General features: G+C 43.1%; 4 protein-coding genes and 3 long non-coding RNA genes across 12 annotated transcripts; 5 read left to right on the top strand and 2 right to left on the bottom strand.

Moving 5' to 3' along the window:
• Positions 1 to 29,254: 29,254 nt before the first annotated feature.
• Positions 29,255 to 30,439, top strand: LOC133886844 (uncharacterized). Its single transcript, XM_062326734.1, has one exon. The coding sequence runs from the start codon at positions 29,428 to 29,430 to the stop codon at positions 30,079 to 30,081; it is 654 nt and encodes a 217-aa protein (XP_062182718.1). The 5' UTR covers positions 29,255 to 29,427; the 3' UTR covers positions 30,082 to 30,439.
• A 1,837-nt stretch (positions 30,440 to 32,276) lies between these two features.
• LOC133886842 (uncharacterized) lies at positions 32,277 to 33,249 on the bottom strand. The gene is made up of 2 exons (XR_009903457.1): positions 32,876 to 33,249; positions 32,277 to 32,577 (listed from the first exon to the last, which is right to left on the bottom strand). It is a non-coding gene; the product is annotated as an uncharacterized LOC133886842 (long non-coding RNA).
• A 12,358-nt stretch (positions 33,250 to 45,607) lies between these two features.
• Positions 45,608 to 53,377, top strand: LOC133915782 (casein kinase 1-like protein HD16). Of its 2 annotated transcripts, XM_062359208.1 has the most exons (17): positions 45,608 to 46,069; positions 47,843 to 47,977; positions 48,065 to 48,138; positions 48,268 to 48,337; positions 48,561 to 48,616; positions 48,700 to 48,771; positions 48,860 to 48,954; positions 49,045 to 49,111; positions 49,201 to 49,330; positions 49,412 to 49,630; positions 50,061 to 50,203; positions 50,290 to 50,464; positions 50,628 to 50,718; positions 51,021 to 51,178; positions 51,361 to 51,549; positions 51,642 to 51,688; positions 52,868 to 53,377. In XM_062359208.1, the coding sequence occupies exons 1-17, from the start codon at positions 45,992 to 45,994 to the stop codon at positions 52,869 to 52,871; spliced, it is 1,803 nt and encodes a 600-aa protein (XP_062215192.1). In that variant the 5' UTR covers positions 45,608 to 45,991; the 3' UTR covers positions 52,872 to 53,377. The 2 variants fall into 2 exon arrangements, with proteins under 2 accessions (XP_062215192.1, XP_062215109.1); XM_062359125.1 differs by lacking the exon at positions 52,868 to 53,377 and having other exon boundaries at positions 45,609 to 46,069; positions 51,642 to 51,985.
• A 385-nt stretch (positions 53,378 to 53,762) lies between these two features.
• On the top strand, positions 53,763 to 57,518 carry LOC133915654 (uncharacterized). Of its 4 annotated transcripts, XR_009909372.1 has the most exons (5): positions 53,763 to 54,071; positions 54,943 to 55,174; positions 55,272 to 55,366; positions 55,456 to 55,678; positions 55,782 to 57,518. It is a non-coding gene; the product is annotated as an uncharacterized LOC133915654 (long non-coding RNA). The 4 variants fall into 4 exon arrangements; XR_009909369.1 differs by having other exon boundaries at positions 55,456 to 57,518; XR_009909387.1 differs by having other exon boundaries at positions 54,938 to 55,174; positions 55,456 to 57,518.
• Positions 57,519 to 60,714: 3,196 nt separating this feature from the next.
• Positions 60,715 to 88,683, top strand: LOC133915488 (probable RNA-dependent RNA polymerase 3). Its single transcript, XM_062358700.1, is given in 19 exon segments — positions 60,715 to 61,218; positions 61,920 to 62,451; positions 62,805 to 62,937; positions 63,911 to 63,994; positions 69,712 to 69,901; positions 70,998 to 71,211; positions 71,579 to 71,666; positions 71,740 to 71,880; positions 72,702 to 72,746; positions 72,845 to 72,916; positions 73,243 to 73,349; positions 74,067 to 74,215; positions 75,011 to 75,236; positions 76,325 to 76,550; positions 77,432 to 77,577; positions 84,862 to 85,021; positions 87,346 to 87,484; positions 87,920 to 88,089; positions 88,171 to 88,683. Coding segments are annotated over 19 exon segments (3,372 nt in total). The 5' UTR covers positions 60,715 to 60,917; the 3' UTR covers positions 88,420 to 88,683.
• On the bottom strand, positions 68,501 to 87,265 carry LOC133915568 (uncharacterized). 2 transcript variants are annotated; one of them, XR_009909360.1, is made up of 8 exons: positions 87,040 to 87,265; positions 86,544 to 86,726; positions 86,398 to 86,454; positions 80,328 to 82,191; positions 80,130 to 80,248; positions 79,156 to 80,040; positions 78,923 to 79,050; positions 68,501 to 68,871 (listed from the first exon to the last, which is right to left on the bottom strand). It is a non-coding gene; the product is annotated as an uncharacterized LOC133915568 (long non-coding RNA). The 2 variants fall into 2 exon arrangements; XR_009909356.1 differs by having other exon boundaries at positions 78,923 to 80,040.
• A 1,929-nt stretch (positions 88,684 to 90,612) lies between the features above and the next one.
• Positions 90,613 to 102,904, top strand: LOC133915405 (replication factor A protein 1-like). Its single transcript, XM_062358587.1, has 17 exons — positions 90,613 to 90,696; positions 91,944 to 92,015; positions 92,164 to 92,259; positions 92,366 to 92,443; positions 95,760 to 95,951; positions 99,587 to 99,730; positions 99,804 to 100,077; positions 100,173 to 100,269; positions 100,361 to 100,488; positions 100,591 to 100,672; positions 100,775 to 100,889; positions 100,991 to 101,142; positions 101,228 to 101,544; positions 102,154 to 102,203; positions 102,276 to 102,341; positions 102,425 to 102,510; positions 102,796 to 102,904. Exons 6-17 carry the CDS (start codon positions 99,587 to 99,589, stop codon positions 102,863 to 102,865), a joined length of 1,581 nt encoding a protein of 526 aa, XP_062214571.1. The 5' UTR covers positions 90,613 to 90,696; positions 91,944 to 92,015; positions 92,164 to 92,259; positions 92,366 to 92,443; positions 95,760 to 95,951; the 3' UTR covers positions 102,866 to 102,904.
• Positions 102,905 to 144,179: the final 41,275 nt, after the last annotated feature.

Below are 144,179 nucleotides of genomic sequence, written 5' to 3'. Positions count from 1 at the left end.
TCGAGACAGAATTTCGGCAGCACCTCCCCGCTGTTCTCCAAATACACGTCCTGCTAGGGAGAGTGTGTATCCGGAGAACAACAGGGAGATGATGCCGAAACTCTGTCTCGGATCGGAGCAGACCATGGAAACTAACCCCACCTACGCATCCGCGGGCTGTCCAAAAAACGTGGACAATTCGAAACAGATACGGTTTTAGATATGGAAATATCTGCATATTTCCAACCGTATCTCTTTCGAACGGGAGACGCCTAACTGGGTTACGTGATCTACGACCATGATACGGAAAGAGGGGTTATACCTAGGGTGGCGGTGGAGTCAGGCTAGCGGGGCCGTGGCGGGTCGGTGCAGTGGCGAGGCGACGCGGTGCAGGCAGACCCGCAGCGGCAAGGAAGGCGATCGGGGTCGCCGAGGTACTCCGGCGCCGCTCCGACTGGCTCTTCTCTGCAAAAAAAGAAACATAAAACTGTTAATACAAAATTTCGGCAGCACCTCCCCTGCACGGTGAGGTTTCCAAAACCTGCAAGAAAACCAACGGCACGATGGCCGACATGCACATATATATGAACGGCACGATGGCCGACATGCACAAGATTATATCCAACCACATATATATAACAATGTCACAACCACTCCTACGACTACTTAGACTACCACCACTGCTACTCTACCACTACTACTACCGCAACTACTAGTAATACTACGACGACGACGGTATGGCATACCTAGTGGGCGTCGTAGGGCGGCGGTGGTGAAGGGGCCATGACTAGCAGTTATAATTTGAATTATCCAAGAAAAATCAATTAATTGAAATAAATTAAAGAAATATAGAAAAAGTCCGAGAAATGTGCCACATTGGAACATGGAGTACCAGGTATTGTATGAGGACTGCAGAAAAAGTTTGGAGGTCAAAAGTGAAAAAAATAGGGTTTGCCGAGTGTCAAAAAATGACACTCGGGAAATGAGCCTCTTTGCCGAGTGCCACATGTTTGCCGAGTTCTTTCTCTCTGGCACTCGGCAAATAACCTCCACGAACTTGGGCAAAAGTGAAAAAAATAGGGTTTGCCGAGTGTCAAAAAATGACACTCGGGAAAGGAGCCTCTTTGCCGAGTGCCAGATGTTTGCCGAGTTCTTCCTCTCTGGCACTCGGCAAATAGCCTCTTTGCTGAGTTCTTTCTCTCTGTCACTCGGCAAATAGCCTCTTTGCCGAGTGCCAGATGTTTGCCGAGTTCTTTCTCTCTGGCACTCGGCAAATAGCCTCTTTGCCGAGTGCCCGATAGAAAGCACGCGGCAAAGTCTGGGACACTCGGCAAAGAAGCCGTCTCCGGTAGTGGGTAGTGTATGCATGTACAAAACAGTACAACTAATACGTGCGTGCCTTACCTCGTGCCGTCCTCTACAGATTGCATTGCGATGTTCTGCTCAAATTTGGCAAACGACATATGCATGATACCTATAGACTGAGAAGAAAGACGAGCGTATGGTCCATACCCTGGCCTAGCACATAGCTGTTACTATTTGGCAAATGGCATGCTCCAAGTTGCGCTGCTCCAATTCGGCAAATGACATGACACCTGACCTGACCTCGCGCGCACAGAGGGGCGAGGGCGAGAGAGAGAGAGCTTCGTTTGTACACCACGCCTGCCCTCTCGGGAGGGCGAGCAAGCCAAGCAGGCTTCGTGTCTGCACGGGGCCGCCGATCGACAGACCGAGCCCACGGGGCGCTGCGCTGAGCGCAACAGAGCGCACACAGTTGCAGCGCCGAACAGTGGTCCTGGCCCGCGTCGACGCACGCAGCGACGACACCGGGGGGGCCGCCCGCCCGGCACGGCGACATGGCCACGACGCGCCCGCCCGACGGCAACAAGGGCAGAGATCGGCAGGCGCGCCCGTTCCGCTTGTCGCTGTCGCTTTACGCGCGGCGCAGGCTTTAGCTGGGGCACCAACCAGTACCAGCTAGGGCCCGCATCGATCGCTGTCATCATCGCGTCGCTGTCATCATCGCGAGCGAGCGAGCTTGGATGGGCAGTTGATTAATCAGGGCCTGCCCGGAGCGAGCGATGATAGAGCCAGCTCGGTAGGTAGCTCCGGCGCTGGAGAAATTATTGGCCTTCACCCCCACCAGCGCCCCGCCCGTCCGCGTCTGCATTTACGCCTCCCTCTCTTCTCTCCCCGGAGCTTGAATTCGGAAATGGCCTGCCTGCGCTAGCTACCTCGCCTCGGTCTCGGTGGTGTATCATCGGTACGGACTCCGGAGCACCCCTGCACTGCAGATGAATCATCTGCAGACCTGCTCGCTGCGTCACCGGAGCTGCTGTCTGCTCCTGGGATGCCCCCTTGCTATACACGCACCGACCAACTCGCATAAAAGGCTAAGCTTCTACTTCGACAATGGGAATGCGGTGCTGCCGTGCTGCTGGCATTGGCAATTAACAGCGCGCGGTGAAGGTGAAACTTTCCTTTTTTTCCCCAGTGGAAACAAAGCAATCGAAAATTATAGCTTGCGATGTCACGCACGACGACGACGTCTTTGCCGTAGACACTGGAGACATTTAGTTAGTTGTGCTTCCCTTTCAGCACAGGTAATTGGCTACGTTCACATCACAGGCTCGCGCCCATACAGAGGTTCCTTATTTTTTGTTTGATTTGACAGTATAGAGATCACTGTGCTGAAATTTCCTTGTTATGTATCTAAGCTGTACTATGTAGATGACACCAAGTAGCCAGTTATCTCGTTGCAACATCCCTTTCGATCTACTGAAAATAAGCGCCGTGTTGATGAATTCAGACAAGGTCATATGTCAAATTCGCTCGCTTGACCAAATCAGACGAGACTGCGTCGGCGAGGTACATACACTTGCACACATCCTGTCGAGGAAATGCGTCGATTGCGATGCATTTCGCCTTCGACGTCCAAGTCGAGGAGCGAACGTCAGGTTACTGTCGATCTGTTGCTGATTTTTTGCCCCTCTCCCGCTCCCATTTGAACCACTTGTTGTACTGGTGCACATGCTGCATGGATTCCTGCCTTAATGGCCTGTGTACTGCCTGTCTGCAGTTGCTTATTACACACAATAAATTGCCTCTCTTTGTGCGCACTGCAGGTGTTCTCACCCTGCTTGGTCGCAGTGTAAGCTCGTCTTAAAGCAGTTTGACCCACGGAGCCTGCACTGCATCGTCATGCATTGGGAACAAGACTGTCGGTTTCGATTCTTCGTCGTTGTACCTGGCATAGATACAGTGGAACCAGGTAGGATTGCAGAGGAGCCGAGGAAGAACGGGGGAGGATGAGAGGGGTTAGATGGTTCGAGGTAGAAGGAGATGAGCGAGCAAGAGGAAGACGAACATGGGAGCCGAGAGAAGTTGTCTGCAGGTTGGTGGTTTCTCCGATGCCGTCCGGTGTTGCCGCCTCTTCTTTTGTACTGCGCTCTTGGGCCAGTTGCAGCCCAATGACAGCCACGGCCCACGAGACGTCGCACATTCCAGCCCAATTGATGCAATATGTCCAAAATAAAACGAACATGGCCGAGATGGATGCTGAACATAGGCGCTCTTTTGTACTTCGTTTCTTTTCGGTCCACGTCCTCATCCAACGTCGTGCATGTCTTCTTGAACCTCCCACCTTCACTCTCTCACATGATATTTCTCTCTCGATCGATAGCCTCCCCTCGCTCCTCCCGGCTCACCTGCCTCCGACGTGGTGTTCATGCTGCCAGATCTACGCCGACCAGCCCCATACCGTCCACTTGCCTCTCTCGCTCTGGCAATGGCCCATCCGATGATCCTTCCTCCACCCATAACCACGAGTGTCCCCATAGCCCCGCACCCACCTCCTCTGCTAGACCGGCCTACCGTCTGCCATCCTTCCTCTAAGGCAAGCCACAGATAGAGAAATCCCACAGAGAAAAACACTATGCAAGTTCACACCTGTTGGACTAAATCCTTATCATGGGCCTCAGGGACTCGTTTCACGCCAGTGCGGAAGCAAGCTATAGTGTCATTCGTATGTGTACAAAGTTCGAGTCGGAGTCGGATCGTGGGATGGTATGATTCGTGTTAGGATTCAGAGTTAGCAGGCCGCTATAAATATGAGTTGTAATCTCTATTTTTTGTAAGTAAGACACAGAGTCGTGCAAGTCACAAGTTAATAGAGTCAAAAATTCCTTCGGAGAGCCTCACGTGTTTTTTGTTCCTGTGATTTTCGTTCTCGCCGAGTAATACGCAACTCAGGAGTTGCTAGATGTTGCTGGTCGATCGGCGTGATCGAGAGCAGCACGTTCACAGCGGATAGCCAGACTAGTCGTGGTCGAGCATGTACGACTGGTCGCTTAAGCTGGTCGTGAGTTGGCATGCTCCATACTTCTGGTCGCTCGGGTGGTCGAGGAACCTGGTTGCTTGCGTTGTCGCGAATTCGGAGTGGTCGCGCTCGTGATCCAATGGTCGGACCCAACATCTGGTATCAGAGCTAGTAGTGCGTAGCACTAATTCGTGAAGATGTCGATCGTACCTCAAGGCGAGGTGGCGTGGGAGAGCGGTGGTGGGCTGTTCTTGTACCCGCAGTTGACGACGACGGACTACACGAGCTAGGTGATTCGCGTATAGGCGATGATGGAAGATCAAGGCATCTGGGAGGCAGTCGAGCCAGTGGCTGGTGCGGCCGTCGACGAGAAGAAGGACAAGAAGGCGAGGTCGCATCTCTTCCAAGCGCTCTCGAAGGATATCTTGATGCTGGTGGCAAGGAAGAAAACTGCGAATGAGGTCTGGGATTGTCTCAAGACAAGGTTCGTCGGCGCGGATCGTGTCAAGAACCCGCGGCTTCTAACGTTGAAGAGCGACTTCAACTCCATGCGCATGCAGGAGGGAGAGAGCCTGGACCAGTACGCCGGAAGGCTCAACAACATGTCTATCGATGACATGGGAACTAGTGGTCCCCGAGTCACGAGGCCGGGACAGCAGAATGCCACGTGGCGTTTTCCCTCGGGGAATATCCCCCCGAGGTCCTAGAAGACCCAGTTCCGGGAGAGGGCGCTCGGGGTCATGAACAGTGGTCCCCGAGTGCCCGAGTTCCCCGAGGACCTGAGAAGGCAGTTTTAGGAGAGGGCGCTCGGGGCCATGAACAGTGGTCCCCGAGTGCCCGAGTTCCCCGAGGACCAGAGAAGGTAGTTCCGGGAGAGGGCGCTCGAGGCCATGAACAGTGACCCCCGAGTACCCGAGTTCTCCGAGGACCGAGAAGAGACATATCCGGGAGAGGGCGCCCGGGGCTATGAACAGTTGTCCCCGAGCGCCCAGAGTTCCCCGAGGACTTGAGAAGCCCCTTGCCGGTGGACCCCGCAAGGGCTTAGCGGTGAGGTGTCAGTTAGTGAGAGGTCCGATGCTGCATTTAAGAGGGAGCACGGCCTGTCACTTCTAACTACTCCCTCACGTCTGTTGTCAGTCCCTGCCAACTCCCGTCAGGGGGGCGTGGGGGCATTTAATGCGAGGGGTCCCATCGTGCATCATCCGGTGCGGCTCGAAGATATCGTCGCTGGGCTCGAGGCGTATCGCCTGCCTCCCTGCTGTGTCAGGCGCGCTCTGACCGAGCGGGGACGCGGGGTTTCGGCGGCTGCCCGGTGGCCCCCGCTCCTGCGAACGGCTAAAGCCTTGCGTAATGGGCGACACGACCGGACGGGGGCGCATTTTCAACCCCCCGTAACATCAAGCTACAGCCCATGATGGTTGCTTTCCATTTATGACGCCTAGAGACTCGTGCCCTCCTTTCTGGGCACGCCGAGCCGCCCCGACGGGGTATAAGAAGGGGTGGGCACCCCGGAGAAGAACAGGATGAAGTTAAGGTTCAAGTGAAGTGGTAGAAGAGACAAGTTGAAGAAGTTCAACGGACAACAGACAAACTAACGAAGCCGAGCAGAGGCTCACGAAGACCGAAGCTCTAGACTTAGACAGAAATCCTTGTAACACAAGAGATCCAGATAAAGGCATTCCCAGAGCATTTAATAGCATACACACAGGAGTAGGGTATTACGCTCCGTGCGGCCCGAACCTGTCTAAATCCCTCGAGCATTTTTTTTCTCTAGCATTCGATCACCTGTTCCGCCTGCATCTCATTTACTCTCATTTAATTCACGTCCGAGGTAGATTGAGAACCACCCCCCCGGTCGAATCTCAAAGGGGGTCCCTTCGGATCCCCGCTTGAGGAGTTCATCCTCCGATAATGTCCGTCAGATACGCAAACCTAGGGGAGACGCTCGACGACGCTGCATTGGTAAAAAAGTTTTTCGACACTGTGCCGGATCAATTCCTGAGTGTGATCACCGGAATCGAGCAGTTCTACGACCTCGACAAGATGTCGTTCGAGGAAGCCGTGGGGCGGCTTAAGGCGTTTGAAGAACATACTCGCTCGTGTGCATCCGGTGGCAATAGCATCGGCGACAGTTAGCTCCTGTTCACTCAGACCAAGTGGCAGACGCGGTAGAAGAAGGATGGTGGCAACTCCTCATCAAGTAACAAGGGCAAATCCCACATTGCTGCAGATAGCAGCAACCGCGACCGGGTGGTCGTGGACGCGGCAGAGGCTATGGCAGAGGTGGTCGCTGCGGGATGTCGTTCAATGAAGAGGAGAGCGGCTCGGGTGACGATCGCTGCAACAAGAACCACATCAAGTGTTTCAACTGCTACAAGATGGGGCACTACGCGAACGAGTGCAAGGCACCGAAGAAGGAGGAAGAGAAAGGAGAGATACATCTCACCCATACTGATGACACCGAGCCAGCCTTACTGCTCGCAGTGTTAGAGGAGACGGTACCGGGACAGCAGCACCAACGGGGAGCTGTGATGCTGAATGAGGAGAAGTTGAAGCTGGAACTGTGCGACACTAGGGGTGGAAATGATCCGAGCCGAGCCAGGCTCGGCTCGGCTCGCTCGAGCTTGCAGAATGACGAGCCGAGCCGGGCTCGGCTCAGTAAATGAAACGAGCTAGAAAGGGGGCTCGGCTGGGCTCGGTCCAGGCTCGAGCTGGCTCGGTGAAGCTCGCGAGCTAGGGTTTCCTCATCACAAAAACCACCATCGCCTGTTGTTCACTGCGCAGTCACCATCCACCTCTCCACCGCCCAACGTCAGCCCCCTCGTCCACCGCATCGCCACCCGACGCCGGCATCCGTCGTCCACCACGCCACTGAACGCCGCCATCCAGAGAGGAGGAGACAGCGCTGGCAGCGGAGCAAGCACGAATCGCGAGAGCTGCACTGCCTGCACACGCGACCGACGGCGTGGGTAACCGCGAGCATCACGAAGGAGGAGGCGCTGCGCCATCACATAGGTCGGAGGAGGAGGCGTTGCGCTGTCGCGCCGCTGCGCTCGAGGAGGAGCTCCGAAACCACGGCTCGCGGCAGGCGGCGGCCATGGGTGGAGAGATGGCAGGTGGGCGGCGCTGCCGGGTGGAGAGGTGCGGGGCGGGCAGCGGCCATGGGCGGGTGGTGGCGCCGGGAGGAGAAGTGGCGGGCGGAGAGGCCACAAGCGGGCGGCACGGGCGGTAGAAGAGGCGGCGGCGCTGCAGCACCGGGCGGGCGGGGGCTCTAAGCGAAGAGGCAATGAAATGGTGGAAGACGTGCTGTGCTGGGCCAAAGGGGGCTCCTTTGTGGCTCTTGTGTGCGCTGGGCTCCTGTGTGGGCTGGGCTGGCTCGCGAGCCAATAAGCTGCTCGTGAGCCAGCTCGGGCTCGGCTCGATTTGTGACCGAGTTGGCGAGGCGGCTCGGGCTCGGCTCGTTTGGCCTCCGAGCGGAACTGAGCCGAGTCGAGCCTTTACGAGCTCGAGCTGGCTCGCGAGCCTCGAGCTTTATTTCCAGCCCTATGCGACACAATGAAGGGAGGCTCCAGCTCTGATGTCTGGTACCTGGACAATGGGGCTAGTAATCACATGACCGGTGACAAAGAGAAGTTCAAAGAACCGGACGAAGGTGTCACTGACAAGGTGAAGTTCGGGGATGGCTCTGCGGTACAGATCATGGGCTTAGGGTCTGTCGTGTTCAGCTGCAAGAATGACGACCAGTGGTTGTTGCAGGAGGTCTACTACATTCCAAAACTGTGCAGCAATATCATCAGCCTTGGACAACTTACCGAAGTTGGACATAAAGTGATATGGATGCTGAATATCTACGTGTGTATGATAAGAGTCCTGCACAGTTGCTGATGAAAGTGAGGCGAACTCCAAATCGCTTCTACAAGATCGAGCTGCATCAAGCAACGCCGGTGTGTCTCTTAGCAAGTCTTCAAGATCCGGCGTGGATCTAGCATGCGAGACTCGGACATATCAACTTCATTGGTATGAAGCTGCTCGTCGACAAGGGGATGGCGGCAAGAGTGCCACCGATCACACACCCGAATGAGTTATATCACGGGTGTTTGCTGGCAAAGCAGGCGAGACAGCCGTTCCCAACAGCGGCAAATTTCAGGGCGGAGAAGCCACTGGAGCTGCTACATGCTGACCTCTGCGGGCCGATCACACCTTCGACACTCGTCGGTAATAGTTACTTTATGCTATTTATTGATGATTACTCACGATAGATGTGGGTGTTCGTGATCAAGTTGAAGGACCAAGCTTTCTCCATGTTCAGAAAGTTCAAGTTGCAAGTCAAAAACACGAGCGGGCAACGCATCAAGACGTTGAGGACTTATCGCGGCGGCGAATTCCTCTCAGTTGAGTTCACTCAGTTATGCGAGGAGGTCAGGATCAAATGGCACCTCACTGCACGATACATGCCACAACAAAACAGCATGGTAGAGCGGAGGAATAGGACAATGATGGCGATGGTGAGGTCCCTCCTCAAGAGCGTGAACATGCCTGGAAGGTTTTGGGGGGAGGCGGTGCGGCACACGGTGTATCCGTTGAACCATTTACCGACAAAGGCGCTGGACGAACGCACCCCGTTCGAGGCTTGGAACGGAAGGAAGCCGCATTTGGCACACCTTCGTGTGTTCGGATGCACTACACACGCGAAGGTAACAACGCCATTTTTTAAGAAGCTCAACGACCGATGCCAGCCGATGGTGTATCTTGGCGTCGAGGACGGCTGCAAGGCTCATCATCTCTTTGATCCAAGCCGCCTCTCCAACAACCCCCACCAATCTAGTGGTGCTGCCGACACCTGAATTGCCAGTGGATGATCAGGCCACATCGCTATCGAGCGGGAGCAGCCGAGTAGCAGCACTGATGAGGGCCCTGTGCGCTACATGCACATCGACGACATCATGAGAGATGCTCCAAAAGTGGATCTCGATAGGGACGTCGAAGAAGAGGCCACGCTCGTGGAGATGGAGGAGCCATCTTGCTACCTTGAGGCTGTTGGGCAGCAGATCTAGGAGGACACCATGGCCAAGGAGATCGAGTCCATAAAGAAGAATGACACGTGGACTTTCACGGTGTTGCCAACTGGTCACAAGTCAATTGGACTCAAATGGGTTTACAAACTGAAAAATAACTCAGATGGAGATGTGATCAAGCACAAGGCAAGGCTGGTCGCGAAGGGATATGTGCAGTGGCAAGGAATCGATTTCGAAGAAGTGTTTGCACCAGTGGCTAGGCTGGACACCATACGCGTCATCCTTGCTCTTGCAGCCAACCGTTGTTGGCAAGTTCATCATCTGGATGTCAAGTCGGCATTCTTAAATGGTGAACTCGAAGAAGAAGTATATGTGGCCCAGCCGGCGGGATTTGTAGTAAAGAACAAAGAGCAACTTGTGCTCAAACTCAGCAAGACGTTGTATGGACTCTGGCAAGCGCCACATGCCTGGAATATCCTGCTTGATCGAAGCTTAAAGCAACTTGTATTTGTGAAGTGTGCTCAAGATCACACCGTATACACAAGAGGAACAGGCCGGCATGGAGTTATTGTTGGAGTATATGTTGATGATCTCATTGTGATAGGAGAAAGTTCAGAGGAGATCATAGGATTCAAGCAGGAGATGATGAGTGATTTCAAGATGACCAATATCGGATTGCTCAATTACTATCTCGGGATTGAGGTAACGCAAGAAGATGGGCGAATTATAATCAAGCAAACAGCGTATGCGAAGAAGGTCATTGGTCAATTCGGTATGCTGGATTGCAATCCCACAAAATTCCACATGGAACAAAGGGCACAACTGCATAAGGATCTAGATGGACAGTCAGTGGATGCAACCGAGTATCGATGCATCATTGGTTGCCTGAGGTATTTACTCCATACAAGACATGATCTTTCTTTTGTTGTTGGGGTGGCAAATAGATTTATGGAGATGCCCACGGTGATGCATTACAAGGCAGTAAAGCAAATTCTTCGGTATTTGAAGGGCACCGTGCATTATGGTATTGTGTATACCAGAGGATGAGAAACAGAAGTAATCACCGGCTACACGGATAGTGATTTGGCTGGTGACATGGATGACAAAAAGAGTATTGAAGGTATGACTTTCTATATTAATGATAGCTTGGTGTCATGAAACTCACAGAAGCAGAAAACAGTGGCTTCGTCTTCCTGCGAAGCTGAGTTTATGGCGGCGACAGCGGCGGCATGCCAAGCACTGTGGCTTAGAAGTCTATTGGGGGAGCTGACAGGAGAAGAGCCCAAAGCAGTCAAATTATTTGTTGATAACAAATCAATGATTGCTTTGATGAAGAATCCAGTGTTTCATGGCCGCAATAAACACATTGACACCAAGTTTCATTTCATCCGTGAGTGCGTTGAAGATGGTTAATTAGATTGAGATAGATTTCATCTGCACGGAAGAGCATCGAGCTGACGCTCTAACGAAGGCATTGCCGGCGGTGAAGCTGACGGCCATGCGACATCTTTTGGTAGTTCATGATCTTGACCCACGACAAGATTAAGAGGGAGTATGATGGACTTAATCCTTGTCATGGGTCTCGGGGACTCGTTTCACGCCAGTGCGGAAGCAAGGAGTTCGTATATGGCTATAGCGTCATTCGTATGTGTACAGAGTTCGAGTCGGAGTCGGATCGTGGGATGGCATGATTCATGTTAGGATTCGGAGTTAGCAGGTCGCTATAAATATGAGTTGTAATCTCTATTTTTTTAAGCAAAATACAGAGTCGTGCAAGTCATAAGTTAATAGAGTCGAAAATTCCTCTAGAGAGCCTCACATGTTTTTTGTTCCTGTGATTTTCGTTCTCGCCGAGTAATATACGACTCGGGAGTTGCTGGACGTTGCTAGTCGATTGGTGTGATCGAGAGCAGCACGTTCATGACGGATAGCCAAACTAATCATGGTCGAGCACGTACGACTGGTCGCTCAAGCTGATCGTGAGTTAGCGTGCCCCATACTTCTGATCGCTTAGATGATTGAGAAGCCTAATCGTTTGCGTTGTCGCGAATCCAGAGTGATCGCACTCGCGATCAAGTGCTAGGACCCAACAACACCCGTTCATACATCAACTCAGAAGTGTCTCGTTTCCGGTCGCCTGAAATTTAGGACTGGGACCATAAACATCGGACGACTTTGATGAGTTGGCCCCGGAAAAGACCATGGAGGTTTGAATGGCCCACAAAAGGCCATCGTGATTGTTGAGCCACGAGCTTAATTATGTTTGTTCCAGCTAATGTTACGTGGTTGTCTAAAAAAAGGAAGCTAATGTTATGTGGTTAGTGCAGTGGAACACGGAATGACCTCGTCCAAGCGCCTGTGGCGACGAGGGGATATTCCTCGGGATCAAGCACCCCACCATTCTTTGTTTTTTAAAGCAAGCCCCGCCATTGTTGTGACTTGACTTGTGAGCCGCCATGCCAACCGCCATGGCCCTCCGGAGATACAAAGACGAAGATATTTTCCTTTTTCTCTTTCTTTTCCGGAGCCAAACACACACGTGAAGACGGAGGAGGGGCTGCGAGATCTGAAACCGTCTGCATTATTGGAACTGCAAAGCTGCCCAGCCATGGCAATGGCAAATGGCGACCTTTGAACGTACGTGGCTTTCCACCCCTTTTCGGTTTTCTGGACAGTCTTGATGGTGTCGCCTTGCTCTTTTCCACTTGCCCCCAGCAGCACCCTTTCACTTCCTTGGATGTATTTCTGCAGGAAAATTAAGTTTTTTTTTTGTTATTCTTAAGAACGGATACTCTTCAAATGCCATCAACTTCGCTTCGCTGTCCTTACTTTTTTGCTATTGGAGAGAGGAATTTTTTTACTCGTGTGCCACCTAGCCATGCCGACATTAGCGTGGAGGTGGCGTCAAGGTCAGCACGAAGGAGGAAGAACAATGGCGAGAGGAAGAAGATGACTCGAGCAAGCTGGCGACCAAGGGCAAGGGAGTCAATTCCCGTCGTGTGCCACGCCGGAACGGCCAGGTGGCCGCCAAAAGTGTCCAAAATGGCACAGGAGGAAGAAAATTGGCAAAAACGTAAGAACAACAAATTCAATAGCATTTGAAGAGTGACCATCTTGAGGATGGCAAAAATTAATTCCCCCGATTTCTGCAAGGACTACGGACCATCGCCGATCGGTTACGAGAGATTAGTGAAATGTAATTCAAAAAAAATGTGAACAATCTTTTGTCTGAACAAGCAGTTGCTTTTGCTCTGTTAGTCAATCTGCTGGGTTTTATTTGTAGCTACATGAACAAGAGGGAGTGGAAATGGAACCAGATAATCAATCTCTTCTTGCTGCCGGCGAGCGGCGAGGAAGGAATCCTGCCTTCCACGAACGTGTCTAGCTCAACGACGCTGTCGCAGGTCGCCGGAGGCTGCTGCACCGGCGCCCAGGGGGTTCTCCGTGTTCTATCGGTAGCTGACGTTGTCGGTGTCCATGGCGTACGTCCACGGTACGGTGTATGGTGGGGCTCCCATGGTCGGAGTTTCAGGCGCCCACCACCCTGGTCGGTGTTTTGTTCTGCAATTCCCACTGTAGTTAACTTGTTCTCTCTCTCTAAAAAATTGCCACTGTATTGCGATCATCCTTTCTTAAGATACACTAAATGGAGTTGTCAGGGATGTGAATTACCTGTTCATAGCAAAGCATCAGAAAGATTTTACATTTGAACAAATGTTTAACGATTTGGTTTCCAACTGCACAGTGCACTTGCTGTAATTAGAAGTCTGAAACATCTACAGCTTATCCTTGAGGAATTTTAACTGACAAATCATTAGTTGCCAGCCAAACAAACACTGAAGCATAATCTTAACGGCTGGGCTAGATCTACCAGTTACTTGTTCAATCGAAAATCCTGCAGATATAGTATGATAGGTTAGGAGATAGATCAAAGAAAACACAGGAGATGGATTCATGGAGCTGGTTTACTCTCAAAAGCGAGGCAGAGCGCATTAGAATATTCACACTTGCATACATTAAGAGCAAAGCTAGTTAGCCATGCTCTTTACAACATAATTCTATTACCAAAGAGGTAGCAAAGCTATTGAGCGTATTGGATAGACTTGATTGCACATCCACGCTAGCGTATCACTCTTCTTTCTCGGTTCTGCTACTTAATTCTAAAAGGAAGTGAGATAAGTTTGATTGGCGCATGCATAGTTTCAGTTTCAACAGCAACCTTCGACTCGCGTGGTATGTTATATGCTCATCGGCCTAACTCGCAGAAGCACCAGACTACTAAGCATTCTTAGCAGTGAAGCTACCTGTTTCAGCATGCTACCTGTTTCTTAGCAGTTTCAGTTTCAGTGAAACCACTCTTCGTTGTTTCTTATTTTTGAGAGAGAGAGAGAGAGAGAGAGAGAGAGAGAGAGAGAGAGAGAGAGAGAGAGAGAGAGAGAGAGAGAGAGAGAGAGAGAGAGGCTGTTTCTTGGCCCGGCTTTTAGAAATGGCTTACAGTTTGACAATTCAAGCTTTTCAATAGTTGTAGCAAGACTGTGGCTGGCTGATACTTTTTTACCAAACCATGTGCCACTAAAGTCAGGGCACGAACCTAATTATTTAAGAAAAGAGAGTTTTAAGTATATATAAAAATATAATTTTCAAGACAAACAAAAACTAAGTGCATAAACATAATTAACTATTCCCTCCGATTGTAAATATAGGTCGTTTTAGACTTATGCATAAGAATTAATAAAGTGGATCAAATGACCTTATTATCCTTCATTTATTCTACATTAGAAAAGATAACTCATTCATTTGTGAGAGTGATAGCATTTATTAAATAAGAGCAAGATGAGAACAAAAGAGAAAAAAATACATAAAAGTTCGAGAATAACTTATATTTAGAGAATAGTTGAGGAGGCTAAAACGATCTATATTTGCAACCAGAGGGAGTATTTTATTAGCACTAATATAAGTAGTGGTGCTTAAGAAATCATCTTACCATCTGTCTAAATATATGTGTCAGTGCAGTTAAGAAAAAAACCCTATTTTTTTTCTCCATGAGCACCTCATTGTACATGTTCTTAAGAGAAAAATGGTTAAACAAAGGGGTAAAACATCTGGTGCTCTCGAAATCTGGTAGGTTATCAAGTTATGACATGGTCTCGCTAAAGAAGTGAGTTACCATAATTTTTCATACCATTTCCTGCTGTTTTAACATTTTCAATGGAGTAACAGATTTCCAGAGTTTCTGCACATACAAGTGCATTCTTTAAGTCTTAAAAAAAACGGAAGTTGGTGTATGCAATGTAGCAATCTCTGTGAGATCTTAATTCTCATATAATTGATATGATGCTAGCCTTAGGATTAAACACGAAATATTAGAGCGGAAGCATGATTGGTTACTCGAATTCGGTGATGCCATCTTGATGGGTGTTGACGGTGAGGTGCAGTGCCAACGTGATGGAGATGACCAGGATAGGCGATGTAGTGGTAGCCGAGCCTGGTGAAGCGTGTTGATGCAGTCGTCAGCGTGGTGGTGAGGATGACGATGGAGGCGGCGGCCTTCACCCCGCTGCTGCGCACGTCAAGATCGGTTTTTGGATGCGAATATGGGGGGTATCAAAACCTAGCATGAACACACTTATTGGCCAAGCGTTGTCACCCCCTCTCTATTTATATTGTGTAGCACAGTATGGGACCTCAAACAAGAGTAGGTTGCGTTCCCGATCAGAGCGCGTGAGAGAACGAGACTCCCCTTCTTTTGTCGGTCGTCAGTTAGGAGTCATGAGGGAGAGGGGCCCGAGATCAATTTCAACATTCTCTCCCTTAATTGTAAGGCTAACATCATAAGCCCACTCTCAATAAAAAAGCACACCAAGACAAAGTGTTACAACAGCTAGTGAAATACCATTAGAACCCAAAAACTTATAGCACACCACTCCATCTCAAAATGAAAATTCATTATGCTTAATGGGAGTTGGTTTGTTTTATGCTCCTTTTAATCCAGAATAGTAGGCTTTTCAATAACCCCATGCCAATAACATAATCACAAAAAATATGGGGTGATAATCCTTTAGTGAGCGACGCCACAAGCATTAATTCAGTATTTATATGCTTGACACTGATGATTTAATTTGGGATTTTATCTTTCACAACACAGTACTTCATGTTGATATGTTTGGTAGTACCACTTGACTTTGTTGTTACTCGTATAGAAAACTAAGCATAACATAAGTGGTTTCATAATACTGTCTTATATTCTTAATTACGGGATAACATAAGTTCTTTAATCATACAGCCTGCCTAGTAGCCTTATAACATGCTACAAACTCAGTTTGCATCGTTGACGATACCGTAAGTGTCTGTTTGTAGTTTTTTTTTTCATGAGATAGCTCCTCTAGCGAGGGTGAGGATATAACATGTTATAGATTTCTTAGTATCCACATACCTCGCAAACCAAAATTTAAACATGAGTATGTAGTGTTTAGTGCCTTGCACATAGGGAAGGACTTTCTCAACGGCTTTCTAGTGATTCAGTCCTGGATTTGACTGATATCTGCCACGTATCCCAGTTATGAAAACTAAATTAGAGCATGTACATAATGCTTAACATAAGGAACCGACTTCATCTGATCAGTTTTATAATGGTTCCTCAGGCATCGCATATTAAAATTTCCCAAATTTATTGCCCTTAACAATAGGAGCAGGCGAGGCAGAGCACTTATGCATATTGTATTTCTTTAGTACTATGTCAATGTATATCTTTGGACCTATCTCGGTGAATATCATTACAAAGAACGTAAGAAGCTTCACCGAAATCCTTCTTATGACTAAAATGATGAATTTTCCCCTTCTAAACTTTACTTAAATGCAATTGTCAATTTTCTTTTGATTTGAATCAAAATGAAAGGAATCATTAGTTGAGATTATCATTATTAATCCCTTCTTATTAAGCGTTGCTTTGAACCTTTTGATGTTTTTCTTTAGAGTCACGCTTTGTGTGTAGACCTATTTATAACCTACTGTTTTGGCTATGTCGGGAGTTTCTACTAAGTCTTATTCATCATTATCGCTCGTAGACTTTAATTGATCCTTCATAGCATTGAGCCACTCAGGCAAACGTTATTTATATGAGTTGGGTTTTCCTAGGACTGATGAGGCCCATCATTAGATGTTTTATTAGGAAATTCAGAAACCCCAACTGCTCCCCCTCAATTATGCAATGGTTAAAGTCAGAGGACTCTAAAAGGGTGGAGAAACAGTTTCTTAATGTGACGCTCTATTCTCCCCCTTGAAACGTGGCAAAAAAAAGGCAACACCATGATTTCTAATAAGTATCGTTATTCACATTATAGACATTCAGAGATATCAAGAACCTATTCAGAGGAAGCAAAAAATTACTAAATTTAAACTTAATGATACAATTATTATCTCTGAAATTATATTAATAACCATAATTGTTTAAGGGAAAAGCTAAAGAAAGATCCCTCCTGATGAAAGGAACATGAAAATATTATTAAATTGTAGAATGAAGCCGCTATCTAATATTAATGGAAATGATCTGACAGCTTCAACATCATCTTTCTTATGTTGACAATTCTAAGACTTTGCTCCCCTCTTTTATGGTTCTCATGGTATGGAATGCATGTAATGAGTTGGCAACGTATACAATGGCATCTGAGTCAATTCACCATGAGATAAGGGAGAAATTAACATAAGAAGATTCATTAATAAATATTATTATATTATTATCCTTTCTCGTAAGCCACTTCAAGAAACCAAGACAACCTTTCCGGTAATGTCCTATCTTGTTATAGAAGTGGTAGCCATCATCCTCAGTTTCTTCATTGTCAAGTGCAAAAGGAGTAGGTGTCTGGGGAGCCCTCTGTGCTGTCTTGTCATGCTTAGCGACGAAAATAACCTTCTTCTTAGATCTATAATCTGTTTGAAATTTTCTTTTGTTTCTAGGGCTGCTTACTTGATTAACAGAATCTTTATTTTCAATCTTCAGCCCCTCTTCCTCTTGGACACATATCGCGATCAAGTTGCTCATGATCCATTTCACCTTCTGGGTATTGTAGTTCATCTTGAAGGGAGAAAACTCAGGAGGGAGAGAGGTCATAATGAAGTGGACAAGAAAACTATCAGAAATTTTCATATCCATGCCCTTAAGTTTGGCAGCCATGTCAGTCATCATCATAATATGTTTTCTTATACTGCCATACCTATTATACTTAGTGTTGAGGAGTTTCTAAATAAGTGTACTAGCATAAAGCTTGGAGGTGCATTTGAATTGCTCTTCCACGGATACTAAGTATGTCTTAGCTTTCTCTAAGATAGGGATTGCTCCCCTTATAGCATCTAAGATCGAGTTCCTCATTATCATAAGTGACATGTGGTTAAACCGCTCACATTTTTCAGAAAGTGTATCGTAATTTTTCTTTAATTCATCTGTCGGAGGGTTAATTCCTGTCGCAGGGATCCTGAGGGACCCCTTTTTAGAGATTCGGCCGGGGGGATGATCCTGAATATGTTCGCTGGGAAAATAAATGGGTATAAATGCGATGGCCGGCAGGGTGGAATGATCTAGTGCGGAACGGAGTAAATGCGCTGGTGTTTAGACAGGTTCGGGCCGCACGGAAGCGTAACACCCTACTCCTGTATGGATACTATAAATTCCATGAGAATGTCCCTCAAGAATGTTACTGGTTATAAGAATATTTATCTATCTTAGAGCCTGAGGCTCCTTGTTCTTCGGTCTGCGTGATTCTGTTGGCTTTATGTGCTCTCGATATTCTCTTCTCTTCGCTACTTACTTCCTCTGGGATTTTCCAACCTTTTAGAGATTGTCTAACTTGTCGAGCTTGCTCAGAGATTTCAAAGCTTGTGTTTGTCCGTGCTGTCGGTTGCTTTAAATACCCGCTTGCAGCAGCGTGCCCCGAATGGGAGGGCAAGAGTTCCAAGGCACCATAAATGGAAAGGGCGTCATCATAGCCTCTGTGCGAAGTGACCGGGGGTGGAAAAGGCGCCCTGCGCCCGGTCATCCATCACCATAAATGCACTGGCAACGGGCGCCGTGGAGAGGGCCCACCGGGCAGCCACAGAGCGGCCCGGCGTACCCGCCCTGTCTTATTCTCCTACCATAGCAGCGCGGCAGATGGAACGCCTCGGCCCTTACGACGTTATCCCGAGACGGGCCGGATGGCACAAGATGGGACCCGTGCATTTAATGACCCCACGCCCTTCTGCCAGAATGTGGCAGGAACTGACACCGAGCGTGGTGGGAGCAGTTGGAGGTGATAGGCCACGTGCGCTCTTTAAATGCGGCCTTGGGCCTTTGACTGGCTGACACTTCATCAGTGGGCCCCTGCGGGGGCCACTGTCAGGGGGCTTTCTGAGTCGTCGGGGAACCGAGTGCTCGGGGGTCACTGTTCACCTCCCCGAGCACTCTCTCCCGAGAATGCCCTTTCTTGATCCTCGGGGAACCGAGTGCTCGGGGGCTACTGTTCACCTCCCCGAGCACTCTCTCCGGGGCACGCTTGTACGGATCCTCGGGGGACCGAGTGCTCGGGGGCCGCTGCACGCAGTCCCGAGCACTCTCTCCTGGAACTTCCTTCAGTGGGTCCTCGAAATACTTGGGTGCCCAGGGGGCCGCCGCTCGCGGCCTCGGGTAAACTTCTCCCAATACTTAACTTTCCTGGTCGTCGGGGGACTCGGGTGCTCGGGGGTCACCGTATACCTCCCCAAGCACTTTCTTTTCAACACTTAGACTTCGCAGATCATCGGGGAACTTGGGTACTCAGGGACCACTGACTATGGCCCCAAGTGCCCTCTCCCGGGACTTAATTTTTTTTTACCTCGCGGGGGAAACTCCGCGGGATGGCGCCACGTGGCGGATTGCTGGCCTGGCCTCGGGGTTCGGGGACCCCCGGTTCCTGATTCAAACATAATCTTTATTTTCAATCTTCAGCCCCTCTTACTCTTGGACACATATCACGATCAAGTTGCTCATGGTCCATTTCACCTTCTGGGTATTGTAGTTCATCTTGAAGGGAGAAAACTCAGGAGGGAGAGAGGTCATAATGAAGTGGACAAGAAAACTATCAGAAATTTTCATATCCATGCCCTTAAGTTTGGCAGCCATGTCAGTCATCATCATAATATGTTTTCTTATACTGCAATACCTATTATACTTAGTGTTGAGGAGTTTCTAAATAAGTGTACTGGCATAAAGCTTGGAGGTGCATTTGAATTTCTCCTCCACGGATACTAAGTATGTCTTAGCTTTCTCTAAGATAGGGATTGCTCCCCTTATAGCATCTAAGATCGAGTTCCTCATTATCATAAGTGACACGCGGTTAAACCGCTCACATTTTTCAGAAAGTGTATCGTAATTTTTCTTTAATTCATCATAATTCTCCACACCAACGGTAGGAGCATCAACCCTGAGTGCATAGTCAAGGTCCAAAACACCAAGGGCAACTATAATTTTAGCTTTCCAAGCAGGGAAGTTGTTCTCTGTAAGTTGATCTATGCCGTCAATTATGGTGACAACAGATGAAGCGTTAAGAGTTGAAGCAAAGATTTGGAAAAATTAGAGAATCATCATGAAATCATATTTGCACGAAATTAATCCTAGATTGGTTTGATTAAAAACATGTAAAGCTCGATTCCATTCCGTATCACCATTGGGCAGAAAACAGAAAAGAAATTAATAATATATAAATGGCACATAATTACAATCAATGTTGGTCAGAAAGGAATTATGGACCTTTGTAAAAAATTTAACACATGATCGCAAATAACGTTGGTTAGTATGCAGTCATGCCCAAAAATAACATCAAACTTTTCTAAATAAATTTTCCTGTTGGTTCCAATTCACACAGAGAAATGTTCGTAAATTTTGGTGCATAAAATGTCATTATTTGAGCCATATTGGTCAATTAAACTAGTGCATAAAAGGAAAATATTAAGTTCACTAGGAAAAATTGAATGCATTAAATATTATTTATTTGGGACATCGTGAATTTTTGTACATTATACATCATTTATTTGGGCGATAATCATTAATAAATCAAGTGCATAAATATAAAACCTTAAAATTTACTAGAAAAACTCATTAAAAGAAAAGCCTAATATTCTTTTAAAAACAGCCCATCTGGCATTTTCAGCCACTCGACCTATAACTTGCACGTGACAGCGTGTGGCCCAGAGAAAGCGTGGCCTAGAGGCGTGTCAACACGTGTGCTAGCCGGAGACCGCGTCGCCAGCCTAATCAACTAGCACGAGTGATCTTGACCGCCTGATTTGATCTGACGGTTGTCCGGTGGATTTGGTCAGAACAAAACCACGTCGAACGCCAGTTCCCAAACCCTAACTCCATTTCTTCCCTCGATCCCCAATTTCTCCACCCGCAACCGAGAGAGAGAGAGAGAGAGAGAGAGAGAGAGAGAGAGAGAGAGAGAGAGAGAGAGAGAGAGAGGCGGTCCGTGAATACTCCAGCGACGTCAAGCTGTCAACACAAGAGAGAGAGAGAGAGAGAGAGAGAGCGGAAAGCAGGGACAAGATGTAGCCCTCATGGGTCGGTTCATCGGAGCACGCATGCAGTGGTGTGTGGCTTCGTCGACCCGATCCTCAGTGGTTTCGTGAGGGCGGTGAGCGCGTGCGGCGAAAAAAGGGACGTGCTCCCGTGGATCTGCAATGCGCGCAAGAAGACGACGTGGCTCTGGTATCAAATGCTAGACCTTAATTCTCATCTAATTGACATGATGCTAGCCCTAGGATCAAACACGAAACAATAGAGCGGAAGCATGATTGGTTACCTGAATTCGGTGACGCCATCTTGATGGGTGTTGACGGTGAGGTGCAGTGCTGCGTGATGGAGACGATCGGGGTAGGCGATGTAGTGATAGTCGAGCTTGGTGAAGCGCGTTGATACAATTGTCGGCGTGGTGGTGAGGATGCGATGGAGGCAGTGGTCTTCACCCCGCTGCTACGCACGTGAAGATCGGTTTTTGGATGCGAATATGGGGGTGTCAAAACCTAGCACGAACACACTTACCGGCTAAGCGCCATCACCCCCTCTCTATTTATACTATGCATCACGAGATGGGATCGCAAACAAGAGTTGGTTGCACTCTCGATCAAAGCACATGAGAGAACAGAAGTCCCTCCTCTTTTGTTGGTCGTCAGTTAGGAGTCGTGAGGCAGAGAGCCCAAAATCAATTCCAACAATCTCCAGTGGTCAGATTGATCAAACTAGTAATAATAAAAAAAGCAGATCAGGAAAGAAAAGGCAAATGAGCCTGGTTTGGTGAAAGGGACCAAAGTCCCTAATGTTCTAAACTACTAGGGTCGCTTTGGTTTGTGTCCTTGATGGAGCTGCTTTTTCGACTTCTCTTCCAGCACAAGACGACACATGTTGGGGAGCACCAGCCCACTTGCCCACCAGGCCTGCTAACCCCACATCTAATTTGGTCACTAATATTCTCTTAATCTTTTTGCATCACACCCAAAAATGGTACTTGTCTAGACAAAATTGGATTATTGTATATGACTTAATGAATTCTTTGTCTGAGTTGGACTCAAGCTTGAACCAACAGTTCAATATTGCTGATGCTGATTATAGTGCACCTGGGTATATCGCAGAAATTTCAGATCGTTTTCTGTAGGAGCCTAGAAAAATTCATGTGTTCTAAACGGGTTATACACATTGTTCAATTTTCGTTCTTTACTAAGCATAATGTTCTGGTTCTGGCATAGTATGTATTAGTATCCTTTGCGGTTGAAACCTGGCATGATTAACGAGTTACCACCCTTGTATCATGTATATATTTTACTAAAATTAACAGAGATTGTCTCTCATAATTTTTTACCTCGGTATTAGAGGGGTTTTCCACATTAAATTCTCGTGTTTCTCAGATCTAATCATTCAATTCCCAACAGAAGTAACTCAGGAGCCACACATTCCTTAGCATCCACTCCGATTAAGTAGTGGGCTCGTTTAATTAGCCAGAAAAGTCGGTACATGAATTCCCTAAGTCCTAACAGAAAAGGGAAAAAAAACACAGCAGAAGCAGTGCACTAATTCCGTAGCTCTTCGAGCTCCGAGCTCATGAATGCCAGCTTTACCCAAAGCTAGCTGTATGCATGCAAGCAAGGAAAGAAGAACACGACCAAAGAAAAGAAAAGAAATTCATCACTTGCACACCACGGAATTTATAGCTAGATTTTTCAGCTTTCTCCTTTTCTTACGGCTGGAAACGAGAAAGAAAAGGGTGTGCTGGATCTTGTGCCGGTTGCATTTTGCTTCGATGAGATGTCGAAGCAATGCGTGTTTTTGTTCCTCTGTGGTTTGATCGTGAGAATTTCCAAGGCATGTTCGATGCTTCTCAAAAGAAAACCCAAGGCACGTATTTGTTCCGCGGAAGCTTAAAAAAACCGGGTTCCGCTGTGCCGCAGAACGGCAATTTTTTTTTAAATAATAGTATTTTAATATAATATCGTAAAAATAATATCTATTTTAAAAAATTGTAGAAAAAATATCATGTCAACAGGTGATGAGCACAAACACTATTACAAATATTATTTTCAGAACACTTAGAGTGATTTTTCACATAGGACTCAGTATGACAAACCGCTTAAATAGCCTTGAAATTTTTGGTCCACCTCTGAAAATTTTTTCACAAACGGTTGCTTACGATAACTACGTCTATAAATAGGATGATTATCACAGACGATTTTTTATATGAATCGTTTGTGTAAAAGATCATTTTCAGAGACTGTTCCTTATATGAATCACTTCTGAAAATAGGATAATTATCAGAGACGGTTTTTTATATGAACTGTCTATGTAAAAGATTATTTTAAGAGGCGGTCTCTTATATGAACTGCTTCTGAAAATAGGTTGATTTTCACAGGCGATTTCTTATATGAACCGCCTCTCGTAATGGATACCAGTTTATCTTAAAAAAATTATAAAATTTTCAAACAAAGTAGGATTGGAACAAATTTTATATGAAAATTATAGCCCCTAATGAGATCTATAACTTTGTAATTGAATTTTTTTTCATTTGAGATTATTTAGATGTTTTGAAATTTTAGACAGAAAAGGTCAAAAGAATTACATATGCTATTAGTGTTACTAGTACTTTATGGTGGAATGTTAAGTACTTATCATGTGAACTGAGAGATCCTAGGTTTAAGTCCCACGAACCATATATGTATGAAATATTATGTGACTTGCGACTTACGTTGAGCCAAAAACAATTTGGTTTTGTCGAAAAAAAAGTTGATTTGGGAACCGATTACCGGATGCGGTCCACTCAAAGAACCGTATGTAAAAATATATTAGCACAGACGGTTCCTTAATAGTGAGATGTTGAGTCTATCGGTATGCCAATTGCCGACATGTCTCTTGTCAGTATTTCGCTCGTCGATAGGTACTAATTTTGTAATTTTTTGAAACACATAATATGTTTGTAATTTTTCATTAAATTAATATTATTTTAAAAAATTCCAGAGCGTTATACCTCCTCTGGGAACAGGACGTGGCAAACATTGCTCTCTTTTCCACCAACCAGAAGGCAAGCTTCTTTCTGTTTGCCAGATAGGAGTACATTGTATTTCTCTCTCTTTTTTTCTTGCTTGTGCCTTTTCCTTTCCTGAATCCTAACCAAAGTAATCAAACACATGCATGGAAGCTCCCGTATACGTACGCTTTTGTTTTGTACGACCCAAAGCTTGGTCTTATCGGCGTGTACAGTTGTACACTACACTAGTCTGCTCCTAACTACATACGCAGTATTGTTATTTGCTATCGATCAGTTTGCACGTACTTTGTACACGCATCCGCAGCATGCACACGCTCTTTCCTGACCAAGACGTGACGCGCCTTCTTTACAATTCTCCAATGCTTGCCATGTGCGGCAAGGGATCACCGGTCGAAATGCCGTATCCGGGAGGTAATTTCGCGGCGTATCAAAGCGCCTTTTGATCTGGGTGCTGTTTCGAGCTGGCCACGCTGGTGCGTGCTTTAGGTCTTGGTTCAGTTCCGCCGCTTCTACTCCATCGCTGTATTAACCTTTTCTAATGCCTGTTCCGTTCGACCAGTTGATGACATCTCACCACTTGGATCGCCATTGTCTAGTAGTAGGAGTGCTGCCTTTTCTTCTTCAATCTTCATCCCTTCCACTTTGAGCAGCAGCTTTCTGTTTTCCTCACGCATTGACCTTTTCTCGATAATGGAAGCTGTACCGACTTTTATCGTTGTATTATATTTATACGTATTTGTTTGATAACTTAAGTGTAAACATGTTTCAAAAATACTTAAAAGTAGTTTAGAGCTTTTTAGAAAAATCCTAAATGCCCCGTAGATGAAGAAAAATAGAAAAGGGAGAATAGAATCAAGTTTTCAATGTGAGACCGCTCTCGTAGTCTGACTGGGATTCCCCGCGATCTGACCAACAGAGGGCAACCACGTAGGCTTGCCACGTGAGCTTCCTACAGTCTAACCGACCCTACGCGCGATCTGACCGCCACAGCTTAGAGGCTCTACTTAGGAAAATCGATCAACTCTCTCACACTCTCACTCACTCCTTCACCCACACCAAGAGAGTGAGAGACCACCTCGACATCCGTGACGATCGGAGATCGACGGAGGTAACTTTCTCGAGCTCATCTACTTCATCCTCTTCGTCGGGAGAGTTCCTATACGCGTTTCTTTCACCTCAAGCTCCAAACCACTCTGGAGTCCGATCTCCAAATTGGAGTTTCTCTTGAGTGATCCTTTCCAATAGAAAACTTCTCTACGTTAAGGTGGGGCATCTTCTACTATTTTCCCATCGTTCCTAAGCCCCTAATCGGTTCCCATTCCATTTAGATCTAAACTTAACCCTAGCCTAGGGTTTATCCATAAGGTATTTTGAGTTTAGCTCAAGGAATATTGTCCAAATCACTTTAGAAACACTCTATTAGTCTTATAGAGTATTTTGATACTCTTCATGATCGAATGTTTCGTCAGAGCCTTCGTTGGCAACCTCACAAAGTGGCACCAACAAGGTCTCTCGATCTGACCGCTACTAGGACCAGTTTGACTGCCATGCATCAAAACCTTCTGCAGGTCGACGGTTAGATTGTCACTTTCACTTCGGTCTGACCGCCAACCCTTCAAAGCTATATGTACTTAGGTTACCTTGTTTGGAGTTTCAACCTTCGGAACCCAAATCATTTGGTGGTGGTCTTTTGTAAATGTTTTTCGAAACACAACGCTCTATTAATATTCAAGAATTAATCATATACATACTTTTCCATCATTTAATTATTTATACAATGCATTCTTGATTTGTTTAAAGAGCGTTACGTCAGCGATCCAAACGAGTGAAGACAACGCCAATCTAACATAGTTTTGTGAGTGTTGCGTCGGGAGTATCAGGCAACCGTTAGAGCAGCAAGACAAACATGTAAGCATATTGCACCATTTTGTTTGAATTAAATGGAGTCTAAATTGATAAGTCATTGCTTATGTAGGTTTGTATGTTTAGCTATGTCGATGTCGGGTTTAGATGGGTAGAACCTATATTGATTTACATTACCTCTATCTTAAGTTGTTGATGATCTATATCCTTTAGCCTTAATAACATTATTGATATCTAACTTAAGAGTTATTCGAAATGCTTAGTAATACATAGATCTTCGATAAAAGTTGAGCGATGGTGCAACCATTGTTCGTGAGTTTATGACTTACTTATTGTTTAAAAATACAATAATAATGATATGGGTTGTATTACATGTGAGGATAAGAAGAGATGTAGACACTGCTAGAGGTATCTTCTTCACTAGAGGGGTTTCTCGGTGTTATTTGGGAGGGGAGTTCGGATGCCATAGACCGTTTGTATTGTTTAAGCACTGTTCGTCGATGTAGTTGTGGCCTTTATCGCATATAGGAATGATAAGCTGAATACATATCGTACTTACTACATATCGCATATTATCACATATGGGTGTCGTGGGCATAATAGGCTTGTAGGGGTATCCAATATGCTCTGGAATTAGTTTTAGATGAGCACGTACCTATCGACGCATGATCAAATAGCCGTGATTTATTGAAAAATATTGACATGAGTATCCCTTACTTGGGCCTATGTGGATACATGAGCTGAAAGATCATCGAGTTGTGTAGGTACATAAGTACCCATGCAGGATGTAAAAACAATTTGAATTGTCGCGCTTTCGGTCATGAGCATGCTTCTGTCTATTTACATCGGTTATAGAGTTTCTGAATTTAGGATGTATAATATGGTATGGTATGTTGAGATAGCTGTTTATGTTTATTGCTTACATGAGATGGTTCCAGTTACATTTATGTTTAAGTTGTTGGTCATATGATAGAAATGTACTTTTGGTTAAGTATAGATGCTCACACATAGGTATCTAGGTTACTTACGTTTATAAATTTACTTAACCTTATGACTATTCTTGCTAATGACTTAACTGCATAATCCTTAGAGTCGGGTTATTATATGTACCAATTATGGATTAAGTCTTGCGAGTACTTTAGTACTTACGCTGCTCTTTCAGGTTCTACCGGTGAGAAGGAACTCGTGTTTGACTACTTTACGTCCGCCGATGTAGATAGCGGGAATGAGTAGTGCAAACTACTCGTTTGACAAGGCTTTTGGGTGGAGTCCAAGGACATATGTCTTCACCTAGGTTTGTTGGTTTATAGATATTAATCTTTCGCTGTATAGTTCCAGTTTTGGTTAGAAAGTGATCTGTTCTTTATATTTTTAACTTTTTTATGTAAATTATTGTAAATAGTTGAATACTTAAGAACTTACAATATAATATAATTAGTTGTTCTTTCTTAAACTTTGTGGTGATGTTATATATTATAAAGGTACGTGTTTTGATCTTATGTACAAAATACGTGCCGAGACTATCAAAATAGTATTCCGATTAATCATCATAATCATGATTAAACAAATAATAATATTAATGATTAATTAAAATATTATTTAAACGCTTCCTAACATCAGCATATCTCGGATACACACAGTAAAACAAGAGCAACAAACATCGACAACGCATTGACCCGTGCTAGCTGTGTGTTTGAGTGCTGGACTGTGGGGTTGGCGGTTTGGCTCTTGTTAATTTTGCAGCCGCTGACCGCAGTTGGCCCTAGACATCTTCTCTCCAATCCAGCTTTCGTGACATGACCTAACCACCTGCACTACAGTTGTTAAATCTGTAGAAGGACATTCACCAGCTGAAATTAACTGTGTGCTTATTGGTTTTCACCTGATGAAAAGGAATGCATGTACTTTGAATCACACGCACATAGGCCTACCTGGCATGCATATCGCTCCGATCCAGTTGCTGTATGAATGATCTCAGTTGCTGCATGAGTGAGGATGCACCGAATATGCTGCGTGCTCATGTGGAGTCCATGTAACCACAGGACCGAAGTTCTGTTTTTGTTTAGCCACCGCCCACATCGATAGTTCACGCATGCATGCATGCAAGGAAAGGCCGGCACGTTGCCTGCAAAAACTTGCAACTTGCAAATCCTTTGGAAGCTTCCTCGAAGGCGACCTGAACACTAAGTTGATCGTAAGATGATCAATCTTCTTTTAACACTTGCCCCATCATGTAAATAATTGGCGCAAGTAGCTATAGCTAGCCACCTTTCCAATTCCTAATGGTGCAAAAATTAAGCACTTTTTAACCACACCTTTTTCACGCGTAAAACGAGAAGAAAAAACTTCTAACACGACAAAACTCGATCGTGGAGAGTACCAGTACTAATTACTTCCAACACGCGTAAAACGAGAAGAAAAACTTCTAACACGACAATTCAGCTCAAAAAATTATTTCTTTTTAAGTCACGAAGAAGATACTGGAGTATTAGGTAAAAGGCGAAAGAATAGTTCGCTTTGTGCTCACCGCGCAGCTGCGTATACTGGAGTATTAGGTAGCCCGGTCTAACAGTGGTTCAAGCGTGAACGGAGTATATCTCCATTGATTAGGATTTTTTTTTTATGAAACTTGTCTATCTGGGTTCGAGTTCTAAACCCGATATGAATGTTTGTATTTTTTGGATTAAATCACTGTTTAATGGTCAAAACGTATGTCCACGCTACGTGAGGTTATATCTTTAATCTTATTTAGATGTGTGCCAGAATTCACCCATATGAGATATGTGGATGTAAGTGTGATATACGTACGCGAGTGTGTGTGCATGTTCGACTTGTACTCTCAAGAAAAAATAAAGGAGATAGTAGCCTTCTCTCAGTTGATGGAGGAGATTAGTCCGATCTAAATCGTATGTGCATCGTGCCTTCTTTAACCTTCCAGCCTTCTTAAACCTCCCAATACCTACTTCTTCAATGCTCTCGTCTACCGCCTGCCTCCATTGTCTCCAATGGCATCCTCGTTGCTAGATCCACACCTACCACCCGTCGTAATACTAACCACTCTATTTTTCTTGCTCCTAACGCCAACCCCTCCAACTATCCGCCTTGTCACACAACCACCCACCACCGATCCAGCTACCTTCCTAGGTCTTCCTCTAACCCTAGGTCACCGGTGAACTCCGAAATCCCAAACTCTAATAACCTTCCCTAAACTCACCGATGGCTAATTCTAATCACCGGTGAACTTCAAAATCTCAAACCCTAATCTCTTCCTTCGCCGACAACTAATGTTCACACAGTCACATGAAATCTCTCCCGCCTGTACCCAGGCGTGAAAAAATAATGGTGGTTCAAGAACCATGGTAGCGTAGTGTCCTCCAAATCCCAAAACCACAACTAACTACCACCTGCCAAACAAGCGCTCACTTCTCTCTCCCTTTCCTTTCCTTAATTCTTAAGTCCCGTCTGCCCGTGGGCCCCACCCCATCGCCTTCGCCTTTAAATACCGCCCCGCCCTCCTCATCCCATTCGTTCCATCTACCACCTAGCTAATCAAGCACGCCTTGCACTGAGCGCTCAGCAGAGCGAAGCTCAGATCACGGAAGGAGGTTACTGATTCGATAGTAAATCTGTTGTGCATTTGCGTATAATCCAGTTCGCCACCACGGATCTTGCCGTCGAACCCGACAGGAGGATCTAGCCGGCCGGCTGCGGCGGCATGGAGCCAGGGTTCGGGAAGCGCCTGGTGCACGTGCTGCGCGCCGTCTACCACATGCTGCGCCGCGGCCTCTGCTGCAAGCGCCTCATGATGGACCTCCACCTGCTGCTCGGCCGCGGAAAGCTCGCCGGGAAGGCGCTCCGCAACCTCGTCGCCGCGGTGAACCACCCGCATGCCGCCCACACCGCTGCTGCCGGCGCCGAGGCGTCGCCGTCCTCGGCGCTGTCGTTTAGCCACGACCCCAGGGACGTGGAGTTCAGCTGCACCACCACGCCGTCGTACGCGCCGAGGGCCCTGTTCCCCTTCAGGATCCGCGGCGGCCGCGGGGCCAGCCGGGGCGGCGGCGGCGGCCTCAACGTCGCCGAGGTATCGCGCGTCTTCGAGAGGATGAACGCCGAGGAGGCAGGCGCCGGCGCGGAGACGCCGTCGGCGGCTGGGGCCACGCCCTCGCCCATGCTTGCCCTCAGCCTCGGCCGCAGCCCCGCGGGGGTCCGGCACCTGCGCGTCACCGACTCGCCATTCCCCGTCGAGCCGGAGGGCGTCGACGAGCGCGTGGACGCCCACGCCGACGACTTCATAAAGAGGTTCTACGAGCAGCTCCAGCTGCAGCAGGCGTTCGCCACGCCGGACAACTGCGTCCGCCGCCGTGGCTAGGCACCCGGCCAATCGTGCGTGCTTGCGTGTGTCCGTGCATGGCGCAGATACCGAGGCATGCGAACTACAAATATGTGGCCATAGCGTCCAACTGTTTCACTGTCATATCACCATATATATGTGGGTTTCTAATTTTTCTACCTGCATGCATGTGTAATTTTCATTTCGTTTGCCGATGAGACGAGATAAAAGACGGGTTTGCAGGAGCCCCGACATGTGTATCTGTCAAACTTACTCTCTGCATATATGCATACGATATGAATTGGTAAATTTTGAACATTTCAATTCAAGGAACATGTGTTACGGTTTAAGTGGGCGTACATATTTATTTAGAAAAGCTTAAATATCTGCCCGTTTGTTGAAGGGGAAAATTACTAGGTTAGTTTCAGTGATTATTGTTTGTGTTTGTTAGCCCTATTTTGGTTGGCGTGTATTACACTACACGTTCTTAATTGTTCTTTTTTAAGGACTCGTTTGTTTTTATATGGATTGTTGTAATCTAGATTCTGTGTAGAATCTTTTTTTAAATAGATTAAGAATTATGCAATTGTGTAGTAAAATATGAATTATGATAATCAATTTTTAGATTATGACTATTTATTTTTGCTTTTGCTTTTAAGCTAAAATTTATAATCAAAATAAAAAACAAAAGGGACTAAGAAGCCTAAATCTAATTCATAATTAATTGGAAAGTAATTTATAACTTGCATACGGATACTTGAGAGTATGAATACGTACGTACGATACATATGACCTTCTAGTTTGGACTTCAAATCAGTATAGCAAGTGTGTGTATATATGTGCGCAGTCAGTAAAGATGTCCATCTGTTGAGAAAAAGGGATAGAGACAAGAATATACACTATTGTTGCAGGCCAATAGGCCATATGCATGATCACCAACGGTTCCTTAATTAAACTCGATCGATCATGTAGCATCCTAATTTCGTTACATCGTCGACCGTTGAATATCTGAGTAGTACACTTTTTATGTTGATGTCCTCTTGAAAGGGACTGCGCCAAGCTCATTGGTGTTGAGACTCGAGAATATCTCCGGAGACGATCGATCATATAGTGGAGTATATCCACACACGTGGGAATAAAATATATGTACGATGAATTATTATATCTATGTTATCTCGAATTTCTTGGACCGGCGTTAGGTGTACTCACATATATACAGTGGCGGATATAGAGGAGCCATATACAGGCTCATCCATCTCTCCTTTCTTTTCTGTTCTCTCTCATCCATAGAGAAAAAAATATATATTACGGTTTAGAGAGTTTTCATTGGTTGTGAAACAGTAGGGAGCCCCAACACCCCTGATCGGTCCCTGCGTATGCATTTCTTGTCCCAGCGTTAGGTACATTCACGTATGCACATTGTATTTAATAACTGGTTGACAACATTTTTACCGTCTGACAGGTTAGGCCCGTCGATAAATTTCTGTCTTTTTATACTCTTCTTCGGTAACTATACAGAATCGAGTGTGTGGCACTACTACAGAAAGCATTTATACAGATAGTTAAAAATTTCGTGTGGGATATTTTTTTAATCATTTATAAAAAAGAGTCGGTACAAGATTTGTACATATGAGTTTTGAACCATCTGTAAAAAAAATTTGTACAGACGTCTCGTAAACAGAGCCGTCTATACTAAGAAATATCACAGATGACTCGTAACTTCGAGCCGTCTGTAAATTAGGAAGAGTACAGACGGCTCTTAGGCCCTTTTTGTTTCCTGCTTCTGCTACTGGCAAAAGTCAGAAGTCAGAAGCCAGAACAAACGGAGTTCTGGAGAAGTGACTTTTGGAGAAGCCAGAAGCCTGCTTCTGAGGAAAATGAACTAAACCTGAGAAGCTCGCTGAGATATGCTTTTCTGAGAAGCTATGTGCTGAGAAACCAAAAATTTGTTGTAGAAGCCAACAGCCTATTTTCAAAAGTATTTTTTCAGACAAGCTAAAAGCATAGCTTTTCAGAAAAGCTCAAAAGCAGAAGCTCAAACAAACAAACCCTTAGTTTAGAATCGTCTGTACTAACTCAAAAAATACCAAAAAATAAAATCAGCACTCGCTGCAGCTGCTTGCTGTGCCGGCGGGTGCTCATCAGCTCGGCTCTGCTCAGGTTGCTAATCAGTTGCCATATTACATACAGAACCACTACAATATTACAAGCAACCATCACAGAGCACCTAATCCTTGGCAAAATTCACGGATCTAAAAGAGTATTACACCTTTCTTACATTAACACATATGTATACAATATTACAAGCAATCATCAGAAAACTCAGTCGACTCCGGGCATTCTTGAGAAGCAAATTTCTTAATTCTATACTATGAATACAATGTAATTTTCTTCTTCAAATATGTGACTAGATAAAATCATAAAATTTACCAAATGTTAGTCTTGCTGTAGATTTTTCCTAAACTGCTTTGCTTCGCTAGTCTAGAACTCTAATGCTCGAGGCTAGAGCCGTGGAGGCCTTCCCGGATCAAATGTCTGAACAAGGATCAAATGATAGTGTCATTAGTATTGAATATGATAATTTGTCAAATCGAATTAACATGCATAGAAACCATGACTATTCGATTCATTAGGTGACGGAACAACATCCCACACAAAACAATGAAAAGTGCAACAAGGATGTTGAGATCTCGAACACCACAGCTCTAATTCACTAAACCAAAAAAAAAAAAAAAATCTACACCTAGAAATAGCCCAATCAGCTAAGGCAAAATAAAGAGGGTACATACCATCAAAATTCCGGAAGAGCTATTAGGGAGAAAGGGAACAATACCTTCTGAAATTGATTAGGTGTGAGAACAAAAAGTACATGGCGGCGACGAGGACCACCGTAATCACGAGTGTCGCTACGGCAAAGCGGAGTACCGCTGACGCCCGCATCAGTGGGAGTGCAAGGCGGAGATCTGGATCTGAGCTAGGTCGTGGTTGTAGCCACGCATGGCGACGAGCTCGCCTCTGCTACAGAAACGGTTGCTGCGGAAGCTCGCGCTGATGGGCGATGGATCTAAGTAGATCGAGCGGGACTTGAGAGCAGATAGAGAGGGAGGAGGTGAAGTGGATAAGGATGAGTGGATGAGAGAGGTGGAGCAGATCGGCTCTAAAATATCAGTCGAGCGGACGTGTATGTGAGCCAAAAAGTTAATTGAAACAAAGTTTCGAGTCCATTTCAATGGTCACGTGGGATGCTCCAGTTAATTGAAATCATTTGTACTGTATGTTTTAGTACAGACGATCTTATTTGGGAATCGTATGTATTATTAGTATAGGCGGTTTACAAATGAGAATCATCTGTACTAAAGCATCTCACTTCGTGGAAACTATTTCTCGGTGTTTTTCAGACAATTCTAATTTGAAATTATCTGTGATACTCTTTATACATATGGTTCTGAATAAACATATGTATCAAATACGTCTTATTAAATTATTTTTTAGTAGGATGAGCACATGATACATGCATAGATGGGTTGAAACTCGCCAGTAGACAGACAATCACCGTGCTTGGATCCTCGCTGCCATGACCATAATCGGTTCAGAAGCGAGCAAACAGACGGACAACGGCTCGGCTCGGCTCGGCTCGAAGGCCCGACGCCGATGGACCCTGGCTGTCCTCCCCCTCCTCCTCCCCACACCCGCCCATCCACCATCAGCAGTTCAGCACTCAGACGTGGGGCGAGGCGGTTGATTACCTCCCATGCTAAGCAAACGTGCTTGCCTTTTCCGCTGATCCGTGCATGAACCCTGCATGCCTCGCTACTCTCTCGATCACGCGAGGCGAGGCCGCTTTTGCTTTCCTGGCGTGTCCTCGCCTGCCTGCCTGTACGTTCATGTACCAGTACGGGAGTACCACCCTTCCCGAGAGAGACGGAGCAGCGGGGAGCACACGCTAGGTGGCGCGGCTTTTTCGGCGTCCCGCTTCATGTCCGGTGTCGTGCGCTGCCAGCGAGAGAACCTGGCACGGGACACATACGCAAGTGTTGTGCGCACACAGTACAACCGGTTATGGATCTAGGGCCGAAAAGTAGGAGCTCTTTCTTTTTATCCTCTTTTTCCTTCATATTTTTTTTCTCTTCTTCCTCCTCTTATATCGGAGTATTAAATAAAGGTATTATGGCTAATAAGCCTAACGAAGGATATGACAACCACTGAGAATATTTTTTAATCCTATCTCATTACGCGACCTGCGTAAGACTTGCACGACTAGTCTTCTTACGATATAATATGGTCCTACGACTAGTACTTGCTGGTCGCAGGATACCTATGTGTAACATGTCTAATCGTATTTATTGATATCTACTCAAGTGTTTCTCTTCCTGAAGCATCTCCTCCAACGAACAAAAGTCGTGGGTGGCGCAGATGGGCAATGCTCCGTCCTGTAGAATTAATTGTTATGGAGTGGGGTGTTACGGACTGGCTTACTCCACATGATAGATATGATAAGTTTCGGTCGGTCCTAGCCGAAAAGTATGGTGGCTCAACCAATCCCGAGGAGTTTCTGCAGATTTACACGATCATGGTGCAGGCCACGAGAGGCCACGAAAAAGTCATGGTTAACTACTTCCTGACCGCTTTGACCGGTTTAGCCTGGTCCTGGCTTACGAACCTCCCCCGCGAATTGGTTCGCTCCTAAGAGGATCTGTGCGACCGGTTTGTCGCCAATTTCCAAAAGACCTATGCAAGACCTTGGGGTCGAGGACGATATGTACCAAATCAGACAGCAACAAGGTGAGTCATTGCGATACTTCCTTCACCGAGCGTCAAAATATCATTCCAAGGATGATGAGTGAATCCATGGCCATATCATTCAAGAGAGTGGCCAGAGACCAAAAGATGGTCGAGAAGCTTACCACCGAGAAAATCTGAAGCACTACTGAGCTCGTAGATAAGTGTGCACAGGTCGCCGAGGCCCGAGAGCATCAGATTGACGCCAGGTCGTGGCCGACCTCCGACCAGCCCGCCTCCTCCAAAGGGGTCGACCGAAAGGAGAAAAAGAAGAACAAACGCAAGGAGGCACCGTCCGATGTCATAGAGGTCAAGTAGTCCAGCCAACAGCGTCCGCGCTTTGAGAAGAGGGAGGGGAAGAAGGCTCGTGGCTACTACCCGATCCATCTCACATATGCCCAGGACCTAACTGAGTGTAAGGTCGTGCGAGACATCATCAACAAGGAGCCTGGAGAGCGTAAATCCAGGCACGACGAGGATGGTGAGGATGGAGCTAACCCCAACCAATCAGCACTAGGGTAACTACAAGCCGATCATATGATCCACCATATCTTCGGGGGTGTTGTGACATATTTCTCGAACAGGGAATATAAGTCAATGGTCTGGGAAGTGTAGGCAACCACACCGGGTCCAAGCCTGCGTCTGAAGTAATCGGAGGTGCCTCTTACCTTCAGTCAGATCGAACACCCCATGAGTGTCAAGCAACCTGGTCGATGCCTTCTTGCGATCGAACCCACCATTCAGAACATCCGACTGAGTCGCGTGCTGATCGATGGAGGGAGCTCCATCAACCTCCTCTTCACTGATGTGCTAGATGCCATGCAAATCCCAAGGAGCATGTTGAAACTGTCTCCCCCCTTCTTTTGGATTACACTGGGCTCTCCAGCTAAGCTCGTGGGGTAGGTCGAGCTGTCCATCACTTTCGGCTCGCCAAGTAACTTCAGGACCGAAAATATTTTATTTGATGTGGCGGACTTCAGGACCGCTGATAACGTGATCCTAGGGCGACCAACGATGGCCTAGTTTATGGTCATCGCCCATTACACGTACCAGGCGATCAAGATCCTTGATCCGACTGGGGTCATCACCATCTTTGGCAACACAAAGACAGCCTTACACTGCGACAAGAGAATCCTCGATATGGTCGAGCTAACTCTCGGGTCGTAGCTAGATAATGCTACGCCTAGTTGTCGCACGATGAAGGTTCACGTTGCCGCCAGCCAAGACGAGCGTCTCAAGGCAGTATGCCTTTACGAATCCAACCCAACCAGAATGGTAGAGACTGGTCTAGACCCCAAATAGGAACTCGTGCTCATCACTTTCCTCCAGACGAACGTGGACGTCTTTTCATGGAGTCCATCTGATATGCCTAGAGTCCTCAGGGACGTGATCGAGCACAAGTTGTTAATGCAACCCGACGTGTGACCAGTCAGACAAAAAGCATGTTGGTTTGCAGCCAACTGAAAGGAAGAACTTCGTAAGAAGATCGACAAGCTCCTAGAAGCAGGCTTCAACCGAGAAATACAGTACTCAGAGTGGCTAGATAGCCCAGTCATGGTCCGAAAACACAATGGTAAGTATAGGATGTGCGTCGACTTCACCGACCTCAATAAGGCGTGCCCGAAAGATCTCTTCCCTCTATCCCAGATCGATCAGCTTACTGACTCAACCGCTGGCAGCAATCTTCTAAGCTTCTTAGATGCCTATTTGGGGTACCACCAGATTAGCATGTATAGGGAAGATGAGGAGAAGACTACTTTTGTGACACCATTCAGAGTTTTTTTTATGTAAAAATGTCTTTTGGTTTAAAAAGCATTGGTGCCACTTACCAGCGTTATATTCATCTCATTCTTTGACCATAGCTTGGTAGAAATGTTGAGGCGTATGTTGATGATGTCGTCGTCAAAAGTAGAACCAAGGACAACCTGGTCGCGGACCTACAGGAAATGTTCAGCAACCTTTAGAAGTAACACATGAAGCTGAACCTTGATAAGTGCACGTTTGGAGTCCCATCAAGGAGGTTGCTCGGGTTCCCCGTTTCTAGTTAAGGAATAGAGGTAAACCCTGATAAGATCAGAGCCATCGATCGGATAAAATCCCCGACCACGCTAAAACAAGTAAAAAAACTATCATGATGTGTGGGAACTTTAAGAAAGGGTTGCCGCTCTTCAAGATCCTGAAGAAGAGTGACCACTTCTGGTGGACCCCAGAAGTGGAAAATGACCCTTCAAGATCTAAAAAGGTACCTCTCATCCCCTTCTATACTGATCGCATCTCGACCAGATGAGAAACTCTTGCTTTATGTTGCAGCTACTCCATAGGTCGCGAGTGCGGTATTGGTCATCGAGCAAGAAGGTCTTCACGGACCAGTATACTACATTAGTGAGGTCCTACACGACATGAAAGGTTGGTACCCACAGGCTCAGAAGTTGCTATATGCCATTCTGATGGCCTCTCGCAAGCTCAGACACTACTTTCAAGCCCACAAAATTAAGATAATCTCCTCGCTTCTGATTAGACAGATTATCCATAATAGGGATGCGGCAGGAAGAATAATAAAGTGGATAGTAGAGCTCGGGGAGTTCGATCTCCAATTCATCCCCGAACGGCTGTCAAGTCCCAAGCGTTGGTCGATTTTATGGCCGAGTGGTCGTCCTTTAAGCCCAAGCAGTTATAACGGCCAAAGGCATACGAGCATTGGACCATATTTTGACATATCGTTCACGCTGAAGGGAGCGGGGGCTGGAGTGGTCCTAACCACATCAACCAGTGACCTCCTCAGGTGTGTAGTTCAATTATATTTCCATCTACTAAGAATATTATGGAATACGAGGGCTTCTTGTCTAGAATGCGAGCATCCTCCACACTTGGGATTAAACACCTGTTAGCGATAGGGGACTCGCTATTGGTTGTTAACCAAGTGTAAAAGGAGTTTCAGTTCTCTGATTCGACAATGGCGGCATACCTCGCCGAAGTGAGAAGACTGGAATGATATTTTTTAGGTTTTGAAGTCAAGCACGTCCCTCGCAAGAACAACTTCCTAGCCGATGAGCTGACCCGTTAGCTTCTTCTCACGAACCTGTCCCGATCAGAATATTTGAAGAAAGACTCACGCGACCATCCACCATGGTCTCGGGCCAAGGTGAATTGGATGCTCCACTTGAAAATGGAGCACCAGAGGCAACGCCTTTGGAGATAATGTCTCCTTCGGTGTCGAACCTCGAGAGGCCATCATGTGTTCGTCCTGCTCGATTTGGGTACGACCTGGATGTATCAGATCTCGGACAACTTTCATAATCAAGCAATCCCTGATAATGATGTGTCAGTAGAAAAGGTCTCATGACAAGCCCACAGATACTCCCTAGTAGAGTGACATCTTTCCCGCCGGGGAGCAATGCCCTTTTAAGTAAATGCATCACTCAGGAAAAGGGAAGCACCATGCTCTCTGATATCCTCAGAGGCATATGTGTTAGCTATAAGTTAAATTACTTTCACAATGGTTACCGTGTTGGGTTGTTGGTATTGGTTGGTCGAGTGGTGAGTATGAGACGAGATGTGGCCGGTGTAGGGGTGTCATCTGCTCTCAAGGAAAGTCCGGTGGTAGTTTCGGAAGGGAACCCAGACACCGTAGACCGCTTGCATCGTTTAAGGCCGATCGTCGGGGTAGTTGATTTTAGCACTTAACTTACTCACCACATGCCAATCTAATGGTAAGGCGAGTCGAATACATTCGCAGTTGTGGCTTTGTGGGGCCTGAATATCGACGGTGTGCGCGGGCAGGCTTGTAAGTGGTACTAGTTTGCTCCGGGAGTAGTTCTAGTACCGCCGCGCCGAGCGATGCATGCTGCACACGGTTGGGGCTGGTTGGCAAAAGTTGTCACGAGTACCCCCTTGTGTGCACTTTAGCGGCTGGCACAAGCCGTATGGTCCTCGTGTCGTGTGGGTCCAGGAGTATCCTATTGCAGGGTGTATAAACAGTTTGCTGCCACGCTCTCGGTCATGAGCATGCTATTATTTCATTTGCACCCGGTCGTAGAGTTCTCGTGGTTGGTTCGGTTGTATGGTTCGGATATATGATTTGTGGTTCAGATATGTGGGAGGTGGTCGAGATGGCACTTGTTATACATTGATACTAATGAGGCTTCAGTTTCATATGATCAGTTGGTAGTTGCAGGGTCGTTTCATATATGTTGGTTAAGTTAGTTGCTCGTACATATGTCTAGGTTGCTTACTGCATATGTTTTAGTTAACCTTGTGGCCTATTCTTGCTAACATCTCAATGCATAATCCTTGGAGTCGGGATATTATATACTCATATTATGTAAGACTTGCGAGTACCTTCATACTCAGGGTGTTGCCCTTAAGTTGATGGAGGTTCACAGGTCGGCGAGGAGGGGGCAGTGTTTGGCTACTTTGTGCTTGCCGATCAAGGTGGCAGGCAGGAGTAGCACACTCTACTCCGAACTCAGTGTTTTAGTATGGAGTCTAAGGGCATATGGCTCCATATCTTTTTGTTGTATAGCTTTTAGTCTTCCGCTGATTAGTTCTTTTGTTGGTTAGGAGTTGAGCAGGTTTTAGTGTCCTCCTAGCTCTCTTTTGCTGTAAATTGTGATAACTTATTGCATGTTTAAGAACTTATAATATAATGTTAATTACTCGATCTTTCTTAAGCTTTGTTGTGATGTACATGTTGGAAGGGCATGTGTTCCGATCTTGGGCACAAAACACGTGCGGCTGTGTCATCCACTATGCGCGGGATTACGTGTATCCGAAGCTGGGAGCCGCGGTAACAGCCCCAAGGCCACCACCGGTTTAGTCTGCGCCACAGTGCTCTCAGGTGACCCATGTCCCCAAGCGTGGCCGAGCACGCCACACCAACGCAAACGAGGTTCAGGAGGGTGATACTGTCCTAATGGGTACGTTAAGTATGAGTTTCAATTCTGTCGTCATTCCTGCATTGGTTTTGTTTGATTCCGGGGCCTCTCACTCCTTCATAGCTACGAGATATACCTGGTGGCACGGGCTGAAAGTCAGTGCCACCACTTCACCATATGTCATCGATGCACCCGGGGCCAAGATTCTAGTGGGTCAGTGTGTGCCCAGAGCGTCGGTCAATACCAATGAGACGCATTTTGGTGCAAACTTGTTGGTGATGGACTCAAAGGGGATAGATGTCATTTTGGGAATGAACTGGCTCACAAAAAATGAAGCTGTCATGGATTGTGCTCGGTGAACCATCACCGTAAATGGTCCATCCGGCACTAGGATTCAGTTGAAACTTGAGGGTGTCAGTTCTTGTCTCTTTGCTTTGAAGGTTGTCCCCACCGTAGACCTATTGAGTATTACTATGGTGTGGGAATTGCCGGATGTCTTTCCGGATGAATTGCTTGGAATGTCGCCCAAACGAGCAGTTGAGTTCTCAATTGATCTCATGCCTAGAGCGGCTCCAATTTCCAGAAATCTTACAAGATGTCATCAGTTGAGCTAGTTGAGCTGAAGAAGCAGCTTCAGGAATTGCTATCCAAGGGATTCATTCGTCTGAGCTCCTCACCCTGGGGATGTTCGACACTCTTTGTGAAGAAGAAGGATGGTACCCTGCGGATGTGTGTTGATTACCGTTCGTTGAATGAGGTCACTATCAAGAACAAATATCCTCTCTCTAGGATTGATATTCTATTTGATCAACTAACCGGAGCCCGTGTCTTCTCGAAGATCGACTTGAGACTAGGCTATCATCAAATCAAGGTCCGATCGGAGGATATCCCAAAGACGGCTTTCTCGACTCTCTACGGGCTATATGAATTTACCGTCATGTCCTTCGGATTGACGAATGCACCGACATTCTTCATGTATTTGATGAACACGGTGTTCATGGAGGAATTGGATAAGTTTGTCGTGGTTTTCATCGACGATATTCTCATATAGTGCAAGACTGATGCAGAGCATGTAGAGCACCTCCGTATTATTCTTGACCAGCTCAGAGATCATCAACTCTATGCCAAATTCAGCAAGTGTGAGTTCTGGCTCAGAGAGGTGGCATTTCTAGGGCATGTTCTGTCAGAAAATGGTGTTGCAGTGGACCCAAGCAAGGTGCAGGATGTGCTCAATTGAGTTCATCCCAAGAATGTCTCTGATATCCGGAGTTTTCTCGGACTCGCGGGCTACTACTGCCGGTTCATCGAGAATCTTTCCAAGATTGCCAAGCCGATGACCGAGTTGTTGAAGCAAGACAATGCTTTCGAGTGGTCGAGTGACTGTGAGACAGCTTTCCAGACTTTGAAGAAATTGCTCACGATCGCTCCAGTCCTTGCTCAACCTGATGTGAACTAGGGCTTCGTTGTCTATTGTGATGCTTCTCGCATGGGTCTCGGATGTGTCCTTATGAAAGAATGTAGGATTGTTGCTTACGCCTCACGACATTTGAAGCACCATGAGGAGAATTATCCGACATATGATTTAGTGCTAGCTGCAGTCGTGCACGCTCTGAAGATCTGGCGTCATTATTTGATGGAGAACTTATGCCGTATCTATACAGATCACAAGAGTTTGAAGTACATTTTCACTCAAGCCGATCTGAACATAAGGCAGTGAAGATGGCTCGAGTTGATCAAAGATTATGAACTGGAGGTTCATTATCATCCCGGCAAGGCGAATGTGGTCACCGATGCCTTGAGCCGGAAAGCACATTGCCATTGTCTCAGGGTCGAGCCCTGGAATTCCACACTTTGTGATGAGTTTCGCTGGCTTGGGCTCGAGATGGTCACGGATGGATTCATTGCCAACCTGGAGATCAAATCCACTCTTCTGGATGAGATCAAGGCAGCTCAGAAGGATGACAAAGGCATGGCCCGAATCCGAGAGAAGATGAAGATCGATCAGGCTATATGCTTTTCTGAAGACGATCAGGGCGTTCTGTGGTTTGGGAACCGACCAATGGTTCGCACTAGACGGTCCAAAACCCGTAGGGCTCCCATATGGTCTTCCATCATCCCCTTCTCCTCTTCGTCGGTCTCCTCCTCCAGAAGTTCCTAGTCAATCTCCTCCTCCTCGTCGGAGATGTCGATAACCTCGACCGAGGCAACAGATCAGGTCGGGGATCGAGCATGAGCGATAGGGGGAGACCCTCTCTATAGCGAGGGAAGCACGACAGTGGCCGGCTCCAACCATGCAAGTAGGATTTTGAGATTGTCTTCCCCTGGGGCACCACAGCAAGCGGAGCCGGCGTCAGAGGCGATTTGGCCCTTGCCCAAATCCTCCAAAATCATCAACCTTCTTGTCGAAGAATGGGAGAAGGACGCTATGATCCACAAGAAGAGTTGCCTTCTTGCCTTGCAAAAAACATTAATGGCTGGTCGGCTGGGTAAACTCTTGCTTTTATAGCCCGGCCAGCCATTGATTCACGCTTGGGTGGAAGGTGAAACTAACGCAAAAAATGTCCCCGATCCTATCGTTTACTACCAAGGGGACTCATGGCTGCTTCTTGATCAAAATCGTGCATGCGTGGCTGTGTCTGAACATCAACACCTTAGTTTCTTATACACATCTTGTCATGACTCCTCACTCGCGAAAGTACTGAGGAATCTCAACCGGTGCGGCATCTGACCACTCAAAATCCAAGGGGGTGCGCATGGGGAATTGAAAGTCCCTCGGTCCTGGCGACAATCAATATTTTTCTCTCCTTTTCTTTCCTAACGCTTAACCTCCCTACATGATGTGAAGTTCAGAGTCAAAACTCTAAAAACTAATAGCATCGACGACCACTCTCTGGGTGGACTATGTTCCCTCGGGGCCCAACTGGTGCGACCAGAACTGACCACGACCACGGGGAAGCTTGGGGGCTACTATCGGAGTATTGAGTAAGGGAACATCCTGGCTAATAGGGCTCACGAGGGATATAGCGACCGACAGGGAATATTTCTTGAACCCTGGCTAACTGCGCCACCATCCCTTGGCTCGCATGACCAGCGTGAGGCTTGCATGACCAACTTTCTTGCGATATAATGTGGTCATGTTGGTCGTAGTACGTCCATACCTAATAATCTAATCGCTTTATTGATGTCTACTCAAATATTTTCCTTCCCGCAACACCTCCTCTAGCGAACAAAATTGTGACCGGTGCAGATGGGCAGTGCCCCATCCCGTAGCATTAATTGCTACAGAGTGGGGTGTTGCAGATCGACTTACGCCACATGACAAATGAGACATGATCTACAGAACGGCCAGACAAGTAGATGATTTTACAGGTAGACTCGTAGAGCATAGTGATGGGACGGCTTGGCAGATGAACTTGCAGCGCACGACGATGGGATAGATCGGTCGACTGGGGGAGGTAGGTGCAGTGGTGTTTCACGGATGGGATGGGCATGCATCACTCTTAGAACAAGTTAAGTTCACCCGATTCTCCATAATAATGATCCAAGAATAAAATATCTAGTTAGATATAAGTCTTTTAAATATGACACACTTGTAAGCTCTCCTTTTCTCTAATATATAAAAAGAGTAGGATCAGATTTGTAAGGGGATGGAGAAGAAGGAGTAAAAAAAACTCATATGTAACCAGTTCACAACACTGATAACAAAATATACTGGACATAAAATTGTTATACTTCAATAGGCTTAAACCTGGATAACCCATGTGCTCTTGAGTTCATCACAAACACATGTACACCACAAATGTTGCTCACGCGCCTATCAACCAATACACTAAAATTATTATCAAGAACCAACTCTCGACATCTTCGGTATCAAAAAATTATAAAAAGGGCTTAGAGACTCAAGTATTCCAAAGGTTACCTATGAGTACAACACTAGGCGTCAGGCACAGCTTTCCGAGCATAGAGTGGAGCGGAGCGGGAAGGAGGTACTTAAAAAAAAAAAGCAGGTGTAACGGTTGAGTTGCTTTCCACCTTTTGGGTTGGAGGCCAATAGGCTAGAGCCTCGTTTGGTAGAGCTCCGGGAGTTGATTTCGCGTCGGAATCGCTCTCAGCGCTACCAAATGGGTTGATCGGGGAGTGATTCTGTGCGGGAATCACTTCTCGTTTTGTATAGCGAGGTGGGAGCTGAAAAATCTAGCTTCCATCTGATTCCCGACTGATTTTTCTCGATTTCAACACAATATTCTCTTAGAAATCACTTCCACAATTAACATATCAAATGATTTTACAAACAAAATTATCATTATTATCATTATTTTATTTTGAGACATTAGCAAGCACCAGCACTACTATTATTATCATTATTTTATTTTGAGACATTAGCAAGCACTTAACGGCGTATTTGGAACCTTTGCTGGGTTTTTCTCGCTTCGCCTGCACGAGCAAGCCTGGCCTTTGCAAACGCCGACGAGCCAGATTGGCTCTTCTGCGAAAGCAAGCAAAAAGCTTGCCAACACAAACCCCGAGATAAGCTCGCCAGGGAACAAACGAGAGAAAACTTGCCCAGCGGGACAAAGCATGGGCAAAGGTTCCAAACACGCCCTTGGTGATTTGATTAGAACGCTGTTAAGATTTCATATTACCAAATGACCATACATGTCACGATCAGAATCTTACTGAATGACCATACATGTCACGATCAGAAGCGATGGTGAACTGAAAAAAAAAAATTCACGCCAAGTGACACAAAAGATTATTTTGATAATCAAGGTTGGACCTAGGGGCGGACTCGTGAGAGGCTCAACGAGGACACAAAGTCCTCGGTCAAATTCTTATTTTTATTGGACTTTAGTGGATTTAATTTTTTTTCTAAAGTTGCAAAGACCCAGCTACTCTTACGCCCCTGCTTAATTTTGGGACTGGGTCTGCCTCTGGTTGGACCTAATGTTACAACAGTTCCTCCAAATTTCTATCCCATGAGACTTTAGAGGCCCATTCTTTTGACCAAAAGGGGTACATGGGATTTTTTTTTGATAGGCTACATGGGACATAATTTTTGGGGACCCAATTCCGTCAAAATTCTTCATTTTTCTCTAGTTGCAAAGAGAAACTTTGAATGGAGAAATGCCTCGTTTTTCATTTGGAAAGTTGCATTTTCTTATGCTTTTGGAGGAAAGGATAAAAAAGCCGAGTACTTTCTGAGGAGAGGATAAAAATGTCAAGAGCTTATGGGTATTTTTTTTTTGACCTTTTCAACGCAATTAACATCTCCCCTCCTTTCACTGTCTCTCTCTCTCGGTACATCAATATTTAAAGTTTCGCGTGTTTTTGCTACAACTGAACCAAACATCTATCATTGCATCTTTCCTATATTCTACATTTCCAGGTTCTTACACCTCTATTGTTAACTATTTTACATGTTATCTTTGTGTATTTTTAATTTCTTGTGCTCCATTCACCCATAATAGGAAAATTGATTATATATCTTAAAATTAATCAACATTTGATAAAAAAACCTAATTATCAAAGGTTGATCAACTTGTTACTATAAGACATACGCTCAATTTCAAATATATTATCAAACATTGATCAATTTTGAGACAATCAATTTTCCTCATGATTTACCTAAGAAACAACTTTATAAGCTTGGGCGCAAACATATGCTACCAAAATTCATACGTTGACAAGAGAAAATATATTATTGTTCTTAAGCCAGAACTCTAGTAATCTTAAGCTTGCTCCGAAATGAATCTGCAGGCATAATATAATTTGTCATTCACTCATATGTGTTTCGTCATCTTCCCAAAAAAATGCTTCGTCATGCAGTCCCTAACGAGACGTAAACTCTATAATAAAGACGTAAAGTAGTAGTCTACGTAACCTCGTCCAAAAGGCGGAATTTGCAGCAGCAGGAACAGGGCGAGGAATAGTTCGTATGCAAGTATAGGATTTTTTCCTTTACCCGTGCCCTCTCCTTGCTCCCCTTGTTCTCTGCCTTCGCTCCCGTCGTCGCCGACCACCTCATCCGCCGCCGGGGGCCAAACCCTAGCCCAGCGCAACTGCGTCTCGGCCGATACCCTCCCGCCGCTGCGCTCGATCTCCCCTCCCCACGCGTGCCATGGGGCTGAGCCCGTGACGGATGCGCAGCGCCCCGCGGTTGCGCGTGCCGAGGCCGTGGAGAGCAGCAGCAGCGGAATCCAGTAGCCGAGCCACCAGCCACGAGGTCTAGGGGGGAGTAGCCGCAGCAGCAGAGCGAAGAGGAGCAGCAGCAGCAGGAGGAGGAAGGGGGGCAAGAGATGGACGAGTTCGACAGCGGGGACAAGGGAGGCGCCGGCGCGGGCGATGACGGGGGCGCACCGCCGCTGCCCCAGACGGTAAGCGCGAGATATCTTCTGGGCTGGAAATCCGGTGGCCCTGACTGTTCTGTTGCCTGATTAAACGCTGCCGATCGTGGGTTGCTGCTGAATTGGGTAATTTGTAAGCGATGGGTAACGAGAGGGCATGCTTGTGGCACACTGAGTTGTGTTAGTGGTTGTTACAACAAATTTTCTCCCAAACCATGTGTTTTGAAAACTTATGAGAGAATCACACATAATTGCTAAGAGCGCAATTGTCTGTATGCCTGATCTCTCCCACTACCATGAGACCTTCTGATCCTAAATGGAAACAAATCTAAACTTAGGCTAGGGTTCAAGTATCTGAACTAGACTATGCCTCTGACCTGTGAGATATTATGTATAAGAGTTTAGATTGGAATTGGCGCATTTAGTGCAGCATGTAGTTGCTAGCGTGGAGGAGAATAAGCAGCCATATTTGGGGTTTGGCTGATTGCAGGAGTTGCAGGAGAAATTTAGTTATGCTGATTGAAATCTTGAAATCTGATTAATTTATTATTTTGGAAGTGAATATGTATGACACATGGTGCATGGATTTTTTTTTTGGTCGTTGCTTGGTGCATTTAGTGTGTTTCGGGTGAGGCGAATTCTGCTCATTATTGCCCCAAAGTGTTGCTATTTTAATATTGTCGGCTTGCTGCTTTCTGTGGACATATATGGATTATAGAGTTTATTATCGGTCATGACTTTCAAGGATATGATTGGTGAAGTGGCTAATAACTAATAGATTCCAGCTAGTAAGGTCTTAACAATAAATGGTTGGTTTCGAAAAGTTGTCGATGCAGCACAAACATGGTTGAACGAACATGCTGTCAAATGCACTGTTTCTGCTGTATATGTGTTGTTTAGTGAGTGAAAGTTGCTCATTTGTGTTTTTAACTTTTGTTTCATTGCCGTGTTTCTGCTATGCCTAACTGAGTTCACACATATCTGTTATTGTGTAAACTAGATTGGTCAACTGAATATTCTTAATTGCCATGTATGCCGATGTTATATGCATACACCATCGATAATGTATTTCTCCACACCCCATTGGGCATATGCTGTATTTAACATTTTAGGAAACAAAAACATAGAAATGGCTATGCCCCTTGATGTGTTGGGCATAACTACGTCTGCAGCCTAAGCCTTTGAAAAATTGTTACTATGCACTACTATTACAATATATAAGCAGTTTGCACTTGTTGTGGAGCTTGGGTTCCCTCAGTCTTGAATTGCTGATTTTTTTTCTTTGCCTTGCCCTGTGATGGATCTTTGTTACATTTCTTAATCCACATTTTCAGAGTTATGGTTCAATTCTAGTAGCACTTGAATTGAGTGCCATGTTGTTGTTCTTTCACCCTGTTTCCAGTGGAATTCCCTGTGATCTGTGCCAGAATTGTACTATCTTGTGAAACTCCTGAGTTTCAGATAAGACCTAAGTATGCTCAAAGAACTTGGAAGATATTTTTGGTGTTGAGAGTGTCTAAATGTGTTTGACTTTATTATGTGCTGTGTTGAGCTGTACTATAGCTGTTCCTGTAGGCACAGATTGAATATATCGGTTCAGAATTCCAATGACCTATCTGATATATGCTCAATTGATTCCTTCTATGCATCTTCATTACTTTTCGCATCATGCCATTGTAATGTTGGCTTTAAATTTGGGGTACATAATGTTGTCATATATATTTGTGTTTGTGGCTGCATGTTTTGTTCTGCTATCTGCTTATTTATTTCGGATGCATGCGCACGTGCACGCTCTTGAAACAGGTACAAATCGGGAATTCACCAACCTATAAGCTTGAAAGGAAGCTTGGAAAGGGAGGATTTGGACAAGTATATGTTGGTCGACGTATTTCCTCTCCTCGTCTCGGGGACCGGAACCCTGGTGCAAATTCTTTAGAGGTCACTATATCTGCATAAATGCTTCATAGTGTTGGAACTGAAACTAGCGTAGTTCCATCAAAATCTTCATGCTTCTATACCTGTCAGGTTGCACTGAAATTTGAACATCAAACCAGCAAAGGTTGCAACTATGGTGCTCCTTATGAGTGGCAAGTATACAAGTGAGTATTGAGTAGTGAACATTTGATTTTTTACCATTATTTTTCCCTTCTCTGTAATTCTTTTTGGTGATAGTTATTTCTTGGGTACATTTAACCTCTCTTGCTTATGTGAAAACCTCCCTTTGGCAGCACTCTTAGTGGAAACCATGGTGTCCCACGGGTACACTACAAAGGAAAGCAGGGCGAGTTTTACATCATGGTATTGGACAATGCACTTTCTATATTTATTGGGGGATGGGACATACCGATATACAATATTTTTTTTTTCACTTGTACGCATATATATGATATGCACCAATTTTTTTATAGTTTGGTTTCTCGTATGTGGTTTAATTGCTTTGTGGAAATCTCCTTTTGTTCTTCTTTCCTTAAGAACTGCCAACAAATTTGCTTCTTATCAATCCTACTCGGTTTGCATGCAGGTTATGGATATGTTGGGACCAAGCCTGTGGGATGTTTGGAATAATAATTCCCACTCGTGGGTATCTGCACATTCTTTGTAATTAATCTTTACCACTCGTATTTAACCCTTTCGATTATTTCCAATCTTGTCTTTTACAGGATGTCTGTTGAGATGGTTGCTTGCATAGGTATAGAGGCAATCTCCATACTGGAGAAGATGCACTCTAAAGGGTAATTTGACGTTTTCTTTTTAGATGGAGCCCTCAGTGTGTCTTGTATAGTCGTGTTGAAACTATATCACAAGATGTGTATATGACAGGTATGTCCATGGTGATGTGAAACCTGAGAACTTCTTGCTTGGTCCTCCTGGTACCCTAGAAGAGAAAAAACTTTTTCTTGTTGATCTTGGGTTGGGTAAGTTGTAATCAGATCCAACTTTTGTATTATGTCTATCTGGTGTCAGATATTTATGCACCTTTTATTTATTATTTTGTACTAATGCAGCTACTAAATGGAAGGATGCTGGTACGGGGCAGCATGTTGATTATGATCAGAGACCTGATATCTTTAGGTTCGATTGGAAATATTCTTATGATGTCCTTTACCACACACATTACTTCATTGGAACGTTTTGTTCATTTGTGTTTGCTTCTTAAACAGGGGAACTGTTCGTTATGCTAGTGTGCATGCCCACCTGGGAAGAACTGGGAGTAGGAGAGATGACCTTGAATCCCTTGCATACACACTTATTTTTCTTCTCCGTGGCCGCCTCCCTTGGCAAGGATACCAGGTTAGTTTAGTTGATGTTTAGGTTCCTTTCATTCTTACTCCTACTTCTGCATTTTTTAATTCCATTCTTCAATTAATTTAGGGAGAGAACAAAGGTTTTCTTGTCTGCAAGAAAAAGATGTCAACCTCTCCAGAGTCTTTGTGTGGTATTTGTCCACAACCCTTCCGGCATTTTGTTGAGTATGTCGTGAACTTGAAATTTGACGAAGAACCGAATTATGCCAAGTGCATCTCTCTTTTTGATGGCATTGTTGGTCCAAATCCAGACATTAGACCGATAAACACAGATGGTGCTCAGAAGGTACATTATTCGTCTGTGATCTCTTTACTTTTACTATTTTCATTAGCCTTAAGGACTTGTGGCCATGTCTTCTGTCTTTGCCAAGCAATTTATGATTCCATCAGCTTTGGATCACCGCCTATGTTCAATTATTATTCCCCAAGAATACCTGTTGTTTGTTAACTGCATTGGGATAACCCTGTGATTTTATTTTTGGGGGATTTGTTATGTCATACAATTGAACTCAGTTTGATCTCATTTCCACTATGTGAAGCGCTAAATATTGACTATGACTTTCATGAGAATAAAATAGTGTTATGCTATTATAAGCGACATGAAGGCAACAGTACAGTAGTTGATCCCACGTTTTCAAATTTTCGCTGCAGATTATTGCATTTATGTAGTATAAGCTATCTGCCTAATAACTAATGCTTGATCCGATTGCTGCCAGCTAATATACCAGGTTGGCCAGAAGAGAGGCCGCTTAATAGTGGATGAAAATGATGATGAGCAACCTAAGAAGAAGATTAGAATGGGGATGCCGGCAACTCAGTGGATTAGTGTCTACAATGCCCGTCGACCTATGAAACAGAGGTCTGCTTGACACATAACTCTGCTTAATAGCAGTAAAGAGAATTCTCCATTGTCTTACGGTTACTCTTACCACATTTATTTATCAGGTACCACTACAATGTAGCAGATAATAGATTACTACAACATATTCAAAAAGGAAATGAGGATGGCTTGTTTATTAGTTCAGTTTCCTCCTCCTCAAATCTGTGGGCTTTAATTATGGATGCTGGCACCGGTTTTACCTCTCAAGTATACGAACTTTCTAATTACTTTCTTCCCAAGGTAAGCAATTTTGTTTCGTCTTACCTTCCAGGATTTACTTTTCTCTGTTTATGGTTGGATATCAATACTTTGCTGATTAGGCATCCTCAATGATATCTCATTTGTCATTTGCATGGTGTTGTTTCATGCTGTTACAGCTTTTAACTTGCTTGTGCTGTGTTAGGAATGGATAATGGAGCAGTGGGAGAAAAATTACTATATCACCGCATTGGCTGGTGCGAACAATGGCAGCTCTTTGGTGATCATGTCAAGAGGTAATCTCAATGTTTCAGCTTGATGCCTTGACTGCAGAACATATTGCCCCCCCCCCCCCCTCTCGCTGCGGGATCTTTTAGCATCTAAGCCATTAAAAATCCTTTAGCATCTACTGTAAGAGCTGTGCTCGCAACTCCCTCATGCCCGGGATGGAGATGGACTTAAGCTTTCACCCCGATAAGCTATATCCTAGAGTTGTAGAAGTTTTTGGTTGGATGCTGTTCAAAATGGGAACACTTGTATCTTGGAGAATTGGCTGTTGGTATAAATGAACAAGTATTGAATTAGTGTTGTTCTCCAGGAACACAATATGCGCAGCAGTCCTACAAAGTAAGCGATTCATTTCCCTTCAAATGGATAAACAAAAAGTGGAAGGAGGGCTTCTATGTCACAGCTATGGCGACAGCTGGAAGCCGATGGGCAGTTATCATGTCCCGCAATGCTGGTTTTAGTGCTCAGGTACGTGTTACTGTCCTTGATTTTGAGTGTACACAAACCTTGCAATGAAGTGAAACTCAAAACTTGATTCTCTGTTGCTGAAATGAATCTGGAAAGAATTTTACATATAACGAATGTCGTATTTAGAATTACGAGGATCCACTCCTGAAGCAAATACTTGAACAGACCTATTTCTTTTGTAGGTAGTGGAGCTTGATTTCTTGTATCCGAGTGAGGGCATCCACACGCGTTGGGACAATGGCTATCGCATCACCGCAACAGCTGCCACATGGGACCAGGCGGCTTTTATCTTGAGCATCCCTAGGAGAAAGCCTACTGATGAAACACAGGAGACCCTGAGAACATCTGCTTTCCCCAGCCAGCATGTGAAGGTGACTTGACCTTTTCTCACTCCTTTTGTGATGTGAACTCCAGACAAGGGATATTGTATTTTGTTTCCACCTGCTGATCAATCTGTTTACAGGACAAATGGTCAAAGAACCTCTACCTGGCTTCCATTTGCTACGGAAGGTCGGTATCCTGAAAGATCTACTAATGTCAAACACCGGTTTTATGATAAGATGGGGATTTTGAAGTGCAAACCTTGCTAACTTACTTACCCGTAACTAACAAAAGGTAACCTATATGAGAAAAGCAAAGCCTGTTGTGTTTCGCTAGCATGGAGCTAAGAACAGTGTGCTCTAACCATGTGGTTTGGTTGTGTATAACTTATCCAAAGCATTAGAGCATGTTGTAAAGAATGTAGAAGTGTACCTGCTTAATTGTCATGTATAGAAAGTTAAACTCGACCTGTACCTTGAGATAGCTCATCGCAGCAGTGTTTCACAATGACTGTTGGCTCCTGCCTCTTTGCTGTTCGTGCTGCTGTGGCTACCGGAGTGCGTCTGCTCTGTTATGCTGTTGCGCTACGGGCACGCGGTACGCTGGGCATATTTCACTGCTGGTTTGGTAGAGAGGCTGTCGGTCTCGTCATATGTGACTGAATCGCGGTTCATTTGTGAACCGCCAGTCTGTTAGGTGGGGCATTCGAACATCATATGGTGACAGGTGATTAACATCGCCGGCTTGTCTTGGCTGAACGAGTAGAGCACGACGCTGTCAAGTGTTGGTGCGGCTCAAGAACGGTAGGTTTGGCAAGATCGGTCTCCCGCTGGTGACACGATTGGAAACTGGAAACAGTCACCTTGTTTTTTTTTTTTTTTTTAAAAGAGAACACACTCATCTTGATTTGTCACAACGGGCGTCTACTCCGAGCAGAGCCTTTTCAAAGGTCTTTGAGTCAACGCATGAGCCAGAGCTTTGAGGGTAGGGGGAATCCCTCCCCCGTGCCATGCCGAAAGCCCATGAATACCACAGGTGATTCAGGCATGCAGCCTTCTGGCCTTGAGTTGACGTCTCGCCGAGTGTTTAATTTTGGTTGTCCAAGCTTGGTATTGCCTGCCTCTCGCCGAGTGTTTCTATGACGTTTTCTTTCTTTCTTCTTTATGTAACGGGTGTCTTCTATCTTTCAGTTTGGTAGTACTTCGGTTTGCGTGTTGTTGCTTCCACAGTCTTTGCTGCACCTGCTGTCCTTGAAAATCATGTGTAGTTTTCTATTAGTCGTTCGGTTTATTTTGCTCCTCTTATGGGAACAGTCATTTGAAATTGCTCTGTAATGCTTTCCTGGTACTGAAACCTTTTGTTAAACAGATGAATCTGTCTACGGGCGAATGGACGTTCCGAGTTATTACGGTGAAAATAGCTTCTGGTCTCTCAAGCCATGGTAGGGTCGCCGATAGCACATATACATCGACAACTGGAAGTGATGCTGGTAACTGAACTGGACCTCACCTGATGACTGAACCACCAAAACTCCAGACAACTTTGACGCTGCTCCCAAGTGAACTGGAGGAAGACCGAGTTGAAGAGTTCCTCTTCCTTTTGCTTGTCTAGCGCTCTGCTTTTGTCGTAGACTTGGTTGTTGGTTTGTAGTAATAGGATGGCTCATTTTGTGCCCTACGTACTCTGTTAAGTTGTTACATCTGTAATGTTAAACTACTGCGTGAGCATATGTTGTCTGTAATGTTGCAAAAAACTGTTATATGGTATACCAGCATCGAGCGGGAACGTGTCAACGTGGTGTACACTTGTAGTACTTTTCTGCATGTATTTTCATCAGATCGTTAATTTCATGAGAGGAATCACTTTTTTGGGAGGATTAACTCGATTAATCGGTCAAATGGAAAAGTGAGCCAAGCTTTGCGGATGCCTATTGGAACGGATGTGATTCCTTGACGTTAGACGTCACGGAAACTTCGTCGTTGACGTGTGAGTCTTACTCCATATGTCAGCGACGGCACGCGACGTTAAGAGATTCTCGTACTACTGTAACAGGCTCGAGGAAACAACACTCAGCATGTTGGATTACGATTCTACATAGGATAGTATAAGTAGATTATTTCATTAGCTGTATAGGATTATATATGAACTGTTAGTTGGATGTATCGGATAATATAAATCTTTATTATTACATCTAAAGCTCCTCGATTTCTCGCCCGCTCGTTGATCCACGTCTGCAAAAATATTTGAACCGTTGGATGGAACTATCCTGAAGAAGAGCCGTCAGATCACTGAGTGCGAGCGCCGGTGTTCGCAAGCTTCTCGAGTCCTCGCTGATCCTTTCTTCTCCCCGCTGCTCCGCTTCTTCGTCCTCTCCTTCCCCTCCTCTTGCGCCGCCCGTGAAAATCCGCTGCCGACCAGGGCGTAGGCCGCTCGTGATCCTTTCCTCCTCTAGCTACGTGTGCCACTCCGCCGAGAACCAGGGCGCTACGCAGGTGAATCGAGGAAACCAAAGGAAAAATCGACAAGAAAACAACCCAAATCGAAGCAGCAATTGAGGAATCTGTAGATCGAGGTGAAGATTTGAGTTTGATCTATTTTTCCCTGAACTATTCGATATTTAGATCTACATGATTAAGGAGTAGGCACCGGTGATAATCCCCTTGCTGCTGCCCTGGTCCCCAATTCTTCCGTGTTTAGATCTAGGTGATTTAGGAGCACGCATCATGTCGCCGGTCACAGTGACCATCGACGGTGCCTAAGTCCCAACCTGCCGCCGCTATCAGCTAGGTTCAATAGTTTTCGTCCTTCCGTATGCTAGCTGAAGGTCTATTGAGCCTGGGCATGGGTGATTATGTTACTAGTGCTATTGAACTAATTATAGAGAATGCCGACTTCAGAGAGAGTGATGTTTCTGCAATAAGGGAATATCTCAAGATCCGCAAATTTTATGATGCATTAGCAACTTTTGGCCGGCTCCTAGAGATCAACAACCCTCAGTGGACTTACTGATGATACAGCATGCCTGAGAGAATTGTATCAGGGGAATTTCTGAGTAGATGATAGTGTTGCTGGTTGCTTGATGGGCCTAAAAATTTTAAGCTTTCCCACCACCGCCAATTTCCCGTAGATCCATCTGCATGAAGGTGGCATGTTGTTTTTCTGATTGTTCGTGTTTCGTTTCAATCGGAGTAGATTGTATTTGATTATTTGTGTTCTGAAAGTGCCTCTTCCTCTTATTGTTAAGAGCACAGGTAGCAGGTGGTGCTCTTAGTGTATTCTAAACTTTGGCTACAGTTTTTTTTTGGTCAATGTTATATAGAAATTAAGAAATAATAATCATAGATTAATAGCAGCAGATGACTTTTATGTAAAGAAATTTTGTGGAAAATCTGCTTATTATCAGACATGGTATTAATGCTACCTCTTTTATCAAGCAAGTGTAGACATGCTTATGTGCAACAACTTCTTGAGCTCTATTGCTTTTATATAAGCATGGCTGAAACCGTCATCAGCGATTGAGCAGTTCCGGTGGGTCAAGGCCTTCCTTCTGGATGCATGGCAAGAATTCCGGAGCCGGTTTGGCGTCGTCGAATCACAGTTATGGCATTGGGATCGCGCAGTTCCTTGGGGGCAAGAATTTTCTTTTCACTGGTGGAACTGAATTCCTGGCAAAAGGTATTGATTCTTTCTCTCTCTATCTTCTTTGGATTAATTATTATGTTATTGCAATCCTAATTCTGTGCTTGATTTCCATTGTTCTTCTGTGTATCAGTTCTTATAGAGAATCTTGAGGGCAAATCCTGATGTTGGCAAGATATATATGTTGATCAAGGCCAAAGACAGTCATTGAAAAGATTGCAAAACGGGGTATGGTAACTGTACTTCTGAGCATGTACTCCAGACTGTTTTTTGTTCTTCATCCAAATGATCATAACGTTTCTGTCTGCAATATGCAGGTAGAAGACACAAATTTGTTCAAATGCTTGCAAGAAATCTACGGGAAAGACTACCACAGCTTTGTATCAAGGACGATGTCAGAGAAGCCAACATTGGCATTGCCCCTGAGCTAGCCGATGATATCGCAGAACAAGTGGATATCATAGTTAACGCAGCAGCGAATGCCACATTTGATGAGAGGTTGTTTCAAGAATGTGCAGCTCGATTCAAGAACAAATACAAGTAAATTTCAATATTAATTTTACTTATTATCCCTATTATCAGACTAACTATATATTAAAATTAGTATAAGTTGAAGATTACTCACTACATAATATTTTCACAGTTACGACAGCTTCAAAGTGAAAAATGATCCAAATATCCAATGGACATAGAACAGAATGAGTACTAGAAGCATCTGTCACTCTTCAGAGTATTTTGAAGGCTATGAACATTGTAGCGTTAACTATGTCACATCTGTACATCAAACCTCATACAACTATGTCCATTATCTTTTTAACTAAGTATAGGACTGCTAATTTCAAGTGGTCTTCCAGTTTATTCACCTATTTTCATTACTGGCCAAATCGTTTACTACTAAATAACCACTGTATTTACCTCTGCACAAAATATCAATGACGGTACATATAAACAACGGAGAAAAAGCCATCTAACTTGCCAAATTGGGCATACATAGGACCAACGAAAATTAGCGAAGGAAACCAACGTTACAAGGCCCAACGAATGGGCTACCAGGTGTGGCAACGCCGCTCCATATTTCTAGTATATTATTTACTTAAAAACATGTATTATATCCATGTATAGCTTATTTTTTAAAATAATATTTTTATATTTATAGTTATCATCGAATTTTGTGATTATTAAATTAATTATAGCTCTCGCCACCCTATCCCCGTCCAACCAGCGGTCCGTCATTCGCAGGCATCCCCGCCACCCCGCCCCCTGTGTTCGACGCTGTCGTTGGGTCGGTCTGCTACCCTAAGCATCCCTCTAAGTCCAGAGAGCATATACTGAGCCCCAAAACAGTGAAACCCTCTCCCAAAATCCCATCGGCGGTGAGAAAAGAATTGTCAATCGTAGAATCCAAGATTTTCAGTCGCGTGATTAATATGAGGTGTGGTTAAAAGAAAACACACTGTTTCATTTGCCACAACGACTATCTGTCTACATATCCGGTAGATACTTTAAAAATTTATCCTCTATAACACTATTATAATATCCTTTAATACTATTACAATACTCCTATTTTTTTTTATCTCTAACAGCTACTTTATTTTTTGCATTCTATTACTTTCCATCTCTCTTTAGATTCGCGATCATTATCTGTGAACAGTGATATTGTATGAGAGAGAATCTGCAAATTTATAGTAGCTGTAGCACTGGATATGCAGCATTGTAGCAGTGGAAGCGGCATCCACTAGAGCTTGTTTGTGGCCGCTTTGAGTCCGTATCCGTCGACACTGTGAAGTGGATTGGTTTTTGCCGATTCTGTTGGAATGATCTAAGGATAACTCTAGTGGTTATAGATAGCAGCTAAGGTCATCTCCAACGGAGGCTTCATCCGCCGGCCGTATTCCTGTTGATGTACCTTTTGCCGATCGACTCTCCCGCAACGCTCTCCAACAGGTATGTTTTCCAGCGCTACAGGGAAGCCGGACAGGAGGAGACGGCGGTATTTTTGCGGACGAAAACCGGACGTCGTATTACTGTTCACGGAGTATGCATGTGGACCCGAAGAGATGAGGAGAGTAATGGAAGGTAGGAAATATAGTAGTTGTTGGAGATAGAAAAAATAGAAGATACTGTAATAATATTAGAGGATGCTGTAATAGTATTATAGGGGATAAATTTTTAAAGTATCTGTTAGAGATGACCTAAGTAGCTTTTATTCCTATGATAGAGTAATGTGTAATGTCAAGAGCCCCAATACGGGGAAGAACCCTTTCTTGTTGCTCTCGCATGTCGCATCCAGGCTCCGCTGCGCCAAACTGCAGTTCCCAAACTTTTGTTTAATCTCAAAAAGTCGGATATGGTAAACATCAGTTAATTGAAATCCAGCTAATCAATGGAATTCTCCCAATTGTTTCATACTTCGGAGATTTCCTTTCTGACCGCAAGCTGTGTTTGTACACTCTTTGGGAATGGGAGAAATGCTCTTCCTTCTTTTTCTAGCACTTCATCTGATCACAAATAAGTGTACAAATAAGTGTTATTTTTATATCGATACATTTATCAAAACACAATTTTAACTATTATTTTTTTATTATAATATATTTGTAAAATATAGTAAAAATATATTAGTAAAATATAGTAAAAATATATTATTATAAAAATACTTTCAAGACAAATTACCTATATTATTTTCAGATCAAAACTCAAAAATAAAAAATAATATGTAACTAACGTTTGAAATGATTGACTACATGTAACCCAAAATGGTAGGAGTATATTGCAAGATATCTTGTGAGAGAAGCCTCTGTTTAGCCAATCAGAAAGAGAGATCGTTGCAGCTGTAGCATGAAGCCGTAGAGTGCATTCAACTTTGATGGTTGCAGCTGTAGCATGAAGCCATAGAGTGCATTCAACTTTGATCGTTGCAGCTGTAGCATGAAGCCATTCAACTTTGATCGTTCAAAAGTGAGTTCTTTTGTAATGCTTTATTTATATGTATTTTTATCATTTCATGTAAATGAAGCATTACAAAATAACTCACTTTTTCATCATATAAACTAGGGCTGAAAATAATTTTAGAAATTAGTTTATCACATAAGAAAAATATTAGTGATTTTTTCTAGATTTTTGGGAATTTATTTGAGACACTAAAAATTATTACAAGCTATAAAAGTTGTCTTTTTTAAAGAATTTTAGTTTTAAATATACGAAGGATTTTTCGGTGAATATAATTAAAATGGGTTGCACATGTATTATGGAATATGTAAAAAAAGTTTTAACATTTTTGGAGTAACAGAAGACCACCGTTTTGAAAAAGAGGAAAAACGAAATTCAAACGCACTACTGTTACTGTTCACGTGCGGTACTGTTTATTTTCTAAAGTGGCACTGTAGCACTGTATTCGACCCGTACCCGAATATGGTGCTACACTACCATTTTTGCACACCGTGTGCTGAAAATGGTGCTACAGTGTTATTTTCGACACACTGTGTGCCGAAAATAGTCTACAGTGTCATATTCGGCACACACTGTGCCGAATACGGATGCTAAAATTATAAATACGCTGACATGTTATCTATTTCAGCAAATATGGTCATATATGTTATCTAATTTTAGATTTTTGCTATAGTTTCTCTATGCACACATATGTTCCTCCTCGAAATGCCTCCTCTAATGTTGTTAGGTAAAGTCGCAAACAGTAATTTGTGGAAGTATGAACATTAATTTGTAATAAAAATACTATAGCATATGTACCAGCACAAGAATACTATACTGATTTTGCTGTACACAAGTGCTATAGAGATACTGTAGCGCTAAATTTCTGGACGTCTATTTCCCATCTGAACGTCTATTTCCAATCAAGAAAAAGTTTGACTAAAAAATATTAAGAAAAAATTAACGAAAAAATAGTTTAAAAATTTTGAGAAAGGAGAAGCCGATTTAGGGTCTGTTTGGTTGCCCGAATGTCCTCAGCCTGGTGCGTACGAGTCATGCAGGCTGAGTTGAGTCAGGCTGAGTTGATGCATGAGGGTCTGTTTGGTTGGCTGTATGTGCTGAGTCTGGCTGAGAAAAGATTATGTTTGGTTGCCCGCACGAGTATACGTTACATTACAAAGAAACTCACTTTTTTACTAAACAACCTAGGTTGAAAATATTTTTATGAATTAGTACATCACAGGATAAGAATATTAATGAATTTTTTATAATTTTTGAAGAATTTTAATTAAATATTGACTTAGATTTTTTGGATCAAATTAATTAAAATGGGTTGCTAGTGAGCTCTAGTTTACTCACGAAAACGTTTAGAATTTTTGGATCACTCTTGTACCACTAAATAAAATCTAAAGTTAAATAAAAAAATTATACGCACAGTATTTGTTGCACCCGGCGAGCCAGCCCCGGCGCGTACGCCCGATTCCGGCGTACGCGCGGAGCCAGGCTCGCTCGGTGCGTTTGTACGCGCGGGTGCAGGCGACAGAGCTGATCCAGGCAACCAAACAGGCGCTGAGCACAAGCTGATGCAGGCGCTGATGCAAGTACGAGGGGAGCTGACCATCCAAACACGCCCTTAATGTATGGGAACACAGGTAGGAGCTAGAACAGATAAGTTACTATGCGCGCCTTAGTCGTCGGTTGCAGACAAGGAGCACTAGGCGGTAGCTTAGCAGCTAAGACATCCCAACTATTTTTCTTCTTTTTCCTTTCCTGATTACTTTTTCAGTTTTATTCTCTTTATTTCTTATTTTTAATCATTTTTTTCAGAATTCGTAAAAGAAAAAAAGTATCTTATTGAAAAAAAAGAACTTGAAAATCCTTCGTAAACTGTTAAGTTAAAGTGCTGAAAAAATAAAATTACTTTGTGAAAAAAATTTAGACCGAAAAAAGAATCCATTAAGTATCAGCTAAGACTATCTTCAACAGCTAACTTAAAATTTCATACTTTCACTGATTGCAGACAAGGAGCACTAGGCGTTAGCTTAGCAGCTAAGACATCCCAACTATTTTTCTTCTTTCTCCTTTCCTGATTACTTTTTCAGTTTTATTCTCTTTATTTTTTTTTATTTTTAATCATTTTTTTCAGAATTCGTAAAAGAAAAAAAAAGTATCTTATTGAAAAAAAGAACTTGAAAATCCTTCGTAAACTGTTAAGTTAAAGTGCTGAAAAAATAAAATTACTTTGTGAAAAAAATTTAGACTGAAAAAGGAATCCATTAGGTATCAGCTAAGACTATTTTCAACAGCTAACTTAAAATTTCATACTTTCACCGATTACAAATATTGGTCGTTTTAGATTTATACACAAATATTAAAAAAATAGATCAAATGACCTTATTATCCTTTATTTATTCTGTATTAGAAAAGATAGTTTATTTATTTGTGAGAGTGATAGTATTTATTAAAAAGAGCAAGATGAGAAAAAAAAGAAAAAATACATAGAAGTTTGAGAATAACTTATATTTAGAGAATAGTTGAGAGGCTAAAACGATCTACATTTACAACAGAAAGAGTACTTTATAATATTATTATAATAATCATTATGTTACAGTACTCTCTTTTTCAAACACCTCCTACATGTACGCAAACCACGCCACGGGCCCTCCCTGCAATGCAGCGCCAGGTTGCGCACTTGTACTCTCCTCGCGCCCATGCTTTTGATCCTCTCCTCGCGCCGGAGGCTTCGCTAGCAAGCTACCTCGCTACCTGACTCCCACCGCGGCGACACCACCTTCTCCTTCTCGCCGCCGCCGTAGGCGGAGGAATCCTAAACCCTCCACCCGGACCGGTTCCAATGCGGCCCTCCTCGGGCCAGCTGCCGCTTCCGGCGGCGGTGTCCGCGGAGCTGGCGCGGCTCGAGGCGGAGGTGGGGCAGCCCGCCGACCCTCTGGCGCGCGCCCGGCTCGCAGGGCTTGGCGAGGCCGCGGCGGCGCGGGTGCTCCGGAAGATTTCGAAAAACCGGCGCCCGGTGCAGAGACTGTCCGCCTACATCATGCGCATGGCGGAGAAGGAAATGATGGAGCGTCACGCCTCGGGGATCCCCACCGCCGACAGCGCCGCGTGCGGCTCCGGCCCCTTCCGCCGCTTCGCGCAAGGTTTCGGTTCCTTCTCCTTGGGCTGTTTTTCCTCTCGGCGGCAACGCTTATTTCGTTTTCATCCACTGCGTGCTGTGGTGTCGTGTGGTTTCCTTTTTTAATTTTCTCCCTTCTACTTTCGGTTGCGGTGAATTTCTATAAAAAAAACAATCTTTTACTTTTAGTCAAACCCTGTTTCTAATTTTGCTGAAATTTGCTTCTTCACTTCACTTCCGTAGGGTCATTCCCCCCCCTCTGTTCTCGTAGTTTTGGAGGTTGCTTTTGGACTAGATAGTCTGCACTCTGCACTACGAGGCTGTCAGTTCACTTGTGGAAAGTGACATTTCCTTTTCTTTTGGAGTATCTTACCAAGGGCATGCACGATGCAAGGATATTCAAATAGATGTTTAAAGAGAGAGAATAATGCCACATTACGAAGTATTTGCATAAGAGCCTTAAGCTGCAATGGAAAGATCTATTTTATTGAGAAGCAGCTTGAGAAACTTAAGAGCCCGTTTAAACTGTTCATTCATCCCAATGCACTTTCCATGCTAATCACGGTAATTGCTATGCTAATGACAGTGGAAACCGCTCAACCGGCTGAAGCGCTCACTTTGCCAGAAAACTCCTTTGGGGGGGGGGTGTAATTTGGTCATGTTGCCGTCATATTTCACTTTACACTGCTTCTCTTCTTCCTAGTAATGAAGGTTTTTGTCAAACAGAGGATTCCATATCTCGAGCACTGCACTACGATGATGTTGAAATGGAGGTTCAGAGCCCCAATGGTGAAATGGCCTATGGTCTTTCGAACCAGGCAAGGATCGACGAGCCTGTGAGCCCTGCCCGCCAGCTGCCTTGGTTGCAGTATCATGATAGCCCCTACGTCAGGACAGAAGCTTGTACTGTTCCAGACCCGGTTGAGAGCCCACCGGGTTGGATCTCTCCCGGGTTGCAGCATCACTCTCCTTTCTCAGCTGTGGCTTCTCCAATGGCCAATCGTGGAGGAATTGAAGCTGGTCGTCTCGAGTACCAGATGTCCGGTAGCCCTGCTGCCCGGGAGTTCACAACAAGCACTGTTCGGGACATTACAAAGCGTGTCCAACAAATGGATGGCCCATCAGGAATGGCAGGGCTGGCAGCACCACCTTCTGTTGCCACTGTGAACGATTTGAGGGCAACAGCGAGCCCTCAAATGTTAGCACTGGGGGAGCTAGAGTTTGATCGTTTTTTCCTCATACGTGTGTACCTTGCAGAGTAAGTGTTGATTTTGGGTTTATGTTTTTTCTATGGAATTGGGACAAATAACTTACTGCTTTTAACTTAAGCAAGGACCGAGTTCTGTTGAGACCTTGTTGTCTAGTGGAGTAAGAGCATTTCTAAGAGACTCTAAAACTCACCCTCTATATCCTCATATAGGGAGAGTTATATTGGGCTTTTTTTTGGAGATGCTCTAATGGACCAACAACACTAATTTTTTTATTATAATTGCTGGCAAAACTTAGAATTTTACAGAGTACCAGTTTCTTAAATGCATCACCTTTTGCTCTATTTTTCTTATCTTTGTTATGCTGTTGCTAATCCATCTTGCCTCCATCCTATATTCTTAGCAAGAAGATAGAAGACATGCTAGTGGATGCAAACTATATCAAGTATTTAAAGTCACTTCCCATGGATTGCTTTGAGTCGGAAATCTGGAACAAATTTGGAGAGGAGTCTGTACCGGCATCGGATAGAAGAAAGGTTATATCATGCTGGAACCTTTGTTGCTTTCTCATCATTTTCTATCATGTTAGCTGTGGGCTGGAACTGGTACAGATAGATGTACATCTTTTAATTGCTTACATTTTCTCTGGTTCGATGGTCTTTATCTGAAACAAGATAGAAATGCAGGGCGTGTTTTGGAAAAAAAGACAGTTGCATTTGCATGTATAGCATAGTCCTTGTCTATTTTGGTGGATATTTGTTCTCTGCCTCTGATACTTCACAAATTGCAGTTCTTTAAATGTTGATAATTAATTAATGAGGAAATATCAGGTGCGCACATGAGTATTTTGGTGTATATATGCACAAACTTAATCTCGAGCCTTGGATCGAATCCAAGTGGACCAAATGAGAGGTGTGAATTCCATTATCCCACTTTAGGCCGACTTAGGCCCAATCTGACTAGGTCAAATGAAAAGTTGTCTAAGTGGGTTAGAGAATTCCCACCTCCACTTGGGCCATCTAGATTGGAACCGATGATCAAAATTGAGTTTGTACATATGTGTATCAAAATACTCTTGTGCACCTGATATTTCCTCATAATTAATTTACTTAAAAACCAAGAGTACAATCAGATATTAATGCTAGCATAGACACATAGTCTAGCTATACTACGTTCTCCTATGATTTTTAGAAAAGAATGTTATGTTGGTGTCGTCTTTAAAGTTCCCATCATTTACTTGGTGTCTTCTAGGGAAACAAAAGAAATCACCAACAATTTGTTCATTTCAATGTGTTGTGATAAAAAACATTTTTGCAACACGATTAATGTTTTTACATGTAAGTTGTAGGCTTCGTTTGTGCATCTCCTAGAACTCTTAGTAGACCCAAGTAGCAGTATCAGCATCTTCGTTAGAACTTTGTATTCTGAGTCCTCATTTGGTTAAATCAGTGAACCATTTTAATATGCTAGCTATACCTAATGAATCTGTTTGCCAATTGATACCTGCAGAACCTTGATTGGGACTCAAGCAAGACAAGACTGTACCATTGTATTGTCGAGAAAAAGGATGACTCCATAGTTACAACTTTTAAGGTTTGTGAGTTTCTTGTTCCTCTTCTACCAGAGCCTTATCCTGCCTTGCTCTTCAATTTTGTCTAATCTACCAGTTGGAGATTTCTTTTGTTGCCTGTAGATGCTGAGTGCCAACATCCTTTTTGAGTCGAAATGCACTATGCACTGCTCTGAAAATTCCAAAAAAATAAAATGAACATATTGCATGTAATGTTATACCTACATCTGAAACTTCTATCAAATTAGCCGTAAAATGTATAGTACCAACAAAAATAGAAGTAGTTCATCATGAACTATTCACATGTACATGACACTATATCTATATGTACTATGTTTGTGATTTTTCAATTTGGAACAGTACACCATGCACTTTTTGCAAAAAGGGGGACATAGGCACCAAAACCTCATTCGTATATGCATTGTGGAGTGGTAGACATGATGCATATGCAAATATAGTGTTTTATTCTTCTAGCTCTTTTAGTCCTGCTTGTACATAACCTCTTTTCCTTTTTTTTTTAAATATCTATAAAATGGCTTGCTCTGTGGGACAACATTTTATTGAATTTAGATTTCTAGTTGGATTTCTATCTCTTACGCTGAGAGAAAAGGGAAAAAGGCAACCGCCTCTTTGCATTAGCATTAGGGTTTAAGAGATACAAGAGTATGGGCCATATGAGCCAAAAAGGTAGCTATACAATACCCAATATGAGACATGCACTTTTTTTTTTTTGGAAAAGTGAGCTTTATTAACTCTTATCGTTATATCAAGCTGATACAACCGCACAAGAGTTTACCTCCGGTCTCTGTATTACCTAGATACACACAACCACACACAAAGGAACACAAAAAGGACCCATAACGTTACATGAGACCCAAAAAATAGAAAGACTAATAAGAAGAAACACATCTCTTCATAAGTTATTATGATTAAGTTTGGACGCGAAGTCTATACTGCCATCCAAATCGGGTAAAAAGCTCCCTAGCCACCCGCTCCAACCTCGTACATGCTATATTAATCATCAAGCGATGCTCCTGCTGATGTAATGTAGATCACGAACGGAGCCAGTATATACAAGTAACAATAACCTGTAAAGGAGACATATATCTCTTTTGTTAAAGACAATATCGTTCCTGCATAGCCATAGCGCCCAACAAAATGTGGCCGTCGTTGCCATTATATAGCCTTTTATATTTTTACTACGACCTCAAAGTCAGTTCCCAAGCATGTTTTGGACACTTCGCGGTTGGTGAAGATTTGAAGCAACTTGGACTATTAGCCATGCGAAGCATGCGAAACGACAATCAAAGAAGAAATGCTTAATTGTCTCTAGTTTGCGACAAAAACAACAATTTTGATCTCCAAACCATTGCCTTTTCCTTATGTTATCATTTGTTAAGAGAACCCTTTTGTGCAAATACCAAAGGAATATTTTGATTTTTAACGGTATCTTTAATCTCCACATTTTACTCTTATGGATCGGTTCGTCACCTCACCTGGGCCCTTGTACAAAGAGCTAACTGTAAGATTTTCAGTTTAGTTTAAGCTCCATTTGAACTCATCTCAGCCCCCTGACAAAGTGATGTTCGTTGTTCGTTAGACGAGTTGTCAATTCATTCCATGCTACTTGGGCCATTGAGATCCCATCTAAACGAAATATTTATGGGAAATGACTCCATCGCCTTGGCTACCGAGTCTTGTTTGTTTTGCATTATATTATATAGAGGGAAATTGGCACCTCAATGACGAATTGTCTAGCCAATTGTCCTCCCAAAATCTAATCTCGGAGCTGTCATTTATATTAAAAATACCATATTTTAAAATGATATTTTTCACTTTCATTAGTCTAGCCCGGAAGTGCGAGTAGTCTGGTTTTACTTCTACTTGAGAAATAGGTTTTAGCCCCATATTTGTTTTGAAGCAATTCTTGCCACATCTCATCCTCAGTTAATAGCTTGTACAACCACTTGCTGGGATTGTCCCTCAATTTTTCCTTATTCTCGATCTAGGTAGAAGATGCATTGCTTCCTATGTTTGCCATTTGTAATCATTTGGAAGTAGTGTGTATTATTGTCTTTTTGGAGGATATTGTTGACCTTGGCACGTTGGTACCATTTAGTCTCCTCTTCTCTGAGTAGTTTAACCAATTTTTCGTTCGATTGGTTCTTTATATTAATCTCATTTTCTGTTATACATCGAAACTCAGAGTTTTTGTCTAGTTTGTCGATTATCACCAGGTCTTTCTTTTCTTGTTTATATGTCCCACTAGTGTGCGCGGCCCATCCTTTTAGGTGCCACTTCAGTGAGCTAAATTTATTCATCCAACTTTGTGTGAAGGTCCGTCCCCTCGACGGACGAATCCATAACTCCTTAACTCGTTCCGCAAAACCTTCGCGAGCCAACCAACCTAGCTCAAACTTTGTAGGATCGAGGAGGCCGACTAGAGGAGGGTGAATAGACGGTTCTAAAAATTATCTATCAATTTAACCAATAAAGATGCAGAATTAAAATGATCGGTTACAACACGTATAAAACCCCCAAACTCTGTCTCAACAAGTGACAAATTCTATGTCTATGTCAAGGTTTGCAACCTAAGGTGATATGTAAGAAATTATGATTTTAGAAATATAAATTGCATGAAAGTAAATATCACAACATAGAAGTAAATAGCACGAGAGATGACACCTCAAGTTTATCCCGTGGCATCAGTGATTTGCCGATCACCTCTAATCCACGGTGAGGTGGGTTCAAACCTTTAACCGATCCGCTATCAAGTATGCAATTCTCATCACGAGAAGAGTTTATCAACACATGGTAAAACTCAAGTAATTATCAAGACCCCTCTTAATAGTATGACATTTATTCTATCAATCCGATCATTTCTCTTCTCTAATCACCATTGACCGGTAAAAGAAAATGCCATACATTTTATACCTTTGCCTTGAGCTAGCCACCTCATTGTACTTGACGAACACATCATCCGAGTTCCGATGTTTTTTCTAGGTTGTCATCAACTCTTCACTTGAGCTTGATGACGATGTTCATCCTCACTTTCTATCTCGATCATCTCTATCTTCCGGAAGTTTGATGAAATTCACTTGATTGCTTCCTATGCACCAAGCATGGAATATTTTTCTTTTCACATCATCTTTATCCGGTTCACCACCGAGATATGAACCGCATGCATCAAGCACATAAGTTGTTCACTAAGCTTGTCTTGATCTTGCTCTTCCAACTCGGCATATTGAATATCTTAATTCAATATTTACCTTCATATGGAACCTAACCCCAACTTACTCTCAATCACATAGCACTTGGTTTAGTCCATAAAACTCAATTGACAATATCATACCTTTAGTTACTTGATCTCCACAAGCAACTTTGGTCTTCACGTTTATTGTCAATATTCTTAAGACCATCCTCAAACTCCGATGTCTCTTCCTCTCTAGCTTCTTCTTCACATAAGCATCACTTAGAGCTCAATAATCTCGATACATATCTTTTGATCTCATGGTATTACTCAACAAATTCATGCTTTATCACTTTATGCATCTCCTATGGAATATTCTACAAACAATTCTTAACATAATTGTTTGTCCATAGGTATTACTACAACTTACCCGAGCATTACCTTAGAACTCATTCATCTTGATGCATTTCTCTTGATCACATGATATTCCTCAATGGATCCATGCTTAATCTTCCATGCATCACCTATGAAAATAACCTATTAACAATTCTCAACATAATTGTTAGTCCATAGGTATTGCCATTAATTACTAAAACCACACTTAGCGTCTAGATACACCTTCAAACTTGAAAGATCTTTTACCTCCATTTGGAGATAAGTCATCGATATGTAACATGATCGGGGTATGGTCTGATAGAGATGTCCGCTCGAGCACCTGTAAGACTACCAATGGGTATTTTAATTCCCACTCTATAGTCATTAAGACCCGATCAAGTTTCTCAAAGGTAGGGTTATCAAGGTTGTTTGATCAAGTATATCTTCTTCCCAAAAGTTCGATCTCTCTTAACTCCAAGCTATCGATGACTGTGTTGAACCAGAAAGGCCATCAATTCAAGAACCTGTCATTATTTTTCTCCTGATTAAACCTTAAGATGTTAAAGTCCCTGCCGATCAAAATCAGGTATGGATTGTCTCGAGGAGTTGGACTCGGATTTCCGAGGGGTAGCCTTTAGGTCGCATATCCTGCTTCCTAGCTCCATCTCATCCATGTCATCCTCTATCTCATCATTGGGACATGCACTTAACACTATCATCATAACATCTCTTGGCTCATCCTCAACAGGGTAAATTTAACATTTTAGAAGGAAAGGGTTTTCAACCCAGTGTCATTTCATTCCAAACAGACCAGAGGTCTTACAGCAGTTTTACACACCAAGATATAAGCTGAAATCTGAAACTTACTCTATCAGGTAACAGACCAGCATTGAAACATACTCCATCTCACAATATTAGTCCACAACCACCATTTGCACAGACCAAAACAACACTAAGTCTAAGAAAAAAGTTCATGATAAATTACCATCCATGCCCCAATGAAATGGCATAATAATAAAGTCATGTACAAAAGAGTTATTTACAAGAGAGCACCCAGAACAAAGATCAGAATGGACTTATACTGTGAAGGAGACTCCAAGTAAAAGGACATATATTGTGAAATGGAGGGAGTTACAAGTTTATAACAAACAAGAAAACTGAACACTGTCACCCTCTCTCCCTTGGTAAACCACATCTTTAGTTTGCGAAGCCTCGGTTTCCTGAGGTTCCAACCACTCGGTCCTTCTTGTATTCAGCAACTGGGAATCCTGAGAGGTTGCTTTATGTGCTCCAGCATTTCTCGAATGCATAGCTCCAGCTCCTGCAGTTTGGATTCTGGATGCAGCAAGCGACAGCTTCTGAGCATATGCACGATCGAATTCCAAGGTTTGATGCATCCCTGGCACTACACTTATTGAAAACATAAAGTATTCCTCTAGGATGCATTGCTAATAATATTAAGAACTGTAAATTTCTGCCTACTCAGCCAACAAATTAGCCACTTGTTACAGCTGTCACCTGTCGACCAACAATTCCAGAAACCACAAGACCACACCTGTTGAGCAACCACAATCTCAGAAAAAACACAGATTCGTTTTCTTTACAGAGCAAACGAGTTTCATCTTCTACGTGCTGGGTTTTCTGCATCTCTAGTTAATACCTTATTATTTGACAACCATACAAAACATGTACTCTTGGTGGAATATGTATATCCCACAAGGATGGTAACTTGAAACAATACCTCGAAAATTAACTATCCCATCGAAAGATTGTAAACTACACAATGTAACCTTGCCTTTTTGTGAAGCACAATTTAACCTCATCAATCAATATTCGTACAGTCATTCAATGCATTGCACAAAAAGGTTTGGAGGGCCATATTTGAATATCATTTCCTCTCTAATGTTTATATATTGGAGAAAATCACCCGATCTGACTTTTCTATGGTAATGTCAAGTGCACGCGTGCTTTGATGTGTGCCATCCACTTGATGCTTTTAGGAAAAGTATAAACCCTGGTGGTTGTGACCAGACACAAGTAGTAGAATGAATTTTCTTCTATCATTGTTTCTTCTTTACATATTAGTCATCTGACCTAATCTATTTTTCATGCTAAATGTTGCACAAAAGCATATCAAGATTCTCTATAATTGTATCTTTATTTGATTGGATTCAGGGACCATATATAGAGAATACAAGGACTCATCTGCAGAAAAGTCTTGGTGATGACAATGTTCTGGTTGTGAAGTTTGCAGATATACCTGGGCATATGAACACCGCAGAAAAATTTGGTATCTACTGTACATATTACAGTCAGGTTGCTGAAGATGGTATCATTTTGGGTTTGCGGCGCTATCGCTTTTTCAGTAAGTTTTTTTCCTTCGAACATAGCATCTCTTTCCCTGCTGTTCTACTCCCTCCAATCTTTATCTTCTCCTTTATCAGAAAGTACAACTTATGAATTCTACGGGTAAGTAGAAGCAAGCCAACCTTGACTCTGTTGCAGCTCTTCAATCTAGTCTACGCCTACCTTAACCACTGTTCTCAATACAGATATGCTAATAAATACCTAAGCACCACCCATAACTCAAGATGGCTATACGTACTATGGTACCAAGAAGCGAGAGACTTATGAATGGTAACTGTATCATGGCACATCCATTCCTTTCGTGACATGGTGAACAGGGCAAAAATCCAAAATGTATGCTTTTCTAAGTTCCCCTTCTTAACCTTTATTAAGAAAAGGGTTTAGAGGCATGATAATAATGGGCATGTGAACTGCACTCTTCCCATGAGTATATTAAATTGTAACACAGAAATCATTTCTGGGGTTGCTTCCGTGTTTCTCATCTGATCCTTGTGAACAAGACTAAATTGTAACATATCCGTCCAGCACATCCTTGTCAGAGTAAAGTGTACACCGTAGTAAGGAATGGGGTTATGAAAAGTTCCTATATGCTTAACTTGTCATAGAGAAGTCTTTACTCATTTCAAGAAAAGATAGTTCTCTCTTGATGGTTCACAGTATTTGAAGAAGACATTTGGCTACTTAGGTAAGATAACAATAGCATAGTGCAGTAGTTTCCCATGTTTCTATCCCTTTGTGTTGAGCCTGTAGTTGGTCAAGGTACTGCTGCAGGACAAGGCCGTTTTTATCGAAGCTTTCATTTTCGTGTTCCGGAACGTCGATCTATAAATCTTCCATGCGTGGATGGATAAGGAAAAGAGTTTTTCTTATTGAATCTTACATGACTTATTTTTCCATAGTACAATCTTATTCTTTAGCAAAATCAAGATCATTTTCTTCGAATCTTGTACACGCAAAAATTTGCAAATCCACATCGGGGAGTCTTTTTTTTTTGGGTATCACAGCTACGGTTTTCTTGAAGTGTCTCACGTTTAGTAGCTGCATATTGATCCTGCTGTATAATTTGTCTTGACTGCTCTACCTTTTTTTACCAGTTTTCAAAGATGGAGGGAAGGAGGAAAAAATTGAGGAGAAAAAGAAAGAGAGAAACGAACATTGCAGCTCGTCTGTTAGGTGCTATTTTGTTCGTACTGAGTCTGGGTGGGATAGGGATGAGCCTTATATCCTCTCCAACAAAACAATTGATCAGGCCCGTAGGCTCTTTATGCACATACACACTGCTCCAACTGTGGCGAAATATCTGTCAAGGTAACCATCTTATTTACTTTTATTGCCCAGTATTAAGCGATGAGTACCTTTACACGTCCATTCTACTGTTTTTGCTATGTGGAACTTGAGTTGCACACAAAACAGCCAAAACGAGGTGATGTGCTATGGAAACATGAAGTTTGACTAGATTTTTACTGCGTATGGAATGTACAAGATTGAACATCCTGTACATTAGAATGTAATGCTGGATGTTGTGCGGTCTGCCTTTTGTCCTAGTTTATAGCTGCAGCTGGAAGCCCACATTGTCCCATTTCTTTAGTACAATTTGGCCGAAAGTGGCGATCTTTCAAAGGTGCAAACTGAATTTTGCCTAAAATTTATGTAATCTTTTGTGGGAATGATACAGGTTTTCTTTGATATTATCCAAAACTATGACACTAAATGTTGAATTCCCGGAGGTTAATGTTAGAATAATTGATGATGAACCTTGCAAGGTATGCATTTCTATCTTCTCATGTTTTGGCTGGCTGCTTGATTATATCATTTATATTTGACTGAATGTTTCAGTATGAAGATGGAAAAATCGTTGTCAAAGACGGGGAGCCCTTAATCCATACGGATGGGACTGGCTTAATTTCATTAGATTTAGCTCTAAAATGCCCCACCAGTGTCTCCAAGGGACTTTTTTCGAAGGCACATGACCTGCAAGTACGCCTCCCCCTCTCTTTTTTTTACCACCTGTACACTTGGCCAAAACCAAAGATTTTAAGATTTAGTTATGAGTTATCATAGATATTTTAACACAGGTATACCCATTATGGCTGTGTGCATTCTGGACGTCTTGTTGGTGCAGAGGCCGGAAGTTGTACTTCCATTATCTAAAAAAGTATACCTATTAAAATTTTGGATAAACATAGCTTCTTTGAGATGGTACAAGCACAGATTATTTCCTGTATTAAGTAATTTCAAGTTACAAATAAAATTTAGTAGCATGAAATAACTAAAAGTTAATAACAAACAGATCAAAACTTGAAATAATCTTTGCTAAAAGGAAAGAGCAATAAAAGAGTCAAACATACATACTTATGAATATGCAAGAGCCCTCAGCCACAGATTATAAAGGAGGTTCATCAATTGGCCTGACAACTTTTCTTGTCTGACATGATATGAAGATTGGTGGTGTTTTGGTCTTACCTCATTTTATTCCTTTGCAACTTACCTGATTATCCATTATAGGCTGGGCATTACTGTAACTATTACATCCTAATCAACTTCATCACATATGGCACTTATGTTGATCCTTTAATTTTAATTGTCCACCATACAATATCTTTTCATTTCTGCATTCATATTGAATCAGCTCCATTCCACATATATTTGGATTCATTATCCTAAACGGTGATTTTAAACCATTATAATTGATACTTCCATGGATAGCTAATGACGGTGTTGCCTGCTATTTTTAGCTGACACCAACCTTTCAATTTACTATTCTCTATTTATTATTTTATATTGTTTTCCTTGCGCAGGATACTGTAGATTCAAAGCAACATGGATACCTCATCCCTGAACATGTATTCCCTGGACTAGTAATACGATAATTTGATATTTTACTTCTCAACTGCTCTATGGTATAACTAATCTTCTTTCTCTTTGTTTGTCTCTACTCTAGCCTCTTCTAATGCAGATGCGTTTGTTCCATAATGGATGTGCTGTAAAGGGAACCCTTCTAGTTGATAGTAGGGTACGTCTTCATCACTTTTATGGCTTGAGCTCTACTTTAGCAAGGTTGTTATGGTTTAGCAGATTAATAAAGAATGGTTGCTTCAGGCATTACCTCATTCCTAATCTTGCTTATTTATCACGTCTGTTGTTATACTTTTTAAAAATTCAATGTATCTGGCTCTACAATATATCATGACAGCGATGTGGTTTTGTTGACAGTATTGGGAAATTCAATTGAATGATCCCAGTGAACATTGTTTTCAAATTAATTGTTATACTGTCCGTCAACTTTTTACCCAATCTTTCAGGCACAATCTATAAAAATGTATTTCTTCTGTGTTACAGCTTCCGGAAGGGACCATTCATATAAGACCATCAATGATAAAAATAAAAGCTGATCCAAATTCATCAGGTATCCAGACATTTAACTCGTTGGAAGTAGTTACTACAAGGTATACCAAGTAACCTTCAATTGCATTTATTAGATTTTATTATTATACATCTGTTTGCTTGGAATGAGCAGTTACTTTTCCAATTTTATTGTGCACGACTTTTTAGAATCTTAGTATATGCACGGGAGGTGGCATTGTACATGTGATAAAATGAAATATATTTTGGTCATTTTATCCTAGTTACTACCCACACTTCACAATATTTGTTCGGTACACATACTGACATACCTAGGTGGTGGCATATAAGTAATTTTTTATAGAATCAAATCATTCCTTAGTAGAGACATGATATTGATCAATCTGATGGACATAAGTTTGATACGATTTTACTAAATAGTACTCAAATAATATGCAACCTAGATATGTGGACCGGACAAATATTATGAAACGATGCAGTGGTTTGTATTCGAGCTTATACATCAACACCACATTTGACAAATATCTGGAGCTTTAGGTGAATTGCTTGGTTGTTGATGGTCAATAAAATATTATTTTTCTTTTTTAGTGGCAATGGAAGTTTTTTTACCCTTAGGGCATGTTTGTATAGGATGGATTTGGACCTAGATCCTTAGGATGATGTTCAAATTTGAATTAAATCCAAAATACTCCCAAAGCAACCCTTCATTCAAACACCTCTTTATGGTTTTCTATGGTTGCTGGAGTCTTTTCCTTTTGGCTAACACATTAATAACAATTATTATTGTTGCATCTTTTCAGCAAACGACCTAAAAGGGTAGTGACATCAAGGTTCTTAATCGCACTACTTCACTATGGACGGGTTCCAACGGACTATTTTGTCGAGCTTCTAGGGAAGGCACTGAAAGATATTAATAAAGTTCGTCATACAACTAGAGATTGGCTGGAAGGTTGGTTTGAGATTGCCTGTACGGTCATTTGTTTCTGCTGCATTATACTGTAGAAGTAGTATGTTATGTGTCTGGATTGAGGGAAGAGATTAGAGAGAGAATTGGGGAAATTGAGGCAGCAGCCAGGGGTGCCTAGGGCTAGAGAGCCGTAGAGTAGAGAGGGTTTCCCAATTCCTTCTTGTCTTTATTGATAGATCCCCCTCATTATATAGAGGGGATTACTTGACTCTCACGCAACCTTAATAGATACTCCCTCCGGTCATAAATACATGATATTTTGGACAAGACACGGTCTCTAATGCATAGCTTTGACCACTATTTTCTATTAGAATATATTTATAAAATCCATTAAATTTGTGATATCATGAAAGCATTTTTCAAGTCAAATCTACACATGATTTAAGGTTTCCAAACTAAATATTTTGAAAGCTATTGCTAGTCAAAGTTTTAAAAGTTTGATCAAACTTTGTCCAAAACATCATGTTTTTATGACCGGGGGAATAAATGATTACAATCTTATCTAAACTCATCTAGAAAATAGTAAAGGAATTACATAATAAATTAATGATGTGGCCCTAGAGGTGGGGTCCACCCTTGCCATGCGCCTAGCTGGCCATGGCCTGGGGTCGGGCCCGTGTTGTATAATGACGGCTGGCCATAACATTGTACTTTTTGATTGTTTGGTTATTTTTTCACTTTCCAACTGTTCTGCCATTTTTAATTTACATTCAGTCATTTACCTAGAAACACTTTGCCTTGGTTATTGCATTTTTATTAATGTAGTTCCTTTTACAGTTGCATTTAACCATGCTGACATGGATGATTCAATGTCTGCACGAATGATTCTTTCTGGAATTCAACCACAAGATGAGGCCTATTTGCAATCCCAGCTAGCTCTAATGACTAAGGAGGAAAGAAAAGGAATCAAACAAGGAAAGATCCCGATCGACAAATGTTATTATCTGATGGGCACAGTGGATCCCACAGGGACCCTGAAACAGGACCAAGTTTGCGTGATACTGTAAGTGGCAGCATTATCAACCACATGCTTTGAATTGAATGATCTTTCATTTATGTCTTTCTGATGCTACTTGAATTTTTTAGACATTTTCGAGGTTAACAATCTTTATAAGACATGGAATCTTACTTTCTTTGGATCTGTTTGCATATTTTACAATTTGTTTTAATAGGAATTGTAAAAACTCTTTCCAATTTCAATTACATCAGAAACTTCTCATTTATGCTCGGAAATTGAATCATGATAATAACCTTGACTATAAGGTTCTATATTTTCTGCCATGGAGGTTCTAAGGAGCACAATTTTTTCCCCTTCTAATGTTTATAAGAGACATGCAAAGCTGCACCAGCCTACCACTATTGCACACTCCCTACTTTCTAAGCCGTTAGGGTGGTGCTGAGATTTGTGTTGTGGTGGGAGTGAGGGCAGTTCTTTGTGATTATGACATATGAGTGGACCAACTAACACAAACCACAAAGTGAACGAACGGTTGCAACAGTGAGAGCAGGCATTCCCACAAGTGGCAACACTGCATTCTTTTTTGAGTTCTTTAGCTGTGTCACAACATAAGCCGATGCTTCGGAGTATAATCTGCTCCTGTTAGATTGGTCTGAAGTTGTCTGATAATATGACTTCATGATGACTTGTGCCCTGTTTGGCACAGCTTGTGCTTCTACACAATTCGATTCCTAGAGAATCCTATGAAAAACAGATTTTGCTTCTCCGGATTATGCAGTTCATTCTCAGAATCTACTTACTGATAATCTGTTGCAGAATCCTATCGTTTGACATAGCTTCTGTATAATCCTCCAGAATCCACAAGCAGAAGTTGTGCCAAACAGGGCCTTAGTTATTATGCTAGTCTAATGATATTATCAGTGTAAATTGGTTGATAATATGGTTTCGTGCAGACTTTATGTATATGCTAGGCTAATGCCATGCATACTGTATTAGGGTAACATAAAAACAGTGGGGCGTCTATACTTTTATTTTATTTATGACTTGATTAAGATTCTTACCAACTTTTTTAAGATAACTCAGAAGATGAACTGCTCCCGTTTTTGTTACTTACTTTCTCTCATCATAAACAGTGATGAAGGTCAACTTTCTGGAAAGGTCCTTGTTTATAAACATCCTGGGTTACATTTTGGCGATATACATGCCTTGACCGCAACTCATATTAATGGTTTGGAGGAGATCGTGGGAGATTCCAAATACGCTATATTTTTTCCTACTTCTGGACCAAGGTCTTTAGCTGATGAGATGGCCAATAGCGATTTTGATGGCGACATGTACTGGGTCTCAAATAACACACAGGTTGGTCATGCATAGCTATCCTTGCTCAACAACAGAATCCATGGAGCACACTGCTTGGTTCCTCAGGCGTGAACAGTGCCAATTTTTTATTGTTGAATTCACATTACTACTTACTACTAGTTACTACACTCATTGCTTGTTTATCTTGCAGCTGAGTTTCAATTTTTTTCACATAGCAATTGATTGGAGTTTTAGAAAACCCCATGTGTACTGATTAGTCTCACGTGACCCCAATTATAAGAATATTGTGCTGCCCTTAATTCTAGTGGAACCTGCCATGTGGGCCCTATATGCCAGTGTGACAATAAAAACCCATGCCACTTTCGACCCTTTTTTGCTGATTTACATCTTGCAATTGCATGATGAATTGACAACATTAGATGTTTGTTTTGATGCTATATGAACGTACATACACTAGTGAAACCTTGAATAGAAAAACCGGTTGCAAGGCCCATTCCCGCATAGTCACCATAATGTGAGGTGGCCGAGCAAGTACTTGCTGACATTAGAAGCTTGTTGCGTCGTCAAATGGCTGTGGTGGCATGTAGAGTAGAGAGGGTAAGGGGTGATAGTGCTACAGCGCTGTGGCATTGGCTGAAAAGTGAGGCCGTGCAATGGCAGTGGGCTAATAAGTAGGTGAGTCAAGGTCCCATGTGAAGGGAGAGTAAGGGAGGGAGATGAAAACATTTCATTTAGAATCTCCAGCGAGGGAGGGAATAAAAGGTTTGTTGTTGTTGAACTGAATGATAATAGACTTTCTTCTGGAACCTATTTTTTTGCACTCATTTAGAATCAAATGTTTTCATATGCCATCACTTCTGTTGTGTTGTTTCTCTCCGGGCAGACTTGTCACTATATGATTGCAAAATTGACCTTTTCAGCTACTGAAGCTGTTCCAACCTGGTGAACCATGGGTTCAAAGAATTACATAAAAAAAGATGGAACAGAAGAAGCCTCAGGATTATGATGGATTCAAGCTGGAAAGCCTGTTATTCCATGAGTTCTTGAGATGTAGATTTACACCCAGGTATTAACATTTGAGGCTGGATTCTGCTGTATCCTTATAGTTACTTTGACGTGTTTATTCACGACTGCGCCTAATAGGAAGGCTGGAGAATGTCATGATATTAAAAAGATTAATATGCGTTTGATTTTTGTGAGGACCAAGAGGTAATAATATTGAAGTCCAATAGGTGCCTCATTGATGAATAATGGTAATACGGTTGAAATGTAGGGACTAGGGATGCAAGTGCACTAGTAGCTGACCACTGACACATCCTAATTCTTTTGCTTACAAGGGCCATATGCACAAAGTGAGCCACCAATTGAGGGCCTATTTGGATGTGCCCTCTCCCTGGCCCATCCACATGGATGGGCCGGGTATTAAGCCCATCCAAATGGCCCTTGATTGGGAACTGTGGTTATCCCACTTGCATCCTTAGTAGGGACGCCATACACAAAACTATTGTATATGGGTCAGGTTGTGGTGCACATGCTTTTTAGGCGTCGCCTAGGTGTCTAGGCAAAATGCAGGGGCAAGGCATCGCCTCTGCCTTATGTGCATGCCTTGATTTCATTAGTGCTCACCGTAGCCCACTCTTCTCCAGTCGATTCCACCGTCACCCACACCTCTCCGGCTCGATTTTGGCGTCGTTCGCCCCTCTCCATCCTGATTCTAGCGCCACCCGTCCCTCTCCAATCACCATATTCTGGTCTAGATCGTGGGGTGGAGGTGGATGCCTAGGAGACAGAGATGGATGGGGCAGCGACGAGGTACAATCGGGCGACGACAAGAAGCTTGGAGGCTGTGGAAGTGGGAAGGGCAGGACGGGAGGGAGAAGAGGAAGAGAGATGGCTGTGGCTGGGGAGGGGACGTGATGATGAGGATAAAGAGAGAAGGTGCAATTAGGTTTGGTTGCCTGTTGGAGGTGGGTTGGGCCCACTTGGTTGAGTGGGATGTGCCTAAAGCTAGCATATCTTCTTTTCCCCTTTTCATTTCTATTTTTCCTCTAGAAAATACACTATGTTGCATGTATGGCTCTGTGTATGGCATCGCCTTGCCTTGAGCGCCGAGGCGATAAGAAAGGGGTGGGTCGCCATGCCTTGCCTCGCCTTACTGCCTTTAGAACAATGGTTGTGTGACAATACCAAATGTATATGTCTGTTTTTAAACTTAACTCAATTTAGAATTTTCTTATGGAACAGTGCCAGTGGGGGAGGGCTCTCCCTACTGAAATAATCAAATGAAGGTCAAATTACCAAAATTAGAACAATAGTCTAATCTAATACAACATGCCAATATTAGTGGAAGGAACAATGGCAAGTGATTAAATTTAAAGGTTATCAAGATATCAAAACATAGCCTTACAAACCTGTGGAGGTAGCTTGACAGTTCTCAGAGGCATTAAGCCTCTCTGGCTTATCAATCTAGCAAGCATAGGAAATCCAATTTCGGTAATCCTCCCAGACTTCTTCCGTAGTACGAGCCCCGTACAGAGACCTAGAAATTTGAGGCAATGAAGGAATCTGATAGATACGATTAGATCCAAATAGGCATTTAGAATTAACCCTATTCTTGATAATGGGAATCACGAACATATCATACCAAGCCCGCCAAGCGGGAGAAGGGAATTCGGAGAGGTCAGATGAGATAGATGGGTGTGTTCAAAATGGAATGATCCCCTTTCTCATGATTGAATTTCAGTTCGCCTTTCTTCTTTTCTGGCGGGATATGAAGACGGAAGCAAGGTTGTTACGGCGGCGTGGCGAGGCGTGGCAACCCACCACCTTCACAACTTTACAGCGACATGGCGCGTGGCGTGGCAACGCCATACACATGTGGCGAATGCAAACATTATAGTATAAGATATTAGCAAATGACAATGTAAATGTATCTCAACAGTTATAGTCTAGAATATTAGGAAATGTAAATGTAGCACAAAAGATAAATAGCAATGTAAATGTAGCACAAAAGACACAGCATTTTCTCATCATTCAAAGTTTCAAATATCTCATCTATCAAAAGTCATCCAATGCAAACTCATCGAAATCGTTAGAAGCATCCACATTCTCCACATTATCTTCAGTAGCATCCATTGGTTTGTCACCAAAATCATCAACATCAACATCATCCACAATGATGTCTTCTTCCTCTCCCTCCCTCCTCATCATCTTCAACCACTCTTGATATATGTCGTGCACGACGAGCGTAGGTCCTAGGAAGGTTACGACCTCGAAGCTCATGTGATGCACCAATTGCTTCATCAACTTGGTTCCATGTGATGTCCAAAACACTAGAACATTGAGGTTGGGCCGTTGGGTCAACCCATTCATTTTTCCAATCAAAGTCTTTCATAACCAAAGGATCAGAGCTTTTACCCGCTTCCTCATGGTGTTTTTGGAACCTACTAGTCATTTTCCGATTGTAGGCAACATAAACCAAATCATTCAATCTTTTATGCTCTAGCCGGTTTCTCTTCTTTGTATGAATCTACAAGCAACCATAAAAGCAAGCAAAGTTAACAAAAATCTATTATTAATTTTGCTAATTGAAATGTGAAACTTGAGTACTTCACTTACAAATTCAAAAGTGCTCCAATTACGCTCACAACCAGATGATGAAGCACAAAGACTAACAATACGCTTAGCAAATCTTTGTAGGTCAATGGATCGGCCACCATACGCATGCCACCAATAAACTAAATTGACAATAAACATGCATATATTACGAGTTAAGCCTTAAATAACATGTTGTAATTAAAATTTCAAATCACTTACGAGGGTTCTTTGACTTTATAGTTTGGAGGGCCATGCAATTCTTGAAGATGCCTCCATGTTGATCTTCGTAGAGCATGGATTGTTCTTCAATTTTGTTTCGAAGGGTCTCATCTTCCACCATTCGTGCAAGCACATCATTAAAACAACCCCTTATGTGCCCAATATATTCATCATTCTATTTTTGGATGGCATAGAATTTTCCTGGGTTCAAAAGAAGGGCAGCACCATAGAGTGAGGTGTCCATTTGCCTATCCCAACGATCCTCAATAATTTGTAAGATCTTATTGAGCAAGCTTCTCTTGTTTTCAGTACAAAAGGCAACATTTATCCTCTCTTTTGCATGATTCATGAGAGAAGCAACCTCTGGCATGGCAGGCCTCTCATCACCATCAACCACCCTCAACACAATGATAAGTGGTAGAGAAGCTCTAAGGCAATCCTCAACAGAGCTCCAAAACTCCCTAGAAAGCACAATATCATACACTTTTTTTCCGGCCTCAGTCTTTGCTAGTTTGCAACTCTTTGCTAGTTTGCAACTCGTCCAATCATCAGAGGTAAACAGATATCTCAGTGCATCTCTGTGCTTGTGCAAACTTTGCAAGGTGAGAAATGTTGTAGCAAATCGAGTTGCTGCTGGTCTCACAAGATCCCTACCACCTGTCTTCTCCCTCATTGCACTAAGAAGTCTTCCATGCCTATAGATGAAAGTAGTCACATGCCGGGCACGTGAGATAGGCTTCTTGAATGCCTTCAACTTCCAACATCTTCCAACATAAGATCCAAGCAATGTGCAGCATAAGGTGTCCAATAAAGCGTAGGAAACCTCTCCATGAGAAGCTTGCCCGTTGCCTTATAGTTAGCCCCATTGTCAGTGACAACTTGCACAACTTTATCTACGCCAATGTCGCTTATTCTCTTCTCTAACAAATCAGCTAGCATCACTTGATCATGAACTTCACTTGATGCATCAATCGACTCTAAGAAGAAAGTCCCCGAAGTTGATCAAATGGTGCCCTCTCCTATCCGTCCATCCATCTGACATTAATGTGCAGCCATATTGCTTTCATGCATCCTCATGGCTCTTCCTCAAATCATCTGTCTCCTTAACAACCTTCTCGAGCAATGACTCCTTAAGCTCATGGTAGGTAGGAGGCTTGTACCTACAACCATATTGTGCAGTGACCTCTATAGCAATCTCAAATTGCCTAGAATTTGCGGCATTGAATGGTATGCCACACTCATAAAAGAACCTGACCTACTCCAAGTTGACAGCATCTCTTTCTTCTTTTATCCTCATGCTAGCTTGGATACTGATCTAAGGACCCTTCAAATGTCTTTCTTCCATAACCTCTTTTGGAGTTCTCCTAAGCATTGAACCGACTGACTTTGTGTTGGGCTCTTTTGGTGCACTAAACTTCAAAAAGGTAGATTGTTTCCTTTTGGCAGTTGTCCTTGAACTAGGATGCACAATGCTTCTAGAAACATCTTGGGACTCCTCTGTCACATCAATCACATCATCATCTTCTCCTTGAAGCCCTCCTTCATCATCAAGCAGAAGTGGTCTCTTCTTGCCCTTCAAAGCAGCTTGCATCTCTCGAGCGATAGCTGGTGTGGTTTTGCCACACTTCAGAATATCTCCATAACCACCCACAAGATGCTCCTTGAGCCTTATAATTCCTCCAGTTACAGTTCTATCACACAAACAACACTGCAAGAGATCTCTATCATCAATAGTCGGCCAAAATGCATATTTCCATCCAGGATCATTTGACCTTTCTGGCTTCCGCTTTGGATCAGTCTTTGGATCATACTTTGATGCGGCGTCTGAGGCCTCCGCACTTCTAGTCCCTTGAGTAGCCATGTTCTGAAAAAAAGTGGCAACAACTTAGAATCAGTTGGCATTGGCATTTAACACTTCAGCAACTAGAGCAATATGCCAATATGCAATGCAACAGCTAGAGGCTAGAGCAGTCGACACTTAGCACTTTAACTTTGAAGTGTTCCTATTTCCTTTGCATATTGCTAGCAAGTTCATAATATTTCCTTTACATCAGTCGACAGTTACACAATATCATAATATAAATACTTTGCGATGCCAGATTTGAATAACGAATAGCATACTCTGAAGACTCAGGACGCTGTAAGATCGAAATGCTCTAGAGAATCATGTGAATACCATTATATTCGCTTGTACGTTTAGGCATCACTTCCTGGTGTCATGAACGCATCACTGCAATATACATTGTATGATTTTCGAAGTTCTGTTTGTGACTGATCTATATCTCTGTGAAGGTATTTAACTCTTGATTGTTTTTTCATAAATATTAAATTGCATTGGTATTTGAAAGGGCGCACTTGTACAGAATCTTAGTTTTCCCTTTGCACTTCACAAGAGCCTGAGTGCCTGACTCTATATTCTGGAACCATGCTGATAGAAGTGCGGAGCAAAGGGGAGCAGTGCAAAGGGAAAACTAAGAGAGGAGAGAAGAGGGGTGATGGGCGACTGCAACTCAGCACACTGCATTACATCAGAGAGGAGAGCAGAGGGGCGACGAGCAACATACCCGGGGAGGAGCAGCAGAGGAAGTCCAGGCGATGGGCGGCCGGAGCAGAGGACTTCCGGGCGGAGGGGCACGGAGGGCTTCCGAGCGGAGGGGCAAGGAGGGCTTCCGAGCAGAGGGGCAAGGAGGGCTTCCAGGCGAAGGGCGGCCAGAGCAGAGGGTGGAGGCGGCGGAAGCGGAGTCGGCGGAGGTGGAGGTGCCGGCGAAAATCCGGCGGAGGTGGAGGCGACGCCGCTGTAAAGTGCAGATGTCTAGCGGGTCGATAGAGTGCGGAACAGATGTCTAGGTCTGGAACTCTCGGACCCTTCTAATCCCCTCCGTTGGATTTTATGGCGCCCACCACATGCCTCTGGACGCCAAACTACGCCATTGCAACGCCATAGCGACGCCATGCCGATATGGCAGACGCCATAGATGCCGACGCCGTGGCGTCACTGTGGCGAGACCCAAAATACCGCCACGCCACCATATCGTCGTTATGGCGACGATATGGTGACGCCATGATAACCATGGACGGAAGCATCGCCGCTACGGTCACATCAATCAGTTATGGCTCGGACCCTCTTAGCAGCTGGATCCCTCAATAGAGGGAATCCCTTATTTGAGGGAATCCCTAAAAGACCAGCGAAACAACGAGTGAGAAAGATAAGGAGCAGTAGTAGGAGGAGCTTTCATTGAAATAGAGGACAAAAAAGAAAAGAAAGCAAAATTGCTTTTTTTTCTTCTTTTGAAATCCATTATCAAGCTTAAGAAGAACGGAGATTGAGAAGAAGATAAATGAACTTAAGTCCTCGTGGAAAAATCAAGAGAGGGACGAAAGGTGACTGAAACACCTGAAACGGGGACTACCCGAGCTAATGATAGAGGCAAAACATTTCAGATTTTGCCAAAACAATTTTGTGAGAATAGCAGGAACCACAACAGAACAAACATTAATTCCCCAAAAACCTTTCAATTGGAAATTTGTTAACCACCTTGTAGATATTATCTCTGCCGCATGTGGGATTCTCTAACTGCCACAGGAATCCATGATGGAATTCAATATATATTGTGTAGTAGTGATGATTGACTGCTAGTGCCTCCCCTACTATTTCCTTGTCAAAAAATACAGACATAAAGGGCCTGTGTAGTCACAACACAGGAACTTTATAAAAAGAACAGAAAAGAGGAATATTGGCATATTCAAAGTGTTAGGGTAAACACCGCCGAGAGGATAGCCAGACAGTGTCGGTTGCTATGGGATGGATTAGACTATAGATTGGGTAGATTTAGATTATTTCTTCTTTGCTTGATTACAATGAATGTTGTGCCCTTTTTTATATAGGAGCTAGATCTTAACGATCTAAACTAACAAATTTTATCTTTAAGACTAACTAATAGATCTCATCTCTAACTAATCTAATCTGAGCTGATCCCTAATAACTACTCTAACTAATCTGATTTTGTGCTACAGTACCATGATTACTGTTCATGCGGTGAACAGTAGGTGCGCACGATAATTCCTGTACGTAACACAAAGTCTCTTCTCACCTTATAAATTTTATTAGACAGTTCAATTGTAGAATCTAAGTTTCGAGGGCCACTTGGTAGGAATAAATTATTGACTATTGAGTTTTATAAAACTGGTACAGTGTGATTTCCTCATTCAAGAAAGTAGTGGGTATTCTAGCTAAAATCATACATATATATGGACATCAGATCTGATTTCCTCATTCAAGAAAGTAGTGGGTATTCTAGCTAAAATCATACATATGGTCTGAGCAGAATGTTATAGTTATCTTGCTTTTCTGTGACCATTCCCTTTATGGGAAATTTGAGGATCAGCATTTCAGACTTTTCCACTCGATGTCTCATTGACATGTGGGTGCTAGCGCCACATGTCAGTGAGACAATAGAGCGGCAAATCCTCAAATGCACTTCATTGGAGTAATTTATGCAGTCAAATTGACCCTTTTTTGTTTTCTGCCATTCAGTTATGTTCTGGGTACAGCTGCAAATTGTTGGTTAACATTTATGGATCGCCTTCTGACATGTGGAGTTTCTGAGGGTGAAAAGGAATCAATAAAAGCTAAGATGCTTGTGTTGGTTGACATATACTATTTGGCTTTGGATGCTCCAAAGACAGGGAACAAGGTTATTTTCAATCCCGAGCTCATATGTTCTATAGTTCAGCCATTCTCTTTTACTTTCCATGGGCTACCAATATTTGGTATGTTGTTAACCATCCAAAATGGTAAACCAAAACCTTATGAATAGGATGCAAGTAAGTGTGTTCCACTAGTTAGTTATTGTTCTCAACAAGTTCTTAGGAACTTATTGGTATGGGTTTGTCATTCCATGTGCATTAAATATTAAGGTGCATGCACCATACAGTTCACTCAAAAGTCTAAGCTAATAGGGAAATATGGGCATTTTTTGTTTAATTGTGCCTATCAAGACTCAAACTCGAGGCCTCTAGCTCTGATGCCAAGGTCACCTAAAAGTCTAAGTTGATGAGAAAATGTGAGCAATTCACTTATACTTCTACATTAGATGATAGAGATAAGGTTTTAGTTTTTTCCCTATCCTATGATTGTGCGGTGACATTAGTTCAGAGAATTCCAGATATTGCTAAATGCTATCTTAATCCCATGTGCTCCAATTTTCATGCTAATTGGGTACATAATCTTGCAATTTAATTTTGTGCCTCCCAATGCTTTACTCTGCCACTTTTGTCTACCACATACTGGTTGAACTAACCACATATAATTGTGGCCATATTGATGTCACAACAAACACGAGGATGCTTGCTTTGTTAGGATCCAAGTTGGATACAATACTGTGCTGACATTCCAAAGTATTCTGCAACATTAGGGTTCCGATTGAGTAACATACTTCTTGGCATGCTAGCCTAGATAATTCGATTTAAGTGTAAGTTGCAGAGAACTCTAGGTATTTGGGCACCAGTTGCAGAGACACTAGGTATCATAGCATAAATGTTTTACAAAACAATGGCTAATTGAATAAATAAACCGGAATTGCATTGCCATATTAAAGTTTGGTAATTAACTGATGAGATGGCTTACCTAACCAACAAGTAAGTTGAGGACCTTTCAGATTAAAATGCAGATTAATGAACGGCTGATGTAATTTACTATATTTCAGCTAGTATTGGTAAGTGGATTTGCTATGATCCAAGTACTTAATAAACCCGGCTGCTTCTCTTTATGCATTTCAATAAGTCAAAGTGAAAAGTAATGGTTATTACATATTTGTTCATATTGAGTTATTTTCTTAACACTTTTGTGTGTGATAATTCTTTGACGTAAAAGAATGGGAGATGCACAAGTCTGACTGAAACAATGCAGATGAAATAATATAAGTACAAATCAGAAAAGAAAGAGATAACTATGTGTTCAAATTTTGGTTATATGTTTTGGCATCCTTTGTAAGAAAGTTGTGTGCAAGAAAACAGTGGCGGATCCAAGACCAAATTTGAACTAGGGGGGAGTCTAAGTTGAGAAGAATACCTCAATAATGAAGCGAACATCTTAATTCCCCACAAAAGGCAACATAAAAATATGAACCTGCAAAATAAGCAAAGGATGAAATTCATCTATTATATTAAGAGGTAATCGATTGGCAACAATAAAATCTTGATTAAATTCATTATTACCTCTGAATTCTGTCCGAGCAGCTGCAGAAGAGGGGCCATGTTACAACAATAGGTGAAGGAGGTCTAGGAGGAGGTGCAGGAGTGGGCATTATTGCTTCATTTTTTGCATCACCTATTCCACTCTCCCCCGTAGATTGGCTACTCAAAGAAATTGATTTGAAAAATCTCTTCATTATTGATGTCCTACACATCAGTAATGATATTTTAAGAGTCAATTACCAAATACTGCACTTAAGACATGAGGTCATGAGGACAATTCAAAACTGAACAATCATAGCTCGAGCAAATTATAATCACCACTGGCCACTGTGGAAAAATCCGCATACCACATAGCTGGTCGTATTCTACCAAATGAGTGGCTACATTGCCAGAACATCACCAATGAACAAAATCTGAATATTTATCGATGAACATAAAACGCATTTGCACTGCCCACTTCCAAGTTTCAAATGCCACTAGAAATTAGCATTCGAAGTTCAGACATTCAGTAAATCACCTTAAGCCCAGCCAAGCACTCGAGCAGGATCAGTCGAACTGACTCGATTCAGTCGCGTGCCCTCCTCGGCTCCTCCCCAGACCCCAGGCCCCTAGCTCACCTACAGCCGCCCCGACCGGCCGGCCGCCGCGCGACGGCGGGTCTCCCTCCCGGTTCCCCGACCCCGAGCAGTCGTCGCTCGTCGGCTCGTCGGCTTCTTCCGCCCGCTGCTGGACAACTTCGAGGCTCTGGCTCTGTCGTAGGCTTTAGACCTAAGAAAATGAATATGTGTTCTGCTTTTAACTCAAGGCCTTATCTTCCAAATAGATCAATATTCCTGAGCATCTGATGGTCAAGAAGTACCCACACTTCTTGGAACGGGAACCTTCCTACCATTCAACATCCGTGCTGGGCAAGATCTACGATGAAGCGATTTCACAACAGTCTGAAACTGCACCTCCAATCAGTAAGTTGTTATTTCTTGTTGTCTCGTGTACTCTCTTTTACGTATAGCATATTTGCCTAGCTTACTTATAATTTATATTTTGAGGGATCATTTACTGATAGCACATATATGGGTACCAGTCACGGAATTAAGTAGTTTCACGTAAGAATATTTTCCTCATCATCACGCGACAATGAGTTTCAGGGATTAGATATTCTCCGCAAAAGCTTGAATCCAATAATGATTTCCATTGATCATATAAATTGTCCAAATATCATGTCAGAGCATCATGCTCAACTGGCTAGGTCTAGACATCTCACATTATGCACATAGCTGACTAAATCCTTTTGGCTTGTGGTTATGTATGAAAACTCCTCTTGCATTCCAAATAGCCCAGAAATTTTCTCAGACTTGGTTGAATGTATGAATTTTTCCAATACCAATTTTGTTTATCAGATATACAGCCCCTCGAATGCTTTACAAAGGAAGGAGTATCTGAAGAATACAAGCGCCGTTGGACATATCTTTATCGCGAATACTTGAATGAGAGCTCTTCACTCTGCAAGCAAGAAAACAAGGAAGAAAAGAACATCAAGTTCCGAGAACTCTACCAAAAGCATAAGCGGGTAAGTAAATTAAGGATCCCACCTTCTTTGTTAAAAACGGAAGAGCTAGCATTCTGAGATGTCCTGCTCGTGAGCTTGCAGACGTTGTACCACGCCGAGGAGTTCGAAGAGAGCCCAAGGAGCCGCTCGGATCTGTTCAACGAGGCCTGCGCGGTGTACCAGGTGGTGTACGAGCACGCGCTGCCTCGCAACGAGGTCGGCAAGTGCGGCTTCGCGTGGAAGGTGGCGGGCCGCGCGCTGTGCCAGTTGTACGCGCGGCAGCGCGGCGGCGACACGGTGCTCTGCTCGCTCCCGGTCGTGGCCGATGCTCTCAGGAAGAATCGCGCGTAGCACGTTGCTCTCTGCTCGGGACAGGAGCCTGAGGAGCGCCTGTTGTAGCACAAGCAGATGTTGCAGTAGCAGTGCTAACGTTAGGAGATGCACAAGGTGCGAACCTGTAAAGCTTAATTCACCTGCGTCAAGCAGAGAATGATGTCTGTGTGTATGGTATGTATCGCTCGTAGTGATGTCTATGGATCGACTGGGTTCAGACTTTCATTCGGAATAAGGACTCGTCCATGCCCTCTGTTTCATCAAGAACAAAAAACTTGCCCATGTCCTCTGTTCTCTGTTATTCGGAAACCCAGTGAGCTCTAGTCTCACCTTTTGTAATCTGAAAGGGAGGTCTTTTGCCACTTATGGCAGCATCTTATTTTGCGTCTTAGATTTTCCATCGGGCCCTAACATATGAAGAACATATTCATGGCACAAGTTGTAGTGGGCCTAGTGCTGGCCAAATTTTGGCCCGGACCCATAACGCTGGGCTAGAACATAGCCCAATCCGGCCTAATTGATGCATCGCATGAGTAGCCCAATTATTTGCCTCCTACAGTATCAATATTCATATACTAAGCGCGGAAGAAATGGAGCACTCTCAGCGCGCCTGGTTCTGTGCTGCCATGTTCATCCGCTGCCAGACGGGGCCCGAGAACAGCGCAGGCGTGGAGGTGTGCTGGTCCTGTGCTGCCATGTTCATCCACTGCCAGACGGGGCTTGAGAGCAGCGCAGGCGTGGAAAGGTGCTCAGATCGGCGCGTATCTAGAAATCTCGCGGAAGGCCATGAAGCAACGCGCGTCAGCGAAACGGGAAGCTAGCTCCAGACGCTGAGGGCCCCAGAGCCTGTGTTCTCCTGCAACGAGAGCTCGGTCCGCCGAGTGTCGAGAAAGCTCGATGAATCCCGTCAACCCACGCCAGACACCAATAGAAAAAACCGCACGCTCGCAGCTTCTGTTCGCACGCGCTTCAGTTCAGTCGTTCCGCTCGCTCAGACCGCTCGGAAGCTCATCCTTTGCTGCTCGCTACAGTTCCCCCGCGACTCCATCCCCCCCCCCCCCCCCCAACCGAAGCTCATCAATCGGATAGGCTCCAGAGCTTACTCGAGCCAGGAAGTCGTCGGCTGCAGAATCTTCGTCTATCCCGGCACCGAGCATCAGGAGCCCCGGCGTCGACCTCCCGGCCAGGTGAGCTCCGACATGCCCCCATCTAAGTAGTATACCTCCAATGGATAAAGATGTCAGTAAGCCTAGACAAAATATTGACAGCACTTAAGAGGCAATGTCGTTCCAACCAAATCTGAAATTTCTTGCAGAGCATAGGAATGGTGTTTGTACTTTATGGCTGAGATATTTAGAAGATGACCAGTTAATGGCCGAAGCACGTTTGAGATATTGTTCTGAAACATGAAAGATGGATGAGCTGATTTGAAGTATAGAAAATGTGAAAATCATGAAAATGCAAATGAGCAGGCATATAACTTAATAATAAAATACATTTTGAATGTATGTATCCTTTATTTTCTAGAGAAACACATGCATATATCATTTATCTCCCCCATTGAAGTAAGCTAGACTGCGACTACTTTCTGAAAGAGAATGATTGAAGATGTCAGTAAGCCTAGACAAATATTGAAGGCACTTAAGGGGCAATGTTGTTCCAACCAAATCAGAAATTTCTTGCAGAGCATAAGAATGGTGTTTGTACTTTGTGGCTGAGATATTTAGAAGATGACCAGTTAATGGCTGAAGCACGTTTGAGATGTTGTTCTGAAACATGAAAGATGGATAAGCTGATTTGAAGTGTAGGAAATGTGAAAAACATGAAAATGCAAATGAGGAGGCATATAACTTAATAATAAAATACATTTGGAATGTATGTATCCTTTATTTCCTAGAGAAACACATGCATATATTATCATTTATCTCTGACTGAAACAAAAGGTGTTAGGTCTTTAGATATTAAATATAGAGAATAATAACATATCATTATATCTTTGCAGAGCAAAGAAAAAAAGAAGAAGAAGAAGGTACAAAGTAGTAGCTATTTAACAAATTAATACAATTTCTGTAACTAATTAATCCATCTGAATTTCATCTCTTAATTATATGTTTCATCTGATAACTATGTGTGTCAAATTGCTTCAAGATTCCTGCATCATATCAATATACAGATTATCAGTAGATAATAACATACCATTATATCTTTGCAGGTGCTTTTCAACTTAGCTACATCAAAAGCAAGAAAAAATAAAAAGAAAGGTTGAACAGAGAAGAGGAAAAAAGAACGATCAAGGTAATGGCTATTTAACATATCATAGATAAATATTTATGTGTTGCAGATTAATACAATTTTTGTACCTAATTAATGTATGTGAATTTCCTACCTTAAAGTAACCACTATTTTCCACCGGGACATCACGAGTTGCAAATTCGTTTTCAAAAAAATGTTCATAATAGATACTGTAATTTATTATTTTGTTTCGTTTGAATTCCTTAACATATGTCATATATATATGAAAGCCTATACAGATCAGAACAATTACAATACATAAACGATGCACATGTTTAAAGATTGCTGCCTCTTTTAAAATGATAAATGTACAAGCTATTGACCATAGCTAAGGTATGTTGTGCTTCCTTCTAACTTTTGCTTAATACCGATCGGAACAATTACACTACATAAACGATACACATGTTTAAAGGTTGCTACCTCTTTTAAAATGATAAATATACAAGCTATTAACCATAGCTAAGGTATGTTGTGCTTCCTTCTAACTTTCGCTTACAGAAAAAATATTGTTAATCGCTATACTAAGATTATCCAAATACACATTCTATTACTTCGAACTAATCTCGATGAATATTATGCATATGCAGAAGTTTACATTATAGAATTTATAATTAATTAAATAATTAATAATTAATAGATATTATGTGCGTATCAATACCAAGAATCACAACTTAAACATTACAAAACATAACAAATTTCTTCTTTATATTCCAAACTTAAGCTCCAAGTAATTGTTTATGTATAATTCTCTTCTATGCAACTTAGTTATATACATGTCATCAAGACGTAAACCTCACACACGAAGTCATGTACAAAGCTACTCCGTTTCGTCTTCAAATAATGTACCAGCTATTAAGAGCTCAGGTATGACCTAATCACATTTTACATACTACTGAATTCTTTATATGATTTGTAGCCTGTAACATAGATCAACAATATATATGGCCTCTGTTTCTGAACTCTAGCATCTGCCTTGCAACATCACCCTTAATAGCTCTATTTAGCTTCTAAACTCTAGCAACTATCTTACAAGATTACTCATGATTGCTCTATTCTGCCAAAAAATTACTAATTATAATGGTTCATTCGTACATGTGTACATGCAAAGATCAAAATAGTATCCCAGCTGAAAGAAACACTAACACATAAATTAGTAAGTTTAGCCATTAGTTAGTAATTGTTTTCATGCTTCATTCTTGCACGTAGCATAGAAAAAAAAAATGGTACACTAACATGCTTTTTTGGAACAGAACCCCCTATAACACCACTTTCTATTTCATATGCGCGATCAGACCACGAAGATGCACAAAATACAGTAACAAGTAAGTGCTACACATAGAAAATGAAATTCACACACACACACATATATATATACATATATACATGTATATATATATGTATATATATAAGAAACTCACTCAAAAAATATATGTTATAATACCCATTGAGAAATCATTATAACCAATGCAGGGGATCATTTCTGCCCAATTGTGCCACTACATATTGCTGCACAGAATCGAAGAAAGAGAAAACGTTTAAATCATTTCAAAGCTCTAACACAACAAGGTATATTAATTTCCTTCCCTTTTAATAATACAGTTTTTTCCCACCAAAAAATTACTAGCTGCATCAATGTTTTATATATTAATTAAACTAACGTTAATTATTACAGCTTCATCAGCTGGTATATCACTTTATTCATTACAAGATACATTTGGATCACCAAAAGAGTACACAAATTTCCTCAAAGGTATGTAATCCTATACCTATACATTGAATGAATATAACCACAACATCTAATCTTTAGCACACAATATTATACTAGATTTAATCTAAAATAACTTCCTTATTGTTTTCATTTCATGTATTTAGAGACATATAAAGATCGATCTTATTATGGGGGCCCAGATTATGTTTGTGATAAATGTGGTGCTATCTTTTGGTATCAAGAACGTATAGAAAAAAACAGTTCATATGCCCAGAAAAAAATTGTATATAATTTGTGTTGTCATGGTGGGAAAGTCTCATTACCAAGCTTCAGACCTAGACCAGAACCACTTAATGACCTTATTCGGTTTGACGGAGGCCCAAGAAGCAATAAGTTCATGCGCCATATAAGGCAATACAACTCTATATTTGCTTTTACCTCTATGGGAGTTCATGTTGATCAAAGCATTAATACTGGCGACGGTCCATATGTATTTCGTATCAATGGTGTAGTACATCATCGTATAGGATCTTTATTACCTAAAGATGGTGAACCACCTCAATATGCTCAGCTTTATATCTATGACACTGACAATGAAGTAACCAACAGATTGAATATATTTGCTAATGATGCAACATCAAAGGATTTAGATCCAGTTATTGTAGCAGATATTATAAAGATGATGGATACATATAATCCTTTAGTAAAAGAATTCAGAATGGCAAGAGATCGTTTATTATCGCCAACAGCACCAGATATGTCAATTAGACTAATCGGAAATTATACATCTCATGGGGATAAATACAGTTTACCTACTGCTTCTGAACTAGCTGCATTGATGATTGGCGATGCCTCTATTGGTGCAACTGAATTTGATATCATTGTTGAATGTCATAGTGGTGAATTCAAGCAAATACATCCTATACATCCAGCACTCATGGCACTACAATATCCTCTTTTGTTTCCATATGGTGAACCAAGTTTTCATTTGGGTATCAAGTACAAACAAATCAATGATCAACCTTTAACCGGTAGACAAGATGTCACAATGCTAGAATATTTTACCTATTATGCTCATTACCGGAAAAATGACCCAAATTGCTATACTTGCTGTGGGCGGTTATCTGATCAAGCTTCTGTTAATGCATATTCTTGCATTGAAAGCGAACGCTTGACATTTTATTATTTTCACCAAGCTGAATTAAGGTCTGAAACCTATCAAGCAATTGCTGAAGCTATTAATAGAGGAGCATCAACAGGTAGAGATGTTGGGATAAAACGCACATTACCTTCCAGTTTTATTGGCTCTAGAAGATACTTGGTGCAAAATTATCATGATTGTATGGCCATCTGTCGTGTCTACGGAGCACCACAACTCTTCATAACACATACTTGCAATAGCAATTGGCCTGAAATAACAGAGGCAATTAAGTATGAATCAGGCCAAAAATCACATGACCGAAATGATATTATTGTCCGGGTTTTCCACCTCAAATTACATGAGCTATTAGACGATCTCAAAGATGGTGCTATATTTGGACCGTCTCTAGCTGGTAATACTTATCTCCAATTATTTTTCCCCTCTTTAATTATGCTCTGCTATTTCTTCCAAATGCAGCTATTATACTACAATATTTTTGATATATAGCAGCCCTCAAATTTATATACTTTACTTTGGTTATACTTCCTCTAACAAATAACAATAGTTTTTTTCTTCCCTTACAGTTGTTCATACAAATGAATTTCAAAAGCGCGGTCTACCACATTCTCATATTCTAACATGGCTAAGTCATGAAAAATTCGAATATTCACCGTCCTCTATTGATTCTTATGTTTGTGCTGAAATTCCTAATAAAGAAACAGATCATTTGGGTTACCATTTAGTAGAAGAATTTATGATTCATGGTCCATGTGGAAGGCACAATCCAAATGCCCCATGCATGAAAAATGGTGTATGCAGTAAAAGGTTTCCAAAACCTTTTCGTCAAGAAACATTCATTGATCAAGATGGCTTTCCAATCTACAAACGTCGTGATACATCTACAATAGTAACAAAGAATGGAATTCAGTTGGATAACCGTTGGGTTGTACCATATAACATGGTTCTTCTAAAAAAATACCAAGCTCATATCAATGTAGAAGTCTGCAACAGAACTAATTTAATTAAATACTTATTCAAGTATGTAATGAAGGGTCCTGATTATGCACGGGTCTCTTTAATCAATTCATTATCCAATGATTCTTCACATGGAGATACAGATCACCCAGATAATAATGATGGAGTAGATGAGATAGCTGAATATATAAAATCTCGATATTTATCTACTTGCGAATCATTTTGGAGACTTTTTGGATTTGAAATACATGGTAGAACACCTGCTGTTGAGCGGCTCCATGTTCATTTACCTGGTATGAATATCATTACATGTCATGAAGAACAAAAACTAGAAGGCATAATAAATAACCCTGATTCTCAAATGACCATGCTTACACAATGGTTTCTTGCTAATCAACAAAGCAAGGAAGCAAGAGAACTAACATATTGCGAATTCCCTACAAAATGGACATGGCACGCTGATAAGAAAATATGGACCAAAAGAGGTGTAAAAACACCTAAGATAGGACGGCTACGATTTATACATCCTAGAAGCGGAGAGGCATTTTACTTACGAGTATTGCTTATGGTAGTTCGAGGTGCCACATGTTATGAAGATATTCGAACCTATGAAAATATCACATATCCCACATTCCGTGAAGCATGTAAAGCTCGAGGATTACTTGGAGATGATACTGAGTGGTTTCTTTTATTTGAAGAAGCAATTGTTTGGGCAACAGCATCTCAGTTGAGGCATCTATTCATGACAGTTATAAGCTATTGCGATATTACTGATATACAACAACTATTTGATAAATACTGGAAATATATGGCTGATGATATTTTATATAAACTCCGAAGGACACTGCACAATAGCTCATACAATATTCCTGTTGAACAGCTCATGGCATTGCTCATACAAGAACTAGATTCGATGTTCGCAAAGAATGGATTATCTTTAGCTGCTTATAACCTTCGTCCATCAGTCACCTCTTCCAGCATTACTGCAAACAAATTAATCATAGAGGAATTGTCTTACGATAGAAATACATTACAAGAACAAGCAAACAAGATGTATGAAGCCCTTAACAGCGAGCAACAAAAAATATTCGATTTGGTCATAACAAATATTCAAAACAATACACAATTTCTTTACTTTGTGTCAGGTATATATCATCCTTATATTTGATACATAAAGATCTATACCCTTGCAAATATCCAATAAAATAAATAGATGCTAATGTATTTATGCTTTTGTGACAGGTTTTGGAGGCACTGGCAAAACATTCTTATGGAACAATATAATCTCCAAGCTACGATCAGAAGCAAAGATAATATTACCGGTGGCTTCAAGTGCAGTTGCTGCTTTGTTACTATCAGGGGGAAGAACAGCTCATTCAAGATTTCAAATTCCGATAGATATCAACGAGTCAAGCACCTGTAATATACGACGAGGTACAAATCTATCCGAATTGCTTAACAAGACTTCTTTAATATTATAGGATGAGGCGCCAATGGCTCATAGATTCTGTTTTGAGGCATTAGATCGGAGTCTTAAAGATATCCTTTCAATTGAAAATCCTAATAACAAAAGCAAACCTTTTGGTGGGATGAATATCCTTTTGGGAGGAGATTTTAGACAAGTGCTACCTGTAGTCAATATAGCAACATCTACTGAAGCCATAAGTGCATCTTTAGTTAGCTCACCATTATGGCGATATTTCAAAGTTTTTAACCTTACAATCAATATGAGATTAGAGAACTCAGATTTAGATTGTGCTGAGAAACAAAAGCTAGCAACTTTTGCAGAATGGCTTCTGAATGTTGGTGAAGGAAAAATACCAGGACAAATTGATTCAGAGAATGAAGATGAAAAATGGATAGTATTACCTTCTGACATTTTATTACAGCCTGATAACAACTACCTAGAGTCAATAACAGATGCTACCTATGATAAATTCGGTACCAATTTCAATTGTGTTGAATATCTTAGCAAAAGAGCATTGGTATCTCCCTTGAATTCAACAGTTGATGAAATCAATGAATTTATGCTGCATAAAGTTCCAGGCGATTGCAGATATTATTTCAGCTATGATAGTATCTTAAATTCTATTGAACAACCTGATGATGTCTCAATATTATATCCACCTGAATTTTTGAACTCTATATCACTCAACAATTTTCCTCAACATGCATTGGCTCTCAAAATTGGAGTTCCTGTAATGCTTTTAAGAAACCTTGATCAATCAATAGGTCTATGCAATGGAACCAGACTAATTATCACAAGATTAGAACAATATCTTATAGAAGCCAAAATTATTACAGGTTCTCACATTGGTCTCAATGTATGTATACCACGTATTGTTCTACATGGAAACAGTTCTAAATGGACTTTTACTCTAGCGCGACGTCAATTCCCTCTAAAGCTTTGTTACGGTCTTACTATCAACAAATGCCAAGGCCAAACACTTCATAGAGTTGGAGTATATTTGAAATGTCCTGTATTTACACATGGGCAACTTTATGTAGCTCTTTCAAGAGTAACATCAAAAGAAGGTCTCAAAATACTAATTGAGAATGAGGATGGTACTACTGGAATGATCACCAAGAATGTTGTCTATCAGAGAGTTCTCCAACAGTTATGAAGTACACAGAAAAGGAACTTGAAGGCTGCATTTTCTTTATGCAACAATGCTCTATAATTTCCCAATCAAAAAATTCCAAAAACACCAGCCAACTATATCCTTCTAACAATATTGGAGCGAATATAACAAGGTAAATATTTTGGATTCTCAGTATGCTATCTATTTTTGTTCTTTACCTTTATTACATCACACATGTTTTTCATAACTTACCACTATTTTTCAAAAGACCATCTAGCTATGTTCTTCTAACAATTATGAAGCAAACAAATCAAGCCATAGATGTTACATTCTTTTATCTTATAACTCAATGATTTCTAGCTATGCAAGACAAACTATTCTTTGCAACATAGCATTGCAGCAAGAAATTAAATGCCTTCTATTCTCATAAAGACATGTACATGTTTCTTCTTAAGAAAAGTTCGTTTGCTTTCCTATCGAAGCAATTAAGAAATCAGACAGAGACATGGAGCCAGTCCTATGAAAGCAAATTAGTAGTACTTGATAATCTCTCATACTTACTTGGCTCCTGCATTAACTCCAAATCAAGGCGCAAGATGATAGAGATGCGTCATTTCATTCTACTTTTTTATGGGACGAGTCATCTCATTGTACTTGACCAGGACATTCATGCCTGATTATTAATTCCTTTTTCAATCCGTACGTGTTTTAGAAGTAGCATTGTCTTTGTCGAGATATGTCTCCAAAGACATGTACGTAACCACACATCACACAAGTAGAATGGAATGATCTTAGGAAAAAGATGAGCAAAGGTACAAATGGTTGTAACGCATGCAGTGTTGCAAGATAGTACACAGAACGAGCAACTAATATGACATAATCATATTGCCATATATTAGGCATTGGACAATTTGTTTGTGTGTCTTTCTACTATCCCAGTACATGGTCTTCCATGTAGAGAAATTGGAGAGCCAGTGTAATCTGCTGTTAGGTATCTTATCTTCGTGCACAGCCCAGCCATGATATTGCTTTCTTTCGTCCATGGTCCAGCCCGTGTAGACAATGCAACTATATTTTTCTAACCATTATGAATCGAACAGATCTAAAAGAATTTAGCCTATCATGATAGTAGCTGCTCTTTTCATTTGTGTCTAAATTCTTTTCAGCTTATATTTCTTGAATTCTTTTAGCTTACTACAAAAGAAATGTTTCTCTACTAACCTCATGGCAACATTTTTGTAGATGCAAGCATACATCATTACATATATATGTTGAATATATATAAATCAATATATCCTTTTTTTCCCTGTGCAACATACTACTTATTGCCAATAGAAAAAAAAAACTTACTGTGTTACAGGTATCTATGCTTACTTTTCTTATAGCGTAGATATTTTATACAACCTACCATAATGCTTGAAGATTTCTAATCTCTATTTTACACAAGCCCATACAGCTATATCCTTCTAAGAATTGTGAAGCAAATAAATCAAGTCAGAAATTTTGGGTTATTTTGTCTTATAACCCAAACATTTTCTCTGCAACATTGCATTGCAGCAATGAATTAGCTACTTCTTGATCTCATGAAGACACGTATCTATGTACTGACAGGAATCAATATATCCTTTTTCTTCTCTAACACATTAATTATTGTCAAAATAATTTCTTAGCATACTATATGTCTCTATTATTTGTCTTTCTTACAGTATACATGTTTTACATAAGCTGCCACAATGTTTCACGATTTCTGATCAATAATACAGCAAAGAAAACAAAGATATATATTTTAGGTTCTTTTATCTTATAATTCAAGGATTTCAAGGTACAAACTGATCATTACAGCATAGCATAGCAACAAGGACCTGGTTCTGTTCTAATCTCATAATAATACTTTTGTGAATACAAATATATATCACTACATATATATGCCAAAAATATATAAATCAACATATCCATTTCACCCCTGCAATATATTAGTTACTGTCAAAGATGATTTCTTACTGCACTATCTATTTTCATCATTCGCCTTTACTACAATATACATATTTTACATACCTTGCTATAATGGGTCATGATCTGCAATAAATATTTTGAAAAAAGACCATACAGTTATACCCTTCCAACAATTGTAAAGCACCCAAACTGTTCTTTGGAGAATAATAGTGACGAACTGCTTGCCTTCTAATCTCGTAAAGACATCTTTACAAATACAAATATATATCACTACATGTATACATGTCACACACACAAACATGTATATATATAATACTATTTGCAATTATGTCCCGGTGGAAATTCCCAGTTCAACAAATTAATTATTATTAAACTAATTTCTCATTATGTTATTTGTTTCTATTGTTGCCCTCTCTTACAGTATACATATTTTACATAACATATATATTTCTTTTTCCACTTAAACCATTTGGAAGCCACACTTCTATATACCTTTCATTAAATAACTCTTAACTCCTTATTTTCCCCTTTCAGATGACAATAACTCCATTGAAAAATATCAATGCATCATCGTTACAAGCAAAAATATGTGCAAGGGTTACAAGACTATCTGAGTTTAGACTTGATAATAGCCCGCATAAAATCCAAAGACTTGATTTCGTTCTACTGGATGAAGAGGTAATGCTTTTCTTACTGTCCTTTTCATTTACATCTAAAACTAACCAAATAGTTAACTCTATTCTATGTACAGGGAGAAGCTATCGAAGCTCAAGTGCGTGAACGCCAAGTAGACCGATATAAACCGTTGCTCAAAGAAGATGAAGTATATTTCATTCAATACTTCCAAATATTTCCAGCAAAAACAACTTACCGAGCAGTTAATCACATGTACTTGATTAAATTTACAAATTACACGGAGATCCATAAAATGGCAACAATCCCTCCAACATTTTCAAAGATTGCTTATTCATTGGTTTCATTTGACATGTTAAAAACAAGAATAGATAACATCAATGACATGTCAGGTATACTACAAATCATCCATTGTATAAAATTACAGATATTACCTATTTTTATAGTACATAAATACAATAAATTAACAATATGTTTCAATCATAAGATGTGATAGGTAAGCTGACAACAGTGGCACATACTACAACATCCTATGTCAAAGGAGTCCAAAAACATATCCGAAGGCTTTACTTGACAGATGGCAGGTATGTATCCCAATTTTTTTTTGTGATATAAAAAAAGCCATCAACTAACTTTATAATATCTCAAATCACATATTGTTCATATGCTATGTAGAGAAAGTATTGAAGCTGTCCTTTGGGGTCGACAAGCTATAGATTTTCCCGCTGAACAAGTTATTGAAGAAAGCAAAAGAACTTCAATAATTATTTTACTCCTCGGAATAACTTGCAAATCACATGAAGGTAAGAACATCCAAGTTCACATCCAACTTCCTGTATCTATAACTATACATAACACTACAGCTTTGAACTCAACTTAAAATCATATATTTTTATATTATATAGGTCAGTTGAAACTCCAAGGAAGCACCACATGCCAATGGCATATTAATCCCATTATACCTGAAGCAATTGCACTTCAAAACAGGTAACTACTACTATTTCCTTACTTTTACACAGTACAATCTACAACTCTATATTTACTTTATCAATCCTCAAGTCCTACATTCAAAATATTATCTATGCACAGATTCAAAGCATATTCGTATGAAGTATCGTGGTTAAATGCACCTACTACAAGCACTGAAACCATAACAACATCCATCAATGATCTTGCAGATGTCACTAACCCACACAAGATATATGTACGTTATTCTACCATTTTTCCTAACTTATTATCAGTACCATATCTATTTTCTTACTGTACATTAAAAACCGGTGCTATTTACATGTGTGCACTACTCAGGGTAATACATATCAGGTTGAAATTGTTATAAAAGCCCTCAAATCAAATCAACCGTGGTGGTACCTTGGCTGTACTTCATGCCACAAAAGAGTCTTGGAGGATGGTAGTGGCTATAAGTGCCCAAAATGCGGCGCAGCTACAGCTGAACCAATGTAACCATCGCTAAATTAATTTATGAAAAATTACATTTAACAATTTTATCACGTTGACAAATAACGTACATGTTTATTTATTTAGGTACCGTATCACTATGATAGCAATTGACCCAGCTAATTTCAATGAAGAGGACCCAAAAAGTATTGAGATTATTTTCTTTGGTGCCACTGGAGAGCAACTGACGGGTGTTTCAGCTTTAACACTTGCAGCATCTTCGACAATAAATTCAGAGACAATACCTTCAGAAATTACACGCTTATATGGTAACAAATACACTTTAAAGATCAGTGTCCCTTTTTCCTCCATGCAGCGAGCGGATATATCATTTCAAGTAAAGTCTATAATAAATACAAGTGGCCCAATTGCTCCTACACTACCTACAACAAGCCAAATATCAGGTACTTACTAACTATAAACAATTTTCTTTCAAACGAATTGATTTAGTTATTTGATGTTGATGATGATATATATCTTCAAATCCTACCACTTTTGATATATAGTAATCACCTTTGAGTTGTGATACTTCAACTTCTTTCATGTCCCTAGCGAGAATTCAACATCATGAGCTATTGTGATTTGTGAATTATTATTCTGATGGTGTCAGTGAGGCATTGCAAGATTGGATGTACTGTTGTATCATGCATCCCATTAATTGCTAGGATTGTGTTGTATTCATCAAGAGTTTCTAGCAAATGTTGAGTGCCTTGGTGATGCCACTTGGATCTAGATTCCGGAGCAGCCAGTATGATTTCGAGGTTTAGGATGAGTTCTGTGCCCTTCTATTCTCATTCCATTGACATGTATAGTTTCAGTTTTGATAGTAGTTTACAGTGGGATTCTGCCTTTGTTTATTGAATAAATTGATTGTATGCCATCGGTAAACACCTCAATTCACGATTTGCCATTGACAGAGTTCATACTTCACAAATATATACATTGCTAAATTAGGAAATAGAACAAATATATATTTACATCAATACTTACTAACAATACTTACAATTTTACAGAAACTACTTCAGGTCAAGTGCATAACTCAGCACCAGCAACAATTTCACAGGTACCATATATTTCCTATTTCCAAATTATATGTGCATAGAATAAGTATCACAAAGATCACAAATAATTGTAGGAAGAGCATAAAAAGGACACAGACAACCCGTTGCCTTTAGATGAGACACCACTTAGAGAACATGTTGTAAGTATTATTATATATTTATTCCTACAACATTATAAAAACCAAAAAAAATCATAAGCTAACTCCCCCCTCCTATTGTACAGGCTTCAGCTACAAAAGCCACAGAAGCAGGCAAACGCCACCTCACTGAAGAAGACACAGAGCCATCTGATCCCAAAAACATAATCAGGTTACAAATCTTTCCCTCATCACAGTATCTCATCCCTAATTTTGAACCTTATAAAAACAGCTGAAACAACTGATACACTTGAACTAAATTTACTTTACAGTAAAAGATCTGCTCCAAGGAGACAACTGTTTAAAGACTAATCTTTTCCCAAATTAATATTCGACGCGGTAAGCCCTTTATTTATGAATATACACATGCATTTCTTTTCAGACTCATCCAAATATAAAAAAAATAAAAAATAAGGTACAAATTCTAACTATTGCCTTCTTGCATCTTTTTCCCCAGATATCAAGTATCATCACCAATTGCCAACGCCGGCTGTTTATCCAGGTCCTACTTTTCATGTACCTTCTAACTAGCAAATATGTAAACATAGCCCTTGCTAAATAAATTATACTACTATAAAATCAACTACTATGTAACATATTATTATGTACAGTTACTATGTACTTTCCCTTAGATACTATGTAATATATTGTTATATACAGTTACTGTATATTTTCCCTTAACTATTATGTAACATATTACTATATATAATTAATATGTGCTTTCCCTTCTAAACTCAGTGGTGCACTTCGATGAAATGCTTTTGACTTGATTGCTAATGTATCCATCTATACAATTGTAATCACTAAATAATACTCTCATATGTTCCTTCATCAATACCTCTATACTATCTTTGTAACTATGATCTAATAATCATTTTACATCTATTCATCAATGTAGTAACTGCAAGACATATATTCAAAACAAATGTAGTAACTACAAGCGCAGCAACGCGCGCAACTCTGTCTAGTAGTACCTAAAATCTGGGAAATTCGCTTTATCACGGCTAACAAGCAGCCAGTCTCGTTTTCATTGACAAGCGTGGTTCAATTCGGCGTCATCCATCAACGTCAATTTCGTCGTCCGTCAACGTCGTACGATTAAGCTGGCACGAGTTGCTTTCACACGTGATACACAAATCGACAGCTGGAGGTCGGACTCGATGAACTACTACTGCGCAACACAAAAGATTCTTTCCAAAAAAGAATAAAATGACTACAAGCTGGCGATCGGACTAAGAACATGAGAGTGTGGATACATTCCACATCGGCTGATCGATCTTCCAGTACGTATTGTGATCTGACACCGATCTCGGCAAGATCTCCCAGGATACAAGTCACATGGATGGGACCTGTCGATCGCGTACATCGCCCGCCATCGTTGAACTTGCATTGTTGTTGCGTCAATTCGAACTTAATTGATTCGTGAACAGTTAGGGAAGTTATCGATAGATTCAGATACAGATTGACAAAGACTGCATGCTGCATGCATGCAAGGAAATTTCATCCTGACTCGACGTACTGATCGACCCAGCCGTCCTTCTAACAGATTCGTTGGTTCACCAGATCGATCTTTCCGTCAATGGAAGAGACGTAAGCTAGCTACCTCGACAAGGTATCCAAGATTCACGTGGATAGGATACGCGCGCATCTAGGAAGAAACGTATCGGCTACCGGCTGGACAATGAACCCTGATCCCGACGTCGTAATTTCTAGCCTTCTAGAAAACCTGCCGGCCGGTGTGAAAAGGAGTTGTCAGTTTTCTGTCACTCTTGAGGAAGATCGATTGGAATGAACCCTAGGGCTATTATACTTTCTTAGTTCTAGAAAACATACATGCTGATCAAACAGAGCAGACGATGATTTTGTTGTCCACTGACGTCGACGCATGCATGGAATGGAAGCGTGCTGCATCAGCAATAATTCTTAAATTGAGGGAAAAATTTAGGGCAGCACACCTTCAGTTATGTCATGTGGTAGAAAAAAAAGTGTCTCATACTGCGGAACAGTACCTAGCTGGTATATATATTATGACTTGCAGTATCTGTGTGCACTTGAATTAAAGGAAATCTGCGGCCATGTTACTATCATCGATCAGCGAGTCAAGAGTCTGAATATCTGACATATATATGCCGTACGTCATGCACACACCCAGTAAATACTGGCCGCATTATTTTCTCGGAGAAAACAGTTCACTTCTGTCGCATGCACAGCCATTTCGTATCGCATGCTGGTCAAGCTACGCATATCTCCTGATGTCCGTAGCAAGATCCCGTGAGGATCCGGCTCACGAATCATATCATGCATGACGAAACATTTTGTTGACGTCGATCTACAGCAGCTTTAATTTCTTCAGCCAAGATCTGCATACAGTTACACGTCAATGTTTGAGACGATCGACCGATAGATCGATCAAATCTGCATGCAGATCGATGTGGGACTACTTTGCTCTTGACACACGTTACACGTACGTTCTCTCACTAGCAACTAGCTAGAAAGAAAACAACTGTGCCAACTGCCGAAATCGTCAAGGCGACATGATTCTGTCAAAGATGTGATGAGTCATTGTCGGGAAAGAGACATAGTGGATTGTGCCGATCGATCGGTGGATCATCTGACACGCGAATCTGCTGGGAAAAGAAGGTTAGCTTGACTAGGTCGTCGTTCATGTACCTTGCGGGTGTTGCTAAGATCGACAAGGTATACTCGTACAAATAAGAAAGACCATTGACGACGACGAGGAACACGGCCAAGATTTAGGCCTGTCTGTCTGTTTGCTACGGATCCAGCGTTTCGGTTTCGGATTCTTCGTGAAAATATTCTCTAATGAATTAAAATTATTTCTGAAAATTATTTAGCTAGCTGGCTAAATTAGATTTTTTAAAAGAGGTGATGATAATGCGACTGACCACTTTACCTTTCTTTCTTTCTTTTTCTGCAATAATAACATTGCTGATGCTTAAACTGTTGTACTCACCTCTCGAAATCTTTTGAACAGGGATGCTTTTGAGCAAAATAAGCATCCATGTTCCTTTTTAGAGCTGAACATTTCTTATGCTTAAACTTAACTATGTGATATATGAGTTTGTGCTATTATCTTTTTTATTTTCTTTCTGATGATCTATCTCCATGGGCCATCAACCAACTTTTGACATGAGTATTGTACCAAAATATTTAAGCCTGGGTGTGTTCTCCCATCTCCCTTCTTTCAGTTCATTCGGACACCGAATCACCAAGGCCTGAACCACCTAAATCTGCCGCCGAGACTTCCCGGAGTTCACCTCCGCCTCCGGTGTCTTGAGCCGCGCGTCTTTAACGCCAGGCATTTCCATAGCGAAATGCTTCCTGCCCACTCGTTTGGTTCGCATTGACCCGTTTCACACCAGAAACGGATCCGATTACGCGAACCAAACGAGTCCTTGCCAAATATATCATCACTGTCAGCAAGCCAAGTTCAACAACGGCTAAGTCTCCAACGGAACTGCGTCAACAACTGTCGCGCGCTTCTCGCGCGCCCGCCCGTCGCGCCCACGCACCGCAATGCGCGCTCGCCCGCACACTCGCTCGCCTGCGCGTGCGCGCTCCGCGCGTCCACGATCCGCATAGTGCGCCCAGCGCATGGCCTAATGGCCTTGTAATCTATATATGTAGAACACCATTGATCAATACAACTGATCGGTTGTTCTATTCTCGTGTTCCACTCTAACATGATATCAACGTCCAAGTTCATCAATCCTTTCTCCTCTGCTTCCGCTCCCATGGCGCACTCTCCCGACGCCTCCTCTGACGATGGAAGCCCCGTCGAGCCTGCCTCCTCTGCTGTGCTCCAGGGCGTCTCCATCCGCTCGCACGTCCCCGTCACCCTCGACGACGGCGAAGCCAACTACGGCCAATGGCGCAGCTTCTTCGACTCTGCGCTGGTTCTCTTCGGCGTGGAGGCGCACGTTCGCTCGCCGACGCCATCCGATGAGCGCGACGGCGAATGGCGCAAAGTCGACGCCTGTGTCGTCAACTGGATCTCCACCACCGTCACCAAGGCCGTGTTCGACATGGTGCGACGGCCCAGCCCCACGGCGTACTCTCTGTGGCGAGCTATCGAGGACTACTTCCTCGACAACGAACTGCAGCGTGCAGTCTATCTCGAGGCCGAGCTCCGGTCGACGCAGCAGGGCGATCTCACCGTCAACGACTACTGCACCAAGCTCAAGCGCCTCGCCGACCAGCTCGCCGACATCGGACATCCCGTCTCCGAGACGAGCCAGGTGCTCAACCTCCTCCGTGGGCTCAATCCCAAGTACCGCTACGCCAAGCCCGTCATCACCTCCAAGTTCCCGCCGCACACGTTCATGAGTGCGCGCTCCTTCCTCCTTCTGGAAGAATTGAGCCTGCAGCACGACAGCAACGTCGAGGCTGGGCAGGCCCTCGCCGCGTCCCATGGTGCTCGATCGTCCGGCTCCAGCACCCCCAACCCCTCCTCGGCTTCCTCCGACGGCTCCTCCTCCAACGCGCCGCGCCAGAACCGGAACACCAACAACCGCTCCAACAAACGGCGCGGCCGCGGCGGCGGCAACAACGGCGGCGGCGGCAACAACGGTGGCCAGCAACCGCGCGCTCCTGCTCCCTGGGCGGCGGGGTACAACCCCTGGCAGGGTATGGTCCAAGCGTGGACCATGCCCTTCCGTGCCCCGGGCGCCGGCGTGCTCGGTCCACGGCCCCCGTTCCAGGCACAGCAGGCGATGAACGCCAACCATCTCTCTTCGACAGGCACCTCGGCGTCGCCCTTCGACAACAACGCCGCGCTCTACACCGCCCTGCAAGGCGCCGGCGTCCCATCTCCTCCGAGCGCGTCCGACTGGTTTCTTGATACCGGGGCTACATCCCACATGTCGTCCTCGCCTGGTAACATGCCTGCCTCCTCCCTTCATCCTTCTTCCTCCATCATCACCGTCGGCAACGGCGCCCGTATGCCTGTCACGCACCGTGCCGACACCTCCCTCCCCACCTCCACATCTCCCCTTTATTTGAACGGCGTCCTAATTTCCCCCTCACTGATTAAAAATTTAATCTCCGTTCGCCGTCTTACACGCGATAACAATGTCTCTGTCGAATTTGACCCGGCTGGTTTTTCCATTAAGGATCTTCGAACCAAGGAGGAGAGGCTCCGATGTGAGAGCAGCGGCGATCTCTACCCTCTGCGGCTCCCTCATCATCAAGCCTTCGCCGCCACTTCTGAAGTCTCCTTATGGCATCAACGGCTCGGGCATCCCGGACATCCTGTGCTTTCCCGAATTTTACAGAATTTTTCCTTTCAATGTAATCAGGCAGATGCTCATTCTTGCTCCTCATGTCGTTTGGGCAAGCATACGCGTCTCCCCTTTGGTCAGTCACAAACTCTTAGCTTTTTCCCTTTTCAATTGGTTCATTCGGATGTCTGGACTGCTCCTGTGTTTAGCAATTCCGGCTACAAATACTATGTCGTCTTTCTTGATGATTTTACTCATTATCTATGGACCTTCCCTCTACGAAATAAGTCTGATGTGCTTCCCACCATTCGTGACTTCCTCGCTTACATTCAGACGCAATTTCGTTTACCTCTGCTCGCTCTGCAAACGGATAATGGCCGCGAGTATGACTCTGCCGCCCTCCGTCTCCTCTTCGCCACACATGGCATCTAGCTTCGCCTCTCCTGCCCATATACCTCACAGCAAAATGGCAAGGCTGAGCGAGTCCTTCGGACTCTTAACGATTGTCTTCGTACTTTGCTAATTCACAGTGCAGCACCCTTGGCGTTGTGGGCGGAGGCGCTCGCCACGGCGACCTATCTCGTCAACAGATGGCCGTGTCGTGCCACTGGTACCACGACGCCGTTCGAGCTACTGTTCAGGGTCGCGCCATCGTACACCGAACTTCGCGTCTTCGGCAGCCGGTGCTACCCCAACATCACCGCCACGGCCAGCCACAAGCTCGCGCCGCGGTCGACGCCGTGCATCTTCCTCGGCTACCCCAGCGACCACCGCGGCTACCGGTGCTTCGACCCCACGACGCGGCGAGTCATCACATCGCGGCACGTCCTCTTCGACGAGGCCTGCTTCCCGTTCCGCGACGGCATCCCCACGTCTACTGCACCCCGTGCACCTGCGGCGCCGCCCGACGTCTTCCCCTCAACCACGCTCCGTCACCGCGCCCCACTCACCGCGCCACGACAGGACTCACCGTCGACGCCGCGACTTGCCTCCGATCTACCTCCGCATCCGAAACGTGCGCGCACCGTGCGCCACGCTGGACCGGAGCCTCCTCCGGCCCATCTACACGATGCGGCGGGTGCGCCGGATCCCTCGGCAGGTGTGGTCTCCCAGCCGCACGACGGGGCCCGAGCCTCGACGCACGACGCGCCCACCGGCTCCACGTCTGCGGCATCCTCGACCGGCCCCGTGAACCACCCCATGGTCACGCGAGCCAAGGCGGGTGTGCACAAGCCGAACCCCAGGTATGCTTTGGCGGCTGCAGCTGTCTCACCGGTTCCTCGCAGCGTTCGTGCCGCCCTCGCCGATCCACACTGGCACGACGCCATGCGCAAGGAGTACGACGCTCTGCTCGCGAACAGCACGTGGACTCTCGTTCCACGGCCGCCGGGCGCCTCGGTCATCTCCGGCAAGTGGGTGTTCAAGCACAAACTCAACCCTGATGGCACGCTCGAGCGCTACAAGGCTCGGTGGGTCGTCCGCGGCTTCCATCAGCGTCCGGGCATCGACTTCGGCGAGACGTTTTCGCCGGTGGTCAAGCCAGCAACGATCCGGACTGTGCTGACACTTGTGGCGACACACGGCTGGCCTGCTCATCAGCTCGACGTCTCCAACGCCTTCCTTCACGGTGATATCAAGGAGCGCGTCTACTGTCAGCAACCCACCGGCTTCGTCGACGCCGACAACCCGGACGCCGTCTGCCTCCTGTCTCGCTCGCTCTACGGCCTCCGGCAAGCACCACGTGCGTGGTTCGAGCGATTCGTCAGCCACGCCAAGTCCCTGGGCTTCAAGCAATCCCAGGCGGACTCCTCGCTATTCGTCTTCAACAGTGATAGTGCTACGGCGTACCTCCTCCTTTACGTCAACGACATGATCCTGTCCGCGTCCTCGACGAAGCTGCTGCACCACTTCATCGGCCGCCTCCGCGACGCCTTTGCTGTCAAGGACATGGGGCCACTCGCGTACTTCCTCGGCATTGATGTTCGGCGCAATCGCGGTGGTTTCTTCCTGTCCCAGACGCAGTACGTCGATGAGTTGCTGGAACGCGCCGGGATGGCGCAGTGCAATCCAGTGGCTACCCCGGCCGACACCAAGCCAAAGGCTTCAGCCACCGAGGGCCAGCTCATCAGCGACGCCACCACCTACAGAAGTCTAGCCGGCGCGCTCCAGTACCTGGCGATCACGCGCCCCGACATCGCCTACGCCGTGCAGCAGGTCTGCTTGCACATGCACGCGCCGCGCGACATCCACCTCTCGATGCTGAAGCGCATACTACGGTATGTCAAGGGGACTCGACATCTTGGCCTTCAGCTCCGCGCCGTGGACTCGCCAGTCATCACGGCGTACAGCGACGCCGATTGGGCCGGGTGTCCGGACACCAGGCGGTCCACCTCCGGTTTCTGCATCTTCTTCGGCGGATCGTTGGTCTCTTGGTCCTCCAAAAGGCAAACGACGGTGTCGCGCTCGAGCGCGGAGGCTGAGTACCGGGCCATTGCAAATGCTGTGGCCGAATGCTCCTGGCTTCGTCATCTCCTCGGCGAGCTTCACTGCAAGGTACCGACAGCCACGGTTGCTTTCTGCGACAACATCTCATCCGTGTACATGTCACGCAATCCCGTTCATCACCGCCGCACCAAGCACATAGAGCTGGATATTCATTTCGTCCGGGAGAAGGTGGCCATTGGAGAGCTGCGTGTCACTCATGTGCCAAGCGCGCGACAGCTCGCCGACGTCTTCACCAAGGGCTTGCCGTCGGCATTGTTCTTCGACTTTCGGGACAGTCTCTCCGTCATGGCACCCGACGTCGTGACTGCGGGGGGGTGTCAGCAAGCCAAGTTCAACAACGGCTAAGTCTCCAACGGAACTGCGTCAACAACTGTCGCGCGCTTCTCGCGCGCCCGCCGCGCACGCCCGTCGCGCCCACGCACCGCAATGCGCGCTCGCCCGCACACTCGCTCGCCTGCACGTGCGCGCTCCGCGCGTCCACGATCCGCATAGTGCGCCCATCGCATGGCCTAATGGCCTTGTAATCTATATATGTAGAACACCATTGATCAATACAACTGATCGGTTGTTCTATTCTCGTGTTCCACTCTAACAATCACCAATCAATATAGTACAATCTTTGACGGCTCTGGCCTCCTCGGTTCTCTCACTCAGTGAGACAAGCATATCTTATTAATTGCTGACGCTTGCAAGAGGTCGATCGAAGTATATCATTGCTCTACGACAAGTTGTCAAATGCATGCCTGTTCTTCTTTTTGTTCTTTTGAGATGACATGCCATGCATGCCTGTTCGAGTACAAGGCAGAAACTCTCCGGTGCACACAGCCAAGTGCGTTGTGACCATTCACGTGTACGTACGTACGCGCGTAGCGTTGATGTATGCATGACGCCATTTAAGCATTATTGCAGATGCAGGCGCACTAGCTAAGCTACAATATTGCTCGCAACAGCAAGACGTAGGCATCGATCCAAGGTAGCTAGCAGCCAATAATCGAATCGAATCGATCGTCGATGTACTACTTAATTTGTCAGTGCCGATCGGCTAGCTAGCTAGCTGGGTCCGCCTTACGTGTGTACATGCACGCATCTCACGCGATCTATCAGTATTTCTTCCCTGCATGCATGCCGTGGTTGGAAGCACTATTTGACGCGACGCGCACGGCGGAGATCGGCATCCCTCGTCAATCTGCCGGGCTGCCGGCCGTGCACGCACGCACGTACGTTCTCTTTGTTTGGGTCCCCGGCTATCGGTCCCCTTCCGTCCTCCCAAATCTGGACGCGATCCGTGGGGAGATCCGGCGGCCCATGCTTGCCCTCCCGATCAGTCCCCTAGCTCCGCGCATTGCCATGGAAATTGCCGGGTTTTTTTTTCCTTTTAAGAGAGGATCGAGCATGGAAATTGCCTAGCAAGCTAGCCTAGCGATGTATACCGGATGATGTATCAAATCCTATGTATTCTTGAAAAAAAGCTGGCCTGGCGACCCGGGACCATGCAATTGGACAAGCAAATTAGGGCCCTGGCTGGCCTGGCCCATGTGTACGCGCGAAAAAATACTTGCATTTCAAAACTAGCAAAGTATACTTGGCTACAAGTAAATGTTCACACATTTATGGATCAGTGTACAGTGCACTATATTCATCTAGCTACTAGCCAGGAGCCTGCAGGGCCTACATGGCTTCATGCCTGTCGACATGTACAGCATATGCATTTACCTGGCTAGCTACATGCTAGTAGTACGTAAATATCCAGCTTCGGATCGATCCGTACGTGCACAGTGTGCATGCATGCATGGTGTTTAAGCCCACAGATCCCTCGGCACAGCCACGTTTTTCCACGAAAGCGAGATCCCTGCCTCTGGCACAGGCACGGCAAGAGCTAGAAGACAACTACCCCGGCCGATATATCCCTGCCTCTGGCCTACATGTTGTACTGCAAGATCACCACGTATCGTGTCGATCCCACACTAGCTGGCTGCCTAGCTAGCTGTTCGAATCTTTCAAGTACCGTGCCACTTGTCCAAAAAGTGTCTTTGGTCTCTCGATCGCCAATCTCAATGATGTCACCGTTGCATCTGTAGCTAAGCTTGCTAGTCTGTGTCTCTTCAACTAGGTAGGAGTTTTTCTTCAATGCACAAGTCCGATCCACATGTGCTAAGTTCGGAATTGATCGTAATTATTCTCGAGTATCGCTTTTTGACGGAGAGAAAAGAATTCAGAGCTGGACATCGATAGCGTGCTACTAGATCTTATTAACGCATGCAACACTATCATATAATCAGTGAAAGTAGATGATAAGTCAAACGATTTCTTAAACTTATCACTGATAAAATATCCTCTTGGTATGACTGAACTAACATATATTTTTAGAAATTAATCTGTTTTTATCATACACATATAGACGATTTTTAAAAAAATTCGTCTGTGATATTGTCCCAGAAAGTTTTTTCTAAAATCCATCTGTATCTGTACGATAGACACAAACATAACTTTTGAAAACTCGTTTGTATTTAAAGACCTGTGAACGTTTTCAAATTTGACCGCCTGTCTTCTCTGGTTCTTTTTGGCTTTCCACATATATAATCTGCTTGTCTCTCTAGACTATTTTGGCTTCCCACACACACAACCCGCTTGTTCCCTTCAATATAAAGCGACTAGAAATGTTCTAATTCCTCACTCGCCATATCCTAGTGTTCATATCTTCCACTGCACTCAGACGCGTCATCCTCACTCGCCATCAGCATTGGAGAAACGAGATCTCGGTTAGGGCTGAATCTATTGTATTGCATCGAGGTGAATATCATATGGTTCCTACCGTGGTTTAGTTAGGGTTTGTTAGGTTTTAATTGCTTTGATGTGTGTAACTAATGGCAAAGCCTTGTTTCTATCGTAGATGTGCAATGACGTATTTCACAGTAATAAGGAGGTGGTAGGATGGGGTTATCCCTATGGTGACTTCGACGGTGCAGATGCTTGGCGTCGACTTCGGTCGGGTGGACTTCGCCTTCTTTGCTGCTGCGAAGGCCCCCCTCTGTGGACTCTGTGTATGCTGTGAACCACGTTCTTCACTCTATTCTTCTAGATGAAAATTTCTCCATTGTTGTTTGTCACAATTGAGACATTTTCGTCATCTACAAGACAGGCTTGAACACATATTTCTTGCTAAACCATGGATGGCAGTTTAGCAGCAACGCAGTCTGGTTCTGGCTCATACGTGAGCTAGTCGAGGTGCAGCATGGTCTAGATGACTGTGATATGCTCATTAAAGATGATGTTTGGGTTGACATTGTGCTAAAATACAAGAGAGTGAGATAATGTCTATCACCTCATCTTTCTGGAAGATGGTGTCACCATGATGTCAATCATTTCGTCTTTCTGAAAGACGGCGTCAATCGATCAATGATGTATATCTAAGAATTGTGTTTAACTAGATACGTTTATATGTTCAAGACAATGTGTGACGTGTATCTGTGCGATGCTATTAACATTTGTGATATGTAAATGTCTGTGTTTTGTGCTATGAATAATGTGTAATCGATGTTATGAACAATGTGTGATCAATGGTTTAAATAGTGTGTCAATATATTGTTTAATTTGTGAATGGTGTAGTGTTTATGATATATAATGAGGGCAGCTAGGAAGTATATTTGTTTAAAGGGGGAAAGGGTCACATAGATGATTTTAAAAAAAATTCTCTATGACAACTGTCGGTGTATCAGGAACTAGGGGTCCCTGAATCCCGAGGCCGGGCCAGCCATCCGCCACATGGCGCCATCCCTCGGGGTCTCCCCTGCAAGATGAGAAAAGATCAAAGTCCCGGGAGAATGTGCTCGGGGCCACAGTCGGTGGCCCTCGAGTACCCTAGTTCCCCGATGATCCACGGAATCCAAGTACCGGGAAGAAAGTGCTTGGGGAGGTGTGCGATCACCCCCGAGCACCCTAGTCCCCCGATGACCAGGAGAGCTAAGTTCCGGGAGAGAGTGCTCGGGGCTGCGTGCGGCAGCCCCCGAGCACTCGGTTCCCCGAGGATCCGTACCAGAGGGCTCGGGAGAGAGTGCCCGGGGAGGTGAGCAATACCCCCGAGCACTCGGTTCCCCGAGGACTAGAAGGAGTGCTCGGGAGAGAGTGCTCAGGGAGGTGAATAGTACCCCCGATTACTCGGTACCCTGACGACCCAGAAAGGCCCCTGAGGGGCCCACCGCTGAGGTGTCAACCAGTCAAAGGCCCGAGGCCGCATTTAATGAGCGTGCGTGGCATGTCACCTCCAACTGCTCCCGCCGCGCTCAGCGTCAGTTCCTGCCACGATTCTGGTAGAGAGGCCTGGGGCTATTAATTGCACGGGTCCCGTCCCGTGCCATCCGGCCTGTCTCGGGATAACGTTGTAAGGACCAAGGCGTTCCGTCTGCCGCGCTGCTGTGGTAGGGGAACAAGACAGGGCAGGCACGTCGGGCTGCTCTGCGGCTGCCTGGTGGCCCCCTCCACGGCGCCCGTTGCCAGGGCATTTATTGTGACGGATGACCGGGCGTGCGACGCATTTTCCACCCCCAGAGGAAATGATGACACCCTTTCCATTTATGGTGTCTCAGCAGCCGGCGGCACAGAAGCAAAGGGACGAAAAAACACAGACGAAAAAAGAGAACTGAAGAACACAGCGCAAGAGACATACTGTAAGGAAGGCTGAGCCCAGTCCCAGCCGAAGAACAAGGAGCCCCAGGCTCTTAGATAGAACAAACATTTTTGTAACCAGCAACATCCTTGAGGGACTTCCTCAGGACAGTTATAGTACCCATACAGGAGTAGGGTATTACGTCCCCGTGCGGCCCGAACCTGTCTAAATTCCGGTGCATTTACTCCTTCCTGCACTAGGCAACACCCCTACCACCGGCCGTTGCATTCATTCCCATTTAGTTCTCCGACGAACTTATTCAGGATCATCCCCCCGGCCGAATCTCTAAAAAGGGGTCTCTCGGGATCCCTGCGACTGGAGTTAATCCTCCAACAACAACTAACACAGACAGGTGAAAATAAAAATTGTTTGTCTCTTGCTACTCACAAATAGGTTTCAACAAATACCATATGTGACTCTTAACACTCACAGACGGTTTAAAAAAAACGTTAGTGATCCTTACTTATGGTTTTTTCAAAAAATTTGTCTATGTGTAAGTCTATTACAGACAGTTCTGAAACCGTCTGTAACAAGATTGATATTACATACACTTTTACAAAGATAAAAATATATAACTGTTTGTGATAGAATTTGAAAACTGTCTATAATAACTAGCTTTGAGGTAGCGTAATTTCAAGAGAGAGGAAAGGAAAGTAGATTGGGTTGGGGGCCAGAGATCGAACCGAGAGAGACCGAGCCATCCTGCGTGCTCGATCTGTTATACAGATCTTGCAGGATCTTCTTGAACATATAGCGTGACATCTTTAGGCATTTCGCTGTTGATCAGTTGAGCTATTATGTTAGCTATTATAGTTAGACGAAGACTGCGTCCCGCAAGGGCGAAATTAGGTACATGTCGATCTTTTGATAGATTCCCTCACTGGAGAAGACGTCGTAACCTCGACAGAGATCAAGATTCACATGGATCCGCACGAAGAAACGTATCCGCCGGAGACGCGGTAGGCAGGGTGGCGCGAGGGAGTTTCTTGCCGTAGACGGGGAGGAAGAAGAGGTAGATGCGTCACACAAAGAAAAGCAACGCTGGGAAGAAGACGATCAGATTGTTGGATCTCATCCAACGGCAAGAAATGAAGTTACTGAGAGGAAACTAAAAATCTGGCACCTGAGGAGTCGGACCCTAAAAAAATATTAAGTACGAATACCATTTCTCTTTATGAAAGTACTTAGAGAGGTACGTTAGGGATATTCCAACTACTATTGTGCTGACGGATGGTTGGAACTACGAGATAATATGAACAACAATCGAATCAAATGAAACGGCTAGATCACAATTAGTGGAGTAGCATCTGTCTGAACTGAAAAATGAACCAAAAGACGTGAGCAGTGAACCAAACGAGCAGCTAGATGAGATGAGATGACTGACTGAAGCTTAGCGATCTCGTTGATACAAGAATAAGACTCTATAAAAGAGCTTGAAGCTGAAGGAATAGTATCTCACCATGATCTAGTTGACTGCAGACATGCATCTGGTGAGGAGTTCCCATCCTGTCGATTCGACTATGAGATTGTGGTTTTTGAGTCCTTCTTCCACTGCTGTTTCAATGTCCCTCCTTCTATGTTCCTTCTTTCCGTACTCGATTTCTACCAAATTGAGCTCCACCATCTGAATCCGAACTCGATCAGTATGTTGAGTGTTTTTATCCATCTGTGCGAAACTTTCCTTTGTGTCGAGCCAAGTTTGAATTTATTCCAGTATTTCTACCATCTGAAGAGGAACAATGGGAACAAATGTGTCGGGGGTTGTGGCTTCCAACTGTGACCTGGAATAAAAACTCCTATATCCCAGTCGTTTTAATCTTCTCATGGCAAAAGGATTGAAAAAAATATTGGTTTTATGTCTCCAACTCTGACCTAGTCCACTCCCCCTTAGTATATAGAGGCATCTTTCCCCTGCAAAATCCATCCTTATCGAAGAAACACAGCAAATCCAACCACACAGCCTACTACATCATGAAGATTGGTAAACTCAGGCAAAGTGGTATAACCGGGTGACACATGGCCAAAGACTTCATTGGTCGGAGGTCGAGTCCTTTTAAAGCAAGGGATCACTTTGCCTGTGAGTATTCTGGAGACAAGGATAGCTTCAAGGACATGGTCGGAAGTAAGATTCATATAGCAATTTGTTGCTTCAGTTATCGCAGTCAAGCTCTTTCGAGTGACTTTTTCTTTCTTTTTATAGCTATCTCCTCCAGATATTGCTGCTCGTTTGGGCAAACTCTTCTCTAAAGAAGCACAAGAATGCTCTGTATAGCCCTACTCCCTGCGAACCCTCGACCAGAGGTGGGGATTCCATTAATTAAGAAATTAGCACTCATTGTTGCTTGTTCAACCTGATTCGACTTTTTGATTTCAGATCCCAGTCTTTCATCAAGAGCCTCATGACTGAGGTCCTTGATCTTGATGGCACTTACTCCTCTGGTACCAGCGACAAGCAAAACCCCCTGTCGATGTAACGAATATAGGGTTCCCCCACTGGGATGGCCCGCAACGGTCAACTTTGGATAGTATCCACTTTCATTCTTTGACCCATGACCCCTGCACGACCAGTCAACACCAGCGCGACCACGAACAAGGCCTCCGTAAAGTTCCCCGCAACCAGTTCTTACTGGTCATGGGGTAGATACTCATCTAGACCAGTCAAACCTCACGTCGTTTTCCTTCCCCAGGCAGTCCACTCCAGCTGAGGCGGTATGGTTGGCGTAGAGTTACCTTATCATGTCCCGTAGACATTAATTGTTGCGGGACAGGCATGCAGACGTGACAGGGGGCGTAGCAGGCGTGCGTGGGAAGCCTGCGACAAGATAGGGCAGTCCGGGTGCAACAAACGGGAGTGCGACCGATGGACGGGACGGGCGCCGCAAGGACCCAGGGCAGGCACAACGAATGTAGACTTGTAATGATTGTTTATATCGTTTCTCTAGGATAGGCATGGGTCTTTTGTTGGGCCCACTTGTAAGACTTCTCCTCTCTGAAATATAAAGGGGGATGTCTTCTGTAAAAATGGAGGGATGGAGAAGAGTACAAAGGATGTAGGGCTATTACCTCATGGGGGGTCTAAACCTGGATAACTCTGGTGTTCTTGAGTAACAAACACACATTCCACAGGCACACCCAGCATGCTGATTACTCACCCACTGTCTAGCATACCCCAGAATCATTGTCAGAGCCCCCGATCAATCCTCCCAACGATCCCACCGACCGGCGTATTTTGGATGCGGCGGGCGAGCATGAGCTGAGGCTTGTGGTCAAGCGAGAGAGTACGCAAAGCGACCGTCAAGGTGTGTTATTCTGACCACTTGAGCCACGTGCTGGTTCCAGGTTACCCATGCAAGGCTCGACCAGCTGACTCCTGTGTGGCTTACGACCTGTTTCTTGACCAGCCTATCGAGAGGAGCAGCAATTCTGTGGTCGGCTTGGGGGAGCTCCCCCAACTCTCCGCAAGATGTGCCGACACATCTGGCACATGAAGGTTGTCCAGGGTGTCGTCGGTCATGAGGTAGAACCATTCGTCCCACCAGCCCAACCATGATGATTTGAGGTTCATCTCCAGATAGGAGCTCATGACACCATCACGTAGATGCTCAACATGATGATGGAGTTATGGTTGAGGTGGAGGTGGCATATGTCATAGAATGAGATGATGGTGGTGAAGAACTCATAAAAGGAGGGGACAAGACCCGCCAGGAAGAATGAGGCGAAGATCATGATCTCCCACTGACTAGGAGCAGAGACATCCCCCCAGGGCGATATCCCGAACATAGGTGGCATGAAAGTAGGCGATTATCGTACATCTGCTTCAGCTTCGCTACAGTGCACTTTGACTTGGGGAAGTCAAGCTCCTTTCCGGTGCATGGCACCATGGGAGCTCAACGGTGGTTTTCGCAGGAAAGACGGTATGTGGTTGGGGGCGATGGGCTTTGGCATAGAAGCTTGGATTGCGAAGGGATTTTTGGGGTTTCTGCCTTTTCGATTTATAAGATCGGCTTGGTCCCATCACCTTGAAAACCGACGACCATCAAGGTTTCTCTCCCCCATGATCGATCTCTCTGTGGACGGTTAACCTCCCCTCGGGATGTAGTTTCCTAAGCCAGACACAGTGGTGGACCATTTCGCTGACCACCCCCTAGGCAAAGCTCTTGTTCACCCAGGGCCCAAGTGGTACGACTAGGCCCGACCACAACATGATGAAAAATAGCTCAGATCATCACATCTGCGAGGGAGCTTAGGGGCTATTGTCAATGTAAAGAATATAGGGGTCCCCCACTTGAATGGCCCGCAACGGTCAGCTTTGGGCAGTATCTACTTTTGTTCTTTGACTCATGACCCCCGCGTGACCAATCGACGCCAGCGTGACCATGAACAGGGCCATCGCAGGGTTCCCCGCGACCAGTCATTACTGGTCACGAGGCAGGTACTCATCTAGGCCAGTCAAACCTCATTTAATGCCACTACTCATGCCATTTTCCTTCCCCAGGCAGTCCACTCCGACTGAGGTGGCATGGTCAGTGTAGAGTTATCTTATCCCGTCCCACAGACATTAATTGTTGCCGGACAGACGTGCAGACGTGACAGGGGGTGCAGTAGGCGCGTGTGAGAAGCCTGCGACAGGACAGGGCAGGCTGGGTGCTTCAGGCGTGACAACCAGGAGTGCGACCAATGGACGGTATGGGCGTCGCAGGGACCTAGGGCAGGTGCAACGAATAGACTTGTAATGATTGTTTATATCATTTCTCTAGGACAAGCATAGGTCTTTTTGTTGGGCCCACTTATAAGACTTCTCTTCCTTGGAATATAAAAGGGGATATCTTCTGTAAAAAAGGAGAGATGGAGAAGAATACACAGAATGTAGGGCTATTACCTCACGGGGGACCTGAACCTGAATAACTCTGATGTTCTTGAGCAACAAACACACACATTCCACAGGCACATCCGGAACGCCGATCACGCATCCACTGTCCAGCATACCCTGGAATTGTTGTCCGGGATTTACCCTCGACACCCCCGCTCCACAACCAGTGGTGTTGCCAAAAAAGCTAAGGCCAAGGGGAAAACTCTTGCCGATCAAAAAACCGAAGGGTCTCTTCGATCCAAGAGATCATCTTTGCTATATGATCCGTTACCCCTCAAGCGTACTCGAAGAAAGAGTCAACTTGTACTAACATCGAGTTGTCAAGTGATTATTTAGTTACTACTCTGGCTCTAGCATTTACCCACTAACGCTTAGTCTGTTTAGGTGGTATTTCTTGTAGGAGACAATCGGATCTCCTACTCGGTCGTGCCCTCGAGCAACCAGCATGTTTGATGACTCGATAAGAAAGGTAACTTGAGTTACCTCCCCCACATTGGTCATTCTTCTAAGTATTTACTCGATAAGTCCAAAATGATGATAAATAATTATGGGCTAGCTTTTTGCAAGCAATGGATGCATTGGCTTTGTCTGACCTCTAGGTCAACCCTTCAACACAACCGATCCCACCAGCCAGTATGATGAAGAAGAAGATTATCATCAAGAAGTAGAAGTCGAACATCATCTCGCACATACCAAATTTTTTTATTTAAATGCTTATCTTGGCTTGCAGCCTTCCTTTCCCTTCCTAACCCTGTCGATTTCAGGTTTTCGAGCTTGGAAAATCAAAGGAACATACAGCATGCGGTTCAACTAGTCAAGTGGTTCCGGATTCCGTCAATGCGCCACCTTTGCCTCCTCGAGGAGAGCAATCTTCAGTGGATGCTCCTGAACCATGCTTGAAACTCGGTGCACCTACGATTCCCATGGGTTCGCCAACTGTTGATCCTTGGGTGGTGCTCAAGGATTTCCTCAAGGTTTCAAGTGCCCAAGTGGCTATTGCCAAGGCTCGGTATTCAGAAGTCAATCACAACAATTGCCAAATGGAAAAGGATGCACTGCTTGCTGCTAACCGGGAAAGAATTGATAGTTAGTCTACCAACCAATCATTAGTATGTGATCGAACATTGGGAAACTACTAATGATTGCTTTTTGTTCGCCTTTCCAGTTCTTGAATCCATCTTAAGGGACAAAGATGTTCTTATTGATGGACAAATGAAGACCATAAAAAACAAGGATAAATATACGAAACAACTTAGAGGCGACTTGAAGCAGGCAAAAGTTGACCGAAATGCATTGACAACTTAACGGAACATCACGGTCGCTAAACAAGATACTATAGCTGCCGAGCAGGACACCATGGCTGATGCTTTGAAGAAGGCAGAAGTGATCGAGACGTTGTGACTGCCAATCGAGAGGCTGCGGTTACAATGCTTCAAAAGCTAAGAGAACAGACCCTCGACCGCATGAACTAGTCAGCCTCCATAAACACCAGGACAATGCTTGGTCTCCCCAAGAGCTACAACCCTGACCTCGACACATCAATAGTGATGGAGGGGTTCAAGTGCTCAGCGGAGGAAGCAACAGACATTATTCACAGTATTGAGTCTCAGATCCTTGCCTTCGTCGAGTCTTTAGCACTTAGCCTTCCTGACAACAAGATCAAGGGTAGCCCTTCTAACTGACTTGACTTGAAATATTTCAAACTTGTTCTGTGAATTGAGGATGTCTGTAAAAATTACTGATATTTTGCCTGTCTAATATGCTATTATCTGATATTTCCTTATCGATAAAATAGAGTTAGCACAAGTAGATGCAAATACTTATTAGTAAATGTTGTGACTATCCTTGGGTTTAGTTGACCAAATATCCGTTAACACCTGAAAGCTCAACTAAACATATTGTTAAATGTATGGTTCTCGAGTAATCACTCAATATTACCACAAGGAAATAAAGAAAGACTAGTACAAAACTAGAAAAAGGAAAATAACATGACGATTTTTACAAACTTTTATCGACTTCCATATTTAACGAGCATACGAACATGGAATCGATAGAGAGCACATATGGGATCGACTAGAACCTCAGAACGTTGTGGGCTGTTAGGCGTGAGATGTCTGACAATCTATTATGCCATTATGCCTTATGAGGTGTAGTTATCAGTCATCGAGCCAACACATGCCTCTGTTGGTCTTATCCAATGTGGTCGAAGCATAGCCAGATAATTTTTTGCAATATATATATATATATATAGTATTATTATGTAGACATCGACTGTCTGGTCGAGGAGAAGATTTCTCGATTGGAGAGTAAAAAAGAACATACCTGTTCCATCGAAAATGCTCAATGTAGTCCTCAGACTTTCTGCTCGATGACTGAACCAAATGGAGAATAAAGCCGTAGCATCGAAAGTATACGATGTAGCCCCAACTCTCTATTTAATGTGATAATCAAGACAGTGAGTTGAGCTGCAACATCGGAGATATACTCGACATGGCCCCTGACCCATTGATCAATGACTAAATTGAGTGAAAGTGAAGCATAAGCGCTCACATTATGAAATGTGGCCTCCAGCTCTCGGATTGACTTAATGATCAAAACAGAGAGTGAAGCAGAAGCATCAAAAATATATGATGTAGCCATCGACTCTCTGTTTGATGCGTTAATCTAGATAGAGGGTAGAGCGTAAGCATCAAGACATTACTTTTGACCATATCCTCGAAGGAGCCATCCCCCGATTACAGAGTTGTAATTATGCTATAGTCATCGAGTAAATTCGAACTGTCGGGTAGGTGAACATTAAAAATCCACTCCCGTTCGTGCTCGTTTTCACCGCAACTGCTGATTTGATGTTTCATAATGACACAACATCCCTCTGCACTGGGATTGGATGCGCCATAATATTTTGGTGACACCTTGACTTCTGCCCAACTCGTTAGCCTATGAACGCCATGCGACGGAGGCATCCTAAAAAATGCTATCGGATCTGGATGGTCCTATTTCTATAGTACGACCTGTTCCCATGACTATAAATAGAGGGGGATGCGAGGTTGTTTGTTCTTCATCCTCATATCCTTCCGTTCTTCCTAGAACATCGCTCAGTAGCACTTGTAGAGATTGAGACATGGCCTCCACTCCACTATCATCTTCGAAGCGAAGCCAAGGAACCGAAGAAACAGGATCCCTCAACCCAAAGCCTCTCGTCGTGGTTTCGCCGAGAATCATCATCATCTCCTCCGACAAGGAGGAGTCAAGTGAGAGGCCTAGGAGAAAAGAGTGCAGAGAATCTATCAGAGGTCATCGACCCTTCACCCGGCACCTCTGGCGCTTCCTCGACGCCTATGCCGCGGAATGAGCGACATAGACTGCGTGAGAGAGGGATGAAGATGGTGGTGATCTTGATAAGATCATCGACCAAGTCACCGACGAGGTCTTCAATGATGGAGCCCGAAACCTTCGGTGGTGAAGAAAGTGTGGTCGTCATCTCCGTCGACAATCACTAGATTGCCTTCACGTCCCGCGGAGGGTCTTTCAACATTGCCGGCGCCAGTCAGTAACTCCAGCGAGGATAGGGTATTCACCTCTGCCACTCTCCCTGGTCCTTACGCTGGTTAGCGGCCAGTCCCCGAGGCAATTAGCAACGCACCAAGGAAGAATAGAAGAGATTCCTCGACTCGTTCGAGGGAAAGTAGGCTCTTTCCTATTTGCAAGAGCTAGACGAATCATTTTTGTCAACTTTGCACTAGCCACACAGGTTAGAAGGAAAAGAAAAAAATATGGAACTGAGTAGTTAATCGACTGAAACGTAATCAACCTACCTTCGAGTTACCTTATCTATGAATGAAACTGTCGGAGTTAATCGATATGCTATGAGTTCTCGAGTATCTCGTCGTTTGGAGTAAATAGCAGCACTAATCCAGGTCGAGTGACTTCGACTACTATGTAAGGTCCTTCCCACTTAGGTGATAACTTATGGCGCTGAGCCTATTTCTGTACCTTTCGTAAAATAAGGTCCCCAACAACGAGTTTTTTGAGCTAGAGTTTCTGACTGTAATATCTGTGCAACGCTTGTTGATACTTAGCCGCTCGAATGGATGCTCAATCATGATATTCCTCAAGTAAATTGATATCATCCGCTCATAATTTCTCTTGACCTTCTTTCGAGTATCTTTCCACTCGAGGCGATCCATACTTCAACTCAGTCGCGATTGTTACTTCTGCTCCGTAGACTAAAAGGAAAGGAATTTCACCGGTGGCTCTGTTAGTCGAGGTGCAAATGACCCATAGTACCAAGGAAAGTTTGTCGCCCTAGCGTTTTGAGTAGGCTTTCAACTTGTCGAAGACTTGAGTCTTAATACCCTGCAAGACTATATCATCTGCGTGTTCCACCTGACCATTGCTCTGAGGGTGAGCTACTAAAGCAAAACAAGTTTTAATGCTGAATTCTTCATAGAATGCAATAAAGTTCCCGCTTTTGAACTGGCTACCATTATCTATTACACTATGTGGAATACCATATCGAGTAATTATGCTTCTCATGAACTTCTTGGCCGCTCTGCGTTGATTTTACCTACGGGTTCGGCCTTGATACACTTAGTGAACATGTCGATAGCCACAAATAGGAACTTATAACCGCCTTGGACACTGGGAACGATCCTAGGATATCCAAGCCCTAGATGAAGAAAGGCCAAGAAAGAGGAATTTTTGAATAGCTTGGGCTGGTTGAGTGGTCCGCCTTCCAAAAAATTGGAAGCTCTCACACTTTTTGACTAGCTCGGAAGCAGCCTGGAGGACAATCGACTAATAGAATCCTTGGCGGAAAGCTTTTCCAACCAAGGTGTGGTATGAAGCATGATTACCACACACGCCACAATGGATATCGAACAATATTTTATTGCAGTCTTTCTGAGTGATGCAATTCATCAAGATTCTATTACTCCCCTTTTGGGAGAGCTTGTTGTCTACCAGAGCGTATAGCTTGGACTTACGAGCAATTTTCTCTGTAGACGTATCATCGTCAGGGATCTCTCGACCTTCGAGATAGGCTCGGAATGGAGTCATCCAAGTCGGCTCATGTTCGAGTAGTGCAGCATCCGTGTCTACGGATTTTGTCCCGCTGACCTGACCAAACTGCTGGTCAAGCTGGGTAGCATTCGTATGCCAAACTATCGAGACGGATAGTTTGGAGAGTTTCTCAATGAAGACTCCCATGGGCACCGGTGCTCGAGAAGAAGCGAGTTTAGCAAGTTCATCCGCACCAGAGTTGTCACTCTTTTTAATGTGCGTTACTTCTAGCCCTTTAAACTTTCTTCGAGCGTTCACACCTCGTTCAGATAAGCCACCATGTTGTTGTCTGAGCATGGTAATCTTTACACTTGGTTTACGACTAGCTATGAGTCCCCTTTCATTAATAGTCGCCTAATTCCAAGTGACACAACTATATGAAGCCCATTTACTAGTCCCTCATATTCTGCAACATTGTTGAAAGCTTTAAAATCTAATTGAACAACATACCTGAGTTCATTACCCGTTGGAGATTTGAGTACAATGCCAACCCCCGAGACCTGAAGCATGAGCGATCCATCAAAGAAGAGTATCCAGTGGTCCTCGACCACACTCGGCCTTATTTCCTCGACGCTTGTCCATTCAATGTTGAATTCCGCTAGTATTCTCGATTTAATGCTTGTTCACGGTGCATAGTGTATGTCAAACACATTGAGTTCGACTGCCCATTGCGCGATTCATCCTGTAGCCTCCCTGTTGCGTACAACATTCTTCAGCGGATACGTTGTCACAATAGTGACCTTGTGCTCTAGGAAATAGTGTCACAGCTTCCAGAAAGATATCAAGACTACATATAGCAACTTCTATACTTTCAAGTATCATAGCTTAGCATCATGTAGGACTTCGCTCACATAATAAATAGGTTTCTAGACCTTGGCCTTTTTCTCGGGACATTCTCGCTCAACTACCAGAACCGTGCTTACAACTTTTAGGGTTACTTTTGAAATCCTGGAAAGACATTCTCCACTTTTTCTATCCACTCAAACCAGTTGTGTTTCTTCAGCAGCTTGAAGAAAGGCATCCCTCGCTCGCACATCCTGGAGATGAATTGACTAAGGGCTGCTATGCATCATGTCAATTGTTGAACTTCTTTCAGTGTTTGAGGTGACCACATTTGGCCAAGAGCCTCGATTTTGCGTGGGTTGGCCTCAATACCTTGACTTGACACCAAGAAGCTGCGAAGCTTACCGAACGGAATGCCGGACATGCACTTATCAGGGTTAAGCATCATACGATACTTCCTAAGGTTGTCAAATGTTTCCTTAATGTCGTTAATCAATGCGTCTTTGATTCTAGACTTGACTACAATATCATCGCCATAAGCTTCAATATTGCACCCGATATGGGGTTGTAAGCAGTTTTGAATACACCATTGATAAGTAGCACCAATATTCTTTAAACCAAAAGGTATCTTTACATAAAAAAATACACCGAACGAAACAACAAAAGCATTTTTCTCCTCATCCTCTACCCCCATGCTAATTTGGTGATACCCAGAATAAGTATCTAGAGAACACAGCAAGGCATAATCCACCGTAGAGTCAACAACCAGGTCGATGCGAGGAAGAGGAAAATGATCATTGGGACAGGCTTTGTTGAGGTCAGAAAATCGACACATATTCTTCACATGCCATTAGTCTTCTTAACGAGGATGGGATTCGCTAGCCATGTAGGATGATGAACCTCTAGAGTAAAGCCCGCCTTTATGAGTTTATCGACCTCCGCCTGGATAGCTTGCTTCCTATCCTTTCCAAATCTTTGTTGTTTCTACACCACGGGTTTGACGTCGGGTTTCATATCTAGTCGATGCTCAATCACCTCACTATGGACTCCGAGCATATCAGACGGATGTCATACAAACACATCTTGGTTTACCCAGAGAAAAGTGATGAGCTCAAGTTCCCATTTGGGATTAAGGTCAACCCCTATATTGACCGCTTGCCTAGTTCAGACGGGTCGAGGGGTATTGCCTTGACACCACTATCAATCTTCTTGTCCTTGGTACCATCGTTGGAATCTCCCTTGGTGGCCTCGTCGAACTTGGAAGTGTCAGCAAGGCTTGGAGTCCTTGACCTCAACGATGGCTTGATGCTTCTGGCGCTTGGACTCTGCACCTTTAGAAGTGATTACTGCTTGGCAGAAGTGTTCGACTATATCCAAGCTCTGCTTATCATATTTGACTACTGCACATTGATCCCCTCTAATTGTTAAGGCCTGTTTGGTTGTCCGCATGCCCTCAGCCTGACTGTATGAGTCATACAAGCTGAGTTGAGACAGGCTGGGGAGATGCAGTAGGGTCTGTTTGGTTGGCTGCATGTGTTCAGTCTGATTGAGAAGAGATTGTGTTTGGTTGTCTGCATGAGTATATATTGTATTACAAAGGAACTCACTTTTTTACCAAATAACCTAGGTTGAAAATGTTTTTATAAATTAATACATCACCGGATAAAAATATTAGTGAACTTTTTATGATTTTTGGAGAATTTTAATTAAATATTGACTTAGGCTTTTTTAGATCAAACTAATTAAAATGGGTTGTTAGTGACCTCTAATTTGCTCACGAAAACATTTAGAATTTTTTGACCTCTAAATAAAATCGAAAGTTAAATAAAAAAATTTGTATGCACAATATTTTTGCATCTTGCCAGCTAGGCCCGACGGAAATGGCCGATTCCGGCGTTTCCCCGAGCCTGGCTGGACAGATGTAGCTGCATGGGCGGGTGCAAGCCTCGAGCGCTGATCCAGACATTCAAACAAACGTCTCCGTGAGCGTACTGCATCGGCGGATGCATGCACTAGCTGAGCCACCCATCCAAACACGTCCTTAAGAACCCATTAGGATCGAGGTTTTTGAGCATATGGTATGCATAATGCACCACGGCCATGAACTTGACCAACATTGGTCGGCCTGGGATTACATTATACGCCATCTCGAAGTCCGCAATGTCAAAAGTCAGCTTCTCCTTGCGGAAGTTATCAGGCGCACCGAATGTGATCGGCAACTCAATCTGACTAAGAGGTATGGTCAATGAGTTCGTAGTTATGTCGTGGAAGGGTTCAACTCATTTCTTGAGCTCTAACATTTCAATCCCCATCTTGTCTAAGGTCTTGGCAAAGATGAGGTTAAGAGAACTACCCCTGTCGACCAAGGTTGGAGAAAATTTGATGTTGAGGATAGTCGGCTAGACCACAACCGGATGCCGACCAGGGTGTGGAACCGTGGCTGGATGGTCGACTTGATTAAAGGTGATCGAAACTTCCGACAATTTGAGGTTGAACAGTAAGCCTATTAATGTAGCAAATTCAATGAAACAACAACCGGTACAATATAGAAGGGGCCATAAACTGAAGAGTCTTGACCAATTCAAAAGATCATTTGGTGTTCCTCGATGCTCAATAGTTAAGATAGAATCTTCCTCTGGGCTCCCATATTCATCCTCTGAGTCTTCTTCTAAAGTCCATGATTTCTTTTTTAGAGAAAAAGATGCAGTTGATTTTCCTTTTGAAAAAAGAAAATAAAAGACTATTTTGATTCATATATAACTCTTATGTATCAGAATGCAATTTTTTCTTATTGTTTCTTCGTAAACAATCTTCTTGCTTACGATTAACATCTTCTAGAACCTTTCTGGAACGAATCCACTTTTTTTCGGAAGATGGAACATTTTGGGGTTATCTATATATTAGTTCGTTTCTTTTTCTAGATATCTATTTCTACGCTAGGATTATGCTTCACCAACCTGCTAGTGCTTATTATCGAACAAGGGCACCTAAATTTTCTGAATTATTACCTCTTTTCTTTCATTATTATGAAATTCCAATACTATTAGAATATTGATTGATAGAAAATTAATAAAAATAAAACTCTAATAGAAAATGAAACGGTCGACCCAAACATAGACGGTCGACCTGATTTAATAGTGGCTACCCAATATTCGTGGGATCCCTTTCTCGAGCCCATAGTGTTTCTGTGGGTCTTATTGTAACAGGTTTGTCAGGAAATATACATACCCATAGCAAATAGGCCTATTTAGAACCAAGTTAACATCTCGTTCGACCGCCTTGTACTACCTCTTGGACTCATACGTGTGCCAAGCTTTGATCGGCCTCGTAGAATCCAGGCTCATCACCTTCAACGTCTGGCTTGGCCTGTTTGATGTGATACTAAAAAACGATGGACTTGATCTTATCATCGACCTTCTTTTTAATGACGTGGAATTCGTCAAAGTCATGTTGGTTGGTCCGATGGACGGGACACCACTTGCCACCACCTCGGCTCAGACCTTTGTTATCTACGGTGTTGCGCGACTTGCTCCTATCGACCACAGCTATAGTCTTGTCTAGGCCTTTGAGCTTGTCACCAGGTTTATTCTTCTTACCCTCATTCTTCGAGGACTCGGGCTTGTCCTTACTAGATTGAGGATTCTTAGCATGTACCTAGGCTTCGACATGCTTTGCGTACTTATCGGCCAACTCAAAAAGCTCCATAATCGTATGAATCTTCCAGGTAGCCAGCTTCCTGACCAGATCTTTGTCCTGAACGTCTTGCTTGAAAGCGATGATGACTAAATGGTCGAAGATGTCCGAGATCGTATTATGCCTATCATTGAACCTACAAACAAAGTCTCGATGGGATTCATCCATACCCTGAGTCAGTTGATGAAGATCGTCTTCCATCCCTGGGCGCTCGAACGTACCCTGGAAGTTTGCAATGAATTGAGTCTTCAGCTTGGCCCATGAATTAATCGAATTGGGTGGCAGGTTAAGCAACCAGGACCTCGCATGTCCATCAAGGGGGGTTAATAGATAATTGGCCATCACCCTGTTGTCACTGTCGGCTGCTCAAATAACACTGGTATAGCTCTGTAACCACTCCTTAAGGTTGAGCTTCCCGTCATACTTGTGGATCGAACCTGCTTTGAACTTCTCGGGCCACCGTATCGATCGAATCTCATATACAAAAGCTTCACAACCTCTGTTGAATTCTTCAGGAGGAGACAGGGATGGATTATCATGCCTATCCCTTCGAACCAGAGGGGGTTCACATCGACCGTTCTATCCCTTCAATCATCCTCACAGCATTCTTTGTAACGGTTGTCTATCACTCTCCGTAGATCATGCTGATGGAAGGGGCAATTGCAGTTCAACCTGCAAGGTTGTACTCGAGGTCGACCTCCTGAGCTTCCTGCTTGCGACACCTCCACTCGAGAGCATCCGTGTCTGTGGCTCCTTGAACCTGCACCTTGTCGGTTGTGGTGCCTAGAGTCGCTAGGATTGTTTACTCGAGCAGCTTGGATTTGAGCCGCGTCGAGTAAAGTCTTAACCAGGTTAACAATAGGGGTTAAGGGATTCATTGGATCCAACTCAAGAAGGGATCTTAGAATCAGATGATCTCCCTGGACATTAGCCTCTAGAGTACTGAAAACATCACTACCGTGGCTTGGTTGCAGTTGAGATGATGAAGCCCCATGATGGTTGTCTTGAGGGAGTTCGTTTCTCAATTTTAGGACCACTGGTGGTGGGGGCGTGCCCACCGGGAGTCGTCGTTGAAGGCCAGGAGGCACCTGCTCTGACAATCTAACGATGAGGGCTTGTGTCAGGGGCACGCAAGGCCCTAGCCGCAGACGTCTCTGGTGGTATATTTTTGGCAATGTTGGTACCGTGGGCGGTGGCTGCTACTATTGGATCCTCATGAATTCTGGCACTATCATTTACCATGACATTTAGATCTTTCATGGTCGGGTCTGGGGGTGCACCAGCAACTCCTCCAGTCATGAACACAAATTGATCTGTTTAGCAACTCTGGCTGTCGATGGAGCCATTGGTACCACTCTCGTGACATTCATCGTCGTTGTCAGTGTCTGTGAATTGTAAAATATTCAGCTCCATGGGATCCCACTCGAGGTGTCCCACCTCGTGGTTTGCATCCAATGGGCTAGACTAGATGGTTTGAGTCCAATGGGCTAGACTCGATAATACCAATGTGGATCGGTCCACCCTGATCATCCCAGCAAAAAACCATAGTTCCGAATGTGATCTCTGATCCTACTAGAGGTGATGCGTAGATGACCTCCGCTGACTCGAAGTGGTGATAGAAGCCGACATTGGAGAATCCAGTGCAGACGTGCACTCGAGACATAATCGATCCTGAGAGCAGAAGAAGGCCCCTAACTAGCACTCTAGCTGTCGAAGATTCATTCCCGACAATGTACCCATAAATAACGAGGTTACCTTCATTAATCAGGGATCGAGTAAGAAACGAGAGACACGATGTAGACAGGTTTGGACCTCCGATTGGAGTAACACCCTACGTCCTGTATAGATGTTGATTTATATGTATTCTATTTAGTATAAGCAATGGAGCTAGATCTATTACAAGGAATAGATCGAATCTAAACTAAACTAGAGATAAAGTCACCGAGTATCTCCTATGATCTTGGTGCTTGCATCAAGATGTGTATGCCTGAGTTATGTAGGGCTGATGTCCCTCCGGGGGTTTGTGTCCCTGCCTTATGTAGGGCTGATGTACCACCTCCTATCTAGCCGTAATCGATAAGGAGTCCTTCATCTTGTCCACCAAGACAAAACAAGTGATCCAATTGAGATACTAGCCGTACTCGAGTTGGGTAACCAATCGAGACCTTCCAAGTATACACCTTCTAGATTTTCGGGTGTATTAGGTACCACAGATTTGATTCTATAATATCTGGAGTTGTTAAGTATACGCGCGTGTACCCTATCTGTATACGGTGTATTCCTTATGCATATATACCCCATAGTTAGATATTCAACGTGATTTCAATCATTTTGTCTTTTTAGAAGACGGTATCACCATGATGTCAATCATTTCGTCTTCTGGAAGTAGGCATCGATCGACCAATGATGTATAGCTAGGGATTATGTTTAAGTAGCTAGGTTTATGTGTTCAGAATAATGTATGATGTGTATCTGTGTGATGTTCTTAACCTTTGTGATATGTAAATGTCTGTGTTTTGTGTTATGAATAATATGTGATCGATATTATGAACAATGTGTGATCGATGGTTGTGAGGAACGGTGACGTCCTAAGAGGGGAAATGAATCAAGACACTTCAAAACTAAACCTAATTGGCTCCAAAAACTTCACAGATAAACATATCTCGATTTCTATCTAAATGTGCTCTAGGTTTATCTAGTGTGTCTACTCTACCGCTCAAGAGAATTGCAACCTACTATAGCAAGGTAAATGCGAAAACGTATATAAGGTGGAGAGACAAACTCAGCACAAGGATTTTTATCATGTGGTATCGATGACATTTATCCCACCCCTAGTCCATGTTGGAGCTCCATCAAGGATATGCTCCCGGTCGGTACCCGGTCATGACTCTTGAGCTACCAAGCCACCAAGGCAAGATCTCAATCCGGATGAGTCACCAAGTCAAGGTATCAGCACTAGCCTCTCTTCCGGTCACTTGCCATTGTGATCACTTTGAAGCTTAAGCCACCAAGGCAAGGGTCTCCATATCCCCGTACACATATCTTGCCGCCGCTCCACACCAAGTCGAAAGGTCAACAAGCTTGAGCCATCAAGACCCAAGATGCCAGTGAGTCACCAAGACTCCATGGTGATGGTGTACCTATTAGTAGAAGCTAAGATCATTCCTTGATATCTTCTTCAAGCTATAGCACCTAACAACAACTCACTCTAGGCCTATAAGCACTAAACATTATCTAATCTTGTGCTTAATTACCTTGGATGATTACTTTAAGTACTTTAATGGCTTGGATGTCTTCTCAGGTGTGTATGAGCTTCCTCTAGACTCTAGCAGCATACCACACCTTCATTTGACTGAGTGAAGAGGTATTTATAGCCTCAAACCCGTCAACTAGCCATTTTCCCAACAGCTCAGAAAAGCTGTTAACATAGGATGATCTGGTGAGAACAGTAGTACTAACACCGGATCATCTGGTGAGTACAACCTCAAAAACTAGCCTTTGGAACTCCACTCAATACCTATGTGAACATTGAACACTCCGATGTGCCTTCAAATCTATCACTAGACCTTCAAGTGAGTTATCTTGACCCTTCCGAGCCTTTGCAGCCTCTCTGTATAAAATGCTCCACTGCATTCATCTTTAGAGCACTGGCGGGTTGTTTTTCATTCTTAAATACTTATAGTCACATCTGCAAGAAATGCTCCAATACTATAATCCGGTGTGCGCAAACCAAGCATCGGATCATCCGGTGGGTTGATCTTTAGTCTTCTACACTTGTATTCTTATCTGCATGAAACTATGGTGTTACCTAGTGCAGATCACCGGATTATCCGGTGAGGTCCTCAGCCTTCTTCCCCTGTCAAAAATACTCCAATGAGTTCATATCCTATTCATCAGACTATCCGATCAGGCTATCAACATGTGGACACAATGCTCTGATGAGTGCAAACTCCTCTGCATCGGACCTTCCGATGGGGAAAATCTTCCTATGAATTTTCCAATTCCATCAAACTTTGTCCCAACTACAGTGGCTTCTTGATGTATTACATTCATGAGACCTATTAACATATATTCTTAATAAACATGCTAGTCTCAATAACTATGTTGTCTTTAATCACCAAAATCACAAATATGGTCTAATAGGGCCATTTTCGTTACAATCTCCTCCTTTTTTGTGATTTATGACAACATAATCAAAGCAAGTGGCAAATAATAAATGATACTAATCATAAAGAGCACAAAGCCTTACCATTTAGTCCCTCTTTGTTATGACTCCCCTTTCTCCATTGCCATTATCATCCTTGATTAACCTATGCAAGAACTTCTCCCCCTTTGTCAACCTAGGTGCCTTATATTTTTTCTTGTATCTTCTTCTCCCCCTTTGTCAACTTCGGCATTCCTAGACATCTTGTATCTTGCTTCTTACTTTGGTCATCAAACTTCTCCCCAATTGTCAACAATCTCAAAAAAGGCTACAGATAAGTTGAACTCGAGGAAAAATGTTAGAGCACGTGAGAGAGAGCTTCATAAATCATGATCCAATGAAATGATACCAATTAAAAAGATATACCGATTGTAAGAATAGGCGATATTGATATCAATTGAGAAAGACAAACAAGAATCATCATTCATGAAACTCACATGATATAATCTAAACCCTCGTTATTTGTGCACACATATAATAAGACCTACTTGTGGATACCACTTGTAGAAATGTAGCAATATATGCACATCTAGATAATAAATAGAGGTAGGAAGTTTAAGTCATATCATGCATAGAGGTAGCTTAAATATATAAATAAATTGACAATGATACCAATTAAAGCATTTAGGCATTGCATACCTCCAGTGATGTGTTGATTTCTTCATTAGACTACAAAAGATACATCTAGCAATACATGTTAGTCTAAAAATCACAACCCATAGGATATAGTCCTTCTAAATATGTGCATACGAGTATTGAATACTTACGAGATATTTGCACTTGTTATTAATAATAATAGGAATTTATCCTATAGTTTAGATCATAGCACACAAAAAAGATACCAATTGTGAAACTAGTGTCATAAAAGAAAACTTATAACTAATAAACAATATAGGTTGTTCATGGGTTAGAGATAAACACAAGCAACCTATCATATGAAAAACTACACCGGGCAATGCAATATATTGAAATAAGCATATGCAATCATAGACAAGTTAACGGTTTAAAAAGCATGAACAAAAGTCTAGCTACCTTATTAACTTTGGATTTGGATTTGGATATATGGTGATCATTATCTTCATTAATGGGTTCAATCTTATACACTTGGCTTTTTTGCCTGAACTTTCACTTCATCTTGTGAGCCAAGTCTTCAAATCCTCAAGCCGACTTGTGGACTTCAAATCTTCTTTGGAACCCACACCGATTGGGTCCCCTTTATATTTGTGATGACTTCCTTGGGCACCCTCCACCCCCGGTCCTTTCTCCCAACCATTTGTGCAACCACTTTGTCATTATTCTTTCTCTTGAGTTTGTAATGGTTGCTCTTAGCCTTGGTCTTGTAGTTAAGCTTGATGTAAATATTGAAGGTCTTATTGGAGATGTTCATAATCTTCTTCTTCTCTTTGATCTCCTTTTGGACTTCCTTATATTGGAAGGACTTGTGGCCTTCTTGATGACATTTGAAGCATGTCACGGTGTACCCCTCTGCAAGCTTATTTACTATAGTAGCATAGTTCTCTAAAAGAGTTTGGATATGGTTCTTGTCCTTTAATCTTGCTAAGTCTTTTTTTGCGCTTTTCTACTTCTTACTTAAGCTCATCATTTTCTTATGCAATGAGTTCATTAGATGGTTCTACATGAATATTCTCAACACATATCTCATAGTAAAGGGGTGAGCTAGATAAATCAATTAAATCATTACAAGAAGTACAAGCATCTAGCTTAGGATTAAAATTAAATATAGATGTAGATTGATACAAAGGGGCATTAGTTTGATATTTAATGCACTCAAATTTAGCCTTAAGCTCATCATGCTCCTTGTTTAGCAAATTGAATTTACTCAATAATTGTTCATAATTAGAAGAAAAAAAAAGGTAGTATGAATGTCATTAAGTGCATTAAATTTCTTAAGTTCCTTAGATTATTTTGAAAGGGCTCTTTGTTGCTTATTGATCAAATGAAGGAGTTTATCATAGGAGGGAGAATCCTCATCGGATTCATCATTACTTACATCGTTATCCATATCTTTGGCCATAAGACACTTGTGTGATGACTTGCACGACGACAACTTGCATGATGATGACCTTGAGGAATAGCTTCTCTTGGAGGAGTGAATAAGTGAATCTCTCATTACTTGAACTTGAATCTTCATCTTCACTCACACATCTTCACATGCTCGCAAATGCTTTGGCTTTATCCCTTGTCTCCTTCTTGCTTTTAGTCTTCTTCTCCTTCTTGATGTGATCAATATTTTTGACCAAGTATTTCTTGCAGATTTGATGATCAATCTTGCCATTGATCTTCTTGATGTTCTTCTCCACTTGAGAGATGAGCTTGATGACTTCAGGGTCCATTTCTTCATCACTTGATATGATTTTCTCATCATCTCCATTGCTCTCTTCATCTTCGCTTGAGCTTAACTCTTGCTCTTACCTTCTCATCTTCACCTTCATGTGTGGGCATAGTGCTGGCTTTCTTGTGAGAGCAAGGTTCTTGACGTCGGATGAGGAAGAGGCTTCCATCCCTATGTTCATGATCATCTCATGGACAGTGATTTTACCAAGCACTTGACTCAGAGTCAACTTCTTGATATCGTTGTTGTCGTAGATGATGGAGACTGTCAATTTGTACTTCAGAAGAAGAGCTTGAAGTATTCTTCTTACCACTTGATCATCATCTATTGATGTCAAACCTAACCCATTGATCTCATTGACAAGAATATTCAAATATGGGTACATATCATTTGCACTTTCATAGATAAATTATTTGATGCTATTGAGCTTAGTAACAAGCACATGATATTTTTCATTGCACACATCTTTTACGTCTTCATTATTTCAATGAGATTATTCTAAATATCATGAGCATTGGTGAGAGAATAAACATGATTAAATGCATCAATATTTAAATATGATAAAAGAATACTCTTTGCTAATACATCTAATTGCGTCTCCTTGTTGGTGATACGAGGTCTCAACCCTTCCTTGGTGACTAATGTGTGTTTATCCGATCTTCCGAAGATAATATGATGAGTCGATTAGTGTAGTTTCGACATTGATGATCTAAAGGTTTCAAACAGAACAGATTGAGAACCTTCACAACCACTACACTACTACTCTGTGGTTATCAACCGTGCCAAGACGCGATTGACCTTGCCAAGAAGGCTTTTCCTGCAAGCGAATCGAGAACACAAGTAAAAAACAGGTAGATGTAATCTGAATATTGCTAATTACCAATGAAGTACTCGAGTTGAGGTTCCACAAACTGAACAAGCGACGAAATTGTATAAAACAAAATAATCTAAACAAAACCCAAGTCTAAACTACGACGGATACTGTGTATATATAGGAGGGTTGTGAGGAGGTTGACCTAGGGTTGTGCAGCTGTGGAAAGAGACGTACATAACCTGGACTCCGACCCCGACATGATTATAAGACCCAACTAGGTTCAAAACGATGGTGTAACACCTTATTTCTTCGACTCTGACTATACTATAAGGAATATTTGGACGAGCTCATATCCATTGAAAAGGGCTCGTCCTAAGCTTTTCATAATGTCCAAGATTTTCTAAAACGGACTTCGTATGAGAGAGTTATGCCCGTTTTACTGACGTGTTATCCTGCGACTCAACCACGACCACAACCTCGACCACGACCATGACTAGAGCTCAGCCTCAAGTCCGAGTACTCCGAGGGGTGATACCTGGGTAAGATTGTGGTGCTTCTCCTATGTTCCTAAGTAATAAAATATCACAAGATTTAGTATGAATCCATCCAAGAAAGTATGAACAGCAAGAAACAAGTTCACTTGGTGATCTAATTGTCGTGCACGTGCTTTTGTAATTGGATCTTGTATGATTTGAGGATTATTAGTGGTATTGGTAGTATCTGAAGGAGCCATAGGCTCATCAGTGACCCTCCAAACTTCTAGACCCGTGGCTTGCAAATAATAAGACATTGTAATTTTCTAACGGAGGTAATTTGTGCCATCGAAATGTAAAGCTCTATGGGCATCCATCCCAACTCCGAATGTCACAGCTCTCTAGGATGTTAAGCTTATCAAGAGCACGAGGCTCTGATACCAATTGTGAGGAACGGTGATGTCCTAAGAAGGGGTGAATTAGCACACTTAGAAACTTAAAGCAAATTAGCTTTAAAAACTTTACAAGATAAATCTCTCAATTTCTATTGTGCTCTAGGTTTATCTAGTGTGTCTACTCTACCGCTTAAGAGGATTGCAACCTACTCTAGCAAGGTAAATTATAAGTATGTAAATACGGAAACGTAAATAAGGTAGAGAGACAAACTTAGCACAAGGGATTTTTATCCCATGGTATCGATAGTATGACTGCCACCCCTAGTCTACTGTTGGAACTCCACCAAGGATATGCTCCTAGTTGACACCCGGTCATAACTCTTATGCCTCAAGCCGGATGAGCCATCAACCCACCAAGACAAGATCTCACCACTAGTCTCTATTCCGATCACTTGTCGCCGTGATCACTTTGGAGCTTGAGCCACTAAGACCAGTGTCTTGCTGCCACTCCACACCAAATCAAAGGGTCAACAAACTTAAGCCACCAAGGCTCAAGATGTCGACAAGTCACCAAGACTCAAAGATGCTGGTGTACCTCTCGGTACAAGCTAGGACCACTCTTTGATCCCTTCTTCAAACTACAACTCACTCTAGACCTATAAGCATTAAACACTCTCTAATCTTATTCTTAATCGTTTTGGATGATCACTTTAAGCACTTCGGTGGCTTCAACATCTTCTTCAGTGTGTATGAGCTTCCTCTAGACTCCAGTAGCATGTCACACCTTCAAATGACTGAGTGGAGGGGTATTTATAGCCTCGAACCCGCTATTTTCCCAATGGCTCAAAAAAGTTGTTAACACCAACAATCCGATAAGAACAGTAGTACTAATACTAGATCATCCCGTGAGTAGAATCTCATAAACTAGTGGTTGAAACTCCACTCAATGCCTCTATGAACACCGAAAACTCCAATGTGTCTTCATATCCATCACCGGACTTTTCGGTGATTTATCTTGAATCATCTGAGCCTTTGCAACCCCTCTCTGTAAAATGCTCCAGTACATTCATCTTTAGAGTACCGGACCTTCCGGTGGGTTGTTCTTCATTTTTTAACACTTGTAGCTGCATTTGCAAAAAATGCTCTGGTGCTATAATCCGGTGTGCACAAACTAAGCACCGGACCATCCGGTGGGTTAATCTTCAGTCTTCTGCACTTGCATTCTTCTCTGCAGAAAATACTCTGGTGTTACCAAGTGCAGATCACTGGACTATTCGGTAAAGTCCTCAGCCTTCTCCCCCTTTGTTAGAAATACTTCAGTGAGTTTATGTCCTATTCACCGAACTATTCGGTGAGGCTATCAACCTATGGACACAATGCTCCGGTGAGTATAAATTTCTCTGCATTTGACCTTTCGATGTGGCAAATCTTCCTAAACTTTTTCAATTCAATTAAAAAAATTTCTGGCTGCGGTGACTTCTTGATGTATTGCATCCATGAGACCTACTAACATATATTCTTGATAAGCATGTTATCCCAATAACTATGTTATCATTAATCACCAAAATCACAATCATAATCTAATAGGATCATTTTTGCTATAATGGTCTAAAGAATATGTTGTTTAATTTATGAATCATGTAGTGTTTATGACATATAATGAGAGGAGTCAGGAAGCATATTTACTTATAGGGGGGAAAGAGTCACATTGACAATTTTTTTTAAAAAAAACTTTGTCTGTAACAATTAATATAGACGTGTTAAAAAAACCGTTTGTGTCTCTTGCTACTCACAAACAGGTTTCAATAAATACCGTATGTGGCTCTTACCACTCACAGACGGTTTCCATAAAAAACGTCAGTGATCCTTACTACGCACATACGGTTTTTCCAAAAAATCCGTCCATGTATAAGTCTATGACAGTTTTGAAATCGTCTAAAAAAAGGTTTGATATCACATATATTTTTAAAAAACAAAATATATAACTGTTTAGGATAGAATTTAAAAACTATCTATAATAACTCGTTTTGAGTAGAGTAGTTTTAAGGGAGGAAAGGAAAGTATGTTAGGTTGGCGACCAGAGATCGAACCGGGAGAGACCGAGCCATCCTGCGTGCTCGATCTGTTGTACAGATCTTGCAGGATCTTCTTGAACATGTAGCGTGACATCTTTAGGCATTTCGCTGTTGATCAGTTGAGCTATTATAGTTAGACGAAGACTGCGTCCTGCAAAGGCGAAATTAGGTACGTGTCGATCTTTTTATAGATTCCCTCGCTGGAGAAGACGTAACCTCGATAGAGAGCAAGATTCACATGGATCCGCACGAAAAAACGTATCTGCCGGAGACGCGGTAGGCAGGGTGGCGCGAGGGAGTTTCTTGCCGGAGACGGGGAGGAAGAAGAGGTAGATGCGTCACACGAAAGAAAGAAAGCAGGAGCGCTACACACAGAAAGAAAAGCAGCGCTGCGAAGAGACGATCAGATCGTTGGATCTCATGCAACGGCAAGAAATGAAGTTACTGAGAAGAAACTCAAAATCTGGCACCTGAGGAGGAGTCGGACCCTAAAAAATATGAAGTACGAAAACCATCTCTTTATGAAAGTACTTCGAGAGGTACGTTAGGGATATTCCAACTACTATTGTGCTGAAGGATGGTTGGAACTGCGAGATAATATGTTGAACAACAACCGAATCAAATGAAACGGCTTACATTGAGCAGAAGAAAATAAAAAAAAAAACTAGATCACAATTAGTGGAGTAATATCTGTCCGAACTGGAAAATGAACCAAACGACGTGAGCAGTGATTCTGCCTTTGACAAGGCTCTCATGGAGACGTATATATCTTGATGAGAAATGCCATGACTAGCTAGCTGACAGGTAACTTCCTTGACGATCCGGACATCTGAGATTCTGTAACATGATCTTGCTTTAGACCAAGACGAGGTTTTGTCATGTTAGATCCACTGGAAGTCACCTATCTACGTACGTACATTCTGAAGATCCTTCAAGATCTCATGGCTAGATAGCTGACAGGTAGATTCCTTGACGATCCAGACATCTGAGGTTCTGTAACAAGAGTTGCCTTAGACCAAGACGAGGTTTTGTCATGTTAAAACCTGGGAGCACCTATCTACATTCTGAAAATCCATCCTTCAAGATCTCATGGCTAGCTAGCTGACATGTAGATTCCTGGACGATCCGGACATATGAGATTTTGTAAGAGCTTGCTCTAGACCAAGTCGAGGTTTTGTCATGTTAAATCCACCGGAAGTTACCTATCTACATTCTGGAGATCCTTCAAGATCATATAAGGTATACATGTATCCAAGAATTAGTATTTGACAGGAACTTGAGAGCCATCGTGTTTGACCTGTTAGTGTAGAGTTTATCATGTGAGCAGAAATAATATACATGTCAGTTAGCTATAAAGTGATTTACATCAAAAAAAAAATCCATGTGAAGGGAAAAGTGATGAGGAGAGATAAAGTCAGACTACTAACTAATAGATAGTCTACTTATTTAATCTGTTAATAATTTTATAGTCTATTACATGTAGGTCTATATTAATTTATAGATAATATTATATTCAAACTATTACGAAAGTGGTCTATCATGTTATCTATTAGTGAAATGTATAACTCTTATAAATATCAATTATCTATATTATTGAAGACACTCCCACGATGCATATCATGAACGAAACATGTATAAATACAAGCATGTGTTGAACAAAGCAACTAGACAGCAGTAGTATTTTCTTTTGACGTGCCAAACAGCATGCATGCATCTTTGGGTTTCTTCGAAGACAACGACATCTCTCTAGTTTAGCGATGCAGAGTTGCAGACCTACCAATGAGTTGTCTTTAGTTAGAGATTGCACTTTGGGCCGGCCAGTAACCGAGCTTTAGTTAGAAATTGCAGACCTACAAATATCTGGGCGACTTGCATGCATGTAGGTAGTGACACGAAATCTGTCGCCCATGATTTCACGAAATCATTCAGCTTTCTTGAATTTCATCGAGGTACACTGGATCGAATCAAATCCAGATATTGTTACACGTACATATCCTAAAAAACGTGTCGTTTAGCAGACACTAGTACCGCACCGTATCCTTGTATATCTGAGTCAAGGTCTCGAACTCGATTGCGATGACATAGGTGCAAGGTAACTTGTAGAAAGATTTTGCTTTTGTCGTCACTCATACACATCTTGCTAGCTGGTCTATCTACATCCATGCCAGGATCTCGTACTAGATCTCACGAATATAATCATGAAGAAATTAGAGAGAGAGAGAGAGAGAGAGAGAGAGAGAGAGAGAGAGAGAGAGAGAGAGAGAGAGAGACTTTGGTTCTTGACACGCCCTCTCGATCGATCATGTCGCTAGCTACAGACCAGTGAGAAAGAAGGGCGGAGGCTAGGGCTAGCTTATGCTGAAACTGTCAAAGTCGACCTGATTCCAGCGAGATCGATCATGCGAGTGTCATGCTCGAGACAGAAACATAATTTGTTTCGATCGATCGACTCTACAATCTACACAACCCAGTCGAACGCTCGATGCAAACGTAATTTGTGGAAAGACGTGCGCCGGCCGGATACAAAGCCATAACGTAATCATGCATCTCTCTGGTTGCTACACATGAAATTTAGGAGCCGCGATAGCCGGCGAGGTTAAGGTTTGCGGAGAGGATTTTCAGAGTTAATGGTGTGTGTTTTGGGTTTAGAGGGATGTTTATAGAAACATATTGGCTCGATGGAGGGGGTGAGGCAGGATGGCGCGGCGGACGACAAAGAATGACTGGTGGGACAATACCAGGATGGGGAGGCAAGAACGTCAGGTTAACATAGCAGCAGAATCGTCTCCAGAGACGGATAAAAGAGGGCGAGAGGTGGGGGAGCAAGCATAAAAGCGAGGACAGGAGACGAGCGAAGGTTAAAGATGATTGTGAGCGGTTGATCTTCGTTTGAAAAATCAGCTAAAAAACAAGCGGTTGATAGATAGTGTCCCCCAGATTTTGCAACATACGTGCTGCACTAATGAAAAAAGTTTATGTACTGGTACACATGCATATATAGTACGTACATATACTGGTGGTGTGTCTAGCAACATGAAATTAAGATTCGGTGTGACGCGCGCGGCTGGGACCAGTGATGCCCACAGATCTGACGGTCATGTTCCATTTCCATTACGTGAAAAAATTTAAAAGTGGTGGATCATAATCATTATGCATTTTGAATATGTCACTAATGACCAGTCATAAGTGACGGATAAGGATCCGTCACTAATGAGATTATTGGTGACAGTTTAAAACGTAATCTGTCACTTATGAATGTGATCCGTCACTTATGACTTGATAATTTTTTTCGTATTTTTAAAAACAAAAAGTCTCAAAAAATATTATTTAACCCAACCAAAGCCTATCGCATATGCCTCCCAAGCCACGTCCTTTTTCAAAGTATTTTCAATACTTACATTCCACGGGAATCGAATTCACCACCTTTCCCGCGCGTAAACACCCTCAACAACTCAGCTATCACGTTGTTATGATATGAAGCAGATATTTTATCCTTTTAAGCTTTACTGCCGAAGGTTATAGGTGACGGATCATGTTATGACCCGTCACCTAATCAGTCATAGGTAACGATATATATGTTACCAATTTGAATTATAGGTTGCTTCAGAGCTTAACCGCAAAGAGAATAAAAATATTTTTAATTGTTCGATTCAAAGTTTTGGAATCAGAGAGTGGGATTAAAGTTCAATTGAGCTGTTCACTTCTACCAAAAGTAGTTGTAGAATTGAAATAAGCAATATAGCTAATGTTTCAAATAAGTGACCCGGAGCGCCCTCAGTAAAACGGGTATAACTTTTGCATACAGACTCCGTATTCGACGTTTTTTTACTCTACAAACATCTACAGAAAAGTTACATCCATTTCTCTCGGACTTTGTCGGGTTCAGTGAATTTTTTTGGCCAAAAATGGCTTGCAAGATTGAGTTCTCACCCCCCCCCCCCTGAAAGTTTCTGCACCATTTTCGAAACACGTGTTTGTGTTCATAACCGTCACACCTTACATCAAACTTGAGCAGATATGTACAATAGTTTTTATTCTAGTGCTACTGAGGTGAGAAAAAGAAAATAAAAATAAAAAAATTATAGCATCATGCTATGTACATATTTACTATATAAATAAATTGTTGAATGTGCATTATTTCTTTTACTGCACATTTTATGGTCTGCAAATAAATGCAACTGGTTATTATTTTTAATTAATAGTAGCTAGGTTTATAATTGATATAAATTATGAAGGATAAATTATTTTTTCTCACAACTACATAAAAAAATTGATGAGTTGATAGGCTAATACATATAATATTTCATCACACTGATTGAATAATACATCTAATGATTGAGTAATTAAAATTCCTTTCTCTGTTCTGTTGCATGAAACTGGTCATTAGTGATAGGTCAAAACTTAATCTGTCACTAATGACTCTTTAGGACGACCCGTCACTTATGGTTTGTCCAGAATGACCCGTCACTAATGATAGATCACAATTTGATCGTCACTTATATCTGACTAAGATGATCCGTCATCGATGACGAGTCATCAATGATGAATCACAACTACGACATGTCATTTTTAACATAAATAACAGATTATATTATAATCCATCATTAATTTCGTATCTCTGTCTGTTTTTCATGTAGTGTTCGGTCACCTGCGCCAGCCGTGTCGGTCGGTCCCGGCCCTCCCGTCCTCACTTTGCAACCAGCCGGGCCGTG

The sequence above is a fragment of the Phragmites australis genome, chromosome 1, assembly GCF_958298935.1.
Source record: "Phragmites australis chromosome 1, lpPhrAust1.1, whole genome shotgun sequence".
NCBI classification, from domain to species: domain Eukaryota; kingdom Viridiplantae; phylum Streptophyta; class Magnoliopsida; order Poales; family Poaceae; genus Phragmites; species Phragmites australis.
The sequence above is the reverse complement of the archived record's forward strand: the minus strand, read 5'-3'. Positions and strand labels throughout refer to the sequence as shown.

Coding starts and splice junctions, on each gene's coding strand:
- LOC133915782 (XM_062359125.1), top strand. CDS start 45,992: ATGGACGAGTTCGACAGCGGGGACAAGGGAGGCGCCGGCGCGGGCGAT. Junction 49,112..49,200: donor CAGAGACCTGATATCTTTAG/GTTCGATTGGAA, acceptor CTTCTTAAACAG/GGGAACTGTTCGTTATGCTA. Junction 49,331..49,411: donor TCCCTTGGCAAGGATACCAG/GTTAGTTTAGTT, acceptor CAATTAATTTAG/GGAGAGAACAAAGGTTTTCT.
- LOC133886844 (XM_062326734.1), top strand. CDS start 29,428: ATGGAGCCAGGGTTCGGGAAGCGCCTGGTGCACGTGCTGCGCGCCGTC.
- LOC133915405 (XM_062358587.1), top strand. CDS start 99,587: ATGACAATAACTCCATTGAAAAATATCAATGCATCATCGTTACAAGCA. Junction 100,078..100,172: donor TAACATCAATGACATGTCAG/GTATACTACAAA, acceptor TTCAATCATAAG/ATGTGATAGGTAAGCTGACA. Junction 102,204..102,275: donor CACCAGCAACAATTTCACAG/GTACCATATATT, acceptor AAATAATTGTAG/GAAGAGCATAAAAAGGACAC.